General features: G+C 41.1%; 3 protein-coding genes across 3 annotated transcripts; all 3 read right to left on the reverse strand.

Annotated features, from left to right (window-relative positions):
- Positions 1-17,998: 17,998 nt before the first annotated feature.
- On the reverse strand, positions 17,999-58,187 carry HKDC1 (hexokinase domain containing 1). Its single transcript, XM_052640066.1, has 18 exons — positions 58,125-58,187; positions 52,632-52,794; positions 48,074-48,222; positions 47,862-47,981; positions 43,656-43,751; positions 41,464-41,566; positions 39,076-39,259; positions 35,959-36,114; positions 34,627-34,860; positions 33,285-33,589; positions 31,561-31,706; positions 31,343-31,462; positions 26,784-26,879; positions 26,511-26,610; positions 24,935-25,118; positions 22,654-22,809; positions 21,787-22,020; positions 17,999-18,146 (listed from the first exon to the last, which is right to left on the reverse strand). Exons 1-18 carry the CDS (start codon positions 58,185-58,187, stop codon positions 17,999-18,001), a joined length of 2,757 nt encoding a protein of 918 aa, XP_052496026.1.
- A 14,023-nt stretch (positions 58,188-72,210) lies between these two features.
- On the reverse strand, positions 72,211-96,991 carry SUPV3L1 (Suv3 like RNA helicase). The gene is made up of 15 exons (XM_052640311.1): positions 96,717-96,991; positions 94,137-94,214; positions 93,668-93,775; positions 92,456-92,570; positions 91,121-91,289; positions 88,802-88,913; positions 86,462-86,539; positions 85,108-85,199; positions 83,920-84,100; positions 83,279-83,372; positions 80,009-80,228; positions 76,827-76,907; positions 76,214-76,390; positions 73,331-73,479; positions 72,211-72,679 (listed from the first exon to the last, which is right to left on the reverse strand). The coding sequence occupies exons 1-15, from the start codon at positions 96,988-96,990 to the stop codon at positions 72,244-72,246; spliced, it is 2,364 nt and encodes a 787-aa protein (XP_052496271.1). The 5' UTR covers position 96,991; the 3' UTR covers positions 72,211-72,243.
- Positions 96,992-102,304: 5,313 nt separating this feature from the next.
- Positions 102,305-128,653, reverse strand: VPS26A (VPS26 retromer complex component A). Its single transcript, XM_052640270.1, has 9 exons — positions 128,627-128,653; positions 122,844-122,993; positions 114,095-114,170; positions 112,838-112,994; positions 111,826-111,990; positions 109,950-110,056; positions 107,546-107,614; positions 105,073-105,215; positions 102,305-102,679 (listed from the first exon to the last, which is right to left on the reverse strand). Exons 1-9 carry the CDS (start codon positions 128,627-128,629, stop codon positions 102,566-102,568), a joined length of 984 nt encoding a protein of 327 aa, XP_052496230.1. The 5' UTR covers positions 128,630-128,653; the 3' UTR covers positions 102,305-102,565.
- Positions 128,654-144,179: the final 15,526 nt, after the last annotated feature.

Raw genomic sequence — 144,179 nt, forward strand, 5'->3', positions numbered from 1 at the left:
TGTTGGCGCCAGACTGAGCTGAGGCAGACCTGAGCCAAAAGTCCTAGTTACTGTCCCAGGTCACCTCCTTCTTTCCTCCTTCCATCAATAGGCCCTTCTTTTCTGGACAAAACCCCCCGTTCTTCTACCTTCTTTCACAATCCTGAGTAATCTACTACTGTCCCTTCACCTCTTTCTTGCTTAAATCCTGCCCTCATGGAGCTTAGAGTCTCTGGAAGAGAGGTAAATTAATTAAGAAATCACATGAAGGAATTCCCTCGCTCCAGTGGTTAGAACTCTGCACTTTCACTGCTGAGGGCAAGGGTTCAATCCCTGGTTGAGGAACTAAGATCCCACATGCCACACCGTGGGGCCAAAACAAAAGAAAATTTAAAAAAATTTAAATGGCTTTCTTTGAATGGAGTATAGCCTGTCAAAATGGTACATCGCTATTTTGTACACCTGTAACATATAATACTGTACATCAATAATACTTCAGTAGTATAATTGTAAAGAATAAATAATAGAGCAACTTAGAAAAGAAGTCAGAAAATCCCTGGCAATCCAGTGATTAGAACTTGGCGCTTTCAGGGCTGAGGCGTGGATTCAGTCCCTGGTCAGAGAACTAAAATCCCATAAACTGAGCAGCATGGCCAAAAATAAACATAGAAAGTTTTTTAAAAGTCACACATTACAAACTTTGGATCTGGGACACATTGGTCTGGGTCAGAGTTTTCTTTTTTCAAAAAAGAAAAAAAAGACTTTTTTGTTGTGGACCGTTTTAAAATTCTTTATTGAATTTGATACAATATTGCTTCTGTTTAACATTTTTGTTTTTTTTGCATATGGGATCCTAGCTGTCTGACCAGGTATTGAACTCGAATCCCCTGCATTGGAGGGTGAAGTCTTAACCACCAGACCACAAGGGAAGTCCTCAGAGTTTTCTCTGAGGCCTCTGAGCCAGTGAGAAGTGAATCTTGATGAAAGAATAGGAGAGAAGGATGAAGGAGGAGGGTGTGCCCTAAAACTGATTATTAATCTATCTGTCCAGATTTGGGTCTTACTGAGAGTGGACTGGCTTGGGCCTCTAGGGTTCTCAAATGGTTCTCAAATTCTTCTCCCTGGACCAGTGGTAGCAGCATTGTCTGGGAACTTGTTTAAAATGTGCATTCTCAGGCCCTGTTGCAGAACTATCGAACTGAAAACTTTGAGGATAGAGCCAACCATCTGTGTTCGACAAGACCTCATGCCATTCTGCAACTGATGAAGTGGAGAGCTATGTTCCAGATACCGACAGTCAAGTGGATTCACCCACTAAAAGTATGATAGGTTCTGGTTCTCTCCCACTTTCTCACGTGTTCCCTATGGAAGAGGAATTCACAGATAATCTTCTGCGAGTAGGTCTGATAGGGATCTGCAGCTGTAGAGAGAAATGGGACAAGTGATTTGATGGTGTTGAGAATGGGGGATAAAATACGAACATTTTAGCAAGTCTGAGGTCCATTGCCCCAGACATGAGACTCCGGGAGGTAAAATCAGATTCTTTGAAAACTGGAAAGAACTTGGCATATCATATCCTATTCTTAACCCCGTTCAAGACAAGATCTGGGTAGGTGATACCCCACCCTTTAAAGTAGCCTTTTCCATTGATGGCTAATCATGTCTGGGATGAAATCTGCCTCCTTTTATTTTTTCTTTAAAAAAATAAACAAGATTTATTTTTATTTTTGGCTGTGTTGGATCTTTGTTGCTGTCTGCAGGTTTTCTCTAGTTGTGGCAAGTGGGGGCTACTCTTCACTGTGATGCACAGGCTTCTCATTGTGGTGGCTTCTCTTATTGCGGAGCTTGGGCTCCAGGCCACACATGAGCTTCAGTAGTTGCAGCCCTCAAACTCTAGAGCTTGGGCTCAGAAGTTGCAGCACACAGGCTTAGCTGCCTCACAGCATGTGAGAACTTCCTAGAGCAGGGATCAAACCCATGTTCCCTGCATCCGCAGGTAGATTCTTAACCACTGGACCAGCAGGGAAGCCCCCAAATCTGCCTCCTTTTGACTTCCTTTCATCAACCTTAGTTCTCTGGATTCTTGCAAAGAAGTCTTCTTTCCTATGACCTCCCAAGGATAATAATCTTGTTTATCTAAAGTTCTTAGTGAAGATACAATAATTGACCAACTGAAATATAAGAGAAGATCCCAGAGTTATAAAAGCTTTTATTAAAGCAAGCGTGAACATGATAGAGACAATTACAAGAACATGTGCCTCTCAGCTGGGCTGACTGACATGAAGGTGGCTTTGCAGACTGGCTCACATTCTGGAGAATGTTCAACAAAGGTTACAAGGATCTGACTCCTAACTCTGGCCCAAGCTTCCCATGACACCTAGCATGTGGTTTATTTCAAGTCCTGCATTCATGACTTGGCTGGCTAGGAAGAAGTTTTTGGACTGTATATGTAAACTATCAATGCTTATGGGTATTAACTACACAAGAGCCAGGATCTACTTAGTTTCTGGAATAAACATCCCTCAGAACATGTTTCTGGTGCCAATCTGAGGTTCTCAATCACATTCTACCAATTGTATATTCATTCACACATCCATTTAACCATTCTGCACGTCCAGTCCAGTCTAGCCTCCTCAATCAACTTGCAGTTGGGCACTACCCAATTTCTTCTCCAAGCTGAAAAACCTAAGAGAACTTTAGGCAAGTTCTGCTCCAAAGTTGATGCTAACAAAAGAGCTGGGGAAACAGAAACGTGACAGTGTGTGAAAGAGGAACTTAAATTCGCTTTTGAACCTGCATTCTCATGCTCTCCCAACTTCCTTCGCAACATGAGGAAGAGGGTAGAAAGATGATCAGCCCAGGGAGAGCCAGACAGAAACCTAGAATACAACACAGGGATCAGCCTCCCAGCTTGGTCATCCCACCAACACTCAGCACCTCCCAGGCCTGGGAAGGCTCTCCAAACACCACTATCTGAAGATGATGTCAGTCCTTGAGTGAGGATATAAAATAAATCTTCAACCAAAATAAACCATCAAAAGAAACTTACTATGAAATGGGGCTCTGACATTTCTTGCATAAAGATGGTCTTTGGAGAATCATATCGAGATAAAAGCTCCCTCCTCTGAGGCTGGAATCACAGCTTCTCCATGCTCTTGATGATGCCGGACAAAACTGTGACCACGTGCTCTCACACTGGCTTCCCACCGAACGCCATAGAGTCGGCTCATTTGCCCACCACCTCGTAATAACTGGAGCCAAATCTCTGTTTCATTTTTCCGAAAGAAAAAGACTACATCCCACCACAACAGTTCATTGAATTCAAGCCTCTACCCAGAGGAAGCTAAAGGCTTCATAATCTCAAGTAAAAAATGCCAGCTATGTGCTCCCACAGGCTTCCAGTCCCCTGGAGGCGCAGGGCACCAGGGCTATCACAATAACCTCCCAGCCCGTTCACAATTCAATTCTCCTTTGTACAAAACTCCAGACACTCTCCAACCATTCAGATCCAAGCTTCAGTCCCAGGACAGTCCATCCTGTGTTCCCCCAAAAGCATTCCCTGGCCTCACGAACAGACTCAGAAATCTAGATAGGCTAGAATATGGGGCCCAGAGGCTGACCCCACTGCTCCAGCCTTCTCTGAGAGGGCAGATGGATCTCCAGTTTCAGCCAGTACCTGTGGCCTTCTGTGCATCAGACACAAGAGGGAAAGGGCATGGGTGAGTGGTGGCGAGTGGGAGGGCGGAATAGACTCTGAGGCACTTGAAGAGCTGGTAGAACAGGTTCCGTTCCGCCGCTCAGTCGTGTCCGACTCTGCGACCCCATGAATCGCAGCGCGCCAGGCCTCCCTGTCCATCACCAACTCCCAGAGTCTACTCAAACTCATGTCCATCGAGTCAGTGATGCCATCCAGCCATCTCATCCTCTGTCGTCCCCTTCTCCTCCTGACCCCAATCCCTCCCAGCATCAGGGTCTTTTCCAGTGTCTACACTTCGCATGAGGTGGCCAAAGTATTGGAGTTTCAGCCTCAGCATCAGTCCTTCCAATGAACACCCAGGACTGGTCTCCTTTAGGATGGACTGGTTGGATCTCCTTGCAGTCCAAGGGACTCACAAGAGTCTTCTCCAATACCACAGTTCAAAAGCATCAATTCTTCAGGGCTCAGCTTTCTTCACAGTCCAACTCTCACATCCATACATGACCACAGGAAAAACCATAGCCTTGACTAGACGGACCTTTGTTGGCAAAGTAATATCTCTGCTTTTTAATATGCTGTCTAGGTTGGTCATAACTTTCCCTCCAAGGAGTAAGCGTCTTTTACTTTCATGGCTGCAGTCACCATCTGCAGTGATTTTGCAGCCCCCAAAAGTAAAGTCTGACACTGTTTCCACTGTTTCCCCATCTATTTCCCATGAAGTGATGGGACTGGATGCCATGATCTTCATTTTCTGAATGTTGAGCTTTAAGCCAACATTTTCACTCTCCTCTTTCACTTTCATCAAGAGGCTTTTTAGTTCCTCTTCACTTTCTGCCATAAGGATGGTGTCATCTGCATATCTGAGATGACTGATATTTCTCCCAGCAATCTTGATTCCAGCTTTTGCTTAAGCATTTCTCATGATGTACTCTGCATATAAGTTAAACAAGCAGAGTGACAATATACAGCCTTGACGTACTCCTTTTCCTAGTTGGAACCAGTCTGTTGTTCCATGTCCAGTTCTAACTGTTGCTTCCTGACCTGCATACAGATTTCTCAAGAGGCAGGTCAGGTGGTCTGGTATGCCCATCTCTTTCAGAATTTTCCACGGTTTATTGTGATCCACACAGTCAAAGGCTTTGGCATAGACAATAAAGCAGAATAGATGTTTTTCTGGAACTCTCTTGCTTTTTCCATGATCCAGCGGGTGATGGCAATTTGGTCTCTGGTTCCTCTGCCTTTCCTAAAACCAGCTTGAACATCTGGAAGTTCACGGTTCACGTACTGCTGAAGCCTGGCTTGGAGAATTTTGAGCATTACTCTACTAGCGTGTGACATGAATGCAATTGTGCGGTAGTTTGAGCATACTTTTGCATTGCCTTTCTTTGGGATTGGAATGAAAACTGACCTTTTCCAGTCCTGTGGCCACTGCTGAGTTTTCCAAATTTGCTGGTGTATTGAGTACAGCACTTTCACAGCATCATCTTTCAGGATTTGAAATAGCTTAACTGGAATTCCATCATCTCCACTAACTTTGTTCATAGTGATGCTTTCTAAGGCCCACCTGACTTCACATTCCAGGATGTCTGGCTCTAGGTGAGTGATCACACCATCATGATTATCTGGGTCGTGAAGATCTTTTTTTACAGTTCTTCTGTGTATTATCGCCACCTCTTCTTAATATCTTCTGCTTCTATTAGGTCCATACCATTTCTGTCCTTTATTGAGCCCATCTTTGCATGAAATGTTCCCTTGGTATCTCTAATTTTCTTGAAGAGATCTCTAGTCTTTCTCATTCTGGTGTTTTCCTCTATTTCTTTGCATTGATCGCAGAGGAAGGCTTTCTTATCTCTCCTTGCTATTCTTTGGAACTCTGCGTTCAAATGGGAATATCTTTCCTTTTCTCCTTTGCTTTTCACTTCTCTTCTTTTCACAGCTATTTGTAAGGCCTCCTCAGACAGCCATTTTGCTTTTTTGCATTTCTTTCCCATGGGGATGGTCTTGATCCCTGTCTCCTGTACAATGTCACGAACCTCTGTCCATAGTTCATCAGGCACTCTATCTATCAGATCTAGGCCCTTAAATCTATTTCTCACTTCCACTGTATAATCATAAGGGATTTGATTTAGGTCATACCTGAATGGTCTAGTGGTTTTCCCTACTTTCTTCAATTTAAGTCTGAATTTGGCAATAAGGAGTTCATGATCTGAGCCACAGTCAGCTCCTGGTCTTGTTTTTGCTGACTGTATAGAGCTTCTCCATCTTTGGGTGCAAAGAATATAATCCATCTGCTTTCGGTGTTGACCATCTGGTGATGTCCATGTGCAGAGTTGTTTCCTGTGTTGTTGGAAGAGGGTGTTTGCTCTGACCAGTGCATTTTCTTGGCAAAACTCTGTTAGCCTTTGCCCTGCTTCATTCCGTATTCCAAGGCCAAATTTGCCTGTTACTCCAGGTGTTTCTTGACTTCCTACTTTTGTATTCCAGTCCCTTATAATGAAAAGGACATCTTTTTTGGGTGTTAGTTCTGAAAGACTAACGGCACAGGCTGAGAGGAGCTATCCCATGCCCAAGATCGGGGGCGGTGGCCAAGAGGAGCAACCCCACATCCAAGGAGCAGCAGCTGCACAGGTTCAGGAGGCCCGAGAGGAGCTACTCCACATTCAAGGTCAGGAGGGGTGACCTCATCCAAGGTAAGGAGCAGTGGCTGCGCTTTGCTGGAGCAGCCGTGAAGAGATACCCCACATCCAAGGTAAGAGAAATCTAAGTGAGAGGGGATCAGAGGGCAGACACACTGAAACCATAAGCACAGAAAACTAGCCAATCTGATCACATGGACCACAGCCTTTTCTAACTCAATGAAACTAAGCCATGCCTGTGGGGCCACCCAAGATGGACGGCTCATGATGGAGAGGTCTGATAGAATGTGGTCCACTGGAGAAGGAAATGGCAAACCACTTCAGTATTCTTGCCTTGAGAACCCCATGAACAGTATGAAAAGGCAAAGTGATAGAACAGATTAAGCATGCACATATCTAAAAATGAGCCACGCAGCCACCTGAGCAGTGAGCTTTGCACTAAGTGCTTTAGGTGTCAGAGGAACTGCTGGGTGGTTCCAAGAAGATAGATTTGACCTGGGACATGGGTCAAACATATCAGTTTCTCTGGGAAATGTCAACCTCCTTTCCTCTGCTCCTTCAGATTTATTTTTGTGCCCAGCACTATCCCCTGTCCCTCCATAGTTCACTGTAAAACATACTGTGTTTTTATCAGCAGTGGGGTAGCTGTGAGTGTTATTTCATTTAAGCTTATAAGGAGCTACCAAAAAAATAAAAAGACATAAATCATAATAGTTATCCATGATGTATTGTTAAGCCAAAAAAGCTAGATATAGGGTAATATGTAGGCTTGTTGTTCAGTCATTCAGTCATGACTGCCTCTTTGCAACCCTGTGGATTGCAGTATGTCAGGCTTTCCTGTCCTTCACCATCTCCCAGAGTTTGCTCAAACTCATGTCCACTGATTCGATGATGCCATCCAACCATCTCATCCTCTGCCTCCTTTTCCTCCTGCCCTCATTCTTCCCCATCCACCAAAAAAACAAGATGGAAAGAATATGGAGAAAAGGGAATCTTTGTGCATTGTTGATGGGAATATAAATCAGTTCAGCTACTAAGAAAAACAATATGGAGATTCCTCAAAAAATTGAAAATAGGAATGTTACATGAATCAGCAATTCTCCTCCTGGGCAGTTATCTGAAGGAGATGAAATCACTATCTTGAAAAGATAATCTGTACTTTCATATTCATTGCAGCATTATTTACAACAGCCAAGGCATAGAAATTAAGAACCCATCAGTTGATGAATGGATAAGGAAAATGTGGTATTCATGTATATTGAATGGAATTTTATTCAGCCATTAAAAAGAAAGAAACCCTGCCATTTGTGACAACATGAATGGACCTTGAGGGCATTATGCTAAGCTAAATAAATCAGATAGAGAGAGACAAGTACAATATGACCTCACTTATGTGTAGAATCTTAAAAACTCATAGATACCACCTTTGTGTGGTTACAAAACATGAGGCATAAGGGATGGGCAAAATAGGTGAAGGTGATCAACTTCCAGTTATGATATAAATAATTCCTGGGGATGTAATGTACAACATGATGACTATATTTAAGAATGTCGTATTGTATATTTGAAAGGTACGAAGACTAAATTTTTAAAGTTCTCATCACAAGAAAAAACTGTTAACTCTGTGTGGGATAGAATTTTAACTAAACTTATTGTGGTAATCATTTTACGATATGCACATATATAGAGTCATGTAATACATCTGAAACTAATACAACACTATTATGTCAATAAATTTTTTATAAATATCAATTTGTTTTATGTTGCCATAAAGACATTCTATTTTCACTACCCAATAAAACTAGAAATAATATAAAGATAACAAAAAACATTTTCTCTTAACCCATCCTAATGATAATTTATTGTGCACTACCCTTTGCAAGTCCTGTGATAAGCATTTTTTTCATATAATATTTTGTAAAAAAAAAAGAAAACAAAAAGAAGGAAAGGAAGAAAGAAAGGAAGAAAGGAGGAAAAAGAATTCACTGAGTAGAGTTAAGGCAAATTAGGTAAAATTTACAAAAGAAAACAGAAGGGTAAATCTACTTGGCTTTGGGTTAAGAAGTGGTTTTCAAGACAACATCAAAAGCAGAACAGAAGAAATAATAAAATCATTTATGTTATTTGCTTCAAAGGACACTATCGAGAAAATGAAAAGATAACTCACCAAAATGAGAGAAATTATTTGTCAACCATACATCTGAATATACAGAACACTTAAAACTCAACAACAAAGAGAGAAATAACCTTTTTTTTTTTTTAATGGGCTATGGATTTTAGTAGACATGATTCCAAAGAAGATAGATAAATAGCCCAAGAGCACATAATAAGATGCTCAATATCATTAGTCACTAGGGAAATGAAAACCTAAACCATAGTGAGGTATTGCTTCATACCAACTAGGATGGCTATAAACAAAAAGATGGACACTAACAAGTGTTGGTGAGGACGTGGGGGTGTGATGCCACACCACACACACGCACAGCTTGCTGTCTAGACAGATACTAACAAGTGTTGGTGAGGACGTGGCGGTGTGATGCCACACCACACACACGCACAGCTTGCTGTCTTGGGAATGTGAATGATGTAGTCGCTTTGGGAAACTATTCGAAAGTTCCTCAAAAAGTTAAAGCACAGAATTATCATTTGGCCCAGCAGTTGCACCCTAGATATATGTCTGAGAGATTCAAAATCATATGTTCACACAAGAACTTATTTTAAAATATTCATAGTAGTAGTATATTTCTAATAGTCAAAGGTAGGAACAAGCATATGTCCATCAACTTATGAACTGATAAACAAAATTATTTGGCATTTAACAGGAATGGGTTCTGATACATGCTATAGTAAGGATAAATACCTTGAAAACATTATGTTGAGAGAAGTCAGACCCATGAGGGCACATATTGTGTGATTCCATGATATGAAATTTTCAAAATAGGCAAATCCACAGAGAATAGTTTTTAGGGTGATGGAAATGTTCTGGGATTAGATAGTGGTGATGGTCTCACAACTTGTTAATAGTCTAAAAACCACTGAATTTTACACTTTAAACTGGTGCATTTTATGTCATATGAATTACATAAATCTAAAAAATTATGCAAATATATTTGAAAAATAGGACAAAATGGATAAATTCTTGGAAAACTATAATCTACAAACTTGATTCAAGAAAAAATGGCAAGCCTAGATAGTCTGATTATTCAAAATAATTGAAGAAGTAGTTAAAATGGCTTTATAGGTGGGTTTCACAAAACTTTCAATTAACTCTTCCAGAAAATAAAAACTCTTTCTATGAGACTAGTATAACCTTACAAAAACAAGACAATAACAATATGAAAAAGAAAGATTATAAGCTCATTCCACTTGGAAAGATGCATGATTTCTAAATAAAATGTTAGCAAATCAAATTCAATAGTTATAAAAAATGGTAATAAACCATGGCTAAGATGAGTCTATGGCAGTGTTGCAGGGATGGTGTAATATTATTAAATTAATAGGTGATACTCATTATTGTAAGTAATTGAGAAAAAAATTAAGATACATCAATAGATGTGTAAAAATACATGAGGAGAAGGGGACAGTGAAGGACAAGATGGTTGGATGGTATCACCAACTCAGTGGACACGCGTTTGAGCAAGCTCCAGGAGATGATGGACAGGGAAGTCGGGCGTGCTGCCTTCCATGTGGTTGCAAAGAGTCAGACATGACTGAGCAACTGAACAACAATAAATGCTTCCATTTATATAAAATTCTAGCAAATGCAGAAGAAATTATTTAAAAACAAAGCAAATCAGTACTCAAATGTGGATGAGGAAGAGAGGGATAGGAAAGAGAGATTACAAAAGGTCACAAGGAAAGTTTTGTTGGTAATGGATAATGTTCATTGTCTAAATTTTAGTAATGGGTCATCAGATTATATCAAATTTTACATTTTAAATAGATGCAGTTTACTTATGTCAAGAAAAAGCACTTGTAACTTGACTCTAGGAGAGCAGAATGATTTCATTTTAGGGAGAAAAGTCCTTTTTATTCAAACACCTTAATGGGTCTTTTTGGTTGGGAAAGGTGAGGTTCCTTGGGCTGTCCTAGAAGTGGGTGGAGACCACAGGAGAAATCACTTTGTTAAAAAAAAAAATTATAGAAAGTTTTCACTTTATGGAGGAGTCCAGGATTAAGAAAAGGGGAGAAAGAAGTCTCCAGAGAAAGTGGGAAGAATCCATGAAACATGTAGCCAGCAGAGCCTATGAAGAAAGATGGCTGGTGAGAAATTCTCTAGGGCAGAGATGGTGATAGAACTTTGATATTCATATTTAATTTTTCCTGGGATTTCCCTGGTGGTCCTGTGGTTAGGACTCAGTGCTCTTGCTGCCAGGGTCAGGGTTCAGCCCCTGGTCAGGGAACTAAGATCCTGCAAGCTGTGTGTTATAGCCAAATAATTAATTAATTAGTTCAGTTCAGCTTAGTTGCTCAATCGTGTCCAACTCTTTGCGACCCCATGGATTGCAGCCAGTCCTCCCTGTCCATCACCAACTTCCAGACTTTACGGGCATGTCCATCGAGTCAGTTAGGCCATCCAACCATCTCATCCTCTGTTGTCCCCTTCTCCTCCTGCCTTCAATCTTTCCCAGCATCAGGGTCTTTTCCAATGAGCCAGTTCTTTGCATCAGGTGGCTAAAGTATTGGAGTTTCAGCTTTAACATCAGTCCTTCCAATGAATATTCAGGACTGATTTCCTTTAGGATTGACTAGTTGGATCTCCTTGCAGTCCAAGACACTCTGAAGAGTCTTCTCCAACACCACAGTTCAAAAGCATCAATTCTTCGGTGCTCAGTTTTCTTTATAGTCCAACTCTCACATCCATACATGACTACTGGAAAAACCATAGCTTTGACTAGGCACACCTTTGTTGGGAAACTAATATCTCTGCTTTTTAATATGCTGTCTAGGTTGGTCATTACTTTCCTTCCAAAGAATAAGTGTCTTTTAATTCTATGGCTGCAGTCACCATCTACAGTGATTTTGGAGCCCCCCCAAATAAAGTCAGCCACTGTTTCTGCTGTCTCCCCATCTATTTGCCATGAAGTGATGGGACCGGATGTCATGATCTTAATGATCATCTGAGTTAAATTCATCTATTCCAGTCCATTTTAGTTCACTGATTCCTAGAATGTCGATGTTCACTCTTGCCATCTCCTGTTTGACCACTTCCAATTTGCCTTGATTCTTAGACTTAACATTCCAGGTTCCTATGCAATATTGTTTTTTATAGCATCAGACTTTACTTCTATCACCAGTCACATCCACAGCTGGGTGTTGTTTTTGCTTTGGCTCTCTCTCTTCGTTCTTTCTGGAGTTATTTCTCCACTGATCTCCAGTAACATATTTGGAAACTACCGACCTGGGGAGTTCCTCTTTCAGTGTCCTATCTTTTTTGCCTTTTCATGCTGTTCACAGGGTTCTCAAGGCAAGAATACTGAAGTGGTTTGCCATTCCCTTCTCCAGTGGAGCATGTTTTGTCAGCACACTCCACCATGACCCATCCATCGTGGGTGGCCCTACATGGCATGGCTCATTGTTTCATTGAGTTAGACAAGGCTATGGTCCATGTGATCAGTTTGGTTAGTTTTCTGTGATTGTGGTTTTCATCCTGTCTTCCCTCTGATGGAGAAGGGTAAGAGGCTCATGGAAGCTTCCTGATGGGAGAGACTCACTGAGGGGGAAACTGGGTCTTGTTCTGATGGGCAGGGCCATGCTCAGTAAATCTTTAATACAATTTTCTTTTGACAGGTGAGGCTGTGTTCCCTCCCTGTTGTTTGATCTAAGGCCAAACTGTGATGGAGGTGATGAAGATAATGGCGACTTCTTTCCAAAGGCCCCATGCACGCATTGCTGCACTCAGTGCCCCCGGCCCTGCAGCAGGCCATCGTTGACCCATGCCTCTGCCGGAGACTCCTGGACATTCACGGGCAAGTCTGGGTCAGTCTCTTGTGGGGTCACTGCTCCTTTCTCCTGGGCCCTAGTGTGCACAAGGTTCTATTTGTGCCCTCCAAGAGTCTGTTTATCCAGTCCTGTGTAAGTTCTGGCAGCTCCATGGTGGGATTAATGGTGACCTCCTCCAAGGGGGCTTATGCCATACCCAGGTCTGCTGCACCCAGAGTCTCTGCCCCCGAGGTAGGCCACTACTGCCCTGTACCTTTGCAGAAGACACTCAAACGCAGTCCTGGCTCAGTCTCTGTAGGGTTTCTGGGTCCTGGTGGGCACAAGGTTTGTTTTAGCCCTCCTAGTGTCTCTGGTGGGTAAGGAGTTTGATTCTAAATGGGATTTGACCCCTCCTGTCTTGCTGGGGCTTCTCCTTTGCCCTTGGACATGGGGTATCTTTTTTTGGTGGGACCCAACATTCTCCAGTTGATGGTTGTTCAGCAACAAGTTGTAGTTTTGGAGTTCTCACAGGAGAAAATAAGCACATGTCCTTCTATTCTGCCATCTTATGCCATCAATTAATTAATTAATTGTTTCCTATTCTGTGATGGAGTCCCCCTCCACAGGCCCCAAATATTTAGCTAAGTGTGTTCCAGTCACTGGCCTTGAGTTAATGGTGTTTTGGGGAATCAAAAAGGGACAGTCCCACAGATTAGGCAAAACACAGAGAGAGGCAGCCGCTGTAGGAATTGTGAGATCAGCTGAGACGAGTGGGGAGCAAACTGGAGGCAGGAATTAGCGAAGTAATGGGAAGATATAAGCATTACCATTAGGAACTGCTGAAATACTAGGGCTGAGGGACAGAGCTTTCTGCAGTATCTGGAAATAAGTATGGAGAAATAAGCCATTTCATTCAAGTATTAAAGGAAACAGTGACTGACTCCAGGGACTAGTGAACTTGGGGATATCCAGTTAAACTTAGAACATACCTTGTGAAAGGCCTCTTGAGACCATGTGAGCTACCACACAGATGACTCAATAGGAACTGGGTCACATTCAGATCATGACGTGAACTGCAGACCTTGCAGCTGTCCCTTGTGCTGTTAATCCATCCCTGCTCTCGAGGTCAATCCCTCAAGCCATTCTGATTCCCGAGGTTGTCAATAACCTACCTTTCGTCCTATCTCCCTCTCTTTCTCATTAGAAAAACAAAAAATGAAAGGAAAAAAAAAAAACTGGAAGAGTTTTTGTATTTTCACTTTCTCCCAAGCTTCATTCCTTCCCTGACTGGAGCAGAAAATAACCCAACTCTTTTACTCTGCTGCTGCTGCTGCTGCTAAGTCGCTTCAGTCGTGTCCAACTCTGTGCGACCCCATAGATGGCAGCCCACCAGGCTCCCCCGTCCCTGGGATTCTCCAGGCAAGAACACTGGAGTGGGTTGCCATTTCCGGCTCCAATGCATGAAAATGAAAAGTGAAAGTGAAGTCGCTCAGTCCTGTCTGACTCTTATCTTGTCCTACTTTTACTTTAATCACCTCTTATTTCACCCTAAATATGAGGTACCAGATTCCTCTATTATTTATTTTCCAACTTCTCCCAAATCCCCTGCTTTCTATAATAAAATATGGTTCACTAGGAATTTCAACTGTGAAATGGCAAGAGAGGGAATAACAAGACAGTAGAGATGGAAGGAAGGGTTGCTTCAACTGCCAGTCTTCGAGAAGGCAATGGCACCCCACTCCAGTACTCTTGCTTGGAAAATCCCATGGACGGAGGAGCCTGGTAGGCTGCAGTCCATGGTGTAGTTAAGAGTCGGACATGACTGAGCGACTTCACTTTCACTTTTCACTTTCCTACATTGGAGAAGGAAATGGCAACTCACTCCACTGTTCTTGCCTGGAGAATCCCAGGGATTGGCGAGCCTGGTGGGCTGCCGTTTATGGGGTCACACAGAGTCAGACACGACTGAAGCGACTTAGCAGCAGCAGCCATTTATATGTCCAGACAATGGGCTTTGAAGGACCTTAATGCTGACATTTGAGTTGATCACACCCCTGATAAGATGCCCGTAACGACCATAACACAACCACCTCACACGTGTACAAATGGCTTATAGCTTATCCACAAGTCCACATGTTCAGCTTGTGTTGCTCACACAGCTGTGTTAGGCTGTTATATTTATTCTCCTTTCTCACATGAGGAAGTTCAAGCTCGGGAAGTTTAAATAGCATGCCTAGTTCTTCTGAATCCAAACCACACTGCCTCTTTGCCATCTAATATGCTATCCCTAAGTAAGCACCAGTTCTATTTTGATCAGAGAGTATTAACCTGGACCCCATGGTGAGGGATGGAGGGTGGAGGGTGCAATGACTCTCAAAGCAAGGAGTTCATAAACTTCTTTGGGAAAGGGTTTCAACTTTATGTTAATCATTTCTAATTAAAAGTTAGCCTTTCCTTCCATTACGAATATGGGCAACAGCTGCACCTGTAACTTTCCAGTGAAAACCACGGACATTTTCATATACGAGCTATTGTTGCAAATGTCTCAAAATACTGTTTACACTCATCGGGAAGACTACAATTGTTATTAGGTTTGTCATAGAATGCATTAACAATAAGCATGTCCATTAATACACTGCCCCTGTAATATTCTAATAACTGTAATTCACTACCACTGACTTCCTTTGTAATCCTAGGTATTTAATGCATTTAAAAACATTCTGAGAAAGGGTCCATAGATTTCTCATGATTGCCAAAGGGGTTTATGGTCACGTTCACACACATGCTTGCGCACACACAGGCTGAGTTCCTTAGTTCCTTGCCTAAAGGATACAGCACATGGCCATGAACTGTGTGTTCACCTTATTCCCATTTACCATATTGTATCACCTACATTCATATACCTTTCCTTCCCTGGTAGCCTGTGAGTCCTCACGAAGCAGGAGTGGTACCTTCTATTTCGTTGACTCCTCAGTGCCTAGAACAGGGCTCAGCACTTGTTGAGCTATCATTTATAGAGTATCTATTTTGTGTAAGGCTCAAGTCCCATTGGGTGGGGTAGAAGAATGGAGTGATTCAAAGGAGAGCAAAAATTCATTCACATGCTTGTTTGAGCATCCATTCATTTGTTCATTTAGAGACCTGTCCAATGGTCCTCAATGCCAGCCACTGTGGCAGGCTCTGGGGACAACAGGAAAAATGAAACCCAACTCCTTATTCTCATGGAGCACCCATTCCATCTCATGGAAAGGAGAGAAAACAGGATTTCTGAAGAGAGAAAGTGGGAATGACCCCATTAGTTCTGGGGTCATAGTCATGGGGAATCTCTAGTTCTTACCACTATATTCATCAGTTGTTTCTGGACAAAAGGGTCCTAGGAAAGTCACCACGAGGTAGAAAACGTAGACAACGATGTCTTTCCTAACAGGACAAGCCTGTGGGGTTGCGTGAGGACAGTTTACCTTGTTGTGTGGTTGCTGGTCCTGCCTAGTAAACTGTGAGAAGTTAGCCCTCCATTGCCCCGGGTGTTTCTGGGGCCAGCCTGTCTGAAGACCGCAAAAAGGCTATCTGCCCTCTCTGCAGTTCTGTTTTGGTTCAAGGATTCTATGATGCTATCAGTTAGTCAGAATGTTGCCTAGATACCTTGGGGCTTCTCTTCCTCGCAAGAAGCCAACCCGAGAGACAAGTAGGCCAGGTGATTTCGAACCTGCCAAACGTGTGCTGAAAGACCAGGTGGTGGGAGAATGTGGTGGTACAAATCCCTGAATCTCTGGGCCAGGTCATCCATCCAGGCAGGATGGCAAAGGGAGAAACCCCAGCAGAATCAGGAGAGAAAGGGACTTGGAGCCGGGGGTATCTTAGGAATAGCAGAACTAGGGAAAGGATAATAAGGACAACAAGGTCTGGGACTAACTAAGCAAAATCTGTTAAGGTGAAACATTTCCCCAAGGAGGCATAACCTCAAAATACAAAAATATAATTTTAACAAACCCACACAATATCCTTGAGGAGAGGTATAATGCCAATGCAAAAAAAAAGTTCATTTTGGTAACTAGAACCTGTAAACCCACAACAGTATCTCCATACCTATTTCATAAATGTGTGAAAAAATACTTCCTAGGGAACTCGCTCATCTGTTCCCAGCCTCAACTAGACTCTCTCTTACCCTCCCTCCAGCCTCCTCCATTCTATCTGTTTGAATGTCTTGCTTTAGCAAATGGAGACAATTAGCATCATTAAGCACATGAAATAAATCAACCTGGATGATCCGGAATATCAAATATCATTCTATTCAGTTTGTTACCCATGATAATGGCCTACATTTTTTCTAAGAAAAATTTCTTGGAAGACTTTATTTCAATCATGCCTCTATCTAGGAAATATTTAATAGGAACGGCACAGTGCTGGGTCCCTTGGGCCAGAACAAAGATGTATCTAACAAAGCACTTAGAATCTACCAGGCCTGATAAGAGATGTGTACAGATAACTCTGTGACAAGGTAGAAGGTTACAGGTGGTTTAGAGAATGGGAGCAGGGAATTAAATGAATAGAAAGAGAAAGAGAGAGGACATCCAGGGGGCAAAAGGTCAAGGACAGGGCACCCCTTAGTTCTGGAGGGTAGAATAGAGACAGATGGAGCATGCAGGAGGGGCCAAGTTCCAGAGAGGTAGGGGTCAGTTTGGAAGACAAAACTTCTTCTGGTCAACTCCTGCTGTTCAAAAGCAAGAGCTGTAGGGTCATAGGGTAAACGCCCTGGTCACAGGAAGTATTCATTCAAATCAAATTCAGATAATTTGTTAAAGATATTATAGACAATAGTCCATATATTTTCTCCTTGTTGGTAAGGAGTTTAAACGAGAGAGTTTAAACCACAACTTCTGACTCTATGTGTCTCTTCTTCCACCAACAGAGCATGGAGTTCCCAAGTGATGAAATCATTTCATTCCCAGATGAACTATTAAAACTTAATTCTAAGATTCTTGGGAAATCAAATATTTTTTCTTTTACTGGATTTCATATACCTGATAGTCCTTTAAAAAGCTATCATCAGCAGTGGCACAAGCCACCTGTACAATGATTAACAGGTGCCCCGAACAGCACCCTCCCTGTCACTCACGTGTATTGAGAAACAAATCCTACAGGGCGCTGATATAACTCACTTTAAGCATGAAGAGTTTCCTATGGAGATCCCTGGCAATCATCCTGGGATTTCGATTTCATCCTGGGGCTGAATACTCCAAAGTTTTGTTCTCACTTCATGCTTGAAGTCAACACGACAAGTTAGATTAGATCTCCAGGTAATTACGTGAGCCCCTATCCCTCTGAAATGTGCATTCCCAGTAGATGGCCCAATCTGCTACAAGCCATGACTGAAGCGTCCCCATAAGGAATTCAGCCAGCCAGGCCACCTGGGCTGAGTGTGTATTTGCTTCCAAGTCCAGCAGCCACAGGACACTAAGCCACAGAAAATTAACAGCTTAGGTCTCAAATGAGAAATTTGCTGAAATGGAGTCTCTCAGGACCAATGCTTTGGTTTTACAAGTTGGCTCATCTTTGGTACAAAGATGGCAAATGGAGAGTCATTTCATGCTGCTGAAAGCCAGTAACAAAATTCTAAGAGTACGCAAGAACCTGGGGTTCTCGTTTGGCCATCCAGAAAGGCGAAGCCAGCCAGAAGCTCGCGTGTTGGTCTCTGATTAACTCGTCTGCCAGAGGAAAGGCTGGTCAGTAGCCAAAGAACACCAGGCCCAACCCCAGGGGGCTCCTAGTGCTCCCTTTGTGCCTGCTGTAACCTCTTGGCCACAGCAGTGATCAGAGCTGCTCCCTTTCCGCTCCCATCTTCTGACAGCATGAACATCACATCACATCGAGGAGCTAGTTCTTTCACAGTTTCCCGCAGAATCCGAGAAAAGCTATAGAAAAAGAGAAAGGGGAAACATCGTTGGCATTTAACTGTAGCATGTACCAGTAGTTCGTGCCTTTTTATGAGTAATGCTCCACTGTATAGATGCACCACATTTTGTTTATCCATCCATCAGCTGATGGTGAGAATGTAAACTTGCATAGCCATTACAGAAAACAGGATGGAGGGTCTTCAAAAACTTAAAAGTAGAACCAGCACATGGTCCACTAATTTCCACTTCTGGATATTCATCCAAAGAAAACAAAATGCTAAATAGAAAAGATACACGTATTCCTATGGTCATTGCAGCATTATTTACAATAGCCAAAATATGGGAGCAACCCAAGTGCCCATCAATAGATGAATGGATAAAGAAATATGATATGATACATACACACATATACACACAATGGCACATTAGTCATAAAAAGGATGAAATCGTGCCATTTGCAAAAAGATGCATGGATCTAGAGGGGATTATGCTAAGTGAAGTAAGTCAAACAAAGAAAGACATACAGCACGATTTCACTTATATGTGAAACAAAAAAACAAAATGAAACAAATGAACAAACAAAACAAAACAGAAACAGAGCTACGGACACAGAGAACAAACAAATGACTACAGGTGGTCAGAAGGGAGGGGCCTAGAGGATCAGGCCAAAAAGGTAAAGGGTACTAAAAGGTACAAACCTTCAGTTATAAAGCAAGTAAGTTAGGGGGATGTAATGTACAGCATGGAAAATATAAGATTGCGATAACTTTAAACAGTGACAGATGGTTACTAGACTTACGGTGGCGATCAATTTGCAATGTATATAAATATCAAATAACTATGTTATATACCTAAAACTAATAGAATATTGCATGTCAACTATACTTCAGTTAGAAAAAAAGATGGCAAGTTGTTCCCTTAACGACATTAAGGCTTTCAATCCGCTAGCATAGGATATCTTTCCATTTATTTAGGTCTTTCTTAATTTCAACAATGTTTTGTAGTTTTCAGTGTACAAGTCTTATACCTCTTTTGTTAATTTATTGTTAAGTATTTTATTCTTTTTGATGCTATTGAAATGGAATTGTTTTCTTAATTTCATTTTCAGATTACTCACTGTTAATGCATAGAGATGCAGTTGATTTTTATATACTGATCTTACATCCTGAAACTTGACTGAATTTGTTTCTTAGTTCCAACAGTTTTTTGTGGATTCCTTAGGATTTCTATATACAAAATCATATCATCTGCAAACAAAGATAGTTATAGTTTTGCTTGTCCAATATGGATGCCTTTTAGTTCTTTTTCTTGCCTAACTGCCTGTCTAGACTTAACGCTTGATTCTCCCTTTGAGGTCACATAGTTTTTTGACCTGGATCCTATAAGCCTCTCCCTTAAATAAAGACTTGACTGAGAGACAAAAACCACACAATCATCTGTAGGCAGTGTTAGAAGCAGTACAATGTTGAAGAACAGCGGCAAGAGTGGACATCCTTGTCTTGCTCCTAATTTTATGGTGAAATCATCCATCCAGTGCTTCCCCAGTAAGTATGGCATTAGCTGTGCATTTTTCACAGATGCTTTTATTAGGCTGAAGGAGTTCCTTTATTCTTAGGTTGTTGAGTGCTCTTATCATAAAAGGTGCTCAGTTCAGTTCAGTCGCTCAGTCGTGTCGACTCTTTGTGACCCCATGGACTGCAGCATGCCAGGCCTCTCTGTCCATCACTGACTCCTGGAGTTTACTCAAACATGTCCATTGAGTCAGTGATGCCATCCAACCATCTCATCCTCTGCTGTCCCCTTCTCTTTCTGCCTTCAATCTTTCCCAGCATCACAGTTTTTTCAAATGAGTAAGCTCTTCACATCAGGTGGCCAAAGTCTTGGAGTTTCAACTTCAGTATCAGTCCTTCCAATGAATATTCAGGACTGATTTCATTTAGGATGGACTGGTTAGATCTCCCTGCAGTCCAAGGGACTCTCAAGAAGTCTTCTCCAATACCACAGTTTAAAAGCATCAATTCTTTGGTGCTCAGCTTTCTTTATAGTCCAACTCTCAGATCCATACATGACTACTGGAAAAAACACAGCTTTGACTAGACAGACCTTTGTTGGCAAAGTAATCTCTCTGCTTTTTAATATGCTATCTAGGTTGGTCATAACTTTCCTTCCAAGGAGTAAGCGTCTTTTAATTTCATGGCTGCAGTCACCATCTGCAGTGATTCTGGAGCCCCCCAAAATAAAAATCTGAAACTGTTTCCACTGTTTCCCCATTTATTTGCCATGAAGTGATAGGACCAGATGCCATGATCTTCGTTTTCTGAATGTTGAGCTTTAAGCCAACTTTTTCACTCTCCTCTTCCACTTTTATCAAGAGGCTCTTTATTTCTTCTTCACTTTCTGCCATAAGTGTGGTGTCATCTGCATATCTGAGGTGATTGATATTTCTCCCGGCAATCTTGATTCCAACTGGTGCTTCATCCAGCCCAGCAATTCGCATGATGGACTCTGCATATAAGTTAAATAAGCAGGGTGACAATATACAGCCTTGACGTACTCCTTTTTCTATTTGGAACCAGTCTGTTGTGTTAGATTTTATCAAAAGTTTTGTCTGCACCTATTGAAATGAACATATGGTTTTTGTCCTTTGGTTAGGTCTTGGTTCAAAGGAAGAGGCTTGGAGGAATCACAGCAAAAATATGTGACCTCAAGGGGAGAATCAAGAAAAGATATCAGTCAGTTATCCTGGATAATTAGTCAGCATCATAGGAAGGGCTAAGCATCAAGGACTACAGTACTAATATGTTTATCTATATATTTCAGCATGATTAGAATTTTTTACAAGCTGGCTAATACCTTTCTTCATCTACCAAGATAAAATGTAAAACATTAAATAAAAATAAAAGCTATCATCATTGCCGTCTTTGTAATCTGTCACAGTCTACAGACACTGTTTAACTTAATTCTGACAACCTATGAGGTAGGTACGATTTTTATCATCCTTTTACAGATAAAGAACTAGGGTCAAAGAGGGTAAGAAACTGGCCTTGGGCCTCCCAGCTTCTAAGCAGTGGAGCCAGGATTCAAATTCACTCTTCATCCTTCTGCCTGCTGATTCTGAGCTCATACTTGACACACTCTCTGTGATGGGCAAAATACTCAGTTCTCATTGCTCCCTTTGAGGTCAGGTTGGACTGTGTTAATGACAACCACTTCTTTTTACTGCGTGTGTGCTAAGTTGCTTCAGTCATATCTGATTCTTTGTGTCCCTATGGACTGTAGCCCGCCAGGCTCCTCTGTCCATGGGATTCTCCAGGCAAGAATACTGGAGTGGGTTGCCGTGCCCTCCTGCAGGGATCTTTCTGACCCACAGATCGAACCCATGTCTCTTATGTCTCCTGCACTGGCAGGTGGGTTCCGCTAGCGCGGCGGGTCCCACTAGCGCCACCCGAGGACTGTGTAAAGCCCTTTACATGTATGAACTCACCCAATCCTCGAGATTATTCCTGCCTGCCTGATACAGATGAAGAGCCTGGGGTTTAGGGAGAGTGGTGAACACTCCCACATCATAGCACTAGGAAGCAGAGCCACTTTGTCCGTCAGCCCCAAACGGCTCGACATTCAGCCTCAGCCCCCAGCCCTGAGTCTCTGGAGCACTCACTGTGGGTGCAGCTTGTACAGGGTGCCATCCACACCCACGGTGATCCTCATGTGCTCAAGTCCCTGGTCTTCCCTCCTCTTCTCCACGATGGCAGCCAGGCCAGCACCATAAAGCTGGGCCGCCCGCCGGGACACAGCACCGCACACCTCCTTCACCACGATGCTATCCTCACATGTGCTGTCCAGGCCGAGCTGCTGCAGGATCCTCCTGACCTGGAGGAGGGCCAGCCGGTCGCTGCCAGCAAGCAGAGCAGGATGTCAAGAGCTATTGCTGGGGCCCTGGAACCTGCTCCCCAGGACTCACAGTCCCCCATCCCTAGGTGCCTGAGTAGAAGAAATGGTCCCAGAAAAGCCAAGGTTGGAGCAGGATGCCTTAGAAGCTGAGATTCGAGAAAGCCTGTCACCCCCAGGAAGTCCCATCATCTTCAAAGTATGAGCACATCATCTTTTCAGAATCAAAAGCGGATCTTCTTTTTATTATTTACTTGGCTGCACCGGGTTTTAGTTGCAGCATGTGGGATTTAGTTTCCTGACCAGGGATGGAACCCAGGCCCCTGGCACTGGGAGCATAGAGGCTTAGCCACCAGACCACCAGGGAAGTCCCAGAAGAGGATCATTTTTTAACCTAACCTAACTCTTCTGTAACCATTTAGGAATCTAGGGGCCCAGACAGGCTTCTGGCTCCTCAGTGGGTGCTGTAGTACTGATGCAGCTGGAGAGAGGGAGTAGCCCCAGGAGGCAACCCTCTGCCCAGCCAGGCCCTTACTCTCTATTTTTAGATTTCAAATCTGCTGGAGCCTGGTGAGACAGCAGCATGTCCCAATATAGGGCCCTTTACATGGAGCAAGTGAAACTGATCATGAGTCACCTTTCAATCTGAGACAAGAACTTGGTTTCAAAGATGCCCCTGGTCCGGAGACGTTCTGAAATCTGGCCGCGGAAGAGGAGACCCTGCTTGGTCAAGTCGATCAGGATCTGCCGCACGATTTCCCCCAGGTACATCCCACTGGTCATTTTCTCGTATCTGTTGAGAGAAAGAGTGACAAGGTGCGTGAGAGCAGGAAAATCAGTGCTGGTGAGTGGTTCCCAAGAGGATCACATGTCAGAGCGTGGAAGGCGTGCCACTGGCATCCACCAGCTGCCTGGGTCACAGTGGGGTGGAGTGGGCATCAGGCCCAGAGAAGTACATGCAGGAGACAGTATATGTGGGAAGGCCGGGCTTTGGAGGCATGCTGAGCAGAAGTCAATTTCCAGCTCTGCCACACATTAGCTGCATGACCTGAGTAAGGACTATAAGCCATCATCTATGAAACCGGGAGCAAAGCACTGACCTCACAAGACTGTTGGAAGCCAAGCATCTGGTGCACAGTAGACACTAAGCTAAGCTAAGTCCCTTTTCTGCCCCCAAAGCTAGTTTACTTTGGCTTTGTATTTGAAGAAATCTTCTCCACTAGAGCTTCTGCTTCATGAGATAACACATTTGAACTGTATACACACACAAAGTATGGTCCAAAATGTGAGCTCCCTTCCCTCTTCCTACCAGCCTGTGAGCTCCATGATGGAAGGTGCAAGAGAAAAAGAAGCTCTACAATCAACAGGCACTGACCAGGCACTCTGCCCAGGTATGTGAGACAATAGTAATAATAGTAAGGTGGAGTTGGACTCCCACTGCCTGCAGGGTCAAATGAAAATCTGAGTGTGCCTGCGACTTACATGCTGGACTTGCATTCTCTTAACTGCTCAGGATTTCATCAGTCTAAGGAACCAACACTTAGACAAACAATGGGGACAGCAAAGTAAATCCAAGTATGTTGCCCCCTAACACTCTTCACTCCAGAAATGAGAACCTCCAATGGATTCAGACACAAAACTTGGATGCCCCAACTTGGAATTCAGGTCCCTTGTGATTTTGGCCCCTGGTTCAGCTGGGCTTATGGTAACTTGCCTGCCTCCCAGCAACAAAGACTAGTGCCAAAGGAAGATGTGGGACCACCAGGGCTGGTCTTGGTCTTGTCAAGCCTCTTCCTACTGAGTGTTCTCAGTTGAATAGTCATCAAGGCGTCTATGACCCAGGCATCCCATCACATTTCCTAGCTCAACTTTTCCACTTGGATATTGTCTCTCAGTAAATCTATATTTTCATCTTATTTCATATAGAAAGACACTGAGCTTAGTCGTGACAAAGACCATATGGCCTGAGAGTAAAACATTACTCTCTGATCCTTTGCAGAAAAAGTACGCCAACCCCTATGGAAACAGATGGGGCCAGGCTAATAATCAGTTCCCCCCATGCTAGCTCTACCCCTTTCTCTCCCACTAAAGAAGCTATATGAGAATGCAAGTGAAAATGTACCCGGTTTTGTGTTTGTTCTTTTTTAACCATTCATTGTTTTCAGTGTTTTTAGTATGGTTAACAATTGGAATAACCCTTACAAGTGATTGTGACCCATGCTGGGACATGACGTCATGGCTGAGAACCAGGATTCCTATCCTTCACTTGCAGTTACTTCCCCAACCCCAGAACCACAGAGGTCAGCAACCTGGCCGCCTGCTCTTAAAAGACTAAGGATGTTGACCTCTAAACAGGACTTACTAGAAACCCATCTTGAGAGGCCCACCATGCCCCTGCCGTGTGACATCAAGGCCACAGTGAACAGACTTCCTGACAACCTTGGCCTCATTTCCAAAGCCACCACTAGACCTTATGGTAACCTTATGGTAACCTTATGGTAATTAGAAAAAGGCACACTGTCTGTTTGTTGGGAACTTGTCATAAATTTTGCTGCTGCTGTGTCCATGCTCTAGTCATGTCAGACTCTCTGTGACCCCATGGGCTGTAACCTGCCAGGCTCCTCTGTCCATGGGGTTTCCCAGGCAAGAATACTGGAGTGGGTTGCCATTTCCTTCTCTAGGGAATCTTCCTGACCCAGGGATAGAACCTGTGCCTCTCAGCTCTCTTGCATTGCACGAGGATTCTTTACCACTGGGCCACCTTTGCTTTTGTTCAAATTAGACACTTCACTGACATCTGATGAAGAGTTGTTATACATGTACAAACTATACAAATAGCTGTAATATGAAAAGGGCACCCCCATTGATCTGCTGAAGATGGACGACCTACAGAAATGTACACACAACCCCCTTCTCACCTCTGTTTGCCAGGATTCAAGGACCCCTCATCCACCTCCTTGTCATATTGGGTCTGGATATCATCGAGGCAGCCATTATCTCCAAATCCTCCCCACTCGGTATTAATGCACATCTTCCCTTCATCCCCTTCCACCAGTTCAATGTTTCTCATCTCCTCCATGTAGCACATGTTGCTGCCTGTTCCTAGAAGGAATCATGAAGGGACTTTAGTCTTCAGAAGACACCACTAGGTCTTAAAGAGCCAGGAGGGTACAGTAGATAGGAATTTAGGTTTGGAGTCAGACACAACTGGGTGTGGACTTCAGCCTTATATTTATAGTTGGGTGACTGCAGGCGAGTATTACATCTTTCATATATCCAATTTCCTCATCTGTAAAAAGGAACTATCACCTGTCTTATAGATTTGTTATCAAGAAAAAAAAATGAGATGATGTCTGTAAGTTTCCTCCACATAGAATTCATCCCTGTGATACCATTATCCTCCTCCTCACCCTCCCCATTATTGATAAGCCGTAGGCACACAAAGTGAGCTCCAAGCAGTCACAGAGTTAGCAGAGCTGGAAGGGACCACGAGGAACCATCTAGGCTTGGATAAGCAGACACTTGGTATCTGAAAGCCACCCTCTTCTCCTTTGTCCATGACCTGGTCTCAGAACTATTCTCAAGACAATAATCCAGGCAATTATCATCTTCAGTCAAACAAATCTCACCTCTTTGACCTCCCAGATCTAGCCCAACCCTTCCTATGGATGAGGAAGCTCAAGACCAGACAGAATAAGCAACCTGCCCAAGGTCACAAAGCAGGTAAGGTTTAGAGTGAGATGAAGCCTCTCCTTGGCACTGAAGACATCTCAATATATCCCCGTCTCCTTGTGCTATGCGCTACTTACCCTCAGGAAACCCAGACAACCAGCTGGAACAACTTTTTCAGATTCTGTGATTACTTAACAAGTGCCTGACACTTGGAATGCCCACCACCCCGTCTCTACCTGTTCAAATGCCACCTGTCCCCTCACCACTTACAGTCATTCCCCTGGAATCTACCCCTGCCCTTAATCACCGCCAGACTTTTCCAGAAGACTCCTAAAATGCCTATATCATACCTTGGGCCACTCCCTGCTCCTCTCCTAGGTTTCCTTCCAACTCTTCCCCATCCTGTGCACCTTCTGACAGCCAGAAGAGGTCAGAGAACAGAAGAGGTACAAGTTGGAGCTGGAATGAAAATCTAGCTCTCTCAGCTCCAGGCCAACCAACATGATCCAACTGTGGTCTCCCTCCACCCAGTAAAATCTGCCCCAAGGCCCAAATGTGAAAGTTCCCTCTTTCTATATTATTCTCCTTCCTCAACAGAAAGGACAACCTTGGCTTAGAACCCTTAGGGAAAAAGATATTAAGTAAAGACTTGGGAATTAGGAGACCTGAGATCCCAACCTTAACTTCATCTTTGCCATGGACAAAGCTGGATTCAGAGCCCCTATGTAATGGAACAATGGCCCCCTGCCCCTCAGTATGTTAAAAGGTAACTTCCAAAAGATCAGATGGGAGCAGGCCAATGGGACAGGCCTGATCACTTACCCGCAATCAGGCCAACCTCACAATTACTATCTTCGTAGCCACAGGTCATCATGGTTCCCACTGTGTCATTCACAACTGCAACTATGTCCAGGTCAAATTCCTGCAAAGGAAGAGAGCTCTACTGTAAGTAGGATGTGCAGGCCAAACAGTCTCAAGAGGGGATATCAGACTGAGGTGGGCAGAGGCCAGAGTCGCAGGGCTGGTGTCTGAGGACAGAGCACAGGGGCCTTGGGGAAGGTCAGGTCAGGTATGAGCTTCAACACCATATCATACATTTCTCCTCTTGATGGCCTCCCTGAGCATATCCACCACATCTTCCCCTTCACAGTCAGTAGCTTTGAAGCCTTTGGTCCACTCAATGAGTGTTCCCTGAAAGAAAGGAAGGCAAATTCATTTGAGCAATAGTTTGCTGGAACCACTGCACAACCTCAGCATCAAATAGATGCAAGAGACCACAGCTGACTGCTGGTCAAATGCTTTTGACTGTGCTTCCATTTGGATCCCTAACACTGGACCCAGAGGCACCATGAAGCATGATGCTCAGGCAAGGTCTACTGCTGAGTGGAATAATTACAGAAATTTACATCAACTCACGTTCCCTGGCCATGACTGCACAGAACAAACACCACTTCTGATTTATCCAATCAATCACATCTTCATGATCAAAGATAAAGCTACAAAATGTTCATCAAAGCATTGTTTCACAGGAAAAATGGGTGGCTAAGGCAGCAAAGAATCTGCCTGCAATGCAAGAGATGTGGGTTTGATCCCTGGGTTGGGAGGATCCCCTGGAGAAGGGAATGGCTACCCACTCCAGTACTCTTGCCTGGAAAATTCCACGGACGGAGGAGCCTGGCAGGCTACAGTCCATGGGGTTGCAAAGAGTCAGACACAACTGAGCAACTCACAAACACACACACACACACACACACGCACACATTCTGTCTTTCCAACAATATGGATCTATCATTGTATATCAATATAGGAAATGCTCTATAGCCACAAAAATATAATGCTTTAAGAGAATGTTAGCCATTAGAGGAAGATGTTTACCATACACTGTTAAGTGAACTCACATTAAACAAATACAGATGATGAATTATTCAATTATTCTTTTAAAAACCACACACGCACACACACACTCAAATCTGGAAAAAGGTCTGGAGCAATGCACACACCAGAGGGTTGACGGTGGTTCTCTTTAGGTGTAAGATTATAGGTACCTTTCAGTCTCTCCTTTTTGCTTGTCCATGTTTTCCGATTTTCCTAAAATCAATATGTCTAACTTTTTATACTACCAAGAAAAAGTATTTCTGATTTTTAAAAAGATGGTTACACTGTTAGCCAGAAGCAAGAGTTATCTAGCCTCAAACTCCATATCCTAGAGCTGGGGGTGGGTGAGTGCAGGGAAAGCTGGGGTGTCTAGGCCAGAAGAGCAGCTGGAATAGGTGAGATGGCCAGAAACTCTAATGGCAGCACCCCAACCCCAGGAGATTAACGGCCACCTCACCCTGAGGCCCTCAGCTCCGGGCTCCCCCTTCTCTGCACAGTCCTTGGGAAGCTAGGCTTCCTTGCTCCTTTCCTGGTGAATATATGTAGAACCTTAGAGATTCAACCCCAGTTGAAAAATCTAATTAGTTACAATTATACCAAATCATATTTTTTTAAAGTCTCTCTTTCTTGAAAAACTACTGGTTACCAGAAGGAAGAGTGGTGAGGAGAGGGGCAAAACAGGTGAAAGGGATTTAAAGATATAAATTACTAGGTATAAAATAAATAAGTTACAAGGATGTAATGTACAGCAAGAGAATATAGTCAGTATTTTATAATAATTTTGTATGGAGTACAACCTATAAAAATAACAAATTACTATGTTATATACCTGAAACTAATATAGTATTGTAAATCAAATACATTTCATTTATTTTTAAAGAAAGTTTTTTTTCTCCTCAGCCATTGGTGTCTTTGCTCCAAGCTCTCCATTGGTCTCCCTTCCTTCTTAGTTATGTCTTCGTGAACTTGTCAGAACTGCTGGGAGGGAGGCCTGGAGGCCCAGTGCCCCGAGTCAGGAGGAGCAGCTGTGTCCTGGTGCCTGTGGACCACTCAGGACCATGGACAGCTGCACGTGGCTTTCCCCCCTTCCACCCCCAACTCCATTTCTATGTGTATTAATTTTTAACAGCAGCAGTAATACAAGAATGCATTACCTTTGCAAAAACTCAGTGCTATTGATAACAACAAAGTCTCCTTTAACTCCCCATTCCCCTAAACCTGGGAGGTAACCTCTATTGAAAGTTAAGTTATACCGCTGTCGTGCCCAACTCTTTGCAACCCCATGGACTGTAGCCCACCAGGCTCCTTTGTCCATGGGATTTCCCAGGTAAGAATACTGGAGTGGGTTGCCATTTCCTTCTCCAGGGGATCTTCCTGACCCAGGGATCGAAACCATGTCTCCTGCACTGTCAGGCAGATTCTTTTCACTGAGCCACCTGTGAAGCCCTTGTTTTTCTCACTCAGGAATATATCTTTTATACCATTCCTGGTCAGTTAACATGGAAAATATTCCTCAAGTATAATTGCAGAGAAATTTTAAAATCCACGAAACATACCTATGAGTACTATTTTAATCCCTGCTTTTCAAATAAGGAAGTAAAAGGTGCAGAGAGGTTAAGTAATTCACCCAAGGTCATACAGCCAGTAAGTGCGGAGAAGCCAAGATGCAAACTGAGGCAGTGTGGTTCCAGACCCATGCTCTCAAACTCTTGCACTCTGCTGGCCTCCTGACTGGGTAGGTGATGTCTGTGAAGCATTTAGTACAGCATCAGGCACCAAACAAGCACTACATACGTGTTTGTTAAATAAAAATCCAGTAATCTCATATGAGTGATAGTCTATATTTAGTCATTTTCCATTTTAGGGGAAATGAAAATTTATTTCCATTTTTTATTTAGTCATTTTCCATTGCCAGGCATTTGGGTTATTTCTAATTTTTCATTATTAAAGAGGGATGGTGTAGTGAATATCCTTGTTCATTAATCTTGAGGAAATGGATCTTATGGCTGTTAGCCTTCTCGCATTTTTAATTTTGAGAGATCTAGCCCTATTACCAGATAATTTCACCTTCTGAACCCCTCTCTTCCTGTTCTCTGAATGATTAGGAGTGAGAGGTAAGCCTGGTGAGTGGGTTTTCATGGCATTCTCAGAGTCCTGGAGAGTTCTGTTTCAGTTCTGGTTTTGCAACTGCTGATTGGATGAGACTGTATGCCTCAATTTCCTCATATGAAAAACAGGATAGAAAATAAAATTAAATGCACAGAACAAGGGTAGGTACTATTTCTTTTTTTGTCTTCATTATATATATATATATACATATATATATATATATGTAAGTATACTGTGCATTATAGCCGAAATGGTCCAAAAACAATGGGTTCCAGGTCCTGAGGGCAAAGTGCAAGAACCTAGGCTCTCAGGCCAGTGTCCTGGACTGGCCCCTCCCCCACTGTTTATAGATATGGTAACCTGGACAACTTAACTTCTCTGTCCCTCTGTTTTTCTTAACTACAAAATGGTGATTCAAAATAGCATGTAAACCTACAATAAATTATCATTCAGCTTTAAAAAGGAATGGAATTCTATGTGAATCACCCTTGAGAACATTATGCTAGATGGAATAAGCCAGTCACAAAATGACAAATACTGTTTTGATTCTACTTAGATGAGGTACCTAAGATAGTCAAATTCATAGAGACAGAAAGTAAAACAAAGGCTAGCAGGGGCTAGGAGACGGGCACATGGAGAGACTGCTTAATGAGCACAGAGTTTCAGTTTGGGAAGATGAAAGCCTTCGGAAGATGGATAGTGGTGATAGTTCGCAACCACGTGATGTACTTAATGCCTCAGCACAGCTGGACTTTTTAAGTGTACATCAGTACACTTTTAAGTACCGATGTACATTTAAAACCAGCCAAAATGGTAAACGTTATATAAATTTTACCACAATAAAAGATGGTAAAATAAACAAAACAAAAATAATGTGTACATCATGGAGACACTGACTGGATCAAAGTCTTAAATCTTCGGTGCCATTCTTATTATTGTCATGAGCTCTCTGGCTGCCTTGCCGTGCTGACCAGGGTTCTCTCTGTAAATTGAAAGTGGTGTTCTGCTTTTACACCAGATCAGCTAGCTTGACTGACATAAGCCTCTTAGAGAGCAACAGAGAGTACTCTGTTCTCCTTGAGCAGGTGAATGGTGCTTTTGTCCAAGAAAAGTCATGTGATAGGCGTTTCTAAGTTATTATGAACAATTTATTAAAATCATCATCCGTGAAGTTCTTCAGTGTCAGCAAAATATGTGTCAATATGATCAATGTCTCCTGAGAGTCTAATATCAGGAAAGAAATGCATTTCTTCAGAAGCACTGGTAAGCTTTTGTTCATCAGACAATAAAAGCCTTACTACCTTCTATGTCTCCCTGTTTACACTGACCACCCAGGAAGACACATGTAATATTACAGGCTAAGAGTTTTATAAATTGCCTTAACTGGTCATTCACTCTTATCTCTTGATAATATGACTTGACTTCTAACAGTAATTTTATCCATGTGTCTCTTTATACGACCCTAAAGCATCTTGCAAACTTCAATCCATAATACAGTAATAGTGAAAATGGAACGCAGTAAATAGAAAAAATTAAATAGTCTAAATCCTTGATCATGTCTCCCCAGCTGCCCTGAACCCGAGACCCCTAAATAAAGTGAACAGTGACTCAGAGCTGCCTTGAGACTCCCCAGGTGCCGGAGGGAGGCCCGCCGGGCTGGACCGTCTTACCTTGTCAATGCTTGCCTGCCTGCAGGGAAATGAGAACGTGAAGCCCAAAGGCAGCTGGGCTCCCTTGAGGCCCATGTAGTCCAGGAAGTCGGCGATGCACTGCACGATGTGGTCGAACAGCTGCAGGGAGAGAGAGAGCAGCAGTCCTGCTGGACTGCACTGAACGGGGTGGACGGCAGGCTGGCCCCTCGGAGGGTGAACCCCCGGCCGGCATTTACCTCCTCGCCCGTGCCCTGCATGATCTCCAGGGGGATGGCGAAGATCTTGTTGTACATGCGCACTGACCGTCGTCCACTTCTGATCTTTACCAGGAGGACCCGGAAGTTGGTTCCTCCCAGATCCAGGGCGAGGAACTTTCCTTTCTCTGTGGTAGAGGAAGTGAGTGTGGCATTCCACCAGCATGCACTAAGCAGGGCCTCGTGTGCAGGCATTGGGAGGAAGAAGAGATGCCGAAAGAGAACAGACCTAGAGCCTGTTGGCCTGAGGTTCAGGGGCCAAAGGGGCGTGGTGGTCAGCAAGCATGGTGTCAGAGCCCTGGGCAGGCATCCTGAGCCCATCTGAGGCCAGCTTGCTTTCCTTGGTGTCTGCTAACGGCCACACATGATACTTATACTCAAGGAACCGCTGAGGGTGAATCCAGGTCAGGCTACCTGACTACAGTGGACTCAGGAAGGTGCTTCCATTCTGTCTGTAGGGCCTAGAGGAACTGCTCATCCCAAGCCTGAAATGACTCTCTGTCCCACTCTTCCCATCCCTGGATTCCCACACCCCCACCAGACTGATAAGAAACCGTATCAAGTCCAACACCCATTACTACCCAGGGCAGTGCCTCTTGCTTCTCTGACATCTCAGAGCATCACAGTCTGTTCTGTGTGATCCCTCCTCTCGCTGACTGCCTCATTCACTCTGTTCTCATCACACTGGTCATTTTACTGCTCCTTGAGTTTGCCAAAGCCCTCACCCCCGGCCAGTTCTCTTACCCCTGACTCTGCTCTATTTGTCTTCATAGCCCTTCATGGCATGGCATCATCTGGTGTTTATCTGTTTACTGTCTGTCAGCCCAACAGAACAAAGGTTCCATAAAGGCAGGGACTCTGTTTTCTTAACTGCTCTGTCACTGTGCCTACAGCAGAGCCTGACCTATAGCAGGCACTTAATGAAACTTTGAGGAATGGAGGCAAAAGAAAAAAAGAGATGAAAGAATGAATAATTGAATAGTGTCTTTTCCTGCTCTCATTTTCTCCCCCAAGTAGACTCGAAGGATACTGGCCCTGGAAAAGATCTTTGTTGTTGAGAGACTCCAAGTACAGCTGTGTAACCCTAAGTATGTGACCTAACTTCTCTGAGTCTCAGTTTTGTCATCCATAAAATGGGAATCATTCTCTCTTTACATAACATACAGAGTAGTTGTGAGCACAAAATGAAACTAAAGAGTCAAAAGCAAATTAAAGAGATGAAGCATTTTACAAAGATCAGGATATCTCGGTGAGATTCACGAGATGTAAAGAGATAGAGTTACTTGTATAAAGAACTGACTTCACTGTTGTATAGCTCCTGTCAGCTGAGCACAGAGGACCAGGAAAAAAGATCAAGTATCAGAAAACTCAGGGGCAGAAAAGGAAGAGAGGGGAGAGGAAGAGAGCCAAGCCCCAGGAGAGAAGAAAGCCAGAGGAAAGGGGAGAAGACAAGCCAGAGACGCCACGTGTCCAGACGGTAGCTCCCGGGGACAGCAGCAGGGTCTTCACACACATGGAACCTAACTCAGGTATTCTTCACTGCCAGTGACCTGGATCAACCAAAGGACAGATTCAGCAGAGTACTCTCCCTCCCTCCATTCTAGACACGAACCCAAGGCTCTTGAAACAAAGATCCTAACTGGGTTTAAGGAGCTTGGATGGAGCTCCGGGTGGCCCATCAGAGAAGGGAGCGGCGCAGGGCCCACCTGTGCCATCTGGCATCCCACAGACGTAGGTGGGCAGCATCTTGACTGTGGCCAGCGGGTGGGTATGTTTCTTCAGCCCGTACTCGAACTCAACCCGCATCTTGTTCCGAACGCCCACAAGCTGTTCTTGGGTCAGCCGGAACAAAGCCAGCACCTTATCAATCTGCTTCCGCTGGGCCTGCACCCGGGAGGCCACGGCGGTCACCATGGCAGCCCCCTTGGTGCTGCCGCTCTCTGACAGGAGGAAGCGGACGTCACAGTTCGGGACCAGTTTCCTCACCACCTTGTGCAGGCGCTTCGGGTATCTATAGGCAGGGGTGGTGGCAAAATATGTAAAAACCATGAAGGCCCGGGCCCAGCCAATAGCAACAGATACAGGTGGAGCAGTGGGACAGCGTCCTGGGGAGCCCTGCTGGGCCAAGGCTCACCCCTTTAGTTGCTGGACGGAGGGAGACGATGGGGGTGACTAGGGTAGGGTCCAGGTCATCTGAGGGAGTGGAAAGGATCCTTGGAAGCCTCAAAGAAGTGGTTATTTTATCACCAATATTACAACTAGTAGGGCATATCCACACATAATATACGGGCTTCCATGGTGACTCAGCAGTAAAGAATCTGCCTGCAATGCGGGAGCTGCAGGAGAGGCAGGATCGATTCCCAGGCCAGGAAGATCCCCTAGAGGCGGGCATGGCAACCCACCCCAGTATTCTTGCCTGGAGAATGCCATGGACAGGGGAGCCTGGCGGGCTACAGTCCACAGGGTCTCAAAGAGTCAGACACAACTGAAGCAATTTAGCATGCATACACATATACAATCAATACATATATTGATTGAACATAGGGAAAGGTCTTTTTTCCCCAGCTCTTCCCAGGTGTACATGCCTGACTTTCAGTTACACCTCTGTTAGTCAGAGGGGCTTTCATTCTCCCTTCTGTGTTTTCCTACTGGTATCCTTCATGTGAACATGGCAACCTCTGCCATCCAGTTATTGCCCCATTTGTAATTGGACATATCTTACTTTCCTGTCTTAACGTAGTGAGTATTCAATAATAATGGATAGATAGATGAATATAGGGATAGATAGATGGACAAGCACATGGGTGGATGGCCTTGCTAGTCAGGCTATTGGCTTTAGCAAAATATTCCTTTAAGAATGACCCCCTAAAGCAGCCCTGCCAGCTAGATGAATGTAATCTCTGAATTCACCCTTTGCTGTATAATCTCAGAACCATAGAATATGGTTGGTTCTGGAAACCCAGAGAAGCAGCCTAGTTTAGAAAGAAACCCGGACTCTGCTCCAAGGGAGACTGTCGCGGAGCGTGTGGGCCGGAGGCCAGCACTCACTGGGGATGGATCTTGTAGAGCGTGCCGTCCATGCCGACTGTGGTCCGGAGCCGCACCAGCTTCTTGTTCTCCCGGAGGCGTGTCAGGATGGCTGCCAGGGCGGCTGCGCAGAGATTGGCTGAGCGGAAGGAGACGATGGTACAGACGCGCTGGACCGCAATGCAATCTGCATCCGAAGGCTCCAGGCCCAGGTCTGTCAGGATCTCTCTTGTATTGGCTGGGCCTTCTTTGTACCTGGCCAGGCGACAGGAGTGAGAGGACCACACTGCCCCATCCCATGGGAATCCCCCTCAGAGAGAGTGTTCCCACCTCTCGGGACTGTGAACATAAACAGGCTGGCACATCGTCATATAATAATAATGATGATTTCAACAATGATCATGGCGGCCACCACTTATTGCTCACTCACTGGGTGCCGGGTGCTAGTCTAAGGACTTGACGTGTGTTAACTTAGTTCTCACAACAAACCTGGGGGGAGGACAGTTATTATCCTACTGAGCCGAAGAGGGATCTGAGGCACAGACAAGGTAGGTAACCTGTCCATAGGCACATAGCTGGTGAGTGCAAGGGTCGAAATTTGAACTTCGGCAGTTAGATTAAGGAGCCCACCCTTGTAAGCACCCTGTACTGCACTGCCTTTCATAGAAACTCAGTCCCTGCCAAGCTCTGCATAAACACAGACTCTGGAAGTCAAGTGTCACCCTGCTGAGCTCAGAATCTAAGCTGATTGCAAAGCTCAGGGCAGTGCCAGGGTTTCTAACAGGATCTCGAGTCAACCGGGGCCAGTCACCCTCAGCAGTCAGCTCCCTACTGCAGACCTTTGTGTGAGCTCTTCCCTCTAATTGCCAAAGCCAAAGCCTAATGCAGTCCCTGACAGCAGCAGGTAGAGAAGATGATTGCTGTAGTGGGAATTCTTAACTTGGATTCCACGCTAGGGCCTTAATGGTTCCAGGGATACCCTGATATAATGAGCAAAGTTGTGTGCAAGTGTGCATTTTGGAGGTAAAAGGTCCAGAACTTAGACTCTCAAAGGGGTCTGCAACCTGAAAAAAGTTATGTCACCAGTTTAGGGAGGAAAAAGGCAACAAAACGTAAGAAGGGGGTAAACCTCCAACAGCAGAATCCCTGGTTCCTGATACCAACCAGAAGCCACATGTGAGGCACAACAGGCACTGCTAATCCACCTGAAGCTGTGCACAAGTCTGAAATTGTCCCAGTGAAGAAGGAAGACCTGGTTCCTCCTATGCACCACTCCCATGAGCACACCATGCCTTGGCTGCCCACCCTACCCTCTTCAGAGTCAAGGTGGGAGGGATCCTGCCAGTAGCTCACCTCTCCATGGCAGCTACATGTCGTGTTTCAATCTTGCCCTTAATGTGAAGAGCAGAGGATTTCTCGCCGCCAAACAGGAGGCCTGCCTTGGCCATCTTCAGCAAGATAAGCCTGACGAGTTCACCCAAGTATAGGCCGCTGATCATCTTTTCAAACCTACAATTTGGTGAACAGATAAGTGGCAGCAATGCCTTCGGTTATGCAGCATTCCTTTCCCAAGCCCATGAGCCATGGCCCATGGTCAGGAACACAAGTAGTGGAAAGGCCTCTTTCTGGGTCAGGAGGCCTCAGTCCTTGCCCCACCTTGAGGTGCCCTTCGGAGCCCACTGCAGCTCTCTGAGCTGCATTATCCCCACTTATAAAAGAGGAACACTGAACTAGAGAAAACCTATGATTCTTTTCTGATCACAAAGTGCTTGAGTCCAAGAATCTTTATCTCAAATCACACTTGACTGTGGGGGTGCCAGTCTCAGATCTAAGGAACCTCAACTTCAGAGAATTTAGGTACTTTCCCAAGATCACTAACCACAGCATGACAAATCCAAATTTGAAATTTTTTCCAACTCCTACACGTTTCTGCCCAAAAGAAAAAGATGTTGTGTCTGTCAGTTGGGCTTAGATAGCCTCAGAGAGGTTCTACAATAATGAGTAAAATAGATAACCAACAAGGACCTACTGTACAGAACAGGGAACTCTATCAATAGTCTGTAATAATCTATATGGGAAAAAATCTGGAAAACAATGGATATATGTATATGTATAACTGAATCACTTTGTTGTACACCTGAAACTAATACTATAAATCAACCATACTCCAATAAAATTTTTAAACATAATAATAAAATAAAATCTATAGACACACACACACAATAATATGGGTGAAATGTCCTACCAGGTTACCCACATGTGGACTTTCAGTCTGCATACAACAAGCAATTACTAACTGTTTCCCAAGTAAACTATTCAATATAATTTTTATTCTGCAAACATAATAAAATACAAAATCAAGGACAACCAGTTTCCTAATCAACTTTCTCTATTTCATTATAAAAAGTCTTAAAACATTGCAAAAATAGAAGACAACAGAAAGAAATCCCAGCTGAGCTTGGGACAGTGGAATTATGTTAAGTGAAATGAATAGTGTGAGGATGCTAAAGTCCTCACAATGGACCCAGTTCCTTAGGCTGTGACTGTTCTGTGTCACCAGCAGAATGGGTGTGTGCTGGGGAATGAGTACATCAGAAGCAGAAATTTGTTCCTCGGATATTCACTTCTAGTGTGGAGTGGTTTCCAGGAGGTACTTAAAATGTTTATTCACCAGGGCTTCTTGGGAAAATGGTTGATTCCATTGCTGGGACTGGGAAGTACATGGTGGGCCTGGAGCATCTTACTGTGCAAGAAAATAGGGAAGTACTTAGAGAGGGATGGGAACATGTCAAAAGCACTTAGGGACTAGCTTGAGCTTCCACTGGCTAAATCTGAAAAAAAATTTGATAGGAAGGAATGATAAAATAATGATAGGAAAAAATTATAACATTAAATTATAAAAGAATCCCTATTAGTATACGGAAGTAAGTGGAGGAGCTAGCTCTTCCTTACAGTACTCCTTACAGTGGAATAGCAACTAATAACTTCAGAGGGAATGATGCATCTAGAAATTCATCAATGGACGCTAAAACTAGAGAGTAAAAGTTTAATGAAACACAGGATAATTGCATAGTCTCAAAGAATCTCTTCACCAGATACTTATTCATTACAAAGGGAATAACCTTGAGGTGGAAAAACCTCTCGAATATTCCCTTAACCAAGTGATTTGAATTTGTGTCACCAGGAACTGAATAAATATTATACGCTTCCAGATCTGATGCCCTGGGAAGGACACACACCACTTGTGTGACAGTCCTGCTGAAAATGCATCGCCTGACTCTAATCATGAGAAACGTCAGACAAAAACACGTTGAGAGATCTGCTGTGAAATACATGGTCTGTGTTCTTGAAGACCATAGAAAGCAAAACTATATTACAGAAGATTGAAAGAGGCTAAAAGACACAGCAGCAACATGTAATGTGTGATCCTGGGCCTGGACAATTTTTCTTTTTAAATAAAGGACATTAGTGGGGCAGCTGGTGAGTTTTGAGTAAGATCTATAACTTAGATATTAGAACTGATTAAATGCTAATGTTCTAATTTTGATCGTTACACTTTGGTTGTATAAGAGAATGCACTTGTTCTCAGGTAATACTCTGAAGTATATAGCGGTGAAGGGATACTACATTTGCAATTGTAGTCTCAGATGGTTCAGAAAAATAATTTTATTGAGACGTGTTTATACAGGTGTATATTTTATACAGGTGTATATTTTATGTGTCTGTGTATATACATATACACACAGATAGAATGTTACTATTTGGGAATTTGAAAGTTGTACTATTCTCACTACTTTTCTATAAATCTGAGATTATTTTTTTAAGTTGTAAACATTTTTTCATTCAACAGACACTTTTGTTTGTTTTTTTTTTAACAAACACTTAAAGCTGCAACAACGTGTAAAGACACTATGTGCAGAAAGGAAAGGAATTCCCAAGTGTAGCTGCCTTCAGGGAGCTCAGCATACAGTTAGAGCTGGGGCAGACCCTGAAGGCTTATACTACATGTGAGCATGGGATAAGCGTGCAGGAAGTCTCCATGAGACCTGAGGCTGGGAGGGACTCACACCAGGTGCTTCGTGGTGAGGCCTAGGAGAAAGTGAGGTGCAGGGGAGCCCTGAAACACAAATGAGGAATGTGTGCTTCCTCGGGCTGCACTGATTTGTTCTGTGACCATTCATTCCAATGGGCCAAAAAGGCAGGACTTGAGTCACCAGGTTCATAGCTCTATCCCCCCTGCCTCTGGATTGAATTTGATCAGGGATATGACCTGGGAGAAATCGCTCAATTTCTTTGGCTTCCCTTTCCTCATCTATCTGGTAAAACTGAAATACCAGTATAAGCCTCGCCTCTTAAACTCCCTGTGATGGCGAACAAGTGACAGCTAGGAAGACTCCCAGGTATAAAGCGTACCTGAGTGAGTGGACAGTCACTGGTGCCGACGCCCAGATTACAGCACAGGGTACTCACAGCTGCTTCCCGGGGTTAAGAGAGCCGAGGTCCAGCTCCCGGTCGAACTCAGTGCGGATGTCCTCCAGGGCCCCGTCGTCCCCGAAGGCCCCCCACTCGGTGTTGATGCACATCCTCCCCTCGTCGCCCTCCACCAGGTCGATGTTGCTCATGTCCTCCATGTAGCACGCGTTGGTGCCGGTACCTGGACGAGGGAGCAGAGAGAAAACGAACAGACGCAAGGGCTCCCAGCTGGGCAAAGACAGAGGAAACCCTCAACCGCCCGAGAGTCCTCTGAATGCACCACAAAGTGCTTTTGATCCACTCCCGGGGCTGGTTCTTGCTGAGGGAAGCAGCTTTGGCCAGCCCGGGAGTTCATGAGGAATAAAGCTGACATGTCAAGTCCACACTTGTCAGGGTGTTAATGGTCTGCTGTTATGAATGGAGTCAATTGTGAAGAAGTCCCTGATGAATATGTATGAAAGCTGACAGAGCACATTTACGGAGAGGAGGATGAGTAACCTGAATCTTCTGTTTTCAAAAATTCACCGACTCACTAATATTTTTAATCTTTCCCCTGTGCTACTTAGCCTCTTCTCTATTTGATACTAAAAATATTCCTTACTCATACCTGCCGCAAATTGTCCCTAGCATAAGCTACATCCTTATCTTTGACAGTGATGAGCTATTGCATAAGAGAGCAACATGCATTATTCAAACATAAATTCACTGCAAGGAAATGCCTCAAACACTTGAGTAGTGAGGAGTGGCTTACAGATAGGCACAACCTGTTTGAGACATATTGGGATGATGGAAACGTTCCAGCTGGACTGTGGTGATGATTACAAAACTCTATAAATTCACTAAAATCACTAATTATTACCTAAATGAGAGGGGTTTTATGCTTCAAACCCTATGCTTCAAAGATAGTCTGTCTTTGTTTGGCCTTGACATGTGGCATGTGGGATCTTAGTTGGCCAACCAGGGGCCAAACTTGTGCCCCCTGCAGTGGAAATGTGGGGTCTTAACTGCAGGATTACCAGGGAAGTCCCAATAAAGCTATTTTGTTGGTGTGTGTTGTTGTTGTTTTAATTTTAAGTATCTTTCCCTGGCTGATATTTAGGTCTCAGGATTTTAAAGGCAACATGAGAAATAAGAGATTTAGGCAATCAGATTGTAATACAATATTTGGAAAAGGCTTAAAGTACAGACACTGGCACCCAATTAGCAGGTTATCAGACAGAATCAGTAAGACAGGCACAGCCAACTATAGCAGGTGCCATGCCGGGCAAGCGCCAGGCCCATTCTGAGATACAGGGCTCCAGAAACTGGAAGGCAAATCAAGACCCCCAGATGTAAAGATCCTGCTCTTTGGGCAAGTCAGACTGAGGAGACTGAGATGCAAATTAGGAAAAAACAATTCAGAAAACTTTCCCCAACAGTAGTAAAGGAATAGGAGGGTTGAAGGGACATTTGAGAACAGCCTATAAATCTGGTCCATTTGGCCTTACTGACCCCACACAGCCCTTTTCATGGACCCCTCCAGGAGGGCCCCCTTCCAGCTCAGGTGTTGAGACCACCCACAGACACTCCCACTTTGCTGTGGTCTCCCTGGTCCTGCGCCACAGAGCGCAGTGGCCTCTTGGCTGGCCTTACCCCCAGTAGTTGATTCTCTACACAGCAACCAAATGAGCTTTTGCAAAATGCACACCCCACTTGTCCATCCACCACCCAAAGTCCTCTAGTGCCTCATCTCCTGTGGGTTTAAAGTCAAAGACCTTCCAGGGACTGTGTCCCATGTCCTCGGTGATCTGCCCGGTCCCAGCCACTCTTTCTCACCCGAATGGCCTTCTACTCTCAGCCTCTCTTGCTTTGATTCACAACCATTCAGCCTTTTAGGGCTCCTCGAGCAGCCCAGACTCGTTCCCCTGTCACAGGCCACAGGATTCGCTTCCTCTCCATCTCTGCTCTGCTCGCTCCTCCTCATCACTGAGGTCCCTGCTCAAATGTCACCCCTCAGTGAGGTCTCACCTCACAACCCCACTACCCTCACTCTCAGTCTCATCACCCTGGTTTATATTCCTCATCACACTAACCACCTGAAATATGATTTGTTTAGGCCTTTTTGGTCTCTCACCCACCTCTGCACTGAAAATTTCATGAGTACAGGAATCTTTGGGACTCTCACCATCAAGCATCCAACACAGAGCCCAAGGCCCAGCACACAGTGGTTACTCAGTAAACACTTGTTGAATGAACGCGTGTATTAATTTTCTATCTCCCTATGTTGCTTCTTCTAAGTAGAAAATACCAATACTCTTCCCACAGAATTTGCTCAGTGTTTCCTAAACTAAGCCCCAAACCAGCCCCTTTCAACCCACCTCCAAAGAGCAAGGCAAATTGAGTTACCAATGATGACACCAACTTCACAGTAGGGATCGTCATAGGCGCACGTCATCATGGTCCCCACGGTGTCGTTGACCAAAGCCAGGATGTCCACATCTAAGTCCTGCTGGAACACCAGTCCCAGAGGGCATCAATGTGTGGGAGAGAGGCGATATTCCCTTAGTTTTCCCCATGCTGCTAAGTCACTTCAGTTGTGTCTGACTCTGTGCAATCCCATAGGCGGCAGCCCACCAGGTTCCCCCGTCCCTGAGATTCTCCAGGCAAGAACACTGGAGTGGGTTGCCATTTCCTTCTCCTATGCATGAAAGTGCAGGGTGAAAGGGAAGTCGCTCAGTTGTGTCCGACTCTTAGTGACCCCATGGACTGCAGCCCACCAGGCTCCTCCGTCCATAGGATTTTCCAGGCAAGAGTCCTGGAGTGGGGTGCCATTGCCTTCTCCTAGGGGAAGCAGAAGTAATGAAGGTGCCTGGTTGAGAGAATCACTAGATCCTGCCCTCTGGGCCTGCCTGTAAGAAATAAGGCCTTTGCTCCACTGCAGTTGTCTGCCTTCAATCAAGATGTTCTGACTTTCCTGCTGACCCCTAGATCCTACACACCTGTGACTCAAGATGAACTAGCAAAACAGGAAAGAACTGTTAGGGAAATTAAAATGGAGGTAGTCTTGTTTGGCATTCAAAATTAGGGGAGCAGGCCTCTGACTGACTTCCGACCTTGGCAGAACTACATGTCTGCCTGCAAGCACACGGGTGGTTACCAGCAAGTCAAGTGGCACTTTAGAGAAGAAAAGGAGTGGGTCTTGGACTTTCTTAAGCCCCTGGAGACCTCGCTAGTCCCCCAGGGTCTAAGGAATCTTAAGATTCACAAGTTGAAATGAATAGCATTGTAAAAGTTAAAGGAAAACCAGAGCTGCATTTTTATGTGAAAACTGGTTAATAGTAGTTTGCAGGCTGGGATTATAAGCAGAAGCCCCCAGAACTGTGATCTGAAGTCTCACCCATGATGTGGATGCACCACCTTGGACCCCTTTCCCAACTGGGGCTCCAGATTGCTGTTACTCGGGACTTCCCAGTGTTGTTCAAGTATGGATGTAGGTTGTCGGCCCAATTGGGTGATGTATACACTGTTATTCCTCTCTATTGTTTCGGTTTCCTCTGATGACTGCATATTGAAATTAAGTTAAATAATCTTCTAGAAAAAATTTAAATTGCTACAAAAAAAAAAAAAAAAAGAAGAAGAAAAAAGGACTTTCTCAAGGTTTAAGGTTCCAGGAGAGAAAAAGAGCAGTTGAGACTGAGAGTGAATGAAACCCTCGCTCCTGTTTCATGGGTGAAGGCCTCTGAGCAATGAAAGCATGAGGGACAGATCTCCAGGACTCCAGCCAGTGCTTGAAGAACGCTGAGGAATCATGTTTATCCTAGGAGGAATGGTGCCTCCAGGAGAAAACACCAAAGTCCTCGCCCACAGGGACATTTTAACCAGCCTCAGCCAAGTCCTCTCCGTGAGCAGCACCAGGGCTTTCCTGTTCTATCAAGTCATCGAGGGTCATTGCACCACGGTCCCACAAGGTTTGGGAGAACATTTTAAAGCAAAATGAAAACAATAAGAGAAAACATACAAAAGGCTATGATAGCAACTTTAAAGAGAAAAGAGATTGGAAGGGTATACTTCAAAATATTTCTCACATTGTCAGTGTAACAAGTCAATTGGGTTAATTTGTGTACTCAGGTCAGCCAGGAGCATGGCTTGCTTTAATATTATTGTAAAATGTATGTAAATTATTATAAAATGTATCCAACAAATAGAGATATTCAATGAGTAGGGTGTGGAAAATGGGAGAGAGAACCAGACAGGAAAGAAAGTGACCTTTCATGACTCAGAGAGGAAAGGTGAGGCCTGGAGCCTCACACAGCATCAAGTCTAACCAAGACCCCTGAAGAGGCTGTGGCAGCTGGGGAGGCCTCAGGGAAGTATGGGTCACCCTTCAACAGTAATTAGAACACTTGCCACATACCAGGCCCACGGGAGGGTTTATCCAAATTGGCCACATCTGTGCTACAGTGAGAACTTTCTTAAGATCAAGTCCTTCTCTGATTCTCCTTCAAGGGCAGGCACAGTAGAAGACAACCCTTCCCCACCCCCACAAGAGATAAGGGCCGGAACTTGGGGAGCTCCCCACACCAAGATGGGTTCCTTACCTGGTGTCTTTTCATAGCATTGGTCAGAGAGCTCACTACGTCTGTGCCCTGAACTCCCCTCGCCTTAAACTTCTTCGTCCATGAAAGCAGGATACCCTGGGGGAAGATATTAGATCCAGACAAAATAAAGAAGGCACTCAGTTCTGAAAATGAGCTGCAGAAATTTCATGCTTACTACAGTGGGTCCCCTGTAGCCTTCTCTTTAAGTTGAGTCACACCAATTCTTTCATTCCCTTAGAGGCCTTTTCTAATAATTTCGACATGCTTCTTACTCTCATCTGAGCAGTTTAAAATATTATAAACAGGGGCAGAAAGAACAATGGCTGCAGAGTCAGAATGCTTGGGTTCACAACACATTGTACAAGTCATTTAACCTCCCTGAGCCTCAGTTTATTCATCTGGAAATGGAAACATCACCTCCCTGCCTCTGTCTCAGGAGTGTTCTGATGGAAGTACCCGGAATGTGGTAGATACATGATGTGTGCAGAATGTCTAGTTTGCCAGGTCCACAAAGCAGAACCAACATGTTACCTTGTAAGACTCTTTGGGGGACTGAATTTCAACTTGCAAAAGTGGATCTCAATATGCATTATCAATTATCTGCTTACAAGTGGTGTTTCTCAAAGAGTTTCACGTCTAACCTAGCAAATAATCACAGGATTTTTCAGACTGAAGGAGAACTTGGAGATTAAAAGATGCCCAAGGTTACCTAGTGGAGAGGAGGTGAGCCCAAACTTACAAACTCCCTGACTAGCCCCACCCCCTCAGCTTATGAATAAAGCAGACAAGCTTCAGAAAAGAAGGAAGTTGCTCCGAGTATCATAGTCAGTGAAAGTTCATAGTCAGTGAAAGAGAGAGCCCAGCTGGAATGCAGGTTTCTGACACTAACCCCCTCCCCTACACCCCTCTAACCCCCCACCCCCACTTTAGAGAGCAGGTTTTTTTCCCTGCACCACAGCGCCACCTAGTGGTAGCTCCCCCTAACTTCTGCCCTCTTGGGCTATGGTAACTCCTGCCTCGCTGGACAGAGGAGTGAGAGATTGTTTGGTGGTATCCCCTCAAATAGGATGCCAGGGACAATGTGGGACCTGTTAAGGGGAGATATATGAGGGAGTGGGGAATAAATGTATGTGACATATTGTTAGGTGGGAAAAAAAGCTGTACATACAGCATAGCACCAGTATTCAATATAGATACGATTGCAAGGGGCTCAGACAGTAAAGAGTCCACCTGCAATTCAGGAAACCCAGGCTCAGTCTCTGGTTGAGGAAGACCCCCTGGAGAAGGGAATGGCTACCCACTCCAGTATTCTTGCCTGGATATTTCCATGGACAGAGGAGGCTAACAGGCTATAGTCCATGGGATCCCAAAGAGTCAGACACGACTGAGTGACTAACACTTTCATGACTGCAAGGAAAACCCAATGATTCTAGTAGTGGGTGTCTCTGAAGGTTGAGATTAGAGGCTTCTTTAAAGTTTTCAATTCCAACCCTCTTTTCTCTCTCTTTTTTCCCCTACCTTTAAGAAATATTGCCATTTTATCATCAGAAACACACATACACACAGAGAAATTTTTCTTTAAGACTTTTCTGTTTCCTCATTTAAATAAACAAAACAACAACAAAATGACCTTCTCCTTTAAGTCCAATGCCCTGGTCTTCTTTAATCATTTTTTAGTATCACAAAGAATCCTCCTCAGTCACACCCCTTCAGGAAGTCTTCCCTTTCCCACCTCCTTCTGTACCTACATGGCTGATCAGACTCCACCTTCTCCAAAGCCCTTATTTTCATGTCACAAATTTGCATGCAGCAGAATCGTGGTTAAACAGCTATGCCCACTCTTGGTTGTTATTACTAATTCATTTCCTTGTGACTGAAACTTTTCTCCTTTAGACTTCTCTGAAAGGCAGCCTGGGAGGAAATTTTACAAAATTCAAGTAATTCAACTAGAGTTTGAAGAGAAATATTTTCACCTTTACTTGATATAATCAAGCCACCCTTGCCTAGTTTAAATGTCATCTGAAAACTCTCCTTGGTGTACAACACAAAATGGGTCAAATGCTTTCAGGCACCTGTTGGTATTTTTTAAAAAAACAATTTTATTTACTTACTTTTGGGCGGGGGGTGTGTGGCATGCCACACAGCATGTAAAAAATCTTAGTTCTCTGACCACTGATCAAGCCTATACTCCTCCTACACTGGAAACAGGGAGAATAAACCACTGGATCAGCAGGGAGTCCCCTGCTGGCATTTTAAACAACTTTCTAGAACTGTGTCTTTTTGGAAAATCAGTGTGGTCAGAGAGTTTGTGAGCTTGGGCTGAGCAATTCTTGGCTGTGTGGCCTTGGATAAGTCTCTTAACCTCTCTGAACTGCAGTTTCTTCAAATATAAAATAGAAATAATTTTATCTGCCTCATATGATTGCTTTGGGATTTTAATGAGGTTATACACATGGAGAGTTCAACACAGTACAAGTGTAAAAATCTGAGGTATAGTCTATCTTCATTATCCTAATCTTCCTTCTTCTTAGGGCCTCCCTGGTGACTCAGATGGTCAAGCGTCTGCCTGCAATGCTGGAGACCCGGGTTCGATTCCTGGGTCGGGAAGATCCCCTGGAGAAGGAAATTGGCAATCCACTCCAGCGCTTAAGGTCGCTGTTCCTAAACTCAAATAAGAGGTGTTTAACTATCTGGAGAATTGAGGCCTGATTTCCTGACTCCCCCCACTTTCCCTACTGACTTGTGGGAACTCTGTCCTTTCAACGTGCAAAGAGAAGCAAAGCTCCACCTGGCCTCTTCTAACTTCCCTGAAACCTTTACACTATTTTCCTCCTAATTCTTTCTTTAGAAAATAACTAATCAGTAAACCTCAGCCCATATCCTGTATCGATAGGTGATAGTAAATTCCCATTCAATGGAATCCAGTAAATGATTGATTGCACATTTCAATTGTCAGATAGTTATCAAGCAGCTATTAAATATAAGACACCGTGCTTGAGACCCTAGAAATGGACAGGAAGAACAATATAAAATAGTGCCTGCCCTCCAGAAATATCTGTTCAGTTGAGGGAGAAGATACAAAAGCATGAAGAGACAAGTTGTATAGGGACATTCATTAAAACTTTGAAGCTACCATCGATGCACCAGGCACAGTGCTCAGCACATTACAGAGGCTTTGTCTAAGCGTCACTTCAGCCCAGTGAGGAGACAGTGTCCCTGTTTTACAGATAAGAAAAAAAGGGACCCAAGAAGTTAAGTAACTTGCCCAGAGGACACAACATGTCCTGAGCCATGGTTCCAAGCCAGGTTTATTAAATGTGAAAACCCACTCCCTTTCCACTATCCCATAATCAATAAACATCTCAAGGCAACAACATCAAACACATCCCAAGTCAAGGTGGGTCCATGAATTGGCTGTGAGCTGGGGGCCATGACCGGTCTGGGCAGCAAGAGCTCAGGGACCATCACCCCAGGCAGGAGAGCTGATTCAAAACAATAGCCTCCTGGCCCCAGAAAGCTCACTGTCCTGTTATATGGCCCTTTATTTATTTTCACAGATTCACGTAAGATCAGGTTTATCTTCTCCCCATCTTCAAACTGATAATCTGAGGCACAGAGAGGTGGATTACCCGAGTGCCCAGCTGGCTAGTTGCACAGCTAAGAGTGCATCCCAGAGGCCAGGTCTGCTCAGTAACGCTGTCCCTCCAGTGACCCCACCTCAGCCCTCCTCCTAAGGGCTCACTGTAGAAGGAGACTCCCCCGGCCTCCCCCTTCTTATTCTAGTGAACTATGTCGGTGCTTCCGAGTGTGGTCGCCAGACCAGCAACATCCATACCACCCAGTAACTATTAAAAATACAAATCTAAGGCTCCATTGGTTAAGAAACTCCTGCCTGGGGCCCAGCAATCTGTGTTTAACAAGCCCTCCAGGGGTTCTGACTAAACCAAGGTCTGAGAACTACTGAGCTTGGTGGTGAAAACATTTCCTTCCTTGTGCTGTGCCCAGGGTAAATGTAAACTCAAGGCAGCCGTGTCACCATCTTCTCTGCCTCACGTGTCCACCTCGCTGTTTAAAAACAAAGAAAAAGCAACCAAGAAAACTCCTGCTGATCTTTCCCGTTCCCAGCCTGATCCCCTCACATGCTACATTCTCCAGCTCCAAACCCAAATCCTACACAGCCTATTCCCTCCCTTGCACCAGTCTTACCTCTTCTAATTTAGTCTGTTTGCAGGGAAAGGAAAAGGTTAGGCCAAGAGGTAATTTCTTCTGCGTCAATTCTTTGGTCTTCATGAAATCTGCCAGACAGTCAGCTACGTACTCAAACAGCTACAGGGGAAAGAAAGCATAGGACACAGGGCTAAGGTCATCCAGAAACTTGCTACCGAGGACCACCTTCACAGAGCCCCCGGTCTTGGTACCTCTGTGCCGTTCCCTCGGATGATTTCATTGGGCGTTGGGTAAAACTGACTCTCCATCTGGACATGTCGTTTCCCCTCTTCAGAGACTTGCACCTTCAAGACTCGAAACTTGGATCCTCCAAGATCCAGGGAGAGAAATTCCCCATTTTCTATGAAAAATATAAACCCCCCAAAGTTATCATTTACTGAGAGTCTGCTATACACAAGCTCTGCATTAGAAGTTGGACTGTGATAAACATGAAATCTCACACCCTCACAAGCCAGGTATGCCCATGTGCCAAGACTCTAGAAGTGTGACTGTTGATTTGCACCCTCCCAGTGAAGGGCAAAGTTGGGGTGTGACCCAAGTCTGCCTGCCTCTGCCGCCTCACCCCTGCCCACTGAGCCATCCTGTGGGGAATAAATGTGTTCATTGGGAGAGGGGAAATGTGAATGCACTTTAGGCAGGTGGTAATAGAAATGTGCCTTGAGAGACTTCTCTGGTGGTACAGTGGATAAGAATCCGCCTGCTGATTGAATCCACACAGGTTCAATCCCTGGTCTGGGAAGATTTCACATGCTGCAGTGAGACTAAGACCAGGCACCGCAACTGCTGAGCCTGTGCACACACGGTAACTACTGAAGCCCATGCATGCGGAGCCTGTGCTCCGCAACAAGGGAAAATGCTGCAGTGAGAAGCCTGCACACCATAACTAGAGAAAGCCTGCAGGCAGCAAAAGACCCAGCACAACCAAAAATTTTAAAAAAAGAAAGAAAGAAAGAAACGAGCCTTGAGGATGGAGCTTATTCTAGCACACCACAACCACCACAACCAGAGTTGATACTTCACAAAATTCAAATAAGGCAGAAAAGACAGGAGGATTTCAGGGAAGAGAATCCAGCTTCATACAAGCCTCAGTCTCATGGACAGAGAGAAAATACTCTAGGAGGGAAGGGAGGCAAACACCTAATTCTGGCCCTTAAGGAGCCAAGGATGCTTAATATTTTGGGGCAGAGTCATTCCAAAAGGAGAAAATGTAACGTGACCTAGCCCAGTATAAGACAGATGCTATTAATAAGAAGGTAGAAATGACACATGTGTTGGGGTGAGGCGGCCCACCCTGATGTCAATCCATCCAGCCAGAATTCCTGCCTAGGACCCTGCCAGTGTCTTTAGCATCAGCTACAGATATGGGATGGGAGCTCATGTGTGCAGACCCTTGAACCAACAAGTCTTCATACAAAATTAACTGTGCTGGAAAATTGGCTGCGTGTACCAGGCATACTTCATGACATATACCCAAGGCATGTATAAATGAAACTCCATGCACATCAATCTGGTCACTCAAATGGCCTTTTTTTGGTACCATGTGACCCTAGACACAGCTGCCTGAATCTAAGGGACCAGCTAGCCATTCAGATTCATTCCTTGTAAAATGTGAAATAAAACACAGAGGGAAATTGCTACTAGGTGGTAAAAACAGAAATGGAAGCATTTTGCACACCAGAGGTCAGCTGGTAGCCAAAGTGGCCACATGGTAGGCTGAAACTGTAGACACTGGGCTTTCCTGCCCTGGCTTGCGCTGTGTCTGGCTTGTGCCCCTGTTCCTTCTCCACTCTCTAGCACAGCATCTCCCAAAGGTGCACAGGGACTGAATGAGTAGATTTCTGGAGATTCACGATCTCCAAGGGGAGAAGCCTGGGAAACTGTATATTTAGGAATTACCCCATTGAAGTGAAAGTGAAGTCGCTCAGTTGTGTCTGACTCTTTGTGACCCCATGGACTGTAGCCTACCAGGCTCCTCCATCCATGGGATTTTCCAGGCAAAAGTGCAGGAGTGGGCTACCATTTCCTTCTCCAGGGGATCTTCCCAACCCAGGGATTGAACCCAGGTCTCCTGCATTGTAGGCAGACGCTTTGCCATCTGAGCCACCAAGGAAGTCCCCAGGAGTTAGCCCGGGTGAGTCTTATGCTTAGGCAAGTGTGGAACCTTTGCCCCAGTGCAGACATCTGGGGCCCTCAGCTGATAACACAGAGGCTGCTGGTCTCACCCACAAGGCTCAGCCTCCAGGCGGCCTAGGAGGCTGCCTGGAGGCAGAGGTCAAGAAGAGAGGCCTAAAGAATCGCTGACACATTCAAATCACAAGATGGGCACTTCCTGTCCCCCTTCCCTTGTGACTGGTGGAGGAGAAGGCACAAATGACAACCATGCTTTTAAGGCTCTTGTAAGCACAGTCAAGCGCAGCTCCCTGACTGACAGCTGGGAGGTAACGAAGGCTCTATCAGGTTACCCGCCTCAGACAGGTTCAGATGAAGGAGGGGAAACTAGAGAATGGGCCAATGCAGATGGATTTCTTCTGGAAACTGCACACATTTCAGAAATGGAGGTCCCAAGAGATTAGGAAATAATCCTAAAATCAGACCAGGAGCTCAGAGGAGCTCCATAGCACTTGGGACATTTTGGAGAGTTTCAAGCATTCCTTGTACATGACCTCATCTGATGCTACCAAACCTACAAGTTGGTGGACAAAATGGCCACATCTCTTTTACTAATGAGAACAGGGGTACAGTGGTTCTGGGACTTGACAAAGGCATATGGTTCCACAAAGACTCTGGGCCCAGGGACCTCACTGCAGCAGAATCCCTGGTGAGACCGATTGTATAGTGAGAGGCTCTGAGGAGACCATGAAGACAGGAGGTGGCATCTCCTGGCCTGATGAGGAGGTAATTTCTAAAACTTGGTCAGTTTCACTTCCAAACCTTCCTGAAGCAGCCAGCATTCTCCAGACCATCGAAGGCCGCTTCCCCTTGCTTCTGGGGACACACCTCTACAAGAAGAGACAAAGCACTGGAATCCAGGAGGACTCTGAGCTGGTGCTCTCCAGCACACACACCCCTCAGGACTCAGGTGCTTCTCTGAATGGCCCCAGAGGACCCATCAAGGACCACAGTCTTCTCAGCATTCTCAAAGAGCAGTGTCAGAACTCAGCAGAGATTTCAAAGCGGGACTGTCTCTCTTCAGAGCTTGTGTTTCTCCATGTGGTACAGAGCCTATGCTGCACAACCCCCACCAGCAAGGGAATGGGTCTTTCCCATCACAGTTCCCAGGAGCCTCTCAAATGGCAGAGTCAAGCAACTTTGGCCTAGGTGTTCTCCCAGAGGGGCCCAGAGCCCTGCTAATCCAATCAAATATCCCTGAGCGCTTCCTAAACTTTAGTCCTTGCTCCCTTGAAAGCCCCAAAGCCCCTGCTGGAGCTTGGTTGGAGCACTGGGACTCTGACATTCGGGGGAGCCCCTTGTTCCTCACTGCTTTCATCTGACTTGGGGATAAGAGCTCCACCATGGGGTTCTTATGGGGATTGTATGAGACAGTGAGTCCCTAGCACCCCATGACCAGAGGAGGTGTGTAGTAGATACCAATTTCTTTCCTTCCTATGGCTTTACCCAGAGGCTGAGAGTAAAGCAGTTTGATGGCAAAATAACAGTTCCTACAAGATGTTTACATCCTGATCATGGGTCCTATGAATATATTAGGTTCTGTGACAAGAAGGAACGAAGGTTGCCGATAGAATCAATATTGCTCATCAGTTGGCCTAATGTAATCACAGGGTTTTAAAGTATGGAAAGGGAGGCAGAAGGGTCAGAGTCAGAGATCTGAAGATGCTACACTGGGGCTTGAAGATGGGAAGGGCATGAGCCAGGGAACATAGGAAAAGCTGGGAAATGCGAGGAAACAGAGAGACTCTTCCCTAAAGCCTCCACCAGGAACGCAGCTCAGCCACATCTTGATGATAGCCCTTGATTATAGACCCATCTCAGACTTCTGACCTCCGGGGCTGCAAGAGAATAAATGTGTGTTGTTTAGAGCTACAAAGTATGTGCTAACTTATTACAGCACCAAGAGAGAACACATTTTACAGGTAGAAAAAATCAAAGCTAAACATTTTGCCAAAGGTCTCTGATGAATGACAGGCCTGGGTCTAGAACTCAGGTTTCCTCAACTACCATTTAATATTTTTTCCACTATACTATCTTCCACTACTTGCTATCTGTGGCACAGAACCTAGGCACTTAGGAGTGAAATGCCATTTACTATCCATTCTGCAGACATTTCAGGCCTAGCATGCATCCAGGACTATGCAGCGCTCAGAGCACTGTGGTGAAGAAGATGCAGACTCCGCCCTCAGGGAGCACTGGTCCAGTGGGGAGACTCCCATACACAGCAGGGTGACAAGCACCTAACCCAGCATGGGGATGCTTCCCAGGTGGAGTCAGTGATCTCTGCACTAAGGTGGAAAGGCCAGGTTGGTGTTCATAAGGGGAAGAGTGTTGGGATGCTCTAGCAGGAGAGGGCACAGAATACGTAGGGCCAAGGCAGGCAGGGAGAAAGCAAGATGTATTTGAACTTTGGCTCAAAACTTTTGATATGGAACATTACTGGAGTCGGGAAGGTGGGAGGGGAATGTGGAGAGAGGGCTTGGAGAGGTAAGCCAGGACACAGGAGACAATTTCAGGTACCCATCAGCCAAAAGGGAGCCAGGGGGAGCAGTGTCCCCGGCCGCCCCCAGCCTCACTCACCTGAGCCATCTGGAATGGCCCTGACGAAGGTGGGAAGCATCTTCACCGAGGCTGTGGGGTTGGTGTCCTTCCCTAGGCCCTTCTGCATTTCTGCCTGGAAGCGAGCCATGATGTCCAAAAGGGTCTCATCAGAGAGGCGCATGTGATACAGGAACCTGTCCACCTGGAACAGGGTGCAGAGTTGATCAGGGTTGGCTGCTGGGGGCACCTGCCCTCCACTCAAGGCTGTTAATTCCCATTCCAGGCAGAAAGCTGCATTCCTGACTCAGGACAGCTTCTTCTTCTTTTTTTTTTTTTCTTTTTAAGATTTATTTATTGTTGGCTCTGCCAGGTCTTCGTTGCTGTGCACGGGCTTTCTCCAGTTGCAGCGAGCAGGGGTCTCTCTCCAGCTGTGGCATGCAGGCTTTTCACTGTGACGGCTTCTCTTGAGGAACACAGGCTCTAGGCTGAGTAGCTGTTGCTCATGGGCTCAGCCGCCACACGGCATGCAGGATCCCCCCGAAGCACGAACTGAACCCATGTCCCCTGCATCGGCAGACAGACTCTCAACCACTAGACCACCAGGGAAGTCCCTGGGACAGCTTCTTGATGTGGATCCCCAAAGGGCCCTTGCCTGACCCCTCACTGAGCTTAGAAGAACAGAATTGAATGGAAAACTGAGGGATGAGGGGTAGGGACTTTTCCCCCTGAAAGACAAACCCTGAGGGAAAAATGGTCCCCCCACTTTTCTGATGGGACAATAGAGGGGCAAAAACAAGAAGGACTCAGTTTCTAATTCCCTAATGGGAAAATGTCCTCACCATTTTCCCATTGCCTCTCCACTGGAAGAGACTTGCTTATAGATTGAACCTTAAATTCCAAAACAGGAAGCTTTCTTTTATGCAATGATAATACTAGCTATTTACATGTCTCCCCTTGTTTATGGGCTGCTAGGAAGCTCAAAGCCAAATTCAGTTTCCAAGTACAATCTCTGAAGTCCAATACTTTAAATTTCCTTTTTAACTGAGGTTGTTCTAACCAAGACGAAGTTTGATTTTTAAAGCCAGCTCAAATTGCTATTGGAAATGAGTGATGTCACTCACATAATCAGAAAATTGGGACAAAAGACAGATGCCCCAATGGAGGAAAGATATAAAAGTTATTCTTGCTGTACACAGTCCATTTTAAAGTAGGAAGTCACATCTTACTACCTCCTTTCCCATGCTAACACTAGTCACTTGGTGGCGTGGCTTGGATTCCCAGGGCTCGCTGGGACAGTGGGACAGGCATCCTGTATTGCCACCCTGCTTTATATACTGAACAGCCTCGCTATTCATCCAGGTCACAAGAAGGCTTGATCTGGGCACATTCCTGCAGGAATTGCTTCCCCACACTTTTCCTTAAGGCTAAGAACATCAGTTGCAGTCTAAAAAATGCTTTTGTGTATGATACCTCATCTAATCTCCAAGATATCCATTTGAGTCTCTTGCATTGTGGGCAGATTCTTTACCGTCTGAGCCACCAGGGAAGCCCCTTGAGGCAGCCATGTAAGGCCAGAATGATGGCTCCTAATTGAGAGATGGGGACTCCAAGGCTCAGAGCCATTAGGAGAGCTGTATGTCAGGGGCAGCACTGGGACTCCAATTCCTCCACGTTCCTCACTCCAATGGCCTGGTTTTGCTTCAAAGCTTTGTGCAGGACCCGCAAGTCCAACAGACAAATTACACCAAAGCCAGGGGTCACATGACCTTTATCATAAGACAGGTACCCAGCCTTCAGCCAAGCCTAGAGGGCAGGCATCTCAGTTCAGTCCAGGGCCAGTATGGAGTCCTAAGCCAGTGAAGTGGTCCATAGCTTTGGGGGCCTGAGGGCCAGAAAGAGGTCAGAAGACCATCAGAGAGTCATTAACAAAAGAGGACAATTGGGCTTTCAGCATATTTGAGGAGATAGGATGGAACCAGGTCATGCTTCATTAAGGGCTTTCTGTTCACTCGGAGTCTGTTTATGACTAATTGGTTGGCACAGCAACAGACAAGGAGACAACCGACAGAAAGGACATGACCCAAGTAACTGGGGCTCAGAGAAGGGTGAGACGTGCCCCTCAGGAACTAAACGTGCTCCTTTCCCACCCCAAGGCCCTTCAGACAGTGGCCCTCAACCTACTGCTCATTTCTTCCCATCCCCAGAGTATAATGAGCTTCTCTAGGCATTCCCATAGCATCATCCTTTGTGAGTAATGGTTTTGAGGCCCTTTGGCAGTCGTTTGCCAGCTGACGTTTAAAAGAGTCATTCAGGACTTGGGGTTACTACTCCTGCTGTTTCAATAAGTTAAAGTTATGTCAAAAAAAAATGTCAACTAGCATGGCTTTCTTGTTTTGTATATATTTTTTTATCTTCCACAACCCCTGGTAAAGCAGCTAGAAAAGAAGAATGAAACCTACCTTGGGACAAAAAGGCTATATTTTAAACCCAAACAGGTGATTTGAGGACTGTATAACCAGGAACACACATTGTAGGCGCCAAGGAAGGCGCTTGAGTTCAGAAAACCAAGTCTACTCTTGGAGTGACTCACAAATCACGTGACATGAGATACTTTCTAAACAAAAGAAACAACAAGTAGCACATTTAACATAGAAAGAGCAAATTCAAAAATGTAAGCTCAAAGCTGCTGAATTACAGAATGTGGGAGCTGGAAGGGACTTCACAGATCACTTAGTCCAAAGGTCCCATATTACGAATCGAGAGTCATAAAATGGTTCAACTCTTGGACCCAGTGATTTCACTTCTGGAAACCTACCGTTAGGAAACAATCCCAAATATGGAGAATATTAAATGCATGCCTATGTTTAACACAGCAATATTTTAATTGGCAAAAAATGTTTGTGAAAGTAGCTGAATGTCCAAAAAGATGGGGAAGTTTAAATTATGGCATATCCAACTTGATCAAATATTGTTATTGTTTAGTCACTAAGACTCTTTTGCAACCCCATGAACTGTAGCCCAGTGGCTCCTCTGTCCATGGAATTTTCTGGGCAAGAATACTGTAGTGGGCTGCCATATCCTTCTCCAGGGGATCTTTCTGACCCAGAATTGAACCCACATCTCCTGCATTGGGAGACGGATTCTTTTTTTTAAATTCTATTTATTTTTTAATTGTGGCAGGTGGATTCTTTACCATTGAGCCACCAGGAAAGCCTCAACAGAATATTAGGAAGGTATTAAAATGATAGTTATGGTGAAATCTATATACGTGGTTACAATATAACAGTAAGTGAAGGACATAGGTCCAGAACAATATGCACCATATAACTATAAAAACATCCACTGTGAAAAAAGGCTGCAAAGTCTTCCACATGGCAAATATGACAGTGTTTATGAGAAGGATGGGACCAAAGGTAACATCTCCACTTTTTGCAATGTTGACTTACTAAACTGTAAAAAGTACACATAGAAAACCCTAGCCAGTCCTTCTCTTATGAATGTACAATCTGCAGGTCAGTGACCAAACTCAGCTCAATGCTATCACTAGGTCAAATAATGCCAATGCATGGAATTGGACAAGCAGCCGTAAGCATGGATTCTCCTTTCTCTTATCTTCCCTCTCTCTCTCTTTCCCTTTCTTCTTCCTTTCTGTTTTGTTTTCATTTTAATACTGGTATAAGCAGGTTTCAAAAATCACCCCAGGTTCTGAATACTAACACTTGCGGGCAAGTAGGGCCCAGGATCTTGACAACTCTCAAGGCGTGAAGCACAGAAACTCTGGAGAAGACTGGCTGCTTGACCAGGAGGGAGAACGAGCCTGCGCCTTTTGACCAGATGTATTGTCACCATGAGGACGGTGAATGAGTTGTTTTTTCTCTGAACCTGTGACTCATCCAAGCAGCTCATAAAACCTTGCTATGCCAGACACCTGCTGCTCACTCAGTCCAGGTGGTTGGAAAATGTTCCTGACTATCCTTGCTCACCTCACTCTTAACTCTCTCCCCAGAGAGAGAAGGGTCACCTCCAGGCCTTGACAAACACCAATCCTCCTCCCAGAAGGACTGAGAAGAAATTGTTGGAGGCTGCGTACCTTGCCTCCTGGGCCTGCACCTGGGCTGGTGGACAAACATGTCCAGCCTGATTCCAGGGTGTGACTAAAGGTAAACCACCACAACAGGGCCCAAGGAAACGAAACTCATTTGCTAGAACTGGAGGTACAGAGGTTGCAAAGACTCCCCTTGGGGACTGGAGAGACACCATGCAGCTCGCATCTTGACCAAGAAGTAAATGAATTCTTAAGCAGTGCTGTTTAGCACTTTCCCCCCTCCTTAAGCTGGCAGAGGGCTCCATGAATCTAATTGACAAAGGAAAAGTCAGATAACTTAACTCTGACTGATTTACAATATTTTAAGATTTGCTGCAACCTGCAAGCCAGCTCCCTAATGAATGTAGGGAGGGAGGTTATCTCACCCAGTGCAGGAGGGCTGCCCAAAGGTGCCATGCTTCCTTGCTTTCAGTTTGAAAGGCTAGGAAGCATCATGATACAATGAAAAGAATGCTGGAAGAGGAGTCAGGGGCTTGGGTTTAATCCCTACTCCACCTTAAATACCTGGGTAATCTTGGCTAAACCAACCTACTGGCAGAAGGAGAAGAGGAAAACAGAGGATGAAATGATTCAATGGCACCTCCAACTTGATGGACTTGAGTTTGACCAAGCTCCAGGGGTCGGTGATGAAAGTCGGGAATTGGGAAGCCTGGCGTGCCACAGTCCATGGGGTTGCAAAGAGTCAGACGCGACTGAGCGACTGAACTGAACTGACCTGCTGGGAGGACCTCTGGTATCTATAAATTGAGCAATTTTTGTGCTCAGAGCCTTGCCACTGGTGTGGCTAGAGTGGCAGGCCGGCCTCATTCCAAGCTGCCAGGAGAGAATGCTGTTGGCCTCCAGCCTTGGCAACTTTTAATCAGCCCACCTTGGAATCAGTTTCATAGATAGGTTTCTTGGGCAAAGTGGCAAAATAATGCACATCATTAATAGCACACACACCCCTGGCAAACAGCACATACCAATAATTTATATTTTGATTACTATATGTGGAATCTCACACCCTTTTTGGTGTTTGCATTTATACTTTTCAAGCATGTGAAGAATCATGTGAATTACTTCTAAAGTTCTCAAATTCTTTAAAAAAATAAAACAAAATTATTCTCCTTTGTAGCCCTCCCTCCTAAACATCTCTCACATTAAACACAATCATCTCCGGGCTTTTTACAGACCTTCTCCTCATCCCCTTCCCATCTGGTGTCTGCCAGGAATTTTTGAGCGAAATTGAAGGCTCAGGACAGTATGCAATGTACAGCTGATGGGAGATTTACCTCTTTGTCCCCCTCTGTGAGTTTTTTTTTTTAATCCTCTCCTGTGTGCCTTGTGCCTATGCTAATAAGCTCTCTTAAATCTTTTCCTGTGTAGGGGTCAGTTAACTCTATCAGGGAAGACAGAACCAGGTATCTCTCAGCTCTGAGAGTGCTTACCTTCTTGATCTGATCCTCCTTCAGCTTGGTGAAGTAAAACGCCAACAAGTGTACCGCAAACATTTTCTCCAAGTTTGGTTTCTCCTGAGGTGAGCAGAGGTTTCTGTGCAGTGTTACACCCACGTCTCTGGAGAGCTGCCCACTTCCAGTCTAGCCTGGAGGCTTCCGGGGCACTAGGTGCTACAGATTATATACTTGCGGGCTGCTCAGTTCAATGATTAAACTTCACCCCCAGTCTCTGGTCCCTCCCTCCAGCACACACTCGATTGTCTAATAGAATAGGAGGCTCAGGGTGGTAGCTGAGGGTTGGTGGAGGGCAGGCAAGGGGTGGGTTGCTTGACTCTTTGAGAACTGGGTGTCACAAAATCTCGTTGCTAAGCAACATGCTCAAACTAGTGCCCCACCAAGCCCACTCAGCTGAGGAAAATCTTCTGAGGAGCTGACCATTAAACAAAGCCAATTCCCAACCAGCTGAGCTGCTCTGCAAAAGTCTAGTCTCAGAGTTTTCTCTTTGGTCCTTTCTTCTCAACACAGGGACGTAACTCTTGGATCCCTGCTCTTCCAGAGCACTATCTTAATTAAGAGTAAGTATTGCCTTGGTCAGAAGATTTCAAGAATGTTGGGGCAAATTCCTTCATTTGTGACAGATCAAGATCTCTTAGCTAACAGCCTGTGGTAATGGAAAAAAAAAATCAATAAAGGTTTATCTTTTCAGAATGGTAAGCCAGAAAACCTTGATTTCCCAGATAAAGAACTAGGGAAAAAATATCCATGAGAAGGAATGAAATCACCTGTACTCATTGTACTCACTGTGCTGTTGGCGAGAAAAATCGAAGTCATAAGCAGGAAATGTCTCAGGCCACTGGGATGTTTGGTTCACGTATCTCACTCATCATACTTGATGTGAGAAGGGCCCATAAAGGAGCTGACGTATGGATACAACAGACCTTGATTCTTCCTGGAGTCACTGGTCAGCTAATAAAACTGACGACAATGTTAACAACAGTAGCTAACATGGATGGAACACTTACTATTTCCATTTTATAAATGTGAACACTGAGGCCCAGAAAGGTTAATTTACTCAAAATCACAAAGCTTGCAAATGAAGAATTGAATCCAGGAGTTTTATTTCAGGGCCCAGCTGTTAACCAATACACAACATTGCCTTTCTTCTTTTCCCACATGATAGATAAGATCTACTACTAGCAGCAGCATTCTGTTGGGTTATTGTCAAGAATTCCAACTACATTTGACCCTTGAGTAACACAGGGTTTGAACTGCATGGGTCCACTTATATGTGGATTTTTTTCAATGGTAAATACTACAGGACTCCATGATCCAGGGCTGGTTGAATCCTGCAGATGTGGAATCGCATACATGGTGGGCTGGCTGTTAACTGTTAAATTTTAGACTGCATGGAAGGTCTGGTGCCCGTAACCTCTGAGTTGTTCAAGGGTCAACAGTACTTGGAAAACTAAACACAGAGATATCACTACAACAGGATCTTCCCAGTGGGGGGAAATGGCTAAATAAGGAAATTTCTGAGCCTAAGGTCCCAAACACTTCCAAAATTAGCAATGCCTGATGCAAACGAGAGTCAGACGGGCACCCCAGTGTTTCTCTGCTCCCATAGGCACCTACTCTACAATACAAAGGGAAAACACTTTCCTGATAAGCTCAACAGCCTCAGTTTTGTTTGCTTTTCAGCAGCATAATCTCATCAACCAAGACAATTTTCAGATAATTGCCAGGGTGAGAACCTTCGACAGCTGCCTCTTCAGAAGGTACTGATTCTCCAATCAGTGCTCACTATCCATCCATCATGTGGATGAGCCACGAGAGGTCTAGCTTGAGCCCAGGATGCTCGATTACAATTACTCAAATGCTTTTCTCAGATTGATATAAAACCCTCTCCCAGAGTGAGAAACACTATCTTTTTCAGTGTGCTTACCCCTCAGACTCTGAACACTTTCAGCTCCTCTGTCATTCCTACAAGCAAGCAGCAAAGGTTAATCTTCAGTTGTTGACAATACTGGACATGTGAAATTGTTGGTTTCCTGAGACAGATTGTGTTGTCCCTGAGTCTACACTGGATGAGGATAACATCCTGGGCAGGTCACCTGCCCATGAGGGATAACAGCATTGTCCTAATTCCTTCATTTAAAAAGTAACCTCTGAGGTGCAGTATGGCACCGAGGTCATCGATCTATTCAACATGGGGATAAAGGGTCATGGTGACTCGTGGACAAAAGGACACAAAGCTATAACCGAAGATCTCTGCAATCTTGTGGTTGCTTCTATGTGCCAGATAGGCAGCCTCCGGAACTTTAATCAGGCAAAAGACACCTGAGGATTTTCATCTGTTGTATCATTCTGTTCTTTAATCTAAGCACATTAGCATCTATTCATACATTCCAGGTCAGAGCTGGATGACTAAATCAAGAAGCTTAATGACTACAAAGATCATATGTATTTGGAGTCATCTAGCTCAGCCCTCTCAACTTATAAAGACTAAATAATTAGATTATTTTGCCATCCTTCATCTGATTATTTCAGTACAAACATTGGAATTTTTCACCCTGATTAAAGCTCTGTGGGGGACCTCCCCAGCAGTCCAGTGGTTAAGACTCTACACTGCCACTGCTGGGAGCACAGGTTCGGTCCCTGGTCAGGGAATTAAGATCTTGCATGCCACATGACACAGCAAAATTTAAAAAAAAAAAAAAAAAAAAAAAGCTGTATGTAGCTATATGCAAGTCTTATAAGCACTTAGATTTTGCTTAAGAACACCATTTGAGGGTTGGCCAGCTAAGTGACTATTTTTTTTCTTTTTGTTCAATCGCTAAGTCATGTTCGACTCTTTTACAACCCCATGGACTAGCCTGCCAGGCTCCTCTGTCCATGGGATTTCCCATGGGCAAAAACACTGGAGAGTGTTGCCATTTCCTTCTCCAGGGGATCTTCCTGACCCAGGTATCAAACCCACTGTTTCCTACATTGGCAGGTGGATTTTTCATGGCTAAGCCACCAGGGAAACTGAGTAACATTTTAGTGAAAATGTATTATCTGTCTGGCCCAAACCTTCCATGTAAGAAGGAACTCTAACATCTATACACACTTCTGTTTCCATAGAGCTGGCCCCTAGGGGAAGGCCTAAAGACAATATCTACTTTCCTTTAAGTACTGAGCATAGCAGAAAGATAAGAAATCCAGCAGAATTTACCTATTATTTAGTAAACACCTGTGTAATGTTTACTGGGTGTTTTACAATATTAATTCCCATAGCAACTATCATTCTCTTCTATTTCACAAATAAACAGGCACAGAGCCCAAGTGGTACATGGGATAGACATTTAAATGCAGGCAGTGTGGCTTCAGGGTCCATGCTTATCCACTGTCCTCCACTGGCTCTGGCTAACCTGGAAGCAAAGCACGGGGGAAATACGGAACCCAAGCTAGGGAAACGGGCCCAGTGGAAAGTGCACAGGCCCTGGGTTCCCAGTTTGGCTCTGCCCTGTTTGAAGACAAAGGGTCCAAGTTTGAATCTGTAAAGTGTTCATAGTTCCCTCAGTGGTCATTTGGAAAACAAAAGTAAATGAGATCACATAAGAGAAGCCATGCATCCCACAGTGGGCACACCAAAAGCATCTCTTTAAGCCTTCACCTAGCTAGATACCCCTTCTTAAAACTGCTATTTCATCTCATCCCATTTAAGCCCTTAGGATAAGAAAATACATGCAGCCCTTTCAGTACATTCAGTAAAACATAACTACAAACCATGATATCACTTATTTATGGAATCCAAAATATAAATTAGTGAATAAAACAAAAAGGAAGCAGACTCACAGATATGGAAGATAAACTAGGAATTGTCTGAGGGGAGAGAGAAGGGGGAGACAAGATAGGGGTAGGGGGAGTAAGAAGTACAAACTACTATGTCTGACATAAATGCAAATTTTAAAAAAGTCTAAAGTGAAAGCTCTATGGCAGAGACTCCTAGAAAACAGTACAGGATAATAAAGGTCTATTGAAATCATTATAAAAAAAGAGAGAAAGAAATGAGCTATGAGGCTATATTGTATAACACAGGGAATGTAGCTAATATTTTATAATAACTACAAGTGGAATGTAACCTTTTAAAAATTGTGACTCACTAGTTGTACACCTGAAACTTGTATATAACATTGTGCATCGATACCTCAATAATAAATATTAATAAATAACTTGAATAAACCTAAAAAATATTCCATAACCAAAACCACTAAAAGTTACCAGTTTCACTTACTGGAACTATAGAAACAATTAGTAATTTTATAATTTTTATTCCTGTTACTAAAGTAAACAGGTCTTGAATTCTGTCCTTGATTTTTTTTTTTTTTAACAACATGTACAAAGTTAAGATGTCCCTAATATAAGTCAGTCTGACCTGCTGGTATTCCACTTGCTGCCAAAGAATAAGAAAGAGAGTGTGTGAAAGAGCAAACTGCCATGAAAGAAGTCAATGTAGAAACTTCCAAACTCTGCCAGCTGTTGCACTTTCTATGGTGTTTCCATGGGAGCAACCACAAGTGAAGCTGAAATGTTAACTTCAGCAAGTTTCACAAGAATACTACTGATAGTTTTTTTTTTTTTTTTAACAGGTTTATTCCTGACCCAAGAGCATCCAGGGAACACTCATGAAGAAACGAGCATGTATATTAACTATAGTTCTAAAAAAAATAATTAATTACATAATATAGCTCTGTGTACAGTTGTGATAAAAAATAATGTACAGTTGATTTCTTTCTTTTTTATTAACTTTAAAAATACATACATATTATACAGATACATGATACCTAAATTTGATTTTTTAAAAAGAAAAAAAAGGAATGACATCTGTAACTCTGGAACTGCTCAGAAAGTGGAGGCCTTGATACTTCAGAAAAGCAAGAGGAGAGGAAAAAAGAGATCGGCTAAAACTGTATATGAAAAGGCAATTAGGTCCCAGGTATGCTCCTCTGCCTAGAGCAATGAGTGACCACCGCATCCCACACCCTAGAGGAGAACAGCTGTTTGTTCTTTGGAGAGATTGAATCCAACAACCTCTGGACCTGGGACCATTAGGCACCATGGGAAGCAGGAATGAGGCACGAGACAGAAAATATGGCCATCAAATTAAACCCTCAAGTCAACAGTGAGACCCCAAACCACTTATTTCCAATTTCCACCACCAAATATTTATCTGTATATATCCCTTTCTTCCCCCACTGGGAAAAGTTGGGGAATCCAGTTTTCCTCTGGTAAAATTAAATGACCTCAGATATGGAAAAGGCAAAACAGTAGAAATAGTAAACAGATCAGTGGTTGCAAGGAGCTGGAGAGGAGGATTGAGTAAGTGAAGCAGAGAAGTTTTTAGGGCAGTGAAACTATTCTGTATGATGCTGTAACGGTAAGTACATGACACAAGGGTGCTCAGGGCTGGTGCACTGGGATGACCCAGAGGGATGGGATGGGGAGGGAGGTGAGGGGAGTTCAGGATGAGGAAAAAAAAATACATTTGTCAAAATCCATACAACTTTATAGCATGAAGAGTGAATTTAATTTATGTGAATCTAAGAGAATACTTGGGCTTCCCTGGTGGCTCAGAGGGTAAAGCGTCTGCCTGCAATGCAGGAGACCTGGGTTTGATCCCTAGGTCAGGAAGATCCCCTGGAGAAGGAAATGGCAACCCACTCCAGTATTCTTGCCTGGAGAATCCTATGGACAGAGGCTACAGTCCACAGGGTCGCAAAGAGTCAGACACGACTGAGCGACTTCACTTTCACTTCACTTTCACGAGAATACTTAGGAGAGGATGGATGTAATGGGAATGACAAAATAACAATATTACAAATGTATAAAAATAGCCTCCCTGAAGGGGATGGGAAGAAAAGACCTGACCTGGGTAACTTTGGAAATGAGTGAGTGCAATTGTTGATAAAGCTGCTTTCCCCAAGAACATGACTTAATCATTCTGGAATGATACATGTACAGTCATCTCTTAGTATCTGTGAGGGATTAGTTCCATGACCCCTCAAAAATACCCAGGAGACTTACCCTGTGCCATTCACAAAAATTAACTCAAAATCAATACCTGAAGCCATAAAACTCCCAGAAGAAAACATAGGGGAAAAGATCCTTGACATTGGTCCAGGCAGTGATTTCCTAGATTAGTCACCAAAACACGGGAAACAAAAACTAAAATAAACACGTGGGACTCCATTAAACTAAATAGCTTCTGAAAAGCAAAGGAAACAATCAATACATTGAAAAGACAACCCATAGAATGGGAGAAAATATTCATAAACCATGTATCTGATAAAGCGCTAATAACCAAAATATATAAAAAAAAACTCATGCAATTCAACAGCAAAAAAAGAAAATAATCTAATAAGAAATGGGCAAAGGACCTGAATAGGCATTTTTCCAAAGGAGACATGTCCAACAGATGTCCAACAGATCTATGAAAAGATGGTCAATATCACTATCATCAGGGATATGCAAACCAAAACCACAGTGAGATTTCATCTCACACCTGTCAGGATGGCTTTTAGAAAAAGACAAGAGATAACAACATTGGTGAAGATATGGAAAAAAGGAGACCCTTGTGCATGGTTGGTGGGATTATAAATTGAGACAACCATTATAATGGAAAACAGGATGGCAGTTTCTCAGAAAACTAAAAAATGAACTACCATATGATCCAACAATCCCATTCCTGGGTATACATCCAAGGGGATTGAAATCAGTATTTCAAAAGCATATCTGCATACCCAGTTCATTGTATCTTTACTCACAATAGCCAAGATATGAAAGCAATCTAAGTGTCGGTCAGCAGTTGAATATATAAAGAAGATGTGGTATATTTATACAAAAGAATATTATACGACCATGAGAAAGAAGGAAATCCTGCCATTTGGGACAATGAAGATAGTCTTTTATTTATTTATTTAGACCATACTGTGCAGCTTGCAGGATCTTAGTTTCCCGGCCAGGGACTGAACCTGGGACCACAGCAGTGAAAGCACCAAGTCCTAACCACTGAACCACCAGGGAATTCCCTTGATGGACTTTAAAGACAGTATACAACATGAGATAAGTCAGACAGAGGACAAATACTTTATGATCTCACTTATATACGCAATCTTTAAAACTTGAACTTGTGAAAAACGGAGTAGAATGGTGGTTACCAGGTGCTAGGGATGGGGCAACTGGGGAGATGTTAAAGGTACAAACTTGTAACTAGTTGATAAATAAGTTCTGGAGATCTAAGGTACAACATAGTGATTCTAGCCAATAGTACTGTGTTATAAAGTTTAAAGTTACTAGGAGACTAAATCTTAACTACTCTTAATATAAAAAAAAGTGATAAATATGTGACATGATAAACGTATTAGCTAACACTCAAAAATAATCATATTGCAATTTATAAATGTACCAAACCAACACGCTGCACACCTTAAAATTAAACAATATCATATGTCAATTATTCCTCAGTTTTTAAAAAAGCCAGCTTATGAGTCAATTAACCTGATGCTGCTGCTGCTAAGTTGCTTCAGTCGTGTCTGACTCTGTGCAACCCCATAAAAGACAGCAGCTCACCAGGCTCCCCTGTCCCATGGGATTTTCCAGGCAAGAGTACTGGAGTGGGTTGCCATTGCCTTCTCCACAACCTGCATCAAAACCCAAAAGCATTACCCATGTAAACAGAGCTTCCTATTAGCTTCAGTTCAGTTCAGTTGCTCAGTCGTGTCCGACTCTTTGCAACCCCATGAATCGCAGCACGCCAGGCCTCCCTGTCCATCACCAACTCCCAGAGTTCACTCAGACTCACGTCCATCGAGTCAGTGATGCCATCCAGCCATCTCATCCTCTGTTGTCCCCTTCTCCTCCTGCCCCAAATCCCTCCCAGCATCAGGGTCTTTTCCAATGAGTCAACTCTTCGCATGAGGTGGCTGAAGTATTGAAGGTTCAGCTTTAGTATCAGTCCTTCCAATGAACACCCAGGACTGATCTCCTTTAGGATGGACTGGTTGGATCTCACTCTCAAGAGTCTTCTCCAACAGCTTAATTCACTTTTAAATAGGAACATAGCCAAAGACTACTAGACACTCAAGACAAGTTTACAACAACAAAGGCAGAAACCACACGAGAAAGAAAGAAAAAAGGAAACAAGAAAATTTAAGACAAAAACTATAATATCATTAGGGAAATAAAGATATTGATTGCATTCATGAAACAAGAACAAGATGATAACCAAAAATAAGAGTGGAGCAGGGAGTGGGAGAGGAATTATATGACACACACACCAAAATTCTGTACTTTTTTCCTAGCAAGAATTTTAAGTTCAAAATGAGAAATTTAACCTTGAGCCATAACTGATAAAAAGTTTATATGAATTTTTAGAGAACATCCTAATAAAACTTTGGAGAATAAAGATATAGTCTAACAAATTTTCCAGTTATTTTTGACAGTATTAAACTTTCATATTCTCTGGTTACATTTTACAGCTTTTAATTAGCTCTGCACAGTTTAAATTCTGCTAGTAAGATAATGGCCTCTGAGAAATACTATACTGTACCAGGACTGTCTGCAAATGAAATAGGGATAAAACACGCACCCATACATTGTAAATTGTTTAACAATACAAGATATGATGTATTAAGTTGGTAAGGGAAGAAGAGCATTACCCTAGAAAATAAGCATGCTCAGTTGCTTCAGTTGTGTCCAGCTCTTTGGGACACTATAGACTGTTCCTGCCAGGCTCCTTTGTTCACGGGGTTCTCCAGGCAAGAACACTGGAGTGGGTTTTCTCCAATGCATGAAAGTGAAAAGTGAAAGTGAAGTCGCTCAGTTGTGTCCAACTCTTTGTGACCCCATGGACTGCAGCCCACCAGGCTCCTCCATCCATGGGATTCTGCAGGCAAGAGTACTGGAGTGGGTTGCCATGTCCTCCTCCAGGGGATCTTCCTGATTCAGGGATTGAAGCTGGGTCTCCTGCATTGCAGGTGGATTCTTTACCACTGAGCCACCAGGGAAGCCCAGAAAATAAGCAAGAAAAGCTAAAAACTTTCAAGTTCAGGGCAAGAATTATAGTTAAAAGAATATGTGAAGACACATGAGTTCTAATATTACTAAAAATTAAATAGCAGGAGTCAGAATTGATAATTCAGCTGAAATAATTTATGTGAATTTATATATATAATTGGATAAAAAGTCACAGTATATGAACCAGGTGGTGATGAAATTAAATCATTGTGCAGAATTTAGGAGACTAAATCACTTCTATCACCACAAGACAGAGACTCTGCTCGTGGCTGACAGCCACCAAGTAAAGGCTAGTGCTGAAAGCACCTCCTGTCTAAGAACTCGGGACTGTCAGAATGCCAGTATTCTCAAAGAAACCTTTCTACACTGTTGGTAAGAATATAAATTGGTATAGTCACTATGGAGAACAGTTGGAGGCTCCTTAAAACACTAAAAAAAAAAAAAAAAAAAAATTACCATAAGATCCAAGGATCCCACTCCTGGGCACATATCTGTAGAAAACCGTCATTTGAGAAGATCCCACACACCCCAATGTTTACTGCACTGCTTACAACAGGCAAGACACGGAAGCAACCTAAGCATCCACTAACAAATGAATAAAGAGGATATGGCAGATAGGTACAATAGAATATTACTGAGCCATAAAAAAGAGGGAAATAATGCCATTTGAAGCAACAGGATGGACCTAGAGATTATCATACTAAATGAAGCCAGCCAAAATATCAAATATCATATGATAATGTAGAATCTAAAAATAATGAGTCAAATGCACTTATGTATAAAACAGAAATAGACTCACAGACATAGAAAAAAAAAACGTATGGTTACCAAAGGGGGAAGGAAGGGGGAAGAATAAATTAGGAATTTGGGATTAACACATACACACTACTATATACAAAACAAATAACCAATAAGGACCCCCTACATAGCACAGGGAACTATACTCAGTATTTTGTAATAACCTATAAGAGAAAAGAATATGGAAAAATATATGTGTGTGTATATATATATATAACTGAATCACTTTGCTGTATTCCTGAAACACAACACTGTAAATCAACTATACTTCCATTTTTTTTAAGAATGCCAACATTCTCATAATAAGCCACAAGTCTTCCCTTTTTCTCTCACATTGCCATGCTCCCCTTTATTCTTCTGAATTGTGATTCTTAGCAAATGTGTATCTGAATCTCTTCTCAGATGCAGACATTACAGTTTATTATTACTCCTCTTATTTTCAAAATAAAAAAAGGAACTATCAAATAAGGATGTCTAAGAAATGAAATCTCTCGCAGAAAAAATTAAACCTTCAAGGGGTTAGAAGAAAAAATAAATTAAATCTTCAAGGGGTTAAAATTGGAGAAATTGCCTAGAAAGTAGCCACAAGGTCATGAACACAATTTTAAATATGGACTTAAAATTAATAACTAATTTATTTAACTTATTAATAACAAAACAAAAAGGAATAATAGCTATATCAAAAGAGAAATGGAGAAAAGGAGTGATTTAAGAAAGCTAAATCCTCACCTAATATAACAAGAAATCAGTAGCTAATGCTTTAAAATGACTCAAGAGTTAGCAGAGGATGTGTATTATGCAAAGAGGTGAATATGAGAAGAAATAGATAATAGAGTTGAAAGTGCTTGTTTGTGGTTTTTAAAGCTGTGTATGTATTCCTTTCGCAAAAATTACTTTTTAAAAAGTGGCTTAAGCTTACTTGGCTTATGTGTATAGCTAGAGGTAAGTTAATGTACACAAGTGTGACTTAGGAAAAAGTTCTTACTTTCAAGGGAGCTGTTTTGAATTTCTATATACAGTACTTTTAAATACATGTGATCAACATCTATTTATCAATTTTTAAATAATAACAGTGAGTGATGAACATGCTAAGAAAATGAAAATGTAGCTGTTAAGAGGAAAGAAAAAAGCAATTTGTGAACATTACAAATTACTTAAGGGACTTTCAAAAATATATATGATCTCAACCGAATTACAAGCACTTGAGAAAAAAAGCGATTTCCCAGGAGGAAATTATCAGTTTTGCTGCACTTTACAGGTGTGTCAAATAGCAGTTCAAAGTAGTCACTGAGCTTACAAGCCTTTACCAAGCCTCTTTAAGCAGCAGAGGCTTTTCAAGGGCCTGGACTGCCTATGGAGCGCTTGATATTGAGACTCTGGGCAGATTCTAAGAGTGTAGCCTTAAAGGACTTCAAAATCGCCTCTTCAACCCAAATTTGCCAGAAGTAACTTCTTAAATTCAATCTTCAAAACCTGATCCTATTTGCAAAGCTTTTTTTTCCCCGTCTCTGGCATCTTTTTGCCCATAAAGACAACTATCACTTATCACCTCTATGTGGAAGTGTCCTACTATGTGGAGTGACAGGCTTTTTGATAATAGTGCTAATTCAGAAGGATGTTTACAAACATTGCTATCTCTGTTCAAGTGTATGTATTTTATAACCTTTGAAATACAGAAAAGAAATAGCCTAATTCATTTATCCATTTTCTTATTAAACCACAACTTTTCATTATATACTCATAGCTTTGTTTCAAATTGGACAAAGAATGACTACATCATTAGACTCCCACTTTCGAGGTGTTAAGAATCTTTGGTTCTTCCTGATGATAGCTTTGTGATTCACAAGAAGTCATTTTTCAAGACTCAATTCCATTTTGTAGACAATGGACAATGCTTTACAAGTCATTGGTTATTATTGTTAACCAATACAGTTATGTATTAACCACATTTTACTAAGTTATCTAGATCTATACTGACAGAACTGAAGTCATTATCTAAGCCTCAGTGCATATTCAGTGCTGATGTTGAGCTGAATCCACAATAGTCCAAGGAGGGTTTTCAGACAAGTGTTTCAAAACCTGTTAGAAAACTTCAAGAACAAAAAAAAGTTGTGTTTTGGAAAGACTGAAAACATGACCTTAGTGAAAAGTATGCCTTGAACTTAGCTCGCCCATAAGGCCACAGAGAAAGTGACATGTCCAACTTGTAACAGAGAAGGAAGATTTGTTTTTACAGTGACAATTTTAAACACACTGCAGAGAATTAATTAAGACCACTCCAATTATATTTTTCCTTTTTTGTTTCATTTGATTTCATCTTTCTTTAATCTTATTCTGCCTAACCACAGAGCTATTCCTCCCCCACAGACAGGACAAGTGAAAAGTAAACTATCACTAGTATTTATAAATACACTTTAGCTCAATGTTCAAACAGCTTACAGCAGCCCCCCTCCCCACCCCCCTTATCTGAAGCTTCACTAACATAAACTTGCCTGAGTTTTCAAGCGTCTTGCCTAAAGTGTCTTCTCTGACTTACCAGTTCCGGCTTCCAAACTGGAGAAAGTGGGAGAATTAATAACACTCTGAGTGACGTATGTGTGCATGCAGGCACAGTCCTGTCTGACTCTTTGTGACCCCATGGACTGTAGCCCGCCAGGCTCCTCTGTGCATGGGATTCTCCAAGCAAGAATACTGTAGTGGGTTGCCATGCCCTCCTCCATGGGACCTTCCCAACCCAAGGATTGAACCCACGTCTTTTATGTCCCCTGCACTGGCAGGCAGGTTCTCTACCACTAGCAACACCTGGGAAGCCCAAGTGATGTATATCCTCACTTAAATATGAAACCAAATCCATTATCCAATTCAGTTCACAGGTATTTTTTGACACCACCTAGGCAAGAACGGGCTATGTCTGCTATGATGTAAGTCACAGTGGAAAGCAAGTTCCATAAGTTAAAGTTGCTCAAACACAAAATATTAAAAGAAACATGCCCTTCCAGGCAGTTCACTACTGATTATACACAAGTAAGGGAAAAAGATAGTCAGTGCCACCTGTTCAGCTTTCATTTCTATGAAGGCAAAGGTTAGAAGAATAAAAATTGCTATCTCAATTAAATACCATCTGAACTCTGAACTATTGAAGAAAAAGTCAGAGAGAGACAACTGCAAACTTAGCTATTCCTTGACCGAAATGCAACCAAATCACTTTAATCCCCAGGCTGTAATCAGCCTCAACTTGGCAGCTGCTCAAGAAATAAGTTCTTCCAATGACCTAAGAGCTCAATTCACAGCCCAGAATGAACTCAAACCTTCAGGTTCCTTTATAAAACACTTCCTGTATACCAGGACTTTAATGTCATGAGATGTCATTTAACCTTCCAAACAACTCCAAGTAGGCATTACTATCCATCTTTTTTGAATGTAACGACCAAGCCATAGAGAGGGCAAGGTCACTGAGCTGGTAGTGATGACAGAAGCTAAACCACAATCTGTCCAACCCCAAAGCCTATGTATTTAAGCTCTTATAAGCTGTGTCTCCAACCAAAGCTTAAAACACTACTGGACAAGTGAAGGCCACTATGCATCAGACTGGCCTTTGGACAGGAGAAGACCCCTCATTCCACATGATATAGCCCACCAACTACTACCATTCTCTTTCCTTATTCTATTACTTTCTAGCATTTATCTCTGAAATCACATCTATTAATTTCACATTCATTTTTCCTTCTACTGTATTCTAGGCACCATACATATAGCTGTGAACTATACAGACAATATTTGCCCTCATAGAGCTGACATTGTTTATTTGTTAACTTATTCTTATCTGTCACCATACCAAATATAATCTCCATGAGGGCATGGATATAATCTGTTTCTTTTATTACGTATTTCCAGCACATAGAAGAGCCTCTGGTATGTGGGTACAACAGACAGCAGATGTTTGCCAAAGAATTCCACCTGTGACATCCTCGCAAAGGTGTAGGGAAACTGGTCAAAACAATTCACCATGCTGATTCTATCCCCATGCAGAGTTCCTCAGAATGCATTGTCTTAGTGCTATACTACAAATGGCCACTAAATAAAGCTTTGAATAAACCTCTAAGACATGAAACAAATAGTTTAGTTATCTTTAAGAGTTCATTTTTCTTAGCCAAAAAACGCAGTAAAAGATAGCCACAATACCACAGGCAGGCAGTAAATGCATATAAAGAAAAAAGGAGCTTAAAATATTTTTATTTGTAAAAATAGAATTAAACTAATCTGAATCCGGTTCTTTCTTCTTTCTTCTTGTCCCTTTTAAGGAAGTCCCAGTTTCTAGTCTTCCTTTGCCCTGCTCGGTTTGTTGTGTCATCCACTCCCTTTCCAGCTGTTTCAGCATGTCTGCAGTGAGGAGTCCCTGCTGCACCAACCTGGAAGCAAGGGACTTCTCTTCTGCATCAGGGCCGAGTGGCTCAGCAGCTTTACTCCCCACAGCTTTGGGGCCCCGATTCCTTCTGCTTTGGCTCTTTGCTGCACCTGACAAACGGGACTGGCTCTCAGCTGACAAGTTCTGCAAATTCAGCAGTTTATGTGTCTCTGAAATTTTAATCAGTTTGGTGATGTTGTGTACACCATCTTGGATAATGCCATCTAGTTCTTTCTGGAGATCTCGAACCAGGCTGGCATCTGGAAACATATCTAAAAACCGGTAGCTGGAAAGAAAAAAAACACATTACATGATAGGAAGAGTTCCTAGGGCAGTTGCTGGACTACTGTCAATGAAGTGACTAAATCTTAACACTGATTAATTCCAAATATTCTGTTTTTGCAAACTGTGTCCAGTGCCTTTGCTCAACCTTCACTCCTGCCCCCAGCACACCTAAGGAGTATGTTGTTATGAGAGTTGCTCACTACTCCTATCTTAAGTGATTCTGATCTGCTCCCCTAGTGGGACATGCCCCTCCTTTGGGAATCACTGATCTACAGCAGTCCCTCTTAAATCATGATACACACATGAATCACCTTGAAATTCTATTAAAATGTAGAATTTTATTAAAGCTGGAGTAGGCCCAATATTCTCTGGTTTTAACAAGCTCCCATCAATACCAATGCTCTTGGTCCAGGGACCACTATTTGCATAGCGAAGGTCTAGTAGAGTCTCTCGCCTCCTTATCCTAACTAGAATCATAAGAACTCGTAAGCCATTTTTGGAATGGGTGGAAACCAGGCTCAACTGCCTAAATGGACAATAAAACACCTTGCAAGTATGTGCCTAATTTGAAAGTGTAAAAGACCATCATAAAAACTTTTGATTTGCCCTATTACTTGGAAAAATGAGAGCACATAATGGAAAACTTTGGTACCTTAGCCACAGGTAAAGATCCAAGACATCGTGGACAGCTTCAAGATCCATGAGGTCTTTAATATTCTTAGGTGGAAGTAATGGCCATTTAATATATCGGCGTAACCATGAGAAGGTTAGGGGCTCATTCCTGCTATACTGTCTGGCAAACTGAGAAAGACAGAAGAAAGGAATTTGGCAAAAGAATCCGAATTCACTTTGGTCTGTGACCCCACCCCCCCAAAAAAGACAGCACAACAAAATGTTAACTGTGCTGTTACCGCAATAGGCGGGCTGGTTTCTCTCCTTCTTTATACTTTTCTATATTTTAAAGAACATTTCATGCTCTTTAAAGTTTGGGTTTTGTTTTTGAAAGGAATGATTTCCTTCTTTTTCCAAAACCAAGGCAATAAAACGCCTATGAACTAACTTTCCAGGGACTGCCTGCTAACATTTATGAACATTTTATGTTCTAAGTTCCAAGTTCCAGGCAGACAGCACCCAGAGACTTCTGTCCCTTCAGGTAATAGTCCTATAGCCTTAAATAGGGGCTTCTATTTTATCAATACCATCCTTTATTATATTAAAAAGTCTTTGAGGGATTTCCCTGGCGGTCCAGTGGTTCAGACTCCATGGTTCCACTGCAAGGGGGTTGGGTTCGATCCCTGGTTGGGGAACCAAGTTCCCCTATGCCATGTGGCATGGCCAGAGAAAGAAAAAGAAACTCTTTAAGGTGACTTGGTGCAAGGTTGGCCATGAGCCAGTCAAACTAGTAAAGAGACTCTGCCTCTCCACCAGCTGTACAGTTATAGAGTTCTGGCCAAGTCACCACTGTGATTCAGCTTCTTCAGTACCATATCACCACACCTTCTTGAACCCCAAGACACTCAAATCATGCTGCCTCCCAAACAACGCTAGATGCTATTATGCATCACAATATCTACAGGATATAATAAAACCATGAGAAAACTAGCAAGCATAAGTTTACAATCTTTAGCTTCAAGGATAAGGTGATTTTGAAAGGTTCATTTCTTAATTAGGGAAAATTATCTCTAAATATTTAACCTAAGCAAAGTCAAAACTTTAGAAGTGCAGGGTAGTTTTCGAATAACTGTGGTTAAATAATGTTACAAGTTTATTAGGTTCAGTCTGCTTCATTCTGCTGTTTAATACATGCCAGGTAAGATGGCCATGAAGAATGGAAACGTGACCACGTTAACTTGCTAATAAGCAGAACATGCCAAAACTCAGTTCTCTTACAAAAGCAGTGGTTTAACATTTTAGGCCACAAACAACTAGTGGAAGCCCAGTATGTGGGTATGGAGCTGCTCAGAGACAGAGAGGGAGAAAGACCCATCCAACAGCCAGCCCTAAAGGAGCTCCAGGGAACAGTTCCTAAACTACTTTCTAAGGGGCATCAGAGACCATTAGCAGAACTGAGCTCTTTTATTCAGTAATAATGGAGATCAAGGAAAATCTCCAGATTTCACATTTTAACCTGTAAACACAACACATAAGCAACTATTGGCTCCCAGACTCCTTACTCCTTAGAAACATGCCCTTTATTTTATTAGAGAGCAGTTTGAAGGATGGTTTAAATGGGGTCAGGCCCATGGGCTCCAGTTCCATCCAGGTCAGTTCTTTGTTATGTTTTTAATATTTTGGCAGCACTGCACAGCATGTGAGATCAGTTCCCCAACCAGGGATCAAACCCACACCCCCTGTACTGGCAGCACAGAGTCTTAACCACCGGACCACCAAGGAAGTCCTCGGGTCTTTTAAGTTTAAGATTTTGTTCCATAAACTTCAATCTTATGCTAGTTAGCTCTCTCACAACACCAGCTCTAAGAAACATATTTCCTAGGTAAATACCCAGACACGGAACACCTCTAAGACATATTCAAGGAAAAAGACAAGCTGCAGACTAATTTATTATGGCATTTATGGGAGAACACACCCACCCAACAAAAACTAGAATTTCTGCTCCTATGGGTATGTAGGCAAATGTAACAGAAAAGGTCTGCAAGGATAATAGCTGATATCAGCTATTATAGCAAAGCTGATAATAGCAGTTATGCCACCCTGGTGGCAGCCCAATTTAACCTTCTCTAATGTTTTAATTTTGTGCAAAAAAGTACTTGTGTATTGTTTACATAATTTTAAAATAATTTAAAACATAAACTTAGAAATAGATTTGATCCAAACAAAGCTAATACGCAGAATGTTAACAGCTATTAAAAAAAAAGATGGCAGTGAAATGACAACAATGAATCAGGAAAATTAAAGAGACGACCTCTGGGCTTAGTGGGGCAGGGAGAGCGTGCAGACCCAACAGGGGGAGCAATGGCCCAGAGACTGCAGAGAACAAGGAGAGAGCCTGGAAGTTTAGCTTCTGCTGCCTCTGCCCAGCCCCTTGTTTGGGTGACTCTTGGGATCAGAAGTCAGAGAGTTGTCTCTCTACCCAAAAGAGTTAAAAGAAAAGGGGCTGGAACCTTGGCACCAAATTCACACAAACAGCCATCCTTGACAGTTAAGAGAACTGAATACTATTGCCACTACTGACTCCTAAGCCCCTTCCCTTCCAGAATACATTCCCCAACACCAACAAGGAAAAAGTGTATCTACCATCAGGCAAAGACTCCTTTCTCTCAAAATATTATGTTTAATTATTTTTATTTTAGCTTCTGCAAAAAGGCTACCACACAAAACCAAATACAAAGCAAGAATTCTCTTTCCCCAAAAAAATTATCTGAAAGAACAAGAGTCATGTTTTATTAAGTTCTTACACCGTATTTCATATTAGAGGGCACACTCTCCTCTTTCTTTATTCTGATTAACAAAATATTGTTTGGGGAAAATGCATCAACCCGAAACAACTCAAAATATCAAAATGATAAAGGCTTACCTGCAACAGTGAAGAACAGACGAAAGGCTGCTTCTTGTTGATAGGGGCTGTGCAGAAAACATACCTCACTCGGAGACTTAATGGAATATGCTGGATCAACTCTGCAGAAAATTTAAAATCATCCATATTGCAGACAAAATACTGCCCATCAACTTGTGAAAAGTCTACAAAAATATCCTGGGGGGGAAAAATACATTAAATTACTGGACTACCTAGCCGGGCATGAATAAAGTACTCAAGTCTATAAAAGACAATCACTTTAATACATTAACAGACGTCTGGAAAGGCTTGCTTAATTCACTGCCTCCTCAAGCTAACAGACGTCCTTACCAGCCTTCTCAACCTGAAATACTCAGAAAACTCCCCAGGATAAAAGCCCTAAAACTTCTGAGAGAAAGTTTCCACTTTCAAGATAAACTTCATGAATAGCAACTTCACAAAAACAGACTAAATGTTAACCAGTAATTGTCTGACATACCACCTTTTAAATGTTTTTATTTTTCCCAACAAAGGACTGAACTCATGCCCCCTGCATTGGGAGCACAGAGTCTTAACCACTGGGGAAATCACATACTGACTTTTTTAGAAAAGAGATTTAGGAGTTTCTACTTACAATGAGATTAGAAAGCGTTGTGTCAGGGAGATGGTAGGCAAACATTTCAATCTGCTCAGCAGTTGGATGAAGACCAGCTGCCTTGAGTAAAAGAAAAAACAACCATAAGCTTTTTTTTTTTTAAGCATAAGTTTTCTTATTTCAAGATAAAGTCCTATATTTGGGTTAGGCCCTTGCCAAATGAGTTAAGGGACAAGAATTTGAGTAAAACAGAGACAAGCATCATATTTTGCCATTTATTACCAACTAGGAAAGGTGGTGAGATAATTCAATAAAACTATTCAAGTACACCCACTGAGTAATTTTTGGCTTATATTTTACTTATATTCCTAAAATCTGTGGTGATCTGATAACATACACAAGTACTTTCCAGGGTCTCAATTCTCTCCACTGAACAAAACAAAAAAGGAAAACCCAATCACTTTAACCAGGGCAATAAAATTGACATACATATACAGAAGAGAAAATGTCTAAATTGGAGGCCAGTTATCTCTTTACCTGAATATTTACAATGTCAAGAATTGCCCACAGTTAGAGCCAGACATCCTGGAATGTGAAGTCAGGTGGGCCTTAGGAAGCATCACTATGAACAAAACTAGTGGAGCTGATGGAATTCCTGTTGAGCTATTTCAAATCCTGAAGGATGATGCTGTGGAAGTGCTGCACTCAATATGCCAGCAAATTTGGAAAACTCAGCAGTGGCCACAGGACTGGAAAAGGTCAGTTTTCATTCCAATCCCAAAGAAAGGCAATGCCAAAGAATGCTCAAACTACTGCACAATTGCACTCATCTCACACACTAGTAAAGTAATGCTCAAAATTCTCCAAGCCAGGCTTCAGTAATACGTAAACTGTGAACTTCCGGATGTTCAAGCTGGTTTTAGAAAAGGCAGAGGAACCAGAGATCAAATTGCCAACATCCGCTGGATCATCAAAAAAGCAAGAGAGTTCCAGAAAAACATCTATTTCTGCTTTATTGACTATGCCAAAGCCTTTGACTGTGTGGATCACAATAAACTGTGGAAAATTCTGAAAGAGATGGGAATACCAGACCACTTGACCTGCCTCTTGAGAAATCTGTATGCAGGTCAGGAAGCAACAGTTAGAACTAGACATGGAACAACAGACTGGTTCCAAATAGGAAAAGGAGTATGTCAAGGCTGTATATTGTCACCCTGATTATTTAACTTCTATGCAGAGTACATTATGAGAAACGCTGGGCTGGAGGAAGCACAAGCTGGATTCAAGATTGCCAGGAGAAATATCAATAACCTCAGATATGCAGATGACACCACCCTTATGGCAGAAAGTGAAGAGGAACTAAAAAGCCTCTTGATGAAAGTGAAAGAGGAGAGTGAAAAAGTTGGCTTAAAGCTCAACATTCAGAAAACGAAGATCATGGCATCTGGTCCCATCACTTCATGGGAAATAGATGGGGAAACAGTGGAAACAGTGTCAGACTTTATTTTTTTGGGCTCCAAAATCACTGCAGATGGTGACTGCAGCCATGAAAGTAAAAGACGCTTACTCCTTAGAAGGAAAGTTATGACCAACCTAGATAGCATATTAAAAGCAGAGACATTACTTTGCCAACAAAGGTCTGTCTAGTCAAGGCTATGGTTTTTCCAGTGGTCATGTATGGATGCGAGAGTTGGACTGTGAAGAAAGCTGAGCACCGAAGAATTGATGGTTTTGAACTGTGGTGTTGGAGAAGACTCTTGAGAGTCCCTTGGACTTCAAGGAGATCCAACGAGTCCATCCTAAAGGAGATCAGTCCTGGGTGTTCTTTGGAAGGACTGATGCTAAAGCTGAAACTCCAATACTTTGGCCACCTGATGTGAAGAGTTGGCTCACTGGAAAAGACTCTGATGCGGGCAGGGATTGGGGGCTGGAGGAGAAGGGGACGACAGAGGATGAGATGGCTGGATGGCATCACCGACTCGATGGACGTGAGTTTGAGTGAACCCCAGGAGTTGGTGATGGACAGGGAGGCCTGGTGTGCTGCGATTCACAGGGTCACAAAGAGTCGGACACAACGGAGCGACTGAACTGAACTGAACTGAAGCATTAGAAAGAAAAAAAGAAAGAGAATGGGAAAAACAAAGAGAAAAAAAGAGAGAGATGAATCATGAGAGGGAGGAAGAGAATAAACACAAGAAAGGAGGTACCCAGGAGGGAGATGGGAGGTGCATTATCAGCTGCACTTTTTTTTTTTAAACGTTTAAAAAAATATATTTATTTGGCCACATCAGGTCTTAATGGTAGCACATGGGATGTAGTTCCCTGACCTGGGACAGAATCTGGGCCCCACTGCATTAAGTCTTAGCCATCAAACCACCAGGGAAGTCCCACAGCTATACTCTTAACAAAAGCTACAGAAATGATTCCATCCACAGCTTTCCACCAGGAACTTTCCCTCATGTTATCTCATTTATATACCCTTTTACCTCAGATCCCTAAAAGTAAGATAAGCCTTATTAAGTGAATTTTCCAGGCAAACTTTAAATTGTAATAGTTTGTTTAAAATTCATACACTTCTGTCTCATTAACTGCACGAACCAAAATTTAACCTTGTCCTTAATGGTTCAAAGCTGTACAGCTTAATGCTGTTTTTACCAACATGCAAAGGTTTCTTCTACTGTCAAGTTTCTGGCAATTTTCAGACTACTGACAAAGCTATATGCCCACCTGCTCATGCCCCAAACCCCACCTGTTAAATTACAGGAAAAATTAAGGTAAAATCAGGTTTACTAAACTTGTTACATTATTGCTACATTTATAAAATCTGGATCTTTCACTTGCATACCATTCTCTAACCAGGGGATCTCTCTTAGGCCCCTCAAAAGCAATAAAGCAAGGTTTTCTTTCATTTTAAATATTTTTATTTATTTGGTTGCACTGGGTCTTAGTTACCACATGCGGGATCTCTTAGTTGCATGTGGGATCTAGCTCCCTGACCACGAACCCAGGCCCCCTGAACCAGGAGCGTGGAGTCTTAGCCACTGGACCATCAGGGAAGTTCCGAAGCAGGTCTTTCTTGACATGATTTTCATGGCACAATATTTTCTTTGGCTTATTTGTTTCCAGGTATCTGAGGTGAAAGTCTGGAAAGGCAGTGAAGGAAGGAAGGACTGTCCTTCACAGAGAAGAGGTAATTAATTATTATGTTAATTGAACCTTACCTTTATAGGATCCACAGGCCTATTCAAAATTTCCTTTAATAAACTGAGGTCTTCTCGATTCATTGTTGTAACCTCTCCTTCTTTAAATTTTGAACTGAACCTACCAGCTCTGCCAGCAATCTGCAAGGCTTGAGAGGTGGTGATTGGTTCTATTTCTTTCTCTCCCTTTTCATTGATACTTGGCTTCATAAGGGAGTAAAAAATAATTCTTCTTATGCTCCTGAAAGAGAAATAAGGATGATCTCATGAGCTGCTGTCTGAAAAGTCGTCCATCATTTGGTTCATTGTACAAAGGCTCACTCGAATTCTAGTTAGGCCTACTTGCAATATTGCCCACTGTTTACAAAGTAAGGTAAAGGGGTTTGTCAGTTATTATTTTTCTTCCCTTTAAGTAGCACTTTTTACTAAAAATCATCAAAGTATTCATTTAAAGTGGGTGAAAAGTATAACGTAAATTAGATCATGGCATCCGGTTTCATCACTTTATAGGAAATAGATGGTGAAACAGTAGAAACAGTGCCAGACTTTATTTTTGGGGGGCTCCAAAATCACTGCAGATGGTGATTGCAGCCATGAAATTAAAAGACACTTACTCCTTGGAAGAAAAGTTATGACCAACCTAGATAGTATATTCAAAAGCAGAGACATTACTTTGCCGACTAAGATCTGTCTAGTCAAGGCTATGGTTTTTCCTGTGGTCATGTATGGATGTGAGAGTTGGACTGTGAAGAAGGCTGAGAGCCAAAGAATTGGTGCTTTTGAACTGTGGTGTTGGAGAAGACTCTTGAGAGTCCCTTGGACTGCAAGGAGATCCAACCAGTCCATTCTGAAGGAGATCAACCCTGGGATTTCTTTGGAAGGAATGATGCTAAAGCTGAAGCTCCAGTACTTTGGCCACCTCATGCGAAGTGTTGACTCCTTGGAAAAGACTCTGATGCTGGGTGGGACTGAGGGCAGGAGGAAAAGGGGACGACCCAGGATGAGATGGCTGGATGGCATCACGGACTCGATGGACGTGGGTCTGAGTGAACTCCGGGAGATGGTGATGGACAGGGAGGCCTGGCGTGCTGCAATTCATGGGGTCATAATGAGTCGGACACAACTGAGCAACTGAACTGAACTGAAGGCTCTAAAAAATAACTCTTTTTACAAAAAAAACACACAAGATCTTCTTAGGCTACTTTTAAATGCTAGCTTCTATTAATGGCTTTGAATAGCTCATTCATAAAGGTATAGCTGCTTTCATCCCCACAGAGGAATATTTATGCTTAATATTGTTAACCCCTAAAGATAATGGCTGGCGCTACATGCCTAACAGGCACACACACTTGCCGACTGAGACACTGAAAATAAAGTGAGGTAACATAATAGGTATTAAGATATTAAAAAGAGAAATACGGATATCTTAAGATATTAAGAAGAAATACAGATATCTTAAGATATTAAGAAGAAAAATACACAGAACTATACAAAAACGATCTTCACAACCCAGAAAATCAGGATGGTGTGATCATCAACCTAGAACCAGACATCCTGGAATGCGAAGTCAAGTGGGCCTTAGGAAGCATCACTACAAACAAAGCTTGTGGATGTGATAGAATTCCAGTTGAGCTATTTCAAATCTTAAAAGATGATGCTGTGAAACTGCTGTACTCAATATGCCAGCAAATCTGGAAAACTCAGCAGTGGCCACGGGAATGGAAAAGGTCAGTTTTCATTCCAATCCCAAAGAAAGGCAAAGCCAAAGAATGCTCAAACTACTGCACAATTACACTCATCTCACACGCTAGCAAAGTAATGCTCAAAATTCTCCAAGCCAGCCTTCAACAGTACATGAACTGTGAACTTCCAGATGTTCAAGCTGGTTTTAGAAAAGGCAGAGGAACCAGAGATCAAATTGCCAACATCCACTGGATCATCAAAAAAGCAAGAGAGTTCCAAAAAAACATCTATTTCTGCTTTATTGACTATGCCAAAGCCTTTGACTGTGTGGATCACAACAAACTGTGGAAAATTCTGAAAGAGATAGGAATACCAGACCACCTGACCTGCCTCTTGAGAAATCTGTATGCAGGTCAGGAAGCAACAGTTAGAATCGGACATGGAAAAGCAGGCTGGTTCCAAACTGGGGAATGAGTACGTCAAGGCTGTATATTGTCACCCTGCTTATTTAACTTCTATGCAGAGTACACCATGAGAAATGCCGGGCTGGAGGAAGCACAAGCTGGAATCAAGACTGCCGGGAGAAATATCAATAACCTCAGATATGCAGATGACACCACACTTATGGCAGAAAGTGAAGAAGAAATAAAGAGCCTCTTGATGAAAGTGCAAGAGGAGAGTGAAAAAGTTGGCTTAAAGCTCAACATTCAGAAAACGAAGATCATGGCATCTGGTCCTATCACTTCATGGGAAATAGATGGGGAAACAGTGGAAACAGTGACAGACTCTATTTTGGGGGCTCCAAAATCACTGCAGATGGTGACTGTAGCCCTGAAATTAAAAGATGCTTGCTCCTTGGAAGAAAAGTTATGACCAACCTAGATACCATATTAAAAGCAGAGACATTACTTTGCCAATAAAGGTCCATCTAGTCATAGTTATGGTTTTTCTAGTAGTCACGTATGGATGTGAGAGTTGGACTATTAGGAAAGCTGAGCGCCAAAGAATTGATGCTTTTGAACTGTGGTGTTGGAGAAGACTCTTGAGAGTCCCTTGGACTGCAAGGAGATCTAACCAGTCCATCCTAAAGGAAATCAATCCTGAATATTCATTGGAAGGACTGATGCTGAAGCTGAAACTTCAATACTTTGGCCACCTGATGCGAAGAACTGACTCACTGGAAAAGACCCTGATGCTGGGAAAGATCAAAGGCGGGAGAAGGGGACAACAGAGGATGAGACGGGTGGATGGCATTACCGACTCAATGGACATGAGTTTGAGTAAACTCTGGGAGTTGGTGATGGATAGGGAGGCCTAGCGTACTACAGTCCATGGGGTCGCAAAGAGTTGGACACAACTGAGAGACTGAACTGAATTGAACTGAACATAATAGGTTAGCAGTGGTAGGGAGCAGCACTCAAAAGTCCAAGTGTTATGTGATATTTTAATTTTATTTCTTCAGGTGTGAGCAAGATAAATCTAGGATCTATACTACAGTACCCATTCACCTAAAGCCAAAGAGTTTGGTCATTCTAATGACACTGAGAAGTGTTTAAATTGCTATCTAACCCACTGAATATCCTCGATTATTAAAAACAAATTACTTACAAATTAAGTCCCATGCCAATTGCATCTGTAGCAACCAGGATTTTGCATGGATCATCAGGATCATTAAACTTTTTTGCTTGAGCAAGTTTGGTCCCTAAAATAAGAACAGTTTACGTTAATGTTCTCTGTCTTTTACTACATCACACTAAGGAGTATCTTGTAGTGTCTTGGAAACCCTCACCTCTTATTGTCTGTTTTATGGATAAAACTCTCACTGTTTCAAACTTATTTCTTTTTATTCTCAAATAGTCACTTATCCTTTCATTTGTATTCCTCTAAATAACCTCACAAAGAGCAACACAGTCCCCTACCACACTAGCTGTATCATTTTTGAGGACACTTTTAATAGATTTCCGGTAATATTTTAGGAATATCACCAGGATCATATTTTAATGACATTTCTGTAAGAAAATCATCAGCTCAACATTTAAAATACAGTCTACTAATAGCAACAATTAACAAGAGCTATAGATAATCAAAATACTTCTATCACCATAAAGGTATGTACTTTATATGACCTGTTACAAATTATACACCAAGCAACTTAACTCAGTATCTTACTGTGTTTTCTTTATGTATTTCAAAATACGTGGCAAAAACAAGAGACTTCATATCCTATCATGAGGAAAGTCAATAATTACCAGGAGGGAGACTGCCATATATAACAGCTGATTCCAATCCCCGAATTTCAATCTGTCGACTCACAGAATAAATATCATTCTTGCTAAAACAGACAATGCAGTCCCCGGGCCGAAGGTTGTCTAAAGATTCTAGCGCGTGATCCAGCACAGAAATGGGGGTAAGCCTTTTATAGGTTCGAACCTACAATAAAGGATATGATACTGTAAAATAGCATACCTGACGGAACTTCTTATGACTAAGCATTGTGAAAAACTCACAAAGCAGTCAAGTAGCTAAAAACTGCTAAAGTTAGACAAGTTCCAACATTTTCAAGAGAAAATACAGAAAAACATTTATTTTGATATTATAAGTGTTACCATCAGTTCTCATTGGTATTTCTAAATTAGCAAAATGTTACAGAGGATTTCACAAATTTTCAAAGCACTTTCATATATATTTGATTTGTATAGGAACTTGCTAAGTTCAGAACAGTTATTAACTGTTACTTCCATTTTATGAAAAAGCAAAATAGAGTCTAATAAGTGATCAAGCCAAAAAAAAGATCAGGTCTGATGAGGACTTTTCTAGCTGTAGCCTTCTGTGATTTGCCTAAAAAGACAAAGTGAGTTAACAGCAAAACCAAGACTGAAACCCAGAATTTCTTCCACTATACTCCACTATCTCTCCTTGAAAGCTGAGTACAAAACTAATGGACCAGTTTTTAAATATTTCATTTTATTATAGAAGTCTGGTAAAGAAAGAAAAAGTAGGATTAAGCAGAAATGAGTTGCTTCCTATTTTAGGAATGTGAAAAAAGAATACAAACTATCTCTAGCAATTAGATATGTATCAGAGTCCCCAGTATCTGATATTTGAGACTTTGAAAATTACAAACTTTTGCTGAGCCTCAAATTTCTGACATTCCAGATTTATTTAATTCTAAAGAGATTTGTTCAAATTCCAAAAGGTTCTGTCAAGAAAAGGTTAAGGAATCTGCTTGGACTTTTGAAGACTTAGGGTGTGAGAGCCACTCGGTCAGAAGTTTAGATCATGAGGTCCAACCAACTATGCATGATCTAGTCAACTACAGGGAAATGAAGCTAATCTTTCAAGTTCTGACTTTGCCATCATCTGGGGCCTATGAAGCCACTGCCTGGGTACTCTGGCTATTTGCTACCACCTTGAGAACAAGCCATATAATTGAGTACCTCCACATCCTCCCCAGTTGTGTACATAAGCTCGGTAACCAGGTCAATTGCAGCAGATTCTCCACACAGATGGATTTCTTCAGCACAGAGTCCTGTTAAATGCAAAATTGGGATTTTTTTTTTATTTTAAAGATACAAAAGTAAATATGTAATACTTCACATACCCCAAATACTTTGCTTACCTACTGCTTTACAACTTTAAGAAGGGTTATCATAAATGCGATCTCTGTGATTCAACCCTGAAAACAAAAATCTTCTAGTGGGCAAAAATTATCACCATTTTTATAAATCTTGGGGTTTTTAAACTGCTGTGGCCAAGGTTTTGAGTCTACTAGATGGTGAAGCCAGTCTGACCTAGAATCTGGCATTTTGATGGTTGGTACTGACCTATACTTTTCTTTTCAAATCAGGCTCCATGAAATCACTGAGGTGACTTGGGGGTAGGGGGTAGGGGCTGGTGGGTAGAAGAAACTCCAAGATCCTTACCACTTAGCATATACACTTTCATCTATTTTATATTACAGGTTTTAGTGTACACTCTTGGTTTAAAGAAAGAGTTCACCTATTTGTTTTTAAATTTGAAAACACTTGCCCTACAACATGCTGATCAAAAATTCACTCCAAAGATCAAGCAGGAGAAATGTTCATTCATGTCTGTGGACTTCAAGAAGTCCACTTCCAGGAGCCTATCTTAAAGAAATATTAAATAAGAAGTTATGGCTACAAAGATTTTTAAATTGCATCACTAATAATAGGGAAAAATGTTCACCTCTTTGAAAAATGCTCAACAAATTACAACTGGTTTCCCACATCCACAGGTTTCACATTGCAGATTCAACCAGGGGTGGACCACTGGTTGAATTCATGCATGCAGAACCCATCCACCTGGAAGGGATTTGAGCATTTGCAGAGGTCCAGGAACCAATATTCCACAGATACCGAGGGACGACTATAGCACAGCTCTTCAATGGATAATACACAACATTAATATGTGTTATGAAAAAAAGTCTATGAAAAAGCACTGAAAAAAAAAAGCAAGATACAAAATTTATATGTATTCACAAAACACCATAAAAATGAGAAAGAAGATTGTCACGAAACACCAAAATGTTAATAGTGGTTGTGTAAATATGGTAAGATTTGGACACTTTTATTAAATGATTATGCTTTTATAATAGAAAAAATAGACCTATAATTAAAATATTTAGAAAATTAAAATTCACACCTAGCTGACTTTTTTGTTTCATTTGTGTCAAGACAGGGTCTAGCTGGCTCTATTTGGCAGTGCCAAGCACATAAATGCCTTCCAGTGCAGATGTCACAAAGCACAGATTTTACAGTATTAACCACCAACCTAGTAGTGCCCTGGTCCAGGCCCATCCTCTGGCTGGATCTTTAATCATCTGAATTTCGTCAATCACGGCCACTTCATCTTAAAACAGAAAGTTATTGTGAGCAAGACAATCTACTTCAATAGTATTATAAACAAATCACAATATCAAAATTCAAGCTTTCAACATCACCATAATCATCACCATTACTTACTATGTGCTTCTTTGCTGGCAGGCTTGTTCTAAGCGCTTTACAACTACAACTCATTTAATCCTCACAATACACCCACTAAGTGTCATCATAACTTACATTTCCTTTTTTTAAAAAATCTCATACTTGTATTTTTAATTTAAAAAAAAAATTGGGGGGGGCGGTGGGCAACTTCCCTGGTGGTCCAGTGGCTAAAACTCTGTGCTCCCAAAGCAGGGGGCTCGAGTTCAGTCCTTGGTCAGGAAACTAGATCCCACATGCTGCACCTAACAGTTCACGTGCCACACTAAAGCTCAAAGACCCCACGTGACACAGTTAAGAGCCAATGCAGGCAAATAAATGATTAATTAAAAAAAATTTTGGCAGCACCATCCGGCTTGCAGGATCTTAGTTCCTTGAACAAGAACTGAACCCATACGCTGGGCAGTGAAGTGTGGTGTCCTAACCACTGGACTGCCAGGGAATAGATAAGCCTGCTGTAAACGAAGCACCTTAGGAACCCCGATGGGTGTTAGGAGAAGTGGAGTGGAAAGTGTAATTTCCTGAGCTACAGCTCTGCTCATTCTTTGGGGTTTTAAAGTTCATTACTATGGTTAAAAAAAAAAAGCCTCATTTTATTTTCTAATGCCAAAATGCTTCCAACCATATTATCTTATTCTTTCTGCTGCTGCTACTGCTGTTAAGTCGCTTCAGTCGTGTCCAACTCTGTGCGACCCCATAGACGGCAGCCCACCAGGCTCCCCCGTCCCTGGGATTCTCCAGGCAAGAACACTGGAGTGGGTTGCCATTTCCTTCTCCAATGCATGAAAGTGAAAAGTCAAAGTGAAGCCGTTCAGTCGTGTCCGACTCTTAGCGACCTCATGGACTACAGCCTACCAGGCTTCTCCGTCCATAGGATTTTCCAGGCCAGAGTACTGGAGTTGGGTGCCGTTGTCTTCTCAGTCACTTAAATTATATTTTAGTTCTCTTCCCAAAATACCAAAGATTTGAGAGGAACATGTTTTAAAGAAAAATTTAATATGCCCAGAATGACACTAAGGAAACAAAAGAAAGCTAATTTTTTTCTGAAAATCCATTAGATTAAAAATTACTTAGCATATCTGAGTGTATACAAATAAGGTTAGAAAAGAGGGGGCAGAAGAGGGAGTTTTTATTTATAAGCGCTATTTTAATATTTATAATGTATTACTTTTAGAATAAATTGATTTTTAAAAACTATCCATTTACTCAGAAAGTTAAGATTATTAAAATGAAAAAAGCAAGATACTAAACAGTACATAATGTATAATCCCTATTTTAATATACACACCCACAATGTACATGTAAGCATATGCATATGAACACAACCTAGAAAATACATACCACAGGGTTAATACTTATTGATTCTGGATGGATGGAATTGGGAGATTAATTTTTTTTTCTCTTTGCATTTATTTTTACATTTTCTACAATGAAGCAATGATTGTCTATACAGTAAGGAAAAAGTTAATTTTCATTTTAAATGTTTTCAAAACTACCGTACTTATACAGAAGTTCATTGTGGTACTATATATAATAGTGAAAAACTTTACAACAACCTAAATACTATTTAATAGAAGAATAAGGAATAAATACATTTAGTCATAATATGGAATACTATGTAACAGTTTAAGTGAATATATGATATATATATTTATGATACATATACATGTAAACAAGACTAGATCTAAATACATGTGTAGAAAAAAAAGCAAGTTGTAGAGCAATAATACAATATGATTGTCATGTAAACATTTTAAAACACACAAACTATAGCATTGATAGGTAATATATAATAGTGACGCCAAAAAAGACAAGAAAGGTATACACCAAATATTTGACAGCAACTGGATCACAGAGGGGAGACGAACTGAACTGTGGAGTGACACAAAGGAAAATTCATATCTGTTAAAATTTCAGTTCTTTTAAGAGAAAAAGGGAAAGAAAATTCAAAAGCAAACATGACGGAAAGTTTGGCATTTTTAAGTAGCAGTTAAATACTGGGTATTTGCTGTTACTAGTCTCTGCCTCAATTACAAATTTTTTTCACAATAAAAAACACATTCCATATGTTCATCTGTATTTTAAAATAAAAAATACTGAACCATAAAGTTTTAAAATAGCATATACATACAAGGAGTTGTAACACTGCACATCTCAACAGTACAAGCAACATGGGCAGCCTGTTTACCATCTGGGTCTACTGTAACACGCTCTTCACCTGTTACCAAGTCACATGGCACCCCCTAGGACGACAAAAAGAAAACTGGATTTATCTCCACCTTGAAAACTACAGCAAAAAGAAGATTCGTATTAAATATAAAGTATTTAATAGACTAGGTCGGAAAGATCCTCTAGAGAAGGGAATAGCTACCCACTCCAGTATTCTTGCCTGCAGAATTCCAAGGACAGAGGAGCCTGGCAGGCTACAGTCCACGGGGTCGAAAAGGGTTGGACCCGAATGAGTGATTAACGCTTGCACTTGTTTTTCTTTTCACTTCCTTCCATTATATCAAATTTATTTGTCTAGTACTTGAAACAAATATTCCCAATCCTCTAAAAAAACTCTTAATAAAAAATAAAAGCCACTTTCATATAAACTACGTACACTTGGAACATCTCAAATCAGCTAAATTCTCAGGTAACAAAAGCAACTGAAGCACTTTTATTTTTTCAACTTTGTACTGAACTTTCTTGGTGGCACACTCAATGGGAGTCTGCCTGCCAATGCAGGGGACAAAGGTTTGATCCCTGGTCCAAGAAGATTCCACACGCCATGGAGCAACTGAGCTGGTGATCTAGGGCCCTTGAGCCCCAACTACTGAGTCTGAGTCCTGCAAGTAAAGAAGCCCATGTGCCTAGAGCTCACGCTCTGCAACAAGAGCCTTCCGGACTAAGGCAATGGCACAGCTGAATAAATAAATAACCAAACTTTGTATTATGTCAACAGTTCCTGTACTATTTTAGTTTATTAAAATGAAATTGTTTCTATGTTCAAGAAAAACATTATGAATAACATTTAAGAATATAAAGACCTCCTAAGATATTTCTTTGAGAAGGACTCATATCAGTGCTATGGTATATATGTGAGTAGCCAACTACCCCAATCCACTCAGAACCGAGGGATAACTTAGGACAAAGACCATTTGGTAATAAATCTGGGAAAGTCCAGGCAAACTGGAACAGCTGGTCTCCCTAAAGGCCTGAAACTAATGAGGATACATCAGACATCCAAACTGAGTGACAGCTTCCAACACGAATGACCTGTAATCTTCCCAACTGTACAAGTTATGAAACACAAAGACTGAGGGATTGTCCCAGATTAATGGAGAAATGACAATAAAATACAGCAGGAGACCCTGAACAGAATGCTGGAGGTGGCAGGGGCACAGGGGAGCGGAAGTGGAGCAGTGGTGGTGTTACCGAACAACTGGCAAAATTTGAGTATGGACAGCGGATTAAATAGTGGCATTCTATCAATATTAAATGTCCTGCTTTACATGAACATCCTGAAGTTTTGTAAAAGAAAGTCTTTGTTTTGCAGAAATACTTCTAAGTATTTATAAGTAAGAAGGTATTATGTATGCAAATTATACAAATTGTCCAGAACATGATGCAAACTACCTACAAAACTGGTTAATCTCACATTATAAAGTCATAATAAAACAATGAACCAAAATGTGGCCCCTTTTCTGAAATGATGCCTCAGACCACAGAGCATTCAGTCCTTTTCAGGTTGGAAAGCTGGCTTCCGTCTTTATCATTAGTTCTAGCAATCACATCAAAGGTTTGATCATTTAAAAAAAAGGTAAATTGAATACATCAGAGTAGTGGGTACCTCTGAGGGGGTAAAGGAGGGGTTCAGAGGGAGTTTCATCTATATCAATAATATTTTATTTAATGCTTTTTTTTTCCCTGGTCATGCCACACACCTTGTGGGATCTTAGTTCTAACCAGGGGTTGAACCCAGGCCCACGGCAGTGAAAGCATGGAGTCCTAACCACAGGACCACTAGGAAATTCCCCAATATTTTATTTCTTAAAAAAGTTAAAAAAATAAGTATGTACGGCAAAATGTTAGAATCTGACGGGAGCTGGGTAGGGGACTCAAGTTATTTGAATGTTACGCCTTCATTTCTCTGTATATGTGAAATATTCTATAATATTGTATTTCACTCATTCTAATATATTTTTTCACATTTTAGTATCTCTGAAACCAGGATATCTCTTAACAATGGGTGGCACGTCAGAATTCAGTTGGCAGCATCAGCATCTTTCTCAGTTTTGCATAAAATAATAGTACATCTTACAATTGATGGCCTTAAGTTACAGGCAATGAAATATGGCACTTTTTGTTAATAGTAAATTACTACTACACACACCCTCTCCCTCCGCCCGGTTCACTCTTTCCCCCAAATTAGCAAGAAAAAGAGAATATTTGGCAATATACTAACAGCAGCATTACTCTTTTCGAAGATCTCATGTGCCAGTAGTTTTAAAGGGCCACAATACACTCCAGATTTTGCTGACAAGTATTTCTGGATTGCATGATAAGTCTTTCCACTGTTTGTGGGACCTGAATGGAATATTATCTTCCGACGTATGGCTCTAGCTTCTGGGTACCTAAAACATGAGTAGATAAACTGCTTAATTCCATTAACCTCCAAATCCTGGCAAAGGTATTAACTGAAAAAACTTCCAATGAAACATCCCCTTAACATTCACAAAATAGCATCTTTGAAAAACTAAATTAAATGGTGAGTTTCATGTCCACACCAAAATGACTGCTTTCCAAGAATGGCGTTTACTAACTAGAGGACAGAAAAACCCAAATGCAAATTAATTTCTTGGATATTCTTGCCATTGTACAAATTCCTTTTCCCCAAGAGTTACTTAAAATAAATTTAAACTGCTATCAGCTCCAGAGACATGTTCACATTATTTTCACATTCTCTATATATGCCCTAGAAGTAAATATTCCCAGGCTTCTGAATTTTAGCATACACAATAAAATGACTGAAATCTTCTGCTTCTGGCCATGATGAATGGTACTGGACTTGACCTATTATGATAACTACAAAACTGGACAAAATATATATAGCAGCTCCCTGGGGACATGGGCAAGAGGCAATGCAGGACTATAAGCCCCAAAAGAAAGAAACACTTGAGATGAGCCCTGCGGACCCCAAGAGGGCACAGGGAGGTGGAAACCAAGCAAGTTAAAATAGTCCCACCGAGCTTAGCAGTAGAGATCAAGATTAAAGCTGCTGAAGCAGCTGGAATCTGAAGGCCTGAGTGTGGAAGAGAAGAAAGGTGCAATAGAGAGGGAGCTTTGTAAGTCTATGTGGGGGTTCCTTGGGTCCCTGACCAATGGCTGGGCTGAACACATGCAGGGCCTAGCAGAGGACAGCTTGCTAAGAGTTTAAGTAGAAAGTCTCAAAGAAATGGCAAAGTGCTAGGAGATGTTAGAGTTCCAGGCACAGTGGTGGTGGAGAGAACTTATTAACAGCATATTCCGTTGAGACACCAGAAAGGTCACACTTGAATTGTAAGGACAACCTAAAGACCTACTTTAGATCTGCCCTAATAAAACCTTAAACCAAGCTTGATTAGGATTTAGGAGGAGATACCAGCTAACTGCCTGCCAAAACTAATTGTGTATTTTTCTAGAGAAAACAATCTAGACTACTTGATTTATCATCTAGTATACAATAAAACATATATATAGTGATCACTAATCTCCCAAGATCAGAAACTGAAAATTTCAAATCCACAATAAAGAAACTAACCAGTTAGGTGGTATTCTTAGGTCACTGATTTTTCGTAGATCATCCTTACATTCCAACACAGGAAATATTTGTTTTGCGTGTCTCAAGAAAAATGGAAATAAGTCATCCACATGAGCTGGAAAATAAAACACTGCATTAATCTGTGCAATCTAAATGTTATTCACAACTGAACTTAATGAAAGCTTTATTCTTAGTGAGCTAAGTTAAGGGGACGTTGTCAGGAAAAAAAGGTAAACCCTAGAACAAGGAATGCTATCCTTTCCTGAGATCCTGCTTTGCCTTATGTTTTCTTCCTTATTTCACTTGTATTTTCTAGGAAAGCAGCAAACTTTGGCTGTCAGCAACCATGTCCCACTTCTTCAATGCACCAGGTAAAGATCAGCACTGATGAAAGTTAAATTAAAAACAAAGAACCTGGGGGTACCTCCCTGAGAGTCCAGTGCTTCGGACCCAGTGCTCACACTGCCAGTGCCCTGGGATCTATTCCTGGTTGGGAAGGTGGGATCATGGACAGCAAAAAACAAAACAAAACAAAACACCTGGGAATATACATTAGCAAGAAGGCTCCATGGTTACCGAAGCAAAATACGGGACCCAGATGCAAGTATTTTTTAAACTACAGATACCACTGAGAAACAAAATGTGAAAGTGAATTGACTTCTCAGCAAGAAGTCACCACACCTTATGGCTTTGATGAGGGTGGGCTGAGTTCCATTCTGCTTTGTGTCCCGGTTCTACCTCACTGCCTGGCCCAGGGCAATGGTCTAACAGTCAAATACATAAAAACATAACCAAAGTCAAACTGCCCATAGGAATAAAATAATGATTATTTCTCCTTTTTTTTTTCTTTTACAGCAAGCGGTCTGTCAAAGTACGAAGGACAAAGAAGTCAGTGGCAAAAACAGATGGAATCTGTATTGTATTAATTCTACCTTGTGTGAGAGTTCATTCTACCGAGGCCTATACTAGTGAAGAGCAGATGCTGACAGATTGCGGTCCCAGTCTTCCTCCAGTCTAAGACACATGGGTGACTTAATAACCAACCCAGGCCTACTATAAAGCAAAAAGACCTAGAAGGCCTCCTATGACAGCACTGAATTATTTAGAGGATGTTAACAGGGCTTATTCTAAAGCAAATAAGCTAACTACAGAAAAAAACAAAAGAAACAGCAAGTATGTTGAAAGGATTTTAAAAAGTCTCTAAATACTTGCCTGCACTGAAGCAAATATCATTCAAAATAATGTGAATGTCCACATCCAGAGAATGAGACTGCATGATATAATTTCGAAAGCTTATGAAAGCTTGGTGGAAGAGACGAGCTGTGGGAAACACAAAATCAAAACAGGTAGGACTTAGTTTTCATTTTCTCCTTTTAAAAAGTACATACACACATCACACCTAACTCATCAAAGTGTCTTTTTCCTTTCTTGTAGTACACCTGGTTTGTTATGATCTGGGCTAAAACTGAAATTCTAGTACAGCATGAAGGAAAGCTGAACACACAGCTCCTTTGCCATGTGTCTGGCTCACCTTCACCCGGACAGAGGCAAAAGACAGGGACATTCTCTATATTACAACTATGAACTTATGTTCAGGCCACACAAGGTCCCACACAATAATGAAAAAGCTGTAATCTAAGCAGCAATGAGGTATCTCTAATGGAAATGGTATTAGCCTTACCATCGAGTCCATAATCAGCACTCAGTTTCTGAATTTCTTTCCTCTTGTAAAACTTGTCTAAGATCTTCTTTACTTCATCTGGAAGAAAGATAACAAAATTGAACATATGTTTAACATTTGTCTTCTAGATAGAGAAATACCCCCAGAGCAAAAGAAATTTGAAGTCCTAACACTCAAGGCAGTGGTCTACTGAGTGTTGCAAGAACTTGAAGGTGGGCTAGTTGATCACAAACTTTTTATGGTTTAATAGTGTCAAGAAAAAGTATAAAGTCAAACAATGCAATCAATATTCCCATTATACTGCAGAAGACTAAGCAAGGTGCCATAGGACTGGCATCACCCTATCCTCCACCAGACCACTGTTAGATACCCATGTTCTGTTTGGTTTACTCACAACCATTCTGCACATCTAATAGTGAGCAGCCAAAAGGTATCTTTTAGCTGAAAGATAACCAGTACTGCAAGGGCCAGATCATCATGCTTTTATGTGAATGACTAAAGGAGCCTCGGATAACCTTTAGCTTGAAGATGATTTCTAGGGAGAACAAATTACATGTATTTCATTCTAGGTGGCATAACTAAAGTCAGTGGGAAGTGAGGGAAACAGATTTCAGTGGAATTTATACAAGAACTTCCTAATAATTAGAATAAGAAAAGGGGTTGCCTGACAAAAGTACCAGCTCCGTGTCACTGAAAGTGCTCAAGTAAGGCTTAGATGACTGTATTTCAAGGGTGACAGCAGAGAAATTACTATGCTGCAAAGGAGATTGAATTAGATGCCTGCTGAAATGCTACTATCAATCACTAATTTTACAGGTGAAAATATTTTAAATTAATTAAGCTGAGATTGCATTAACAACCTAAAAAAAAGAGAAGTTTAGAACATTTATTTATACAGTAACCTAAAAATACTTATTTTGTTAAATCCTCACATCAACCTATGTTATATAGTTGGGGTAGACTATCTGGCCTCCTAGGGAAACAGTTTTCCCAGCTTCCACACATCAGATTCTACTGTAGGGTAATTCCATTTTTTAAATAGCAAACATTTAGTACAAGTGATACTAGTTTACACTTATTCATCCCTTCACACTTTTCAAAGTGCTTTGCCAAACACATTATCATGATTTTCACAATCCAGAGATACAGGCAGAGAAAATATTATTTATATTTTAGCATTTGGGAAGTGGACAAAAGGTAGGTAAACTGTAAATTGTTCCAGTCAGTTAAGCAATATATGACTATCACAAATGTGCAACATTTTCTACTTGTAGTCAGTCTACCCTTACTTGCCGAACTGTATTCTGATCAACCAGAAAAAAAATGATATATACATTTACCTATATATGTGTATATATATGATATATACATATACTCATATATGTGTGTGTTACAATCAACCAGAAAAATGTGTATATTTTATACATATATATATTACTATATATAACTTTCATATATATATACACACACACACATACATAGGCACCTACTGCGTGACTAGAAGAGTGCTTGGAAATAAGCACATAGTAGGCATTCAATAAGATTTGTCGAGGATAAAAATTGTACTTCATAAGCGTTTTTAGGAAGATTAAATTGGTCACATGTTTAAAACAGTACCTGTCTCTAACACTCAGTGTTAGCCAATGTTATTTTTTCGAAAAAGAAGGAACCACAGAGATATTCTAGGCAGCAGGAGTAGCATTATGTAAAAAGCCCTGGAGCACAAGTGCCTATTTCATCAATCTGGCTGAAGGAAGGAGAGTGGTGTGCAACAAACCTTCTCCAAGAGTTACCCAGGCCAGATCAGGCAGGGAGTAAGGACCCTTTCTAACTGGGGACAATGGAAAAGCATTAAGCAATTTTTTGCAGGGGAGCCACAGGATTAGCTATTGCCATTTGCTGATGCTAAGCGAGAGCTTTCTCTCTGGAGCCCTGGATGACCAGGGTACCTTCCACCTTTGGTAAGCTCACCCTTATCATGTTCTACCTTGTAGTATAGTTGGTCATCCATCGGTCCTTCCTCCCACAAGGCTGTAAGTTTCTGGAGCGGAAGAGATCTGGATCTGAGTCTGGTTCCTCTTGGCAACCACCATACAGCCTAACAGTGTCTGGTTTGCGTAGGTACCCAGTCAATGACAAAAAGTCCTGAAAGAAGTCTTCCTCTGGCTTTTCACCACCCCACTCCCTTGTCCCTTCTGGGAGCAACAGTTATAAGCAGCGGTGGCGGGCGGGAGAGCGGGGGGGTGGGGGGGTGGGGGGAGAAAGACTATACTAGAAAGTCAGTCGTGCACCCAACGGCTCAAAAAAGATGAATCGTCCCGTCACAAGGGGACTTAGACCATTACCACGGGTACAGTGAAAGGGAGAAGGCCAGTTCAAGGGCAGCACATCAAAGGATCAATCAGACACAATCCCAAACCTTGAGGGGCTCAAAACCAGCAAGGGAGGCAGGCACTGACAGGTTCAGTGACAAAGTTCGAAGGGACCTGGGTCTCCAAGGGATGCAAAAGCAGCTGCCTCGGAGAAGCGTCTCGCGCTGCACCAACCACCCTCGCCACCCTCTCCAGCTCCTACACTCACTCTTGTCCAGAGGGCGGGTTAGCTCAGCCCCGACGTCGCCATCTGCGCTAGGACCCTGAGGTTTCACAGTCAGCGGCACGAACAAGGACGTGTTTGGAGCTTTGGAGCCTCCGGAGGCAGAGGAAGAGGCGCAGGCAATAGCAGGAACGCGCCCCAGAGCCCTAGGAAAGGGCCCGGTGTGGGCGCGAAGGGCAGAGCAGACGGCTGCCCCGTGGCCAGCCTGGCGCCCCGCGGGGAGCCGAGCCCACAACAGGGCACACCGGGGTAAGGACATCGAGACTGCAGGCTCCAGAGGAGGCGGGCTGGAGCAGCCTGGGGACGCGGCAGCGGACAGTGACGCGCGGCCACCGACAGTGACGCAAACCGCCAGTGCCTGAAGCCCTCAAAGACCCAGAGCAGGGGAGCTGCCCAAGAAGAGGCCCGATCAATAAGGAAAAAGCAGAGCCGGAAAATTGCTCATAAAGGGGAGTAAAAACTTCGAAGTGAAAATCAGACAAGATACGTTCCTGTAAGTCCTTGTTCTCTTTTATAGGAGATTGGCGACAGCTTTCTTTGAAGAAAATTATCAGGCACCTTTGGGGATGTCACAGATGAGAGGCGGGGGCCTGTGAAGTGTGTCACGTGATGTTAGCAAGCTGGCCCTGAACGGCTGTGTTCAAAGCACGTGGGCAGAGCTGTGAGCTATGTGGGTGCCACTGGTGGAGATGCGGGTAACTGGGATGTAGCGCCAGCGTTCCTTGCGGGTTGGAAACTCTGCAGAGCATTTTCCTTAAGTTCCTTGGATAATTAACTTTAGTTTCCGGATAGAGTAGCGTTAGAGAACATATCTTGATCTACTCTCAGGACCGTAGAAATTCTGAGTTGCTAAGGAATTTTATGAGTTCTTAGGTAAACCCTTTGTATGACATGCGTGTAAATTCTTATACTTTAATAGGAGCAGTGTGTGTACATCATACGCTGCTGTGTTACAACCGTGTAGCAAAAATATGTCCTGGTACCCAGGCCAAAGTTGTTTCTTTTGCATTAGTTGGATACTGTTTCATATGAAGTTGAAACATAAAATTCAAGGTAGGCCCTTGGATTTTCCATATCTCTGTATTATACTTAAAACATCACAGTCTTGCAACTTGAAGGAATATGTCATGTGACCTGTAATAGTGTGTGTCAAGTAGGATTTCAGTAACAACATTATGTGCCTTTGATTCACATACTTTTTAAACATCAGGGATTCAAGTAGACAGCCTCTTGGCCTCAAAGAGTTTCTGATCTGGCTCTGGTCATATGAAGGGTTAACATTAACTAATTCAAATATTTATTATATAATATATAAGCTAATTATGATTATATAATATATAAGGTAATTATATAATATATAAGCTAATGAGAGGTCAAAGGACGATTCATGTCAAAACTACAGGCCAGTTGTTAGTTATGTCATCATTTCTCAAGTCCATATGTCATAGGGTGCCAGGTGTAACTGCTGTCACAGCACTAAAATTGTATCATAATTGTGTCTCTTGAGTAGTACTTCTCAAGCTTTAGGGTGTGTAAGAGTCATCTGGAAATTTTGTTAAAATTGTTGGGGCCCTACTTCTGGAGTTTCTGATTGAGAATGTTTGGGGTAATGCCCAAGATTGGAATTTATGTTTTCAGGTGATACTTCTGATGATTTGGGGACCACACTTTGAGAACCAGTGCTCTGGGTTATCGGAGAAGGCAATGGCACCCCAACTCCAGTACTCTTGCCTGGAGAATCCCATGGATGGAGGAGCCTGGTAGGCTGCAGTCCATGGGGTCGCTAAAAGTCGGACACAACTGAGTGACTTCATTTTCACTTTTCACTTTCATGCATTGGAGAAGGAAATGGCAACCCACTCCAGTGTTCTTGCCTGGAGAATCCCAGGGATGGGGGAGCCTGGTGGGCTGCCATCTATGGGGTCGCACAGTGTCGGACACAACTGAAGCGACTTAGCAGCAGCTCTGGGTTATAGTTCCTTCAGGGTAGGGCCAGGGCCAATAAAATAGCACTAAAGAAACACTCAGGAAAATGCTGAATGTGTGTGTGAAAACATAAATGTGAGACAGGGAAAGGAAGTGGGAGAAATAAAGATAACTCTTGTGGTAGGGAATAAAACAAGTTCTCTCTTCTTTGCCTTTGCTGTTAACAAAACCTGGTTTGTGAGGTTTCACAAAATGCATTCTATATTTCTCCCCCTCACATCTCCCTACAAATTCTGTACTTTGACATTTCTGGCATTTTTCTAATGTAAGGTTATCATGATCTAGATACCAAATTGTTCATCATGGAAGGGGTCTCAGAGCTTATCTGGCTGTTTCCCTATCTTAGGAAGGGAGCCAACTATCATATGCATTTATAGAGCTGTAGTGTCCACATGGTCCTGCTCTGCTGTCTTGCTTTCTCTCCAGGACCTGATATGACTCCTAGAATCCAGTCTATTTCCTTTATTCCAATAATTATATGTTGTATTAACAGTTCTTACCATAATGTTACTACATGTAGACAATTTTTTTTCTAAAGGCCGCCACTTTAATTTTATAATCACTCTTTAGGAAAGTAAGCGTCATCCATTTTCTCAGATATTTTAATGTGTATTATGAGATAAGCACAAAGTATAGCAAAACAAAATGGGCTGAACCCCCAAGAGCTATACTAAGTCCATACAATTAAAAGTCTTCTAAAAGCGGGGTAATAAATAAATAAAAGCAGAGTAAAGTCTTGGAGATGTGCCTGGCGTGACTTGTCGACATAACAAAGGGACATGTGACACTTGAAGAGATGGAGATGGTATCAAGACAAAAATGGCCTGGAGAGTCTTAACTGAAGGGCTGGTTGGCATAAGGGAATGTATTCTCCAAGGAGTCTGGCATAACTGGAGCTGAAGGTGTTTTGTAATAGAGAATTAGAACTTTTCCTGCAATTGAGTCACTAAAAGATTTCGACCAGGGGAGTGACATAAGAATTACGCTCACAGACGACCTCAAGCCTAAAAAACAATGTTTAAGGGTGCATATTTTCCTCACTCTGTTTTTATCTAATTTGAAATTGTAAAATGTGTTACATTTCAATCCAGGCGGGTATAAACCTCCCAGAGAGGGCCATTATGTATGTTCAGATAAAGCTGAATATAAAAGGAATTAAAGACTTTGCTGACTCACAGGGTAATTAGAATATTCCAGCTTCTTGATCCACATTGAAGGGATCCAGAATACACCACTGTGGCATAAACTTTTTAATAGAATGCATTTGAGTTCCTGAAATCCTGTCTGCCTAAATGCAGAGCCTCCCTAAATGCAGAGCCTGCCATAAGTCCCCTCACAGAGAGCAAACTGGAAGGATTAACTCATCACCGTGAGAAACTGGCATTAACACCTAAACGGACCTTGGTTACAGAATGCTATCTACCACCTGTTCTCCTAAAGACCCTTTGTCTTTCCTAAAGCCATCTGCTTTCCCATTAGTGCTCTTTTCTCCCCACTACTTCCCCTACTAAGTCAGTTGTAAGTGTCCTTCACCCCCATTCCCCTAGCAAGATGGTAAACAACCCTCAAATTCTAACCACCCCTGTAAATCACATTTTTGTGAACGTCCTCTAACTCAATTAGAATCCTTTTCTTTTGCTAATCTACCAGTTTAATAGTAGGCTCTCAAACACAAAAGAAAGCAAAGAGAAGTTTTTCCTCCCTAGCAATTCAGAACAATGACAACTTCACCAGAGAGAAATAACTAAATGGTTTGAACAGTGGTTCTCAATCCTGGGTAGTTTTTAAACACTGGTGTCCAAGCCCCTGAAATTCTGATTTTATTGGCCTGGATAGGATCTGGCATGATTATTTTTTAAAACTCCTAAAAGTGATTTGACCATGCAGCCCAGGTTGAGAACCACTGCATTAGATATTGCGCTCTAATAGACACCATTTTTTTTTCAGTTCATTTCTAATTAACTGGTTAACTTTTTTACAGTTCACCAAATACTGTTCAAATTTTTATTTTTCAAACTGGTTATGCATGAAGTCTCATTTATGCTGAATAAGCATCCTATTTATGACAGTGTTTTAAGCCACCTAGTTAAAAGTAATTATATAGATATTTGAAATTGATATTTGTAATTATCACAATTACAGCTTCTTAAACTAGTGAGCAATTTTGTCCTCAAAGATAAATATGACAATGAGAAGAGATTTCAGAATATAAATATTTTAATCATTCAAATAGCAAGCTTAATATCTGTTTCAAATTCTTTATTATACATCATGGTTGCACAATTTGAGACTGGTTAAATACAACTGGTTTTCAATTTTTCTTTGAATATTTTCCAGATTACTACATGCAAGTGACCATGAAAATATTTGGCATTTTAAAATTCTGAAACTCTGAACAGGCACTTACATGAAGGAAAACATTATCATTCACAGATATCCACATTTATAACCAGTGCTCCAGCACTGGAACTTTTTGCCAGTTAAGAAGTTGGTTACTAACCATTTTTCAAAGAGCCACAGTAGTAAAATAGGCTTAAAGAAATGTAATTTGGGTTACTTAGTTTACTCATAAAGTAAGGTTAACTGACAAGACTTGCACTGAAGTGTATAAAAAAATATTGGTACAAAAACCAATGAACCATAAGTGAAAGTAGTTTCATACATCAGGTTTTAGTTCCTATGCCCCGTATTTAGTGTATCTGAGATCAGACCCCATGCATAGCATAAAAACAGATGACTGCAACCTTCTTTTTTAGAGGCTTTGAACAATGTTTGAGTTTAATGTTAAAAAAATTTAAACATAATGGACAAAGAAGTTTAAATCTGAGTTTGAACTAGTCAAGGTTCTGATTTAACAAATGTGAAATTGTCCAGATCCGGGTAACTACATGCTTCACCAGTTCTTCTGAGTGCCCTCATCCTCAAATTTTCTCCGGAAAAGAGAATATTTGCAACAAAGTTTATATTTGCGTACATGTGCTAAAAAGATTCCTTAAATCAAAAAAACTTTTTTCAAAGTATTATGGAACAATCATATAGTTTTAACAAATTCTAAACTGCCAACATAAAATCCACTCCACACTGCAGAAAACATAACAGTGGTACCTGTTGGATAGCAGTAGCAAAATGGTTCCTTAATATGGTCCCCGCCCCAAAAAAAGCTGCAATGACATGCTACATTATCCCTTAGGGGGAAAATTTAATATACCACAGAAGATTTCAAAGAGAACGAAATTCAGGAAGCCATGGAATGGTAGACTCAGAGGCACCTACAGTGAAAGACTCATATGCATTTCTCAAACACATATAGAAAAACATAAATGTAGTTTTCAAAAATATTGAGATGCCGTGTTTTAAATCTTTGCAGGCTGTAAGGGCCACTCAGGTTTTCTAATTTTATTTGAACACAAATTTTTTGCATGTAGAGAGAGTAAGAGGTAATCATTAGCATAAGAAAGAAGAAAAGAATTTATAATCAACATTATGCAGAAAAAAAGCATAAGTACAAATATCAACCTACTTACATGAAAATATAATGTTTATGCTGATGTATATCTGAGTGCTTATGATCAAATCAAAGTGTGCAGTTAAAAAGACAAATTAAAAAAAAAACAAACGGCAGTTTAAGAAAGTTCCAGTGTTTCAAAGAAAGCACTTTTTAAAATGTATATACATGAAGAACAGTTATGTCGTAAAATAAATTCAGCACTGTAAGATAAAGGAAGACTATCATAAATGGAGTTTTGGCCTTTTCCCTGCCCTACACGCTGCAACCATCTTTAACCTGCCAAACCTAAATCTCAACGGATATAGGAGGTTTTTTTCTTCTTTTTTTTCTCCCATTCAGTTCACATTTCAGGCTGCTCAGCAGATGCCTGTGATTCTGGTGATTCAAATCGCTGGTGAAAGTTTGTTCTCTGTTTCCTCAGTTTTTCAGGAGCTTTTCTCCACAAAATGATCTCCTAGAAAACAAATGCATAACAAATTAATATCCTCAAATTAATATTCTTGTATTATGCCTTAAATTTTCACCACAGAAATAATACACTTCAATTTTAACCATAACAAAACTAACTTCTTCCCTACAAAAGCTCTCCTCTTTTCCTGATGGACCTACTTTCTTTCAATTCTAATAATGGGTCTCCCCTTCTGCCAACTCTGCTCCTCCAACCAACACCTATGTACACTACCCACCATGAATCCAAACTGACACAAAGGTCTAGCTACTACTGCTTTAAAGAACTCCTAAAATCTGTGGTTTAGTTTGTTTCCCCTGTCCTTATCCAAATTCAAGCCCTTGTCACTAAATATTTCAGCTTCCTAATAGATGGCTCTCCCTCCCTTGCCTGAAACCCTTTTTTAACCCATCCTACCCATCACTGCCAGACTCGTCTAAAACACTGCTGGATGACTCTTCAGTAGCTCTCAGTTCCTCCAGGATAAATCTCCAGCCCAGTGTTCAAGGCCCTCCACAACCTTTATCCAATTTACTAACATCACTCTTCCCCACCAAGGTCCCAGTACCCAGCCAGCGAACTGGGTTACTCTCTGCCTTTAGACACACTTCAAATTAAACTTTCCCTCCATCCTCCCCTTTATAGTCTTCAAATTTCGATTCCTCTGCTTGTCTTACCCTAACCAATCCATCCTGAGAGCTCTTCTAAACTCTTTTTTAAAAATAATAATTTGAATTTATTTTTGGCTGTGGTTGGTCTTTGTTGCTCTGCAGCCTTTTTCTCAAGTTTCAGTGAGCAGGTGGTGGTGGTGTAGCCGCTAAGTCGTGTCCGACTCTTGTGACCCCATGGACTGTAGCCCACCAGGCTCCTCTGCCCATGGGATTTCCTCCAGGCAAGAATACTGGAGTGGGTTGCCATTTCCTTCTCCAGGGGATCTTCCTGACCCAGGGATCGAACCCCAGTCTCCTGCATTGCAGGCAGATTCTTTACCAACTAAGCTAGGAGGGAGGCCCTTTCTGGTTGCTGTATACAGGCTTCTCATTATGGTGACTTCTATTGGTGTGAAGCACAGGCTATAGGGCATGTGGGCTTCAGTAGTTGCGGCACGTGGGCTCTAGAGCACAGCAGGCTCAATAGTTGTGGCACACAGGCTTAGCTGCTCCTCGGCATGTGGGATCTTCCCAGACCAGGGACCAAACACTGCATCAGCAGGCAGATTCTTTATCACTGAGCCACCAGGGAGGTCCATCTTCTAAACTCTTCAAATTACTTGCTTCATGAAGTCATGGCAGGCTGTTTGTTTTTTAACCAACATAGCAGAATTTAAACATCTAAATGAATGACCATGGCAGGCATATACTACTCAATAGGGTCATAATATGTAATTGATTTGAAAATTGTAAATTTCACATAATCTAATTTGAAGTTATAAATCACTTATGTTTAACTATACAGCATTATGGCAACATTAGCAAAATAAGTTTTCTCTCTTCCAAACTGTTGTCAAACCATTATTTAAGTTTTCTGTTAATTATATAATTTTTCTTTTTCCACAAATATGCAATGTGAGAATTGTAAGGAAAAACTCTGTTTAAAAAGGTGGCTTTTATATTCTTCACAGTCCTCAGCACAGAATGCTTTCTTTTTTCCCCCCAGAATAATTTCCAATTTAGCTTTGAACACTCAACTGACATTCAAATATTTATTACTCTGATAAAGAACAGAGAAGACCATTCTAATCACAGGCTTTACTCAAAATTCACTGAAAGCTTTTAATTGATTTTCAAATAAGAACAAGTTCTATGATAAAGATATTTTATAAAGTAATAGATTTGGGTCATCTCAAAGATGTTTATAAGAGGATTGTTTAATTAGGGAAAAATGGAAAACTGAAATCCATGAAGTGGATGCAGTCATGAAAAATGAAAGGAAATCTTTATTTGTTGATAAAGGAAATCTATTCAAGACACTATTGAATGAAAAAGCAAGTTAAAGATCAATATGCATAATATGATCTAAAAACAAATATACAAATTTGTCTGGGAAACTATCACAATGGTGGTGGAATTTTTGTTGACCTTTATTTCATTGTTTTTTGCCTGATTTTTAAAAAAAAACAAATAGCAGATTTTGTTTTTATAAAAAACAAAAGTTTCAAGAGAAAAAAAAAATAGAAGCCCTGCCAAATTATAGCCCATCCTGGAGTCCTGCAGAATGACTGGAAGGAGACTGATCACAACAGAGATCCATTCATGCCTTACTTCTGTGTCACACTTTCAGTGTTTTCACTTACTTAGAAACCCCCACTTGCTCAGTACAATAAAGCTTAGAAAAGTGAGTGCTTTCCAGGTGTTTTTAGAACCACCACAGAACAAAATACCATGTAGGTGGCACCATACCTGCTGCTTGAAGTACCTTCTGTCTTCTTCATCAACAAGGACTAGATTCAAAAAGTATCTTACTGAAAATTTTTTGTTCACATCTCTCATTGTTGGAGTTGGGTCATATCCTGCTAAAAATAGTCTTATTGGAATTGATTCACCTGAAAGAAAAGCAATTTCTATTTAGTTCTAAAGGATGACCAAATACAGTTACATAACACCTAAAACTAAGTATTATAAAGACACTAACGCTTCAGTTCCTCCTGAGACGGGAGCATAACAAAAACTTTAGACCAGAGTTTCTTAGTGTTGACACTACTGACATTTTAGGCCTAATAATTCTATGTTGTGGGTAAGGTCATATACACTGTAGGAAGTTCAGGGCATTCCTGGTCTCTGTCCATAAGATGCCAGTTAACAGTCCCCAAATATGACAACCAAATACGTCTCCAGACATTGCCAAACTTCCCGTGGGGAGGAGGGAGTAAAAGTGCACCTGGCTGAGAACCACCAGCTCTAAAGTCAAATGCCTGGATTCGAATTCTAACTCCAGTCAAGTATATCCATCTTATAAAGGATTTGTAAGGACTATATGGACTAATATGTGTAAAAGCTTCAAACAGTGCCAGCAGTTAAGTTCTACTCTAGCACTTTTGTTACTTTCAAGCTTTCATGAATTTTGCCATTTCTCATCATGTGTATAAATGCTTGAATACTTATTACTAATAAGATTGCTATTTTTGGTGACTTGATAGCTTCTCTTTTCCTAAGAGTAATTACTGGCCTATTCTGTTTTGAATTCTTTTTATGTAATACTTTTCTTATGTGTATCTATTTCCTTAAAGATACACAACCAAGGGCATGGAAAGGGAACAAAGGAGAAACCTCAGGTGAAACAAACATGCCCTGTTCCTGATCAATGATGAGTGCTAGCCCTAATTTATATAGGGCAGGCTGGAGGGAGGAGACAAAAAGTACAAAAAGAGGGAACCAGATGGGTTGGGGCCACTCCTTCAGGGGTCAGCCCACCCTCATGCCTTGGGGGGTATACTATCCTTTGTTTACCAAATAAAATTAAGCTGTAACCAGAGGGGGGGGAAGGATATACAACTGGTTTCTTTTACATAAAAATTTGTGGCTGCTGGAATTTTACTAAGTAATGTTGCATAACACACAAGTACACAGGCATGAGTTTCGAAGTCAGAAAGGCGCAGGCTCAAACGCCAACTCTGCAATGATTAGCTCTTGAAGGAAACCAGAATATGTCACCAAAAAATGTGCCTCTTTGACATTAAAATTATTTCTGAGCTGAAGGCAATTAAGCAGCAGTGAAAGCAAAAAAGAATTCCCCTATTCTGCCTAAAGGCAGGATATAAATTATTTTATTGGAGACACCCTCTCTTTAGCCCAGGGATGGCACCAGAGGAATCTGCAAACAAGCCTACTCTGCTAGCTTCCTCCCTCATATTTACCTTCCCATAGTCTGTGCCCTTGGAAGCCTAAGCTGCTTTCCTTTGCCCAGTTGTTTCTCTCCAAATTTACTGTTCTTTTGAAGATGCTATATAAGCTGAAATGCTAAGACACTGCTTTGAGTTACTTTTTTGTTGAGGTTTCTCCTGCATGAGGAGAAGACAATGGCAACCAACTCCAGTACCCTTGCCTGGAAAATCCCATGGACAGAGGAGCCTGGTAGCCTGCTCCTGAGCAACTGAGCGACTTCACTTTTATGCTCCTGCGTGATGTGCACTGCATGCGTTAATAAACTGTTTTTCTCTTAATTTTGTTAAACAATTCTAGCTGAAAATCTAAGTGGGTAGAGGTAGTTCTGCCTACCCTAACAAGTGTTTAACCTCTACATCTCAGTTTCAGGGATAAAATAAGGGCTACCGCTACCTAACTCGAAGTGTAAATGGAAGAGAACTTTAAGCACCTGAGAATACAATGCCTCATCAATAGTTGGCACTCAATAAATGGTTAACTGCTTTCTGAAGTAATTACTAACAGAGTAAGAAAAGCCAAAGACATAAATTTAAAATGATAAGTACTGGCTTCATTATCTTAGATACTGAAAATTATTTAGTAAGGGAGCTGCTTATTTTCTTGGGGGCTATATAGAATTCCAAAATCCCACAGAATGAATGCTCAGCTATACTGTACCTTATGTTCAGCATGAGTAAAAAAAGATTTACAGAGAGAAACTCTTGTAACAGAAGACAAAATATTATAAATTCAGAACTAGGGAACAGATATACATCAATGTCTTTCCTAAATTCTAAATTTAAGCTGAGTAAAAAATTAAACCTTATTTCAAACCAGAAAGTACTATACAGTCTCCTCAGTATTTATACAAAGATGATCTTAAAAATCATTGTAAAAATCATTTTAAGAATTCACATATTCACAGTGAATAAATACTTTCAAGCTAAACTGCCATGAACACTGCTATCTGCACTACCTATAACACAAAAGAAGTAAAAGTAAAGTTTATTACCTTTAACTGGTGCACCATCCATTATTTCATATTTGGCGATTGTTTCTGTTTCTGTTGTGGTACTGGGTCCTAGGGCAATAATGTAAATGATATTAATTTAAATATTGCTAGAATATAATTTCCAGGCTTATACCTTCTTCCTATTTTCTGACATTATTTTAGTCCTAACTGACTTTCCCCCTTTTGTGAAAATGTTGATCATTCTTTTCTATTTCTTGATCCACACTTATTTGCCACCCAACTGAGGTCTCACTCCCTTCTCCTCAAAGGTAATTCAGTAGACGCCTGAAAAACTGCAGGGGCTGAAGTGCTTCACTGTACACGCATGAAAACCTGCATGTAATTTACAGTCCCTGCTCTGTATCCTCCACTGCTCCCTGTCCACAGTATCCACAGTTCCTTCCTATGCAGAGTCAACCAACTGCAGACCACGAAGCAGCATAAAATCTACTACTAAACAAAATCCACTGTAAGTGGACCCGTGCATTTCAAAGCTCATGTTCTTCACAGGTCAACTGTATACAGCTCAGAAATAATAAGGAAGTCTCCACAGACTTCCTTCCATCATTCCTAGTATCTGCTGAAACAGAAACTAGGAAGGCACAGCAGAGCACTGACATGCTAGCTTTCTCTGTAACACCCACAATGTCCTTTCTTGTTAACTTTAACAGAGATAAAATATCAAAGTGAATGCTTAATTGACATACAGTTCTTTTGAAGAGTCAATGATACAAGTTTAAAAGTATACCAAAACACACAGTAATGATCCCAATGTTGTAAAGTATATAACATGCAAAGACTAAGATCTGTTCTGGATTATGAGTACAAATTATTTCTTATTGAAAATTTTCTAGAACACCCAAACATAATTTTTATAACTAGAAAAAAATGTTTAAATAACTTTTTTAAACAACAAATGGGAAACTGAAGTTTGGTTTTAATATCTTTAAATCACTTTAGCAGGTAAAAAATGGAGATTAAGAAATTACAGATGTTTATGACTATCAATTATAAATTCTTAAAAAGTGGTGCCTAAAATTCTTTTTAGCAGAAAACCAGGAAAATTAGAGGGAACAAATTAAATCTATATACTAATTAAAACTAGGGGAAAAAATAGGCAATTCCTTGGCAATCCAGTGGTTAACACTTTGCGCTTGCACTGCAGGGGGCATGGGTTTGATCCCTGGTCAAGGAACTGAGATCTCAGAAGCCCCACAGTGCAGCCAAAAAAAGGGAAAATTAAAAAGCAGTTATGAAAAAAAAAGCAGTTATGAACCAATAAATGATTTGGGGTAACTTGTCAGCTATCTGGAGAAAAGTAAAGCTGGATCCATAGCTGTTTCTTGCTTACATCAGGCCAAATTCCAAATGAATTAAAACTTTAAACAAAATTCCTAAACTACAATGTATTCTTTTAGTAGAATCAGGCACAGAAGATTATTTTTAGAACCTCAATGTAAAAAAGGCCTTTCTCACTGTGGTACAAAACCCAGAATCCATAAAAGGAAAAACTGACAATGTGACTTACACAAACGTCAAGAACTTCTACATGGTAAAAACTACCACAAGCAAGACAAATGGGAAATTTTGCTGCTCTTAATACAGAAAATGGGGTTGATTTCTCTAATATATAAAGAGTTTCTACACTTCAAAAGGAAAAGACTAATAATCCAATAGAGATGGGGCAAAGGATATGGATAGGCAGTTTATAGGAAAGAAATACAAATGGCTTTTATACACGTGAAAAGATACTCATCCTCACTCGAATGAGAAAAATGAATCAAAACTACAATGGGGAACCTTTTCCCCGCTCCCATGAGATCAGCTAAAGTTTTATAACATTGTGCTTATAAGAACACATGGAAAAAAAAGGCACCTTCCTACATTCACTGCTGGTAGTAATACAAATTGGTACAGTCCATAAAGAGGACAAACTGATAATATTAATCAAAATTACAAATGAATATATCCTTGGAAACAGCAATTCCACTTCTAAGATTTTATTTTGCATATAAACTAACACATGTGAAATAATATTATTAAGTGAAGTGTCTCTAAAGTATGCACTGTACATAACCACTTGACTAAAAGGAAGGGTGTAATAAAGAGGCACTTGCATGTGTATGAATAAATGTTTAAATGATTTTAAAACTTGTATCACCTATGAGTAGCAGGGATACATAAATAGGACACTTTTTACTGTATAATCATTCATATTTTATTTTTGAACCATGTGAATTATCTACTCAAAAACTAATTTTTAAAAACATAAATGAGTAACTCACTGCCAGCAATATTAAGTATCAAAGTTAGTATCCAAGGTGGATATTTAAGTTTAAACAGTATTTTAAGATTTTAAAATTTCAACCAAAATGAACTTCAATTCAGGAACCCTTTAACTTACCAATTCCTGTGATCTCTTTTTTAATCAGTTGTAACTCCATATGTTGGATTTTTATTCTTACTAATAAGAAGTAAATTTTTCCAACAATCACATCCTTTAAATGATACCTTTAGGGAAAGAATATTTGTCACTTACTAAATATCAATTTACAAAACAAAGAGTGAAATATGTCCTGAAAAGGTTTATTAAGATATCTGTAGGATAATTACTATTTAAGAATACCATTCTGACTATTCATGTATTTAATGTTCCTTTTTTTCAAAAGAGTATTCATCATTTTACTATAAAAATTAGGAAAAAAACTTTTACTTGATCATCAATAAACCTCAGAGGGAAAAATTAGCCAGAGTAATTGTTAGTCACCTATTTAGAGGTCAACTTCATTTCTAAAGAACTTAAGCGAGGAAAATTAAGATTTTTATGCCTGAAAATGTTTGGCATATGAAGATGTTCCGAACATTAAAAACTTTATACAGGTGTTTAGTGTATTGCTCCAAGTGCTAGAATAGTGCAGTTAAAAAAATCACCCGGTCACAAAGAGACCTTCTCTAGGTTTGAATCTCAAGATAATATCCCAAGAGTTGACTAATGTAATTATGTCTCTGAAGGGAGACTTCCAGTGACAAGTTTTAGGTCCTAAACTAATAATTTTATCAACAATATAATTTAAGACTCTGAACACATGTGTATCACAATTTCAGTGATATAAACTGGGACATGACAAGCAATAAAAATCATGTAGGGCTTCCCAGTGGTTAATAATTTGCCTTGCAATCCATAGGACACAGGTTTGATCCCTGGTCTGGGAACATCTCACATGCTATGGGGCAACTAAGCCTGTGAGTCCCAACTACTGAAGCGTGCTCACCATAAAGCCCGTGCTCCACAACAAGAGAATCCACTGCAATGAGAAGCCCACACACCTCAACTAGAGAGGAGACCCCGCCCGCAGCAACAAAGAGCCAGCACAGTCAACAATAGGTATATTTTTAAAAAATTCATATACCAGAAGAGTGCACAGGAAGAGGATAAAATAATGAACATTCATTTCTTCAACAAACAAACTTTAATGAAAAAATAAATAAAAGGGAAAACATAAAACAGATTTAAGTATCAAAAACCAAATGTTTTTTGATTAGTGTGTTTGTTAAGTGAGTTTGGATCCACTGGATTTGAACAAATCTTGTTTGGATACTGACATAAACAAACTTTTATAAGTCATTTAAGGAAATGAATACTGACCAGATATGTGAACATGTTAAGAAAATATTAATATTTTTAGGTATATACTTTGGTGAAAGTTTAAAAAGACATTAATAAATAAAATTTAAAGAGCCCATTTCTGAAAAAACACAACATATATAAATGCATATACCCCCTCCCATGGAAAGCTATACAAAAGGATATTAATAGTGGTTGAGTGATAAAGGTGAAAATACGTGGTATTTTTATTTCCCTTGACTTTTCTACATCGTCAATTTTTTTAATAATAAAAAAGTATTGTTCATGTAGTCAGAAAAAAGAGCATTTTTGCTTATTTTAAAGAGATGACTAGCTGAAACGATGCCAAGACAGTAAGATAGACTTTCACAGATTTACAGGATTAGCTGCCTTCTGAGATGGTGAGATCTTCTATTAAAAAATGGCCAAGCAGAGTCTTACCAGGCATAGAATATGAAAGACATCTGCACCAAGTCAAATTCCTACTAAAACAAAACCAAATCCTTCTAAAGTTTCTTTCAGTTCGGAGATTCTGATGGTCTCTTAACATCAGGTTAATGTTGATTCTATCCTTTCTTTGACCAATTTACAAAGACATAAAAGGTTTATTTCTTAATTTTCCCTGACCATGTATCTGTTTGTAAAAGGTACTTACTTTGATTTATTATACTCAAATTCAATGTGTAGACAATCTTCAATGCCCACTTCCATCTTAATAGAGTTGTTGACATCAGGATAGGTAGCAAGCTGGTGAACAATAAGATCATATTCTTTTACCAAGTCTGTCAGTCTTCTTACTATTGTCACCTTAAGAAAATACCTACAAAAGTTAATGGAGAGGACAAGTTAAACCTCCTGTGAGATACCTCAGTGTTTCAAATAAGCAAACTTCAGCTTTCTCCTTCCTGACATTCCTTAGGGATCAATTTACTCCATTTACTTCATGAAGAAGTTTTCATTTTTAAATAAATGCCTTCACCATGGAAAAAATACAAAGTTCAATTTTAAGAATAGTGGACATACTTTTTAGATCTCTCTAGATCGATTCTTTTTTTTCTTTCCTTTCCTACATCACTTCTTAACCATAGACTAAATGAGATTCATTGAGAAACTAATGGATTTAGAGGGTAATTCCATTTACAAGACAAATGAAGTATCTAAGAAACTGAGGCACATACAAGGGAAGTATATGACTAAAATTTCTTATAATGGGATCCTCTGAATCCTATAGAGGGCTTCCCAGGTGGCACAGTGGTAAAGAATCCGCCTGCCGATGCAGGAGACCCAAGAGATGCAGGTTCGATCCCTGGGTCAGGAGGATCCTTTAGAGTAGAAAATGGCAACCCACTCTGGTATTCTTGCCTAGAAAGTTCCATGGACAGAGAAGCCAGCAGGCTATAGTTCATGGGGTCACGAAGAGTTGCACATGACTGAACGCACGCGTGTGCGTGCACACATACACACAAATCTGATAGAAGGATCTTACTACATCAGATCTGCATTAGCCAGAAAAAAAAAAAAAAAATATATATATATATATATTTGACAGAATTTTCAAAATCTTAAGTCTTCCAGTCCAAAATTATAATTAGAAGTTTAGGACATTCAACAGTAGTCATTACCTTCTGGTTTGTGTATCATAAACTGTAGACAAAATCAATTCATACCTTAAGCGGACATTGGCACCGATGTAAGATTCATATGGCTTTTCAACTTGCATAAATTCAAAATCATAACTTCTGCTCTGAGTCAGTTCTCCAGGTAAGGCTAGTTCTTTCACTAGGTTTACAAATTCGTGAGTATTACTCTTGTCATTGAAAAGCTCTAAGAAATTTTAAAAAGAAAGACCAATTATGTTTGATATCCATCTCATCAAAACCCAAACTTCTACTTCCAGAGCAAGTAATTTTTATCAAAAGAATTACTTGGATTTGCCTTCACTTTAAATACCAGAGCTATGATCTGAATTCCATTATCCTATTTTGCTCCACATGGGCATAAAAAAATTCAAGTGGCATGGCAAAATGAAAATTTCTGTTATGAAAGAATTCAATCCTTTAGTGTAGTTAGGGTTTGCCCAATAAGAAGCTGTTTAAATTGCTACATTTCCAGCAATTATTTGAACTTCCTCCCTTCAAGACAAAAAATGCTTTGTTGTTTTGCTTTAGTTAGGCGAATATATTACCCTGATAAAACTATACTATGTAAAAGACTAAAATCAACTATCAGTTAATTACCATAATTTGCCCCTTAAGTATAATCTCATCCAAAATAGATACCTACACAAACATCTACCCATTCCAATTTTGACACTTTCAAAATAGACAGTAAAACTTAGAAAGCTAGGATCTATTTTCTTTTCTCTTTCTGCATCTGCAGTACCCGAAGATTTATATAGTTTAACTCCTGCTAAAGCAAGAAATATATGTATGGAAACATACACAAGTTGATCTAAGTCAAGAAGAAATTGCAACTTTCCTTTTCACATGGAATTTTCTGTTGACAGGTGAGTCTGGCTACAGGTATAAACTAAGTTAGGAAGACAATGGCATGAGTAATTAGCAAGTGAAGGATGAAGGTGACACCGCTAATTGTGAATAAAGCTGGTGAAAAACCTAGGCAGATGGACATTTCAGGGAGTCAACTAGTTTACTTGAATTATTTTTCAAGGCTGCTAGCTTACATAACTCCTTTCACTTTTAATAATCAGATTTCATCACAAGTAAAGACAGCATGAGTCAAATATTTAATATAATTAAAAGAAACATGATTATTTAATGTTTATAAAATAAATCCTTTTATTATGCAAAATCAATTCCTTCTCTCCATAAAGCTAAACTCTAATTCAATTATTTAACTGCCATATCAAACTCTCTTCAAACTCAGTTAACAACAAAAAAAAGTAGTACTATTTTAAAACTCACCAATTTGACCTACAAATTCAATTCTAATTCCTTGGTGCTCTAGCCTCTTTCCAGGTTGCTTAAAGGCTACATTCACCTGCCAAAACACGAAATTTTAAGATATGTTAACAATCCTTTGTGGGCCTACTAGTAGATTCCTTCCAGATGAATATAATATATAAATACTTCAGGCATTCATTTCTGAAGTCTGAGAAACCACCACAAACCTAGATTATGATGATCTTATAGCTCCAGAGAAGATAAAACTTACTCCTATACAATCACTAATGAACTGATTACTTATATGTACATTTAAAGCATCTGCTTTGTTAGGAAGGAATGTTTCTTTAGAGCTGGAGAACTACAAAGAATCAATAAAAGGGAAAACTTTCAACTATTCAAATACGTTTTCTGGTCAAATAGTTAAACAATTCTATAATAGCATTTTAATATAAAGGTTATTAATAATTCCAAAAACTGACCTAAAAGATCACTTTCAGCTTTTTACAACCAACCATATATTGTTATAATTTTTGATATTAAAAGCAACAGTTACTGCCCAGAGTCTGCTGCTCATCCTAAAAATAGAATATCTAAAGATTTAAATTTTGAGTATGACATCTTACATACTTTTGAAATTAAGTATATAATCTAAAATCCCTAAATTTGTATCTGCTAAATGGAAACCTTAATAATACACATTTTAATTTGACAAAATATAAAGTACACAGATATTAAAAACAAAATTTCAACCATTTAAGGATTAGCTAAAATTCAAAAAAAAAAACATACTCCCAGGTTTGTTCTTTACTGTAAAAAATACTGGTAATGTGACTCTTAAAAGCTGTTCTTTCAAACAATGCTTCTCAATAGAAATCAAGAACCAACAAAATGAAGTTCAAATACTTCTGTTTATAAACTATGTGATTAAAATATTCATGCTTCTATATCTTCTACATCTATAACCAGGGTGAGTTAAGTTATTCACCTTCCAAAATTAATATGTCAGAAAAAGAAGTAAATAAATTGGAGTATATCACATGATGGAGTATAATTAAAGTATAAAAATAATAAGGTCAATGAATTTTTAATGATGTGGGAAGATGTGCATGATATGTTACATGTAGGAAGCATGGTCAAATTGTATACAAATATAATGCCAATTATATTTTTTAAAGTACAGAAAAGAAAAATTCTGTGGGTAATTTTGCTTCCTTCTTTGCAGCTTTTTTTTTTTTTTGACAAACAGCAATTAAGTTTAAAAAGTATATGCTACAGGAGTCCCAAGACAGTTCAATGGGGAAAGAATAGATGATATACAGACAGCAATAAGCACATGAAAAGATGCTCAATATTATTCATTATTCAAGGGAATGCAAAGCAAAACCATATGACCACTTTTCACCCACAAAAAATAATCAGACAGTAATAAACATTGCCAAGAAGGTGAAAAAACTGCAACTCATACATTACTGGAGAGAATATAAAATGGCACAGCTGCTCTGGAAAAGTCTGGAAGTTCCCCAAAAAGTTAACATATAACCCAGCAATTCCATTCCTAAGTCTACACTCCAGAGAAAAGAAAACACAGTCACACAAAAACGTATACACAAATCTACAGAAATATTCTTAATAGTCAATAAATAGAAACCCAAGTATACTTAACTGAAATGTCCTCAACTGAAGGATGAAGAAAGGTACATCCACATACTAGACAGTCAGTCAGTTAGTTCAGTCGCTGAGTCGTGTCCAACTCTTTGCGACCCCATGAATCGCAGCACGCCAGGCCTCCCTGTCCATCACCAACTCCCGGAGTTCACCCAAACTCATGTCCGTCGAGTCAGTGATGCCATCCAGCCATTCTCATCCTCTGACGTCCCCTTCTCCTCCTGCCCCCAATCCCTCCCAGCATCAGAGTCTTTTCCAATGAGTCAACTCTTCGCGTGAGGTGGCCAAAATACTGGAGTTTCAGCTTTAGCATCATTCCTTCCAAAGAAATCCCAGGGCTGATCTCCTTCAGAATGGACTGGTTGGATCTCCTTGCAGTCCAAGGGACTCTCAAGAGTCTTCTCAACACCACAGTTCTAAAGCATCAATTCTTCGGCGCTCAGCCTTCTTCACAGTCCAACTCTCACATCCATACATGACCACTGGAAAAACCATAGCCTTGACTAGACGGACCTTAGTCAGCAAAGTAATGTCTCTGCTTTTGAATATGCTATCTAGGTTGGTCATAACTTTTCTTCCAAGGAGTAAGTGTCTTTTAATTTCATGGCTGCACTCACCATCTGCAGTGATTTTGGAGCCCCAAAAAATAAAGTCTGACACTGTTTCCACTGTTTCCCCATCTATTTCCCATGAAGTGATGGGACCATATGCCATGATCTTCGTTTTCTGAATGTTGAGCTTTAAGCCAACTTTTTCACTCTCCTCTTTCACTTTCATCAAGAGGCTTTTTAGTTCCTCTTCACTTTCTGCCATAAGGGTGGTGTCATCTGCATATCTGAGGTTAGTGATATTTCTCCTGGCAATCTTGATTCCAGCTTGTGTTTCTTCCAGTCCAGCGTTTCTCATGATGTACTCTGCATAGAAGTTAAATAAGCAGGGTGACAATATACAGCCTTGACGCACTCCTTTTCCTAGCTGGAACCAGTCTGTTGTTCCATGTCCAGTTCTAACTGTTGCTTCCTGACGTGCATACAGATTTCTCAAGAGGCAGGTCAGGTGGTCTGGTATTCCCATCTCTCTCAGAATTTTCCACAGTTTATTGTGATCCACACAGTCAAAGGCTTTGGCATAGTCAATAAAGCAGAAATAGATGTTTTTCTGGAACTCTCTTGCTTTTTCGGTGATCCAGCAGATGTTGGCAATTTGATCTCTGGTTCCTCCGCCTTTTCGAAAACCAGCTTGAATATCTGGAAGTTCACGGTTCACATACTGTTGAAGCCTGGCTTGGAGAATTTTGAGCATTACTTTACTAGCATGTGAGATGAGAGCAATTGTTCGGTAGTTTGAGCATTCTTTGGCATTGCCTTTCTTTGGGATTGGAATGAAAACTGACCTTTTCCAGTCCTGTGGCCACTGCTGAGTTTTCCAAATTTGCTGGCATACTGAGTGCAGCACTTTCACAGCATCATCTTTCAGGATTTGAAACAGCTCAACTGGAATTCCATCACCTCCACTAGCTTTGTTCATAGAGATGCTTTCTAAGGCCCAATTGACTTCACATTCCAGGATGTCTGGCTTTAGATGAGTGATCACACCATCATGATTATCCGGGTTGTGAAGATCTTTTTTGTACAGTTCTTCTGTGTATTCTTGCCACCTCTTCTTAATATCTTCTGCTTCTGTTAGGTCCAGACCATTTCTGTCCTTTATCGAGCCCAAGTTTGCATGAAATGTTCCCTTGGTATCTCTAATTTTCTTGAAGAGATCTCTAGTCTTTCCCATTCTGTTGTTTTCCTCTATTTCTTTGCACTGATCACTGAAGAAGGCTTTCTTATCTCTTCTTGCTATTCTTTGGAACTCTGCATTCAGATGCTTATATCTTTCCTTTTCTCCTTTGCTTTTCGCTTCTCTTCGTTTCACAGCTATTTATAAGGCCTCCCCAGACAGCCATCTTGCTTTTTTGCATTTCTTTTCCATGGGGATGGTCTTGATCCCTGTCTCCTGTACAATGTCACGAACCTCATTCCATAGTTCATCAGGCACTCTATCTATCAGATCTAGTCCCTTAAATCTATTTCTCATTTCCACTGTATAATCATAAGGGATTTGATTTAGGTCATACCTAAATGTTCTAGTGGTTTTCCCTACTTTCTTCAATTTAAGTCTGAACTTGGCAATAAGGAGTTCATGATCTGAGCCACAGTCAGTTCCCGGTCTTGTTTTTGCTGACTGTATAGAGCTTCTCCATCTTTGGGTGCAAAGAATATAATCAATCTGATTTCGGTGTTGACCATCTGGTGATGTCCATGTGTAGTCTTCTCTTGTGTTGTTGGAAGAGGGTGTTTGCTATGACCAGTGCATTTTCTTGGCAAAACTCTATTAGTCTTTGCCCTGCTTCATTCCGCATTCCAAGGCCAAATTTGCCTGTTACTCCAGGTGTTTCTTGACTTCCTACTTTTGCATTCCAGTCCCCTATAATGAAAAGGACAACTTTTTTGGGTGTTAGTTCTACAGGAGGCAGAGCTCTCCCCACCTCACCTCCTTTATCACAGCCCATTCCCATGAGAGGTCCAGTCAGACCAGCCAGCAATAAGAAGCTGAACGTGTTCCTTAAAGACCAATAGCGGTCTGTGGTCAGAACGGCAGACGCCCCTTCAAGCTCTCTGTTCAGTTCTGTGAAACCCTTTCCAGCCTGCTGGTTTACCAGGAGAATCTTCTGTCCTGTGTGAGAAGGTTAAATTCCCCCAGAGCTTTGCATTTTAGTGGCTCTTTTATTCTATTTCATTTAATAGAGTTTTTATTTCATTACATTTTATTCTATTATATTTAATTCCCTGGTGGCTCAGAGGTTAAAGTGTCTGCCCGCAATGCAGGAGACCTGGGTTCAATACCTGGGTTGGGAAGATCCCCTGGAGAAGGAAATGGCAGCCCACTCCAGTATTCTTGCCTGGAGAATCCCATGGATGGAGGAGCCTGGTGGGCTACTAAAACATCATTCAGCCATAAAAAAGAATCATGCTTTGATAAATGCTACAACATGAAAGAATTTTGAAAACATCATGCTACATGAAATGAGGCAGACACAAGAAGACAGATCTTGTATAACCACTTATATGAAACAGAAGAAGCCCAGAACTGGCAAATTTACAGGGAAAAATAGTAGACTAGAGGTAGCCATGGACTGGGAGAAAAGGGAAGAGGACAGCTATTGTTCAATGAGTACAAAGTTTCTGTTCGGGACGATGAAAAAATTTCAAAATAGTGGTGATGATTGCACAACATTGTGAATGTGATTAATGCTACTGAATTACATACATTAAAAATGGTTAAAATAGCAAATTTTATTATATTTTTGACCAAAAATTTTCTTAAAAGTACTAAACCTTGAAGACATCATGCTAAGTGAAAGGAGCCAAACACAAAGGCCACATGTTGTATGATTCTATTTATATGAAATGTCCAGAATAGGCCAAATCCATAGAGAAAGAAAGTACATCTGTAGATTAGTGGATGCTAGGTGTCTTAGTTCACTCAGGCCGCTGTAACAAAAAACAACAGACTAGGTGGCTTAAAAACAACATAAATTTACTGCTTACAGTTCTGGAAGCTGTGAAGTTCAAGATAAAAGCACCAGCAGATTTGGTGTCTGGGACAGTTTGCTTTCTGGTTCATAGATGGCTACCTTTTCACTATGTCCTCACATGTCAGAAGGTGCACACAAGATTTCTCTGAGGACATTAATCCCATTCATGAGGGCACAGCCCTTATGACCTAATCATTTCCCAAAGCCTCTCCCCCTCCCCCTCCACTTAGCCCCACCCCACCTACAAGTACATCATACTAAGGATTAGGGTTTAACACACAAATCTTATGAGGACACAAACATTTAGTATATGGCACCAAGTGAATGACTGCTAATGTTATGGTGTTTCTTCTCGGTGATGAAAACGTTATGGAATTAGCTAGTGATGGCAGCTGCACAACTCTGCAAAAGTAGTGAAAATCTCTTAACTGTATATACTCAGTAGGGTAAATTTATGATATGTGAATTATAACTCAATAAAGCTATATTTTTTAAATATAAAAGAAAGTATATATTACAAATAAAACAATGGAATAGAACAGAGAGGCTGAAACAGACTCATACAACCTCTGGTTACTGACAAAGGTGACACTACAATGCAGTGGTGGAAAGGATGGCTTTTTCAATAAATGTCCTGGGTCAATTAGATATCCATATGGGGAAAAAAATAATAAGCAGCCTTGACTCTTATGTCATAAAGACAAAATCAATTTCAAAAAACAGAGAATCTAAATGTGAAATATGAAACTACTTAAAATTATAGGAGGAACAGGAGAATATCTTCATGCCCATAAGGTAGGCAAAGATGTCTTAAATAGGATACAAAAAGCACTACCAAAAAGGAAACACAACATTTGTAGAGTATATTATTATTATTATTATATATTATACATTATACATTTGTCCAAACCCATAGAATATACATCACAAGTGAACCCTTAGATAAATTACAAACTTTGGGTGACTATAATGTGTCAATGTAAGTTCATCCTTGATCAAAAATGTACCATTCTAGGGGCTGATGTCGATAATGGGAAATCTCTATACCTCCCCCCCAGTTTTATGTAAATCTAAAACTACTCTTAGAAAAAACCTGGAAAAAAAGGTATACATAGACAGCTCACATGTCAGGAATATTCTTGCTCTAGGCAGGATGTCAGGTCTTCGAGTCTCTAAGATTTTTTTTCTAATACATGAAGTATTCTTCCTACAATGCATAACACAGTTTGGAAACCAATGATTTAGTCCAACCTCAACTTACATGTGAGATCTACAAAGTTAAATGACTGCCCAGAGCTACCTATCAAGACAGTGGTAAAGTCCAAGGCTAGATCTTCCAACCCCAGCCAAATGATCTTATAACTATATTCAGACATTTTACAAAGCCTAGACTAGTGTGGTAAGACTTGTTTTTGGTGGTGTTATGTCTGTAAGTTTTGAAAATCTGAGGTTCAGTCTCTCCCTAGAAAAACTAGATTGGTATCTCTACCCCTTCTACTCAAAGTGAAGTCACTCAGTCGTGTCTGACTCTTTGTGACCCCATGGACTGTAGCCCACCAGGCTCCTCCATCCATGGAATTTTCCAGGCAAGAGTACTAGACTGGGTTGCCATTTCCTTCTACCTCTTCTAATCCCACCATATTAACAACTCATCTTTTCCATAGATCAAGCACTATTTCCTTTACTTGTTTGATGTGTTCCATCCTTTTAATGATTTTGTCACTCTCTTTCAGATTTCTTCTCTTTCTCCCGATCATTTTAAAGGAAGAGTAAAGTAGAAAAGAAAAACATTTATTTCAGATATAACACTAAGACACCAGTAAGTGGCAAAGGACCAGAATAGACGATGCAGTAAAACGGCTGGTAAACCTAAGTTCAACCTATCTAGTAACCAAAGAATGCTATCAAAGAATAGTATCATTTTTGCCTACAGAAATAGCAAAGGTTAAAAAGTGATCATATTCAGCTCTACCCTGAGTGAAACAAGGTATTAAGTGAACATGAGATTTCATGCAAATTTTCCAGGTTAACATGTATCGATAGCCTTCAAATATTCATGTCAAATATTCATGTCCAGCCACTCCTAGGAATTCATTCTAAAGGAAATAATCTTATCCTACAGAAATCTGAAGAAAAACTTATGTATAAAATGTCTGTATTACTAAACATACGGGGATATACTACAAGCAATTTGAAAAACAGAAACCAGTTACATATCCAACAGTAGGGAAAAGGTATGCTTAATATATTACATATACATAAACATTAACTAATGCAGACAGACTAGGAAGAAACACATTCAAATTTTAATAGTGAGTTATTTCTATATGATGGGACTATAGATAACTATTTTATTTCCCAAACTGTTTACAATGTATATGTATTACCTTAACAAGCAGGAGAGAAAAACTCTTAGTATTTTTTAATCTTTTATATTTAGAAAATTTTTTTCAAACATTTTATGATTTGATTTTATCTAGGATATTACCATTCTTCAGTATCACAAATTAATGAGTAGTAATCATATTCCATAAGGTATAAGAATAATCCTTGGTAAGGAAAAGGGGGATAAAGTTAAACCACAGAAGTTATCACAAATGTATCTGAGCAAGCATGGACACATTCTAAATGTGCTTAAATCTTCTACAGAGTATCAAGAAATGAGATCAATAGACACAACGAAAGTAGTACAGACTGATAACCTATAAAGAATGAGAAAAGAACTTTTAGGAATTGTCTAGTCAAGGCTATGGTTTTTCCAGTGGTCATATATGGATGTGAGAGTTGGACTGTGAAGAAAGCTGAGCGCCAAAGAATTGATGCTTTTGAACTGTGGTGCTGGAGAAGACTCTTGAGAGTCCCTTGGACTGCAAGGAGATCCAACAAGTCCATCCTAAAGGAGATCAGTCCTGGGGGTTCATTGGAAGGACTGATGCTGAAGCTGAAACTCCAATACTTTGGCCACCTCATGTGAAGAGGTGACTCACTGGAAAAGACTCTGATGCTGGGAGGGATTGGGGGCAGGAGGAGAAGGAGACAGAGGATGAGATGGCTGGATGGCATCACCGACTCGATGGACATGACTTTGAGTGAACTCTGGGAGTTGGTGATGGACAGGGAGGGCTGGTGTGCTGCAGTTCATGGGGTCGCAAAGAGTCAGACACGACTGACCGACTGAACTGAACTAGAGAATTATCCCCAGTCTCCATAACTCAATTAAAGGAGAAACAAACTTTGAGTGGATCACAGCCCCACTGTAGAAACTGTTGTATGTTAAACAGATTCACATGGTCACAAACACAAAATTCTGCACATAGTTTAATTTAGACTCTGCCCATAACCATTTCAGTATAAGAATCTTTCCTGCAAGTGTTCTGTTGAATCAAAGCTTTCAGCTGACCTTCTGAAAAACATTTTCCATCTCTAATAAAATCATTCAAATTTAGATATAGCACAAGCCACTTTCATGACTAATTCTAATATTCTACAACTAGATAATTCTCCAAACAAAATATTTACCTTTCCTGAAACAGATTCTCCATCATAGAAAAGATAGTGTTTTTCTACTTTGCCATCTTCAGTTTTCATTTCCGCCATTTTCCTGGTTTCCCCATCATTAAGGACAACGTCGATCTCACAAATGGGACCGAAAAATCCTCCAAGAAAACTCTAAAATAAAAGAAAAATTCTCACAATTGTTTTGTCAGTCACTACAGTTTAAAATTCAAACTTGATTACCTATAACCTAAAGTTAACCTATGAATTCAGGATGAAGAAAGAATTCATACCAAATACTGCATCAAAACTAAATATCATACAATATGCATATAGCTAATGCTGCACTGTACCCTTAAAATTTTATTGCAGATAAATTTGTTTTCTACCACAATAAAATAAACAGTCCCCCCGAAACTAAATAAATTGAAACACTATAATTTCAATCATTTCCACAAGTAACCACTATAAATAATCAAATTCTAACATATACCAAAAATCTAAAAAATTAATCTTAACATCTGGATTTGAAAAAAGTTACCTTTAGTTATACATCTTTGAGGTTCTTTCATTATATTGCTATAATGAAACTCATACAATCCCAATTACTCATGAATTATTACAATGTACTACTTATGCAAAACCTACTGCTATATAAGTCTGAACAAGATATGTTACATTGTGTAAACCCTTGAAATAAAACTGGCTCTAATAGAGGAGACTACTTAAATGTTAATTTTTCTAAACAAAGTGTATAAGCCTTGTTCTGTAAATCCTGAATATGACAGAAGTAAAAGAGACAAAGATCAATTGCTTATGAACGGCAAAACACATTAGCTGGAAATAATACAGAATCCATTGGCTATTCCAATGTCACATATAGTTGTGGATTATTTTTTGCCTGCTATAAAAGCTAGTTTTCTAGTCTTTTTTAAAATTTACACAGAGTTTTCTCTTAAAAACATAAATCTGGGGACTTCTTTGGAGGCCCAGTGGTTAGGATGTCACGCTTCCATTGCACCAGCACAGGTTCAATCCTTGGTTGGGGAACTAAGATTTGGAATGCTGTGCAGTGCAACAGAAATAAATAAATAAATAAACCCAATCATATCCTTCAATATGCTGGTGGCAGTATAAATTGGAACAACTACTTTAGAAAATAGTTGGCATTATCTGGTAAAGCTAAAGATATATATATGTATATATATATATCAATGATCCAGCAATTATACCCCTAGGTATCTACCCTAAACAGAAACTTACACATATAAACCAGGAGACCAATATAAGAATGTTCATAACATCATTGTTCACAACAGGCCCACTTAAGAAATAATCCAAATATTTATCAATGAGAAAATGGACACATACACTTTTATCTATATTCATACAGTGGGCAATGGAATGAATTGCAACAAAGATGAATCTCACATACACGTTGAGTGAAAGAGACCAGACACAAAAATACACACTGTATTATTCCATTTATTAAAAAATAAAAAACATGATGCACATTATAGTGGTATTAGAAGTCAGGAAGTAGCTGGAAGAAAGCACTGGGGTACTATTAATGTTCTGTTTGGTTTTATCTGAGTGCTTAACACATAGGTATATTGACTTTGTGAAAGTTCATCAGGCTGTACACTTATTTGTGCACTTGTCTATAGTTAACACATACTTTAATGAAATGCTATTTTAAACATATACATATACAATGTATTCCATAACATGGCCTATACATATCTTGCTCTATTCATCCCTCCAGCCACACCAGACTCAGATGATGCAAGTTCTCAAATACGCCCAGTCTACTTCTTGTCCTAGACCAAGTTATCCTAACAAAGTCATCCTTTCACTGTGACTCACCTCCATAAAGAGGCCTTCCCTAACTTCCTAATCAAAACTGAATTCTCCAAATCTGGGAAGTGCAACACCATGTAAGTTTACTTCATCATTTATTATAAAAATGTTAGTCACTCAGTCATGTCCAACTCTGTAACCCCATGGGCTGTAGCCCACCAGGTTTCTCTGTCCATGAAAATTTCCAGGCAAGCGTACCGGAGTGGGTTGCCATTTCCCTCTCCATGGGATCTTCCCAACCCAGGTCTCCTGCATTGCAGGCAAACTCTTTACCATCTGAGCCACCAGGGAAGCCCATTTATTATAATCTGTGTACTTCCTGAGTATCTGACTCCCCAACTGAACTATAAACTTCATGAGGACAGAGACCTTATCCTTTGCTCAACACTGAAGACTCAGTGGCCAGGGGCAGCATGTGGCATTTAATAGAAGGCATTCAAATACTTGTTGATTGTTAATTTTGAGTAAAACACATACTGTCCTGATAATAAAAAATAAATGGATACATAAAAGAAATGAGCTAAAACTTAGCATGTTTGGTAAAACCAGCCCTCCCCCAGGCAGTTGGCATTGATGCAGTAGTGAAGTCTAGAGCAAGGAGCTTGAGTTAAGGCTCAGTTCTGTGCTCAGGAGGAAGGATAATGGCAAACAAGCTAACAATCCTGCTAAGGCTATGCGGATCACAGGGTGATACTACTAATATGATGGACGGAGACCGTTTTCCTAAATTCTGAGCTAGCTTCTTTGTTTTTTGGGTTTTTTTTTTTTTTTTTGGCTACAGCACACTGTTTGTGGGACCCTGGTTATCAAACCTGGGCCCTTGGCAGTGAAAACACAGAGTCCCAACCACTGGGCCACAAGGAAAATTCCTGCTTCTTCGTTTTTATTAATCCTTTATTAACAAAAGGATTATAATTTCAAGAAAGCAACTCAATGAATTACCAGATTAGTACTCATACTCCAAATATATAAAGAGCAAATTTTCCTTTTGACAAGATGTTTTGTCCCTTCCTAGTTAGCTTTCATACCCCAAGTTTTAAACTCACAACTTGCTCAAAATGGTATACATTCTCCTAAGAGCTACAAATATGAGAATGTATAGCGGGTCAAAATCAGTCAGCTGATATTTACTAATCATCAACTACCTGCAAAGCACTGATCCAGCAAAGGGGGCAGGTACTGGGGAGCTGCCATGAGAGAAACAATTATGAAAGAATAGATGTCAGTCTCAAAATTTGAATCATAAAACCGCAGCAGGAAAATAAAAAAAATTTTTTTTATTCCTCCTTAATACTTCCTAGAGTTAGTTCCAGGAAAAATGAGATTTGAAAACTATAAGAATTGTTTTACAAATGAAACAAAATATTATGGTTACTTTTTCCCACATATATAATGCTTAACATATACAACTGAACTGGGATTTGAAAGTTGATATTAAAAGATCAATACTCAAATATAAAATGTCAAAGTTGCCACTAATTAAAATGGTATAAAACAGACTTAAAAGTACATAAACTTCACAATTAACTAAGGACAATTAGTAATTGTAAACAATAAGTCTTGTTTTGACACCATATGTAAAACTTAAAAATTGTTAGGCATTAAAAATATGTAAAAACTATCTGTTGTCCTCAATCATTTTCTGCATGCATGAAGTATTTCATAAATAGTGGTTAGGACTCAGCGCTTTCACTGCCAAGGGCACAGGTTTGATCCATCCCTGGTCAGGGATCTAAGATCCCACAAGTCACCTTGTGTGGCCAAAAATTAAACAAATAAAGTTTTTATTTCAAGATGTGCATCTTCTTGCACATCCTATCATTTCAAACAAAAAGTTACAAAATTTAAATCTTTTAAAAATTATTCACAGTCAAATTATAATACTTCTGATTTATATAAAGAGGGAAAAATACAGAATTGTCAGAATGGTGAAGACTACAAGGCAAAGGAATAAGAGCTGTAAAGAAGGTTAGGATATATTAACGTACACTTCTGCTGAAATTACAAGAGGCACTTCTGAAATCTTAAGAGAAAGACTGCCAAGATCTTTTAGAAAAGATACCTTCAAGTATGTATTCAAAATATGGGATGTTCAGGAGCAATACTAGAAATTATATACATCAAAACTCTTAGGTAGCCTTTAAATAACTACAGGGCACTATATATGACTATTTAAATATTAGAACAATTATTTTCACAGTTTTCTAATCGTATCCTAAACTTCACATCAATAACTTTAAGATTTTTCACATAATTTGTAACCCAACATTGAGCATTACTATCTAGCAAAATTACAAGTGGATGTTAAAAGACGAATTTTATAGCCCTCACTGAAGAAATTTCACTACAACCTCTGAATGTAAAGAAAAGCAACTCAAGGTGAGGCAGAAGAGAAGCTCTCAAAATTTATTAACTTAGTGCATTCTGGAGCAATGAAACAGCAAATTGTCATACATATATTATTACACTTGTGCCTATTTCAGTGTTTCCAAGCTTTACAACTGTATTTGTTTCACGAGTAACTTGAAAATAAAAACTGTTCTTGAAAATAATGCATTAAAAGTAGTAATATTAAATGTAAGCAAAAAATAGGAAGGCCTTTTACGTTTCCTTTGCAAATTATATTCAATTAAAGAAGCCATCTCTAACCCCCTGACTAGTAAGGTCACCCCCCAATACTTCCTTCTTATCACAGCTGTTTTATTTGTTTCCACGTTAAACAAATAATCACACAAATGTTTATCGCCTTCTTGCCTACAAGCTACAAGAGAGCAAGGGCTGATTCAGTCTTGCTCAGAGCCCCTGGGAGCGCCTAAGTATAGCTGATGAAAAAAAGAGAAAAGGGCTCGAAGTTTAAGAATGAACATTTCTGTGCTCCTTTTCTTTTTTAAATTTAAAACAACTCGATTCCTGACTTTAAAATGTATTCATCAAATGTAACTTTTTCAAAAAATAAACCTAGCTGAGTCTTGAAGCCAAGTCTCAAGCAGATTACGGAACTGGGTGAGCTCTGGGAAACCAGGTACTATTAAAGAAAAATAGACAGTAGGCGCTCAACATATGCATGCTAAGTGAACCAAGTAAATTAATACTACCATAAAATGAGTCAAATGAGATCCAATCGAGAGGAAATCGCTCACACACACAAAGCTGAAAGCCATCGTGCTCACGCTTGTGCTTCCCACTAATTGTGGTGCAAGTACTGACTTCCCTCCCTCCTCTGCTCCCTAGGCCATTTCAACATCCCAAAGAGATAAGTTTCCAAAATGGCTTGGTGAAGGAAATGAGAGCCAACGTTTAAACCAGTGGGCACGAAACTACTGCCTTTGACTTAAAAACGTCCTCGCCTCCAACGTCCTTTTCTTTTTCTCGCTCATTCTACAAGTGTCAACGTTAAGGCTAACCTGGGGTCAGGAAATCGCAGGTTATCACCATATGCTAGTTTAAAAAGAAAAAAAAAAAGACTCAAGGAGTTTACCAAGCTCCTGATCAACACTAGAAGAGAGTGACCAAGTCCACCGAGTCCGGAACTGGAGGACTCTTGGGTCACCTCATCTGAAAGGAAGCGAGGCTGCCCAGGAGCAGAAGATCTGGCTACCTTGGAAGGGGAGGCGGTGGCGGGTCCGCAGAGGCGGGATCCGAGTAACCAGCCACGGCCCCCCACAGCCGATCGAAGAACGCTGGCAGAGGCTCCGACATAGCCAGCAGAACGCCTCGTCACCCGCAGGTACTCGGGCCTTGCCGAGACCGGGAAGAAGCGGCGCAGCCCGCTCTTCCCTAGCCCCGCGGCGGCCAGACAGGCCTAACCCGGCTCCCCGCCCTGCCCGCCTACCCTCTCCTGCCGCTCCCAAGAGCCGTCCCCGCGACATCGGGCCCGCAGTTGGCCGTCCGGCCGCGCGCTCCGGGACAAAGGCTGCGGGCGAGCGCGCGGGCCGCCTTGCACTCACCATTGTCAGCGCTGCCGCCGCCGCGTCCCCCCCACTTCACGCCTCTTCCCTCAGGAGAACTCCTAGCCCCAGTTCCCTCCTCCCAGGCGCCCGTCACGTGACCTCAGGCCGCCGGCCGCACGTGACCCGTCCTTTCCTTTCCTGCCCTCCCCTAGAGCAGGGCCCCTCTGAGCCTCCCGCCCCGCCCTACTGGCCAGACTGGCCCTCCGAGGGGAGGCCGTTTGGAGGAGGGGCCTCGTGCTCCACCCCACGGCGGAGGGGCGGGGTCACTGCGACGGCGTCAAGGGGGCGGGGCCAGGGCGGACCGAGGCTCCCCAGGTCCTCCGCGCCCTCCAGTCATGTGACAGGCGGTTCCCTGACTGACTTTTTTTTGCCACACCCAGTTCCTCTTCTTGGTGGAAATTTGAGCTGCTGGGAAAGAAGGTAGAAAGAAAAGGTTCTTGTGGGAGGCTATCCCTGCGGATGGTTTATGGGGCCGCGGAGTTGAAGGGTAGCAGTTACCCGAGGCCCTGTTTCGTTAGACTTCTCAAGAGACTTGCTCCCTCAATTCCGGGAAGAGGCATCCTGCCACCATTCTCGAGCTTTGCCTAACTTATATCCTCTCCCTCAGAGACCTTCTGAGTTTTGAGAACTTACTAGCTTTGTCACCTCTGACAATCCCCACCCCCGAAAAAGAGAGTACTACATCCGTTGCTTCGAGAGAGACACAGATGGCTGGTGAAGTATCAATCTCGAGCTGTAGCAGACTCAGAACAGTTGTACCGCCCTGCCATTCAGTGAAGCGTAGAAAGCGTTCCTAAACAGTCCGATGCTGCTGCTCGAAAGTACGGTCTTTGAGTTAAGTCGCTTAGTCGTGTCCGACTCTGCGACCCCATGGACTGCAGTAGGGTGACAATATACAGCCTTAAGGTACTCCTTTCTTGAACCGCGTCCTAATCCTTGTAGTGTAAATTTTGGGGACATACCCCTGAGTGGAATACTGTTTTAAGATATCAGAACTTAGTGTTGCGCTACCACAGCGCACTCTATCTATACAAAACCAAAGCAAGAGAAGAAAAAAAAAAAAAGACAGTCTAAACCCACCGGTTTTCCCATCATAACAAAACCCCATCAAGTTTGTGACGCAGGGTCATTAAACAAGTCTCATATTTTAGAAGCTAGAAATTAGAATATGGTCTCTAACCACAACAGAATTAAACTAGAAATAACAAAAAGCCAGAAAATCCACAAATATTTGGAAGGTAAGCAATGTAATTCTAAACCTCGAAGTCAAAGAACAATGGGAATTTTTAAATGGTTTGAACTGGAAGATAATGAAAATACGACCTAAGAGAATTTATGGGATGCAGTGAGAGTAGTGTTTAGAGGAAGATCTGTACCTTTACATGCATATATTTGAAAAGAAAGTTTCATAATCTAAGTTTACATCAGAAGCTAAAAGCGTATTTAGCATGTGGGTTGGGGAGCAGCAAGGGATACATGAGAATTCTGTACTTGCTGTGAATCTAAACCTGCTCTGAAAACTGTATTTTTTAAAAGTCCTCAGGTATCTAGTCAAATGATCTTTGACAAAGGTGCAATGATGACTCAGTGGGAAAAGGACAGTCTGTTCAACAAATGGTGTCAGGAAAATTGGGTATCCACATTCAAAAGAATGAACTTGAACCATTATATCATATATAAAAATTAATTCAAAATGGATTAAGGACCTAAACCTAAGACCTAAAACTGTAAAACTTTTAGGAGAAAACATAGGGGAAAATCTTCAGGACCTTGGACTTGGCAATGAATGATTTCTTGTTTATGACACAAAAAGCTTGGGCAACAAAAGCAAATACAGACAAATGGGGCTACATCAACTTAATAACTTTTATGTGGGACATCCCTGGTGGTCCAGTGGTTAGGATACTGCCCTTCCACTGCAGGGGGCATGGGTTTGATCCCTAGTAGGGGAACGAAGACCCTGCATGCCATACAGCATGGTCAAAAAAAAAAACAAAAAACACTTTTGTGTATCAAATGACATAGCAGAGTGAAAAAGCAGCCTATGGATGGAAAAAATTTTTGCCAATCATATGTGTGATAAGACATCCAGAATATATGAAGAACTCCTACAACTCAGTAGCCAAAAAATCAAATAAACTGATTTAACAATGGGCAAGGACTTGACAAAACATTTCCCAAAGATGATACACTAATGTTCAACAGGCATATAAAAAGATACTCAAGATCACTAATCATCAAAGAAATGCACATCAGAACCACAAAATACCGCCTCACAGCCATTAGGATGGCTACTATTAAGAAAAGAACAAATATAGATGGGGATGTAAAGAAATGAGAATCCTTGTGCACTATTGGTGAGATTGCAAAATGGTTCAGCCCTTATGGAAAACAGTAGGTGGTTCTTCGAAAAAGTGCGAATGGAACTACCATATGATTTCGCAACACCAGTTCTGGATGTATATCCAAAAGAATTGAGAGTAGGGCATTTGCATATAAGTGCACAGCATATATTAACATTCCTGTTCATTCATAATAGCCAAGAGATAGAAGCAACCCAAAGGTTCATGGTCAGATTAATGTTAATCAGTCTTTAAAAGGAAGAAAATTCTGTCATATGCTACAACATAGATGAAGTCATTATGCTAAGTGAAATAAGCCAGTCACAAGAAGACAAATACTGTATGATTCTTTATGAGATACCTTTATGAGATACCTAAAGTAGTGAAATTTGTAGAAATAGAAAGTAGGATAGCAGTTACCAGAGACTGAAAGGAGGAGAAAGGGAAATTGCCATTAAATAGGCTTTGTTGTTGTTGTTCAGTTGCTCAGTAATGTCTGAATCTTTGTGACCCTATGGACTATAGGCTTCCCTGTCATTCACTATCTCCTGGAATTTGCTCAAAGTCATGTCCGTGGAGTCAGTGATGCCATCCAACCATCTCATCCTCTGTCAACCCCTTCTCCTCCTGCCCTCAATTTTTCCCAGCATCAGAATCTTTTCCAGTGAGTCAGTTCTGCGCATCCAGTGGCCAAAGTATTGGAGCTTCAGCTTCAGCATCAGTCCTTCCAATGAATATTCAGGATTGTTTCCTTTAGAATTTACTGGTTTGATCTCCTTGCTGTCCAAAGGACTCTCAGGAGTCCTCTCTAGTGCCACAGTTAGAAAGAATCAATTCTTTAGTGCTCAGCCTTCTTTATGGTCCAGCTCTCACATCCATACATGACTACTGGAAAAACCATAGCTTTGACTATATGAACCTCCATCTGCAAAGTGATGTCTCTGCTTTTTAATATGCTGTCTAGTTTTATCATAGCTTTTCTTGCAAGGAGCAAGCATCTTTTAATTTCATGGCTTTAGTCACCACTTTCAATGATTTGGGAACCCAAGAAAATAAAGTCTGTCACTATTTCCATTTTTTCCCCTTCTATTTGCCATGAAGTGATGGGACCAGATGCCGTGATCTTAGTTTTTTGAATGTTGAAGTTTTAAGCCAGCTCTTTCACTCTCCTCTTTCACTTTCATCAAGAGGCTCTCAGTTCCTCCTCATTTTCTGCCGTTAGAACAGTATCATCTGCATATCTGAGATTGTTGATATTTCTCCCAGCAATCTTGATTCCAGCTTGTGCTTCATCCAGCCTGGCATTTTGCATGATGTACTCTGCATATAAGTTAAATAAGCAGGGTGACAATATACAGCCTTGACATACTCCTTTCCTGATTTGGAACCTGTCCATTGTTCATGTCCAGTTCTAGCTGTTGCTTCTTGACCTGCATACAGGTTTCTCAGGAGACAGGTAAAGTGGTCTGGCATTCCCATCTCTTGAAGATTGTCCAGTTTGTTGTGATCCACACAGTCAAAGACTTTCGTGTAGTCAATGAAGCAGAAGTAGATGTTTTTCTGGAATTCTGTTGCTTTTTCTATGATCCAGAGAATGTTTGCAATTTGTTCTCTGGTTCTTCTGCCTTTTCTAGAAATTCTTGGTTAACATACTGTTGAAGCCTAACTTGAAGGATTTTGAGCATTACCTTCCTAGCATGTGAAATGAGTGCAATTGTCTGGTAATGTGAACATTCTTTGGCACTGACTTAAAAATACATCAAGTTATAGGTTATTAAATATTTTGGATACAAGTCCTGTATTAGATATATCAATTGCAAATATTTTCTCCCAGTCTATAGCTTTACTATTTATTTTCCTAATAATGTTTTTGGATGACATGAGAATTTTGGCTTTTACATTTAGCTATGTGATCCATTTTTAATTAAACTTTGCAGATAATGCGAGATAAGATTTTAGAGCTTATTTTTGTCCCCATGGTTTCAGCACCACCTGTTGAAAATAATTTCCTTTCCCCATAAACTGCTTTGGTGCCTTTGTTAAAAATCTGTTGACTACAGGGACTTCCTTGGCAATCCGTTGGTTAAGACTTGGTGCTTCCAATGCAAGGGGCACGGGTTCAATCTCTAGTCAGGGAACTAAGATCTCACCATATGCCTCCAGCATCCCCCCCCCCCCCCCCAACCAAATTTTTGAGTATGTGATTATGGATTTATTTCTGGATTTTATTTGTTTTATTGATCTATTTGTCTTTCTCCAATACCACATTGCCATGATTACTATAGATTTATAGTAAGCCTGGAAAGGTAAGGAAGGGTAGTTACTCCAAATTAGTTCTTTTTCAAGAATGTTTTGGTTGTCCTAAGTTCTTTGTGTGTGTGTTAGTTGCTCAGTTGAGTCTGACTTTTTGTGATCCTATGGACTGTAGCCCACCAAGGCTCCTCTGTCCATGGAATTCTCCAGGCAAGAATGCTGAAGTGGTTAGCCATTCCCTTCTCCAGGGGATCTCCCTGACCCAAGGATTGAACTTGGGTCTCCTGCATTGTAGGCAGATTCTTTGCTGTCTGAACCACTAGGGAATCCCATCTATATAACTTTTTGAATTGTTAATTCACTTTTATTTTTCTTAAGGCTGCTGTGATTTTTGTTGGGATTGACTAAACCTTTAGCTCTATTTGAGCTTCCCTGGTGGCTCAGATGGTAAAGAATCCACCTGCAATGTGGAAGACCTGGATTCGATCCCTGGGTTGGGAAGATCCCCTAGAGAAGGGAATGGCTACCCAGTCCAGTATTATGGCCTGAAGAATTCCATGGACAGAGGACCCTAGCAGGTACAGTCCATGGGGTGGCAAAGAGTTGGACACTACTGAGCAACTTTCACACTTAGCTTTATTTGAGGGAAATTGACTTCTTAACAATATTGAGCTTTGCAATCCATGAACATGGTATATTTCTCTATTTAGGAAGGTCTTTACTTTTTCTTAGCAGAGCTTTGTAATTTTCAGTGTAGCGATCTTGTACATGTTTTGTTAAATTTATCCCTAAGCATTAATATTTTTATAATATTATAAATTGAATTTAAAATTTTCATTTTCCAGTTTTTCCATGCTTGTGTGTGTGTGTGTATAAGAGACAGAAAGATATTCCATGTTGACTTTACAACTTGCAATCTTGTTAAATTCTTTGTTAGTTTCCTCCCTTCTCTTTTCTCTCCTCTTTTCCTGAATCTTGTATTCATCATATTGGGCTTCCTAATTGATTTTGTCATTTTCTTTCTTTTTCTTTCCTATTTTCCAAAGCCAGAAAGACAATCTCACCAAGATGGTTAGATAGCATCACGGACTCAATGAAAATGAATTTGAGCAAACTAGGAGGTAGTGGAGGACAGAAGAGTCTGATGTGTCACAGTCCATGGGGTTGCAAAGAGTCAGACATGATTTAGTGACCGAACAACAACAATGGCAACTCTGTTTGAAATAATACATGTTTATTGTTGTTTTAAGCCACTGAGTTGTGAGGCAATTTATCACACAGCAATAGATAACTAATAGATGTTATGTTTTTTATTTCCAAGAACTCTTTTTAGTCTCTGATAGTCCCATTTTAATAGCTTGTTGTCCTTGTGGAGATAAAGAAACAAAACATCCAGTAATAAACATATAAACATCTAAAATTGCAGATTTTTTTCATAAATCACTGATGTAATTTCTGTTGTATCAGATGATATATCAAGTAGCTGAATGATCATGATAGTAAAGTTTCTGATTCCTATGGACCAATGATAAATCATACTATTTCATTATAAGGTGAGAAGATAACTAATAAGACTTTAGTCCACAAATAATCATTGATTTAGTGCCATGATTCTCAAGAAAGAAAGAAAGAAAGTGAAGTCACTCAGTCGTGTCCAACTCTGCCACCCCATGGACTATATAGCCTGCCAGGATCCTCTGTCCATGGGATTTTCCAGGCAAGAGTACTGAACTGGGTTGCTATTTCTTTCTCCAGGAGATCTTTCCAACCCAGGGATTGAACCCACATCTCCCGCATTGTAGGCAGACGCTTTACCATCTGAGCCACCAGGGGAGTCTCAAGAGGAGAGGATAATTCTCCTCAATGGATATTTGGCAATGTTTGGAGACATTTTTAATTGTCAAGTCTGGGAGAGTGCTACTAAGATCAGAAATGCTACTAAACATCTTAACAATGCTCAGGACAAGCCCCTACAACAAAGAAATATTGTGTCCAAAATGTCAGTAATGCCAAGGCTGAGAAACCCTGGGTTAGTATAAACCTAAGAAGAAAATAATGAAAGATCAATTATATAATATTTTAAGCAATGACTTGAGTGGTAAAACAGACTACATGTTGAGGGAATAGAGACACAAAGCTTAGCAAAATCAATCATTCCCTTCTCTTTGCTACCTTAGCATTTTGTTTATAAATGTTAAAAATTGGGGAAAAAAAGCATAATGTAATGTATTACAGTTATTTGTTTCCCCCACTACATTGTGAGTAACCTTAACTGTTTATTCCTAGTATCTTGGTCCTTAGTACATTTTTGTTGATTGCATAATATGGGAAAAAGTGACTGTGAATTAGAGGGGTACAGAAAGTTCAAACTGGAAAAAGCCCAACCCTTTCCCTTCCCTGACTGATTAAAAAAAAAAGGTAAAAGAGTAAGAATGAGAAAGAACATGGGTTATATACTATTTCCCCTATGTGCCTGAGAATAGTTACTTCTATCTATCTACCTTCTTTTGTGCCAGGCAAGACTAACATCTATTCAGTCTCACTTGATCCCTGTTAAGACTCTAGGCTCAAGGTCAAAGTCTGTCTTGGAAATTCCCTGGTAGTCCACTGGTTAGGACTGTGAGCTCTCATCCCTGAGGGCTGGGGTTCAGGAGAACTAAAATCCCACAAGCCTTGAAGGTACAGCAACAAAAAAAGGACAAAAGCTGTCTGGTGTGTCTTTGTTTCCCTTTGTATCTTCAGTGCCTAGCACAATGCTTGGCTATGCCAGGAATCTTTAAAATAATCTTAGGAAGTAGCTGTAACACATATTCATGATTATAATTTTTAGGGGCTTTGAGCTAATCAAATCTCATACATTGCCTCATTTAATCTTCACCACAAGCCTATGGGCAAATGTTGTTAACCTGTAGTACAGATCATAATAACAGCTTGTACATTTATTGATCACTCAATGACATTGTTCTAAGCATTTTACATACATTATTTAATTTCAACAAACCTATAATGTAGTCACTATCATCATCTTCATTTTAAAGAGAAGAAAACTGAGGTACACAGAGGTTGAGTTAACTCATCTGTTATAACTTAGTGACAGCTTTGAGCCCAGGTGATCTGATTTCAGAGGCCACACAATTGCCCTCCCTAGACAAACTAGCAAAATTAACTAACTTGCCTTAAAAGAGTGAAGTAAAGGGTGAAATTGGTACTTAAGCCAGGACTTTGAAATTCTAAAGTTTATACTTCTTTTATTAATCTAATTACTTGCCTAAACATAGACATATTCTACATTTTCTTTGTGGCAAGTTTAAGATCTTTCTCCAAAAAAAGGGTCACTTTTTAATAAAAATCAGCCTAGATTATCCTTTCCAAGTGTGTAAAACCTTGTACTTAACTAGAAAATGCAAAAATAGTATGTGTATTTTTTAAAACATGCCTTATTTTTCCTGCTGTGTTTTGAGGGAGCCCAAAAATAGATCTCATGACAGTAACATCCTATTGGGCATAAAACTCTCTAAATTCCTGTTAAATAAATCACAGATTTATTCATGGAAAATTCAAGGTATAACTTAACAACTGTCATCAGAAGTAAAACGCTATAAAGATAATTCCTATGAGTTGGATCCTATGGAAAGCAAACCCACAGAAGTTTATCAGGGATTGTCCTTAGGATCAATGCCTGTGGATGATTGGAAGGAAGCAAGTTTAGACATGCATAAACTGAGCTGCAATGGAATCACAACAAAGCTTCATATGACACCATAAAAAGTAGCTGTCCCTTCAGAGTTGCCCCAAGGGGAGCATGAAGTCTGCAACTTTATACTGCCACATACAGGAGTCTTTGTCCTAGGAAAAGAGTATGACTATCAGCCAGCCTTCTCTGTAGCTGGAGGAATAAGTCCTCTGATTCTCAAGGGGGAATCGGCAACACGGTACAGCACAGTCCACCCTTGTTCCTCTCAGATCTGCTTGCTTCATATCAATTCTGGAAGCAGCTTCTTAAGGACTCTGGAGAGTTCTTTTCTTGGGGAAAACTTATGAGGGGAGGTTCGATGGAATGAACTGCAGCTCCTTCTGCTGCAGCTGGTAGCGAGATATAATTGATACTCATCAAATTCCTCCTTTGTTATCAGTGTAGGTTTTTCTTATTCCTAGCTACTTACATCACTAGTGGTCTAGATGGCTTAGTTGGAGGATTGACGGTACCTTTAACCATGAGGATATGAGCCGCTGGTTACCATACATTTCTCAGGCCTGACTGCTAAATTTGTCCATTTACCATCAAAACTGGATAAGGAAGTACTAAGAGAAGCCTGAGTAGATTTCAGTGGCTTTCAAAGATAGTCCTCCGTGTCCCTGTTGTGTAGCAGCAGCCCTCTCTCCTCTTGATGATCAGGTCCATTGCCCCCACCTAGATGATTACTTCATATTAACTGTTGAACCCTTGGCAAAAAGACCTTAAAGTGCCTGAGTGATGACAGTCACAGCTTAAAGTTCAATAGGATTCTTACTATGTCTGTCAACTGGTAGAAACATTTCCCCAAATATATTATAACATCTAAATCTGCAAAACACAGTTGCAAGAATCGGAAGCACAGATTCCCAAGTAGGCTTGATGTTAAGTTACTTCCACTCCTTGGTTCCTAGAGCCATATATTCTCTGCATATTAAGGATAACATAAATGTTATTGATTTAGCATGTATATTGCATCCTGGTAGTTGGTGTGCAAAACTCAGTATGTGATATCCAAGGTGGTACCTCAGCTGTGCCTTCAGTAGGTCCTTCCATCATTCTACCATGTTGGTGGCATCTAGAACCAGTGGATCCTATTTTCATGTGCCACTGGTAAATCTCTTTGCTGTAGAATAGGTCCTTTGGTCTGATACAATGTTATACATGAAATCTGTTAGTGGATCAAACATTCTGTAAGCCCTTAGATATTGATGCTCTGAAGGCCCCAAGAGTAGCAAAAACAAATACATACCTAGAATACATATCCATTCCTATTAAAACAAATCTCTGGCATATCCGGAATGGAAGGGGTCTAAGGAGTCAACCTGCCACCAGAGTCTTCTTGAAGAATAGCTCCATATCAGCAACATAGCAGTGAGCTCTGTTGCTAGCATATGGGACATTTGGCAACATCAGTAGCTAAATTTGCCCTGGTCAGTGGGAACCTATGCATAGCCTGCCTCTCTGCCATTATGGCTACTTCTCCGTCAGTTCACTGTGCTATCATTAGGGTAGCCCATTACAGAGACTGATACCCACCCAAGTCATTTTATTTACCTGATTGTTTAGTGCCTCTTCTGTACTGGATGTTTTCTGATTGACATTTGACACAAAGATTTTCACACTTTGCATCGTCTCTCATTGACCCATTCATGTGCTGTTGCAGAATTCTTAGTCCTCAATCGTCCAATCTTTTCTATTTTAGGCCCCTTGTTGTTGTCGTCGTTCAGTTGCTAAGTCGCTAGTCCCCTTACAAACTTACCAAAACATTTACCACTACTTGTGAAACTGTATGTATTGTAACCTTGGACTACTTCTCTTTCTATACAGGGTAAATAACCAGGTATACCACTTGAAGCTCTATTCATTGGGAGGGTTTCCCCTTACAGCTGTTTTCAGCACTACTCCTGATGGACACTGCAGAGCAGCTGCCATCCTTTTTTAAAATTATTATTAATTTATTTTTTAATTGAAGGATAATTGCTTTACAGAATTTTGTTGTTTTCTGTCAAACCTCAACATGAATCAGCCATAGGTATACATATATCCCCACCCTTTTGAACCTCCCTCACACCTCCTGCCCCATCCCACCCCTCTAGATTGATACAGAGCCCCTGTTTGAGTTTCCTGAGCCACACAGCAAATTCCTGTTGGCCATCTATTTTACATATGGTAATTAAGTTTCCATGTTACTCTTTCCATGCATCTCACCCTCTCCTCCCCTCTCCCCATGTCCATAAGTCTATTCTTTATGTCTGTTTCTCCACTGCTGCCCTGTAAATAAATTCTTCAGCACCATTTTTCTAGACTCTGTATATATGTGTTAGAATACAATATTTATCTTTCTCTTCCTGACTCACTTCAGTCTGTATAATAGGTTCTAGGTTCATCCACCTCATCAGAACTGCCTCAAATGCCTTCCTTTTTATGGCTGAGTAATATTCCATTGTGTATATGTACCACAACTTCTTTATCCATTCATCTGTCAGTGGACATCTAGGTTGCTTCCATGTTCCAGCTGTTGTAAATAGTGCTGCAATGAACAATGGGATACATGTGTCTTTTTCAATTTTGGTTTGCTCAGGGTATATGCCTAGGAGTGGGACTAATGGGTCATATGCTGATTTTATTCCTAGTTTTTAAAGGAATCTCCATACTGTCTTCCATAGTGGCTGTATCAATTTACATTCTCACCAACAATGCAAGAATGTTTACTTTTCTCCGCACCCTCTCCAGCATTTATTATTTGTAGACTTTTTGATGATGGTCATTCTGACTGCTGTGAGGTGATATCTCATTGTAGTTTTGATTTGCATTTCTCTAATAATTAATAATGTTGAGCATCTTTTCACATGTTAGCCATCTGTATGTCTTCTTTGGAGAAATGTCTGTTTAGGTCTTTTCCCCACTTTTTGATTGGATTGTTTTTCTGGCATTGAGTTGTATGAGCTGCTTGTATATTTTGGAAATTAATCCTTTGTCAGTTGTTTCATTTGCTATTGTTCTCTCCCACTCTGAGGGTTATCTTTTCACCTTGCTTATAATTCCCTTTGCTGTGCAAAAGCTTTTAAGTTTAATCAGGTCCCACTTGTTTACTTTTCTTTTGTTTCCTAAGAGGTGTATCGTAGAGGATCTTGCTTTGATTTATGTCATCGAGTGTTCTGCCTATGTTTTCCTCTAAGAGTTTTATAGTTTCTGGTCTTACATTTACGTCTTTAATCCATTTTGAGTTTATCTTTGTGTGTGGTGTTAGGAAGTGTTCTAATTTCATTCTTTTACATGTAGCTGTCCAGTTTGCCCAGCACCATTTATCGAAGAGGCTGTCTTTGCTCCATTGTATGTTCTTGCCTCCTTTGTGAAAAAGAAGGTATCATAGGTGCATGGGTTTATTTCTTGGCTTTCTATCTTGTTCCATTAGTCTCTATTTCTGTTTTTGTGCCAGTACCATACTGTCTTGATGACTGTAGCTTTGTAGTATAATCTGAAGTCAGGAAGGTTAATTCCTCCAGTTCCATTCTTCTTTCTCAAGACTGCTTTGGCTATTTGGGGTCTTTTGTGTTTCCATGTGAACTGTGTTCTAATTTTGTGGAAAATGCCATTGGTAATTTGATAGGGATCACATTGAATCTGTAGATTGCATATGGTAGTATAGTCATTTTCACAGTATGGATTCTTCCTACCCAAGAACATGGAATATCTCTCCATCTGTTTATGTCATCTTTGATTTCTTTCATTAGTGTGTTAAAATTTTCTGTGTACAGTTCTTTTGTCTCCTTAGGTAAGTTTATTCCTAGATTTTGAATTCTTCTTGTTGCAATGGTGAGTGGGATTGATTCCTTAATTTCTCTTTCTGATTTTTCATTGTTAGTATATAGAAATACAAGTGATTTCTGTATGTTCTACCTCCTGACCTCCAGGACAGGGAGATGGGAGAGGGGCTGGAGATTAAGTTCAATTACCAGTCATCAAGCAGGAGATGGCAAGAATGAACACCAACGTTTTAGGAATCAGTGAACTAAAGTGGACAAGAATGGGTGAATTTAATTAAGATGACCACTGTATCTACTACTATGGGAAAAAAATCCCTTAGAAGAAATAGAGTAATCTTCATAGTCAACAGAAGAGTTGGAAATGCAGTACTTGGGTGCAATCTCAAAACCGAGAGTAATCTCAGTTCATTTCCAAGACAGACCATTCAACATCACAGTAATCCAAGTCTGTACCCCAACCACTAATGCTGAAGAAACTAAAGTTGAATGATTCCATGAAGACCAACAAGACCTTCTAGAACTAGCATCAAAGAATAAAGATTTCCTTTTCATCACAGGGGATTGGAATGCAAAAGTAGGAAGTCAAGAGATACCTGGAGTTAACAGGCAAGTTTGGCCTTGAGGTACAAAATGAAGTAGGGCAAAGGCTAAGAGAGTTTTGCCAAGAGAACACACTGGTCATAGCAAACACCTTCTTTCAACAACACAAGAGATCATTCTACACATGGACATCACCAGATGATCAATGCTGAAATCAGATTGTTACATTCTTTGCAGCCAAAGATGGAGAAGCTCTATATAGTCAGCAAAAACAAGACCTGGAGTTGACTGTGGCTCAGATCATGAGCTCTTTATTATAAAATTCAGGCTTAAATTGAATAAAGTAGGGGAAACCACTAGACCATTCAGGTATGACCTAAATCAAATCCTTTATGATTATACAGTGGAGGTAACCAATAGATTTGAAAGATTAGATCTGGTAGAGAAAGTGCCTTAAGAACTATGGATGGAGGTTCATAATATTGTACAGGAGGCAGTGACCAAAATCATCCCCCAAAAAAGAAATGCAAGAAGACAAAGTGACTGTCTGAGGAGGCCTTACAAGTAACTGAGAAAAGAAGAGAAGCTAAAGGCAAAGGAGAAAGAGAGAGATATAACCAACTGAATGCAGAATTCCAGAGAATAGCAAGTAGAGATAAGAAGGCATTCTTAAATGAACAATGCAAAGAAGCAGAGGAAAGCAATATGAAGGGAAATACAATTTTTTGCAAGAAAATTGGAGATACCAAGGGAGCATTTCATACAAAGATGGGCACAATAAAGGACAGAAATGGCAAAGACCTAACAGTAGCAGAAGAGATTAAGAAGAGGTGGCAGAAATGCACAGATACAACAAGGGTCTTAATGACCCAGATAACTATGATGGTGTGGTCACTCACCTAGAGCCAGACATTCTGGAGTGTGAAGTCAAGTGGACCTTAGGAAGCATTACCATGAACAAAGCTAGTGGAGGTGATGGAATTCCAGCTGAGCTATTTAAAATCCTAAAAGATGATTCTATTAAAGTGCTACACTCAATATGTCAGCAAATTTGGAAAACTCAGCAGTGGTCACAGGACTGGAAAAGGTCAGTTTTCATTCCAGTCCCAAAGAAAGGCAATGCCAAGAATGTTCAAACTACTGCACAATTGAACTCATTTCACATGCTAGCAAGGTAATCTCAAAATCCTTCAAGTTAGGCTTCAACAGTATGTGAACTGAGAACTTCCAGATGTACAAGATGGATTTAGAAAAGGCAGAGGAACCAGAGATCAAATTGCCAACATCCATTAGATCACAGAAAAAGCAAGAAAATTCCAGAAAAACATCTGCTTCTTTTACTATGCTAAAGCCTTTGACTGTGTGTATCACAGCAAACGAAAATTCTTAAAGAGATGGGAATACCAGGCCACCTTACCTGCCTCCTGAGAAGCCTGTATGCAGGTCAAGAAGCAACAGTTAGAACCAGACAGGGAACAACAGATTGGTTCAAAACTGGGAAAGGAGTACATCAAGGCTATATATTGTCACCCTGCTTATTAACTTATACGCAGAGTACATCATGTGACATGCTGGGCTGGATGAATCACAAGCTGGAATCAAGATTGCTGGGAGAAATATCAACAACCTCAGATATGCACATGATACCACTCTAATGGCAGAAAGCAAAGAGGAACTAAAGAGCCTCTTGATGAAGGTGAAAGAGGAGAGTGAAAGATCTGGCTTAAAATTCAACATTCAAAAAACTAAGATCATGGCATCCATTCCCATCACTTCGTGGCAAATAGATGAGGGAAAAGTGGAAACAGTAACCAATTTATTTTCTTGGGCTCTGAAATCACTGCAGATGGTGACTATTGCCATGAAATTAAAAGAACTTGCTTCTTGGAAGAAAATCTATGACAAACCTAGACAGCATATTAAAAAGCAGAGACGTGACTTTGCCAACAAAAGTTGGTAAAGTCAGAGCTTTGGTTTTTCCATGTATGGATGTGAGAGCTGGACCACAAAGAAGGCTGAGTACTGAAGAACTGATGCTTTTGAATTGTGGTGCTGGCAAAGGCTCTTGTGAGTCCTTTGGACTGCATGGAAATCAAACCAGTCAATCCCAGAGGAAATCAACCTTGATTATTCATTGGAAGGACTGGTGCCGATGCTGAAGTTCAATACCTTGGCCACTTGATGCGCAGAGCCAACTCATTGGAAAAGACTCTGATGCTGGGAAAGTTTGAGGGCAGAAGAAGAGGGGGTTGGCAGAGGCTGAGACAGCTGAAAGGCATCACTGACTCAATGGACATGAGTTTGAGCAAACTCCGGTAGTCTATGAAGGACAGAGCAGCCTGGTGTGCTGCAGTTCACGGGGTCACAAAGAGTTGGATATGACTTAGCAATCGAACAACAACATGATTTATTTAATTAATCATACCTCTATAATGAAGGCTTCAAAAAAACCTAAAGGACAGGGTTCAAAGAACTTCAGATTGGGGAACCAGAACCTTCTGCTTGCCACTGTGCCAGGTGTTAGGGAAATTAAAATGGAGGAAGTCTTGTTCAGACTTCAGAGACAAGAAAGCAGAGCAAGCCTCTCATCTTGCTTCTGGCCTGCCTAGACACTGCCTGACTATGTGCTTGCTTGTGAGCACACCAGTTGTTACCAGTAAGCCAAGCGGCACTATAGATAAGATAGGGAAGCCCCTGAAGATCTGACCCATCTCCCAGGGTCTCATTACTCACCAGATAAACAGCATTGTAAAAAGATTAATGTGAAACCAGAGCTGCATTTTTGCTCTCAAACTGATGATGATATCAGTTTGTGGCCCTGGATTATAAACAGGAACCCCCAAACTCAATTTGTAGTCTTGCCCATGGCAGGGACACACTGCCCAGGACCTTTTTCCCAACTGGGACTCCAG

Source organism: Budorcas taxicolor, chromosome 5 (assembly GCF_023091745.1).
Source record: "Budorcas taxicolor isolate Tak-1 chromosome 5, Takin1.1, whole genome shotgun sequence".
Lineage (NCBI taxonomy): Eukaryota > Metazoa > Chordata > Mammalia > Artiodactyla > Bovidae > Budorcas > Budorcas taxicolor.

Coding starts and splice junctions, on each gene's coding strand:
- HKDC1 (XM_052640066.1), bottom strand. CDS start 58,187: ATGTTTGCGGTACACTTGTTGGCGTTTTACTTCACCAAGCTGAAGGAG. Junction 47,982..48,073: donor TCCGAGGGAACGGCACAGAG/GTACCAAGACCG, acceptor TTTCCCCTGTAG/CTGTTTGAGTACGTAGCTGA. Junction 43,752..47,861: donor AACAGACTAAATTAGAAGAG/GTAAGACTGGTG, acceptor ATCTTCCCCCAG/GGTATCCTGCTTTCATGGAC.
- SUPV3L1 (XM_052640311.1), bottom strand. CDS start 96,990: ATGTCCTTACCCCGGTGTGCCCTGTTGTGGGCTCGGCTCCCCGCGGGG. Junction 91,290..92,455: donor CTAAGAATACCACCTAACTG/GTTAGTTTCTTT, acceptor CTCATGTTTTAG/GTACCCAGAAGCTAGAGCCA. Junction 76,908..80,008: donor GGCCTGTGGATCCTATAAAG/GTAAGGTTCAAT, acceptor CTTTTACTCAAG/GCAGCTGGTCTTCATCCAAC.
- VPS26A (XM_052640270.1), bottom strand. Junction 114,171..122,843: donor GAGAATCTGTTTCAGGAAAG/GTAAATATTTTG, acceptor GTGTTTTGGCAG/GTGAATGTAGCCTTTAAGCA. Junction 111,991..112,837: donor GGTGCCAATGTCCGCTTAAG/GTATGAATTGAT, acceptor TAACTTTTGTAG/GTATTTTCTTAAGGTGACAA.